This window comes from Erpetoichthys calabaricus, chromosome 2 (assembly GCF_900747795.2).
Source record: "Erpetoichthys calabaricus chromosome 2, fErpCal1.3, whole genome shotgun sequence".
In the NCBI taxonomy this organism is placed as follows: domain Eukaryota; kingdom Metazoa; phylum Chordata; class Cladistia; order Polypteriformes; family Polypteridae; genus Erpetoichthys; species Erpetoichthys calabaricus.
Window position 1 is genome coordinate 107,767,929 of NC_041395.2, and position 144,179 is coordinate 107,912,107.

The following is a 144,179-nucleotide window of genomic DNA, read 5'->3' on the forward strand; positions in this document are numbered from 1 at the left end:
TCAAGCAGTTGTGTCCAAAAAAGGGCAGTAATTGTGTAAGTAATTATCTCCTTTATCTAGAGCTGTCCAAGCAGCATTTGAGCAGTTTTTATTCTATCGGCTTATCTGTTTCATTTAGCATACATTTACACTTGACTTAGTAGAAGCAGTTTTAACATTAAGTGTTTTCTGAAACACATCATCATTTCAAAGCCTGAAGGTTTCCCGCTACTTGCAGGGATCCATTCAGAAAAGTACAAGAGCTGTAAAAATTAAAGATGTTTATTGTAAGTTAAGCCATTGTTAAAGGAAGGCAAATGGAACTAAACATCCTCTCTTGTGCATATAAAAAGCATCCTCTAATGTATTTCTTTACTAAAACATGCATATGATGGCTCCCGTTCACAGTAATCACTTCTAAAGTTTAATTATAGATGAAAAAGGTTCAGTACCACAATATCTTGTAACCTGAAAGACTAGTAGGTCTGGCAAGTCTGTAACAGGTCTTTCTGTTAAAGGTATCAGACAAATTTCAAGAAGAAAATTTCTGTTTCATTTTTAGCATCACACCTATTGTTGCAAAGCTTTGTATTATTATTATATTATTAAAGCAGTCCATGAATATCATCTTGACCAATTTATTAGACTGGATCAAAAGAAGCTTCATGCCGGGTAAGCTGTTCTCAAATGTAATGTCTTCTGTAAATTCCTATTTTTTCTGCTCTTTATTTCAATATTTACAGTACAGTTATACTTTAAGGAATCTAAATTTGCTATATTCTCAGTTCACAATCTGAATGCAGAAACACGAAAACCATAAATCATATTAAGAGTGGATATGAAAGATAACTTACTCAACAATAATTTAGTTAATACAAACACCTGAGTTATTTATCCCTCTTTTTTCACACATAAGGAATCAATTGAGTTCCCAGGAACTATTACTTGCAGGATTTATTATTTCATATAAATTAGATTTGCTTGCCAATTAGAATTAGAAACTGAAATATTTACAGTATTTGTATGGTATCGCTGCAGTGTCTTGTCCAGGTTTGTTTTCTGCCTTTCACCTGTATGGACATTCTTCACTACATTGCCCTAACATAAATAACTCGCCATATGATGAGAATTCTCTAATGGAAGGCCACTCCATCAAAGTTTAGTTCTTGTCTTTCACTCATTAATGCTAAGACCTGGTAATAAATAATGAAGGTTCCATAAATGGATGTGAATACAGCATGTAATTTACATAGTACAAATGCCAATCTTCTTAACACATCCAGATTAAATGTTTAAATAAAAAAAGATAAAACTTAGAATCAAACGTAATAATGGATTAATATACTGTAATTAATATAAAACATTAGTAATAATTGAAACATTAAGAAAAAGAAATAAAAAGAAAATGAATACTACAGAAACATATACTATAACTTAAAATTTGAAGAAAAGATCACACTAAAAAGTTATTTGGATTAAAGAAAAGTCATGGCTTAGTAAAATTGTAAAAAGACATTTATTATATGGTAGTTTTCTTAGAGGTTTTTGTAGATTAAGTGACTTTAAGGACACAGGATACAATAATCATCATTGTCATCAGGTTAGCTGGTCACTTCCCAAGTCTTTTTTCTCCACTCTGAAAGTGACATCTTTTGGTGGTGAAACCTATTATTTTCATAATATCTGATGCCGCTCCCAACCACTTTTTCTTTATCCTTTCTCTTGGTCTCATCTTGTCTCGTCTCTTCAGCCAGTCATCTTCTGCCTTTCTTTCCACATACCCAAAGCACCCTAGCCTGTTTCCCTTCAGCACAACTTTATATATAACTAGCAAAATACCCGCGCTTCGCAGCGGAGAAGTAGTGTGTTAAAGAGGTTATGAAAAAAAAAGGAAACATTTTAAAAATAACGTAACATGATTGTCAATGTAATTGTGTTGTCATTGTTATGAGTGTTGCTGTGTTTTATATATATAAAATACACACACACACATATAAACATATATATACATATACATATACACATATATGTACATATCTACATATATATATATATATATATATATATATACATATACACATCCACATATCAACATATATATATACACATATATACACACACACACGCTTTATGGGTGATGATTGTTTTAGTCTTTTTATCTTTATTTTATTTTATTGTAGAATCAACTCCTATCTGCGCACAGCAGGGCAGCCGTGGGCGGAAGCGTATGGTGTATTCACTCCATGTTATCGTGCATTGCGCTGTCAGTGGTATTTTGATAAAAGAATTTGAACAACATATAAGAAGCGTATAAATTATTAAACAGTAAAACATTAACATTTAAGAAGTAAAGCTACATTAAGTACTACTGCAGTGCCTTCGGGTATACCTCATTTTTTGTTTGCCCATTACATGCTTAAATGTATACATTTTTTGGTGCACCTACCCGAGAACACGCGACATATAACCGAGCGTGTGAGAAGCATGGATTTTAAACACGCGTTGAGTTCATCTGCTGGTCTCCCTCGTGGAATAACTGGTAATGTTTGACTAAAATCTACAGCGAGTAAAACGACATTACCTCCTATTTTTTTTTTTACGATCTCTGAGATCTTGCTTTTTTCGGTTCAAGGCTTCATAAGCTCTTTTATGTTGTATGGTGTACTTATCCCAAACCATCATCTTTGAATGTTGCAAGACTTTCGCCTTGTATGTAGATTGGGGTAATTACATTCATTGCATTCCTAGTCTGAATCACAATGTGATTGTATGGGTGGTTACCTGGCACTGTAGGGTTGCCACCCGTCCTTTAAAATACGGAATCGTGCCGCGTTTGAGAATGAAATTGCGCGTCCCGTTTTGAATCAATACTGGACGTGATTTATCCCGTATTTTTTTTATCATTTTTTTTTTAAAGCAGCATCTCATGCAAATCATCCCAGACGCATTTTATGAAGATGCCTCCTTTCCTACTTTTGATTGGGTAATACTTGATGTCATCGTTAGTTTGATTGGTGTTTTTAACTGTCCAGTGAGGAGGGCGTGTCTTTTAAGTACAGTCTGCAAAGTGTTGGCACTGAGATGTGGCGTCAGCGCCATAGTTGAAGCCCCTAACGTTGCGGTCAGCAAGTCGGCTAACATCCGCCATGTGCCGTCTTTCAGTTGCGAGAAGCAGATCATAGAATGGTTGAAACTGTTGCCCCTAACGTTGCGCCACGGCGTGTGGTTCGTTTATACCTCGTGTCTTCTCATTAAACTTTTATCTCGCGAATATGTTATTGCAATCCGCAGCGGGAGCGTTTCTATAAACTTAATTGAAACTTACGTTTTACACCGTGCTTTGTTTCCCTTATGAACATGCTTGTATGCTTAACTCGCTCCGTTCTCAATTGTTTAATTAATTTTTTGCTCTTCGCTGTTTGCGGCTGTTCCTCCATTTCCCCCTACTTCGTTCTTTTATCTCGCGAATATGTTATTGCAATCCTTAACGGGAGTGTTTCAATAAACTGATTGAAAATAGTTTTGCATTTACCTTTTTAGTAAAAGGCGAGCTTTTAAGCCTGAGAAATCACCCCGTAAATGCACACGTTTAATTGGACATGTGTTAATATGTATGGTTACACAGTATTAAAAGACAGTGAACAACGTCAGTTACCTTTCTTCCCGCGTTTGATAAAAGGTGAGCTTTTAAGCCTGAGAAATCACCCCGTAAATGCACACGTTTAATTGCACATGTGTTAATATGTATGCTTACACAGTATTAAAAGACAGTCAAAAATTAACGTCATTTACCTTCGTTCCCGCGTGTGACTCGTGCTGTAAATGTCTTCCTTGTTTTTAGTTCACGTGATTACGTAGGAGGCATGATGACGCGATACGTGACTCCGCCTCCTCCATTACAGTGTATGGACAAAAAATATGTTCCAGTTATGACCATTACGCTTTGAATTTCGAAATGAAACCTGCCTAACTTTTGTAAGTAAGCTGTAAGGAATGAGCCTGCCAAATTTCAGCCTTCCACCTACACGGGAAGTTGGAGAATTAGTGATGAGTGAGTCAGTGAGTCAGTCAGTCAGTCAGTGAGGGCTTTGCCTTTTATTATTATAGATACACTACCATGGCTGTTCGTTTGTCTGTCCAGGATTTTAAATCGCCTGTATCTCGCAAACCGTTTGACCTATTGACCTGAAATTTGGTACACATATACTATGTGGCGTCTACTATCCGCTTTCAGGGTGATGATTGACATCAAAGGTTATTCCTATTTCTATTTCTATTTTATTTTATTGTAGAATAAACAGTGGCCAGCAGGGCGGCTGTGCGGCGCGTGTGTATGGGTGCTGTTCTCATCCCTACCACCTTCGCCGTCACTTCCCCTACCTCTTCATATCTTAAATCATTCTTGAGGCAGATTGAAGACTTAAGTGCCAGCTTAAGTGAAAAAGTAAAGAAAACGTACTAAGTAATTGCAAAACAAACACTGACTTAATCAGTTTTAACGCAAAAAGATGACGACAAAAGAAGAGAAGAAGCGAGTGGCTAGAGTGGAGAAGACAACAGCTCAAGAGCAGCAAGCACATCAACCTCTGAGCAAAGGTGTTTGTTTAGTTGTAAATTAATTAATGACACTGATGGAAATCTCAAACCTAAATATGTTACAATGTGATTTAAAATCTTGAATACTTAAGATACCACATTTATGCAAAACATAAAACTAATAGGAAACATTTGTGGACTGAGTGGTTTAGTGATTCTGGCCCTACTTCTGAACATAATCTTTTTTTTAAACTTTCAATATTATTGCTGGGCAGCAAATACACAAGCTGTAAAGACCTGGCCATTAACACAAATTGATGAATATACACAAGCCTGGTCTGCAATAGAAATAAAATCTTGCAGCATTTCTTTATTTTCTCTGGTCTGTGCCCCAGTAAATACAAATTATCGTCAATATACCAGTAATCCAATTGTCTATCAATCACTCAGAATATTGAACTAATGCAGGGTGCATTTCAAGGCAGAGAAGCTTTTATCTGTTGCACGTCCAAATGACAATCACCTTTTTCAATCCTCTCAAACCTACACATTATTTAATGTTTGGAAACTGTTTGGGATTGAAACACTTAGAGAATTGTAATGTCTTTGCATCTTATGAACAATTATGCTGCAAATTTAACTTCCCATCAACACAATTTTTCCACTACTTGTACAGTCATGTACATATATCATAAACTTTGCTGAAAGGAACGTACACAATTTTGTGCACCTCTCACTCATTTCTATTCCAGACGAAATGCTGAACAGTCTTGAAGACTCATACAGCATCTCAATAATATATAAAAACATCATAAAATATCTTCCTTTTAAAGATCATAGGTTATGGTGGAGAAAGGATCTTACACTTAACATCTCTGAAAAGGAGTAGAAGGCAGCCATGCACAGAATACATTCCAGCTCAATATGCTCAAAGCATTCAATCATTCAACTTAAAATCTTTCATTGATCATATTTATCTAATGTAAAATTGTTTAAAATGTATCCAAACTAAGATCCAACCTGTGAACATCGCAGTCTATCTCCAGCCTCACTGTGCTACATGTTTTGAGTCTTTGAATGCCTATCAGAAAGCCTTGGTGTCACAATCACTTCTAATCCAATAACAGATGTGTTTGGTGTACTCCCAGTTTGGGCTAAAGAGGAGAAGGGCAAATTAATTGTAATTTCATATACCACACTACTAGCACGTAGACTTTTTTTGCTCAGCTGGTAGAATCCCAACACACCTGCTAAGTTAGTGGGTAACTAATGTTCTACACTATCTGAAATTGTAAAAAATGGAATTCTCACTTAGAGGATTTGTTCGAAACTTTTTTAAAATATGGCAAGATCTAATTAATCAAATCTTAGAGTAAGTATTTATATCGGGGAAAAGGACATTCTTCCTTCTTTGTTGTTTTTAAAGATTTGCTCTTGCTTTTGGCTCTCCTCTCTTTCTCTGGGATGGGGGTTGAATTCTGCTTTGTTAAGTTCGAAACTTGATTGTATGTAACGTTGTCTTTTTCGTTGTATAAGTTAGACTTGATCATGTGGAATGTTGTTTTCTTCAAATAAAATTAATAAAAACATAAATAAATAAATACCCAAAAGAACCGGAACCAGAATACCTAGGGGAAAACTCCTCCAGTACAGGGGAAAACATACAAACTCAATACAAATAATGGCAAGGCCAGGATTTTAAATTTTGAGGCAATTAAGGTGAGCAAAGAATGGATAGCAATTGTGGCAGAAATTTCAATAAATGTAAGAAAGTTTTGGATTTAAATAAAATAGTCAAGTCTTAGGGATAGAAGCATATTTATCTTTATCATGGATTGGATAAGATGCATTATGAAGATAATATGTAAATTGTGTATGAATTAATCAAAAATAATATGTCCTCTGAATTTAAAGATGACAGTATCTTAGTACAATTTTCAACCAATAATAGCAATGCTGTCTTTTTCTAGTCATGTAGCTGAAGCAGAAACCTTGACAACGTTTAAGAAGTACCTTATGTTCTTAAGGATAAGAAGTCATTACTCATCCACTATTTTGAGTTTAATGATAAAACAGGAAACAGTCATTTCATCTGATTGACTGTTATAGCCAAGTGTCAAATATCATATCTGTGGACATTTCTTAATGGTTGCATACCTAGACTTTGGCTTTAAATAAACTCCACTGGGTGTTATGGTATTACCACTGTTATGCATCCTTCCACAAAAAATGCTTTTAACATTTGCATTAACTCGGCAGATAGGAGTCTTTGAGATGCATCATGATAACTTTGGTATCCTGCTGATCAGGTTGTTAATGAGTCCATATTGAGACACAGATAGCCTTTCATGACAAAGACTGTGCCTCCTTGGGGCTTCAGCCAGCCTCATCCAGTTAGCCATACTTGATAAGTATAAAGCATATATCCACTCAGGCACAACTAAACCCAACAAACCAACCCTTGAATTGCTTATCAGTCTGCAGGGATTCTCCAAGCCACACATGAGTGTGCTTGAGCATGAGTAAGCTGTATAGTGGACTGGCACTCTTCCCATTGTTGATTCCTGCTATATGCTGAGGATGCTGCTTGTATAGACTTTGGCTCTACATGAACCTATAGTTGGGTTAAGCAGGTTTCAAAATGGTTGCTGTGTTATTAGGCCAAAAATACAAGTACATCAAGATTGTATGGTGTCATTTTTCATGTTGGTTAAGTTAATTAACTCTAAATTGGCAACAGCCTGAGAGATTGTAGATGTGGATTCAATAGTGACCTGGTGCAGATGTGGATTCAATAATGGCCTATTTCAATTTTTTTTCCTATTTTTGCTGCCAACACTGCCAGGATAGGCTCCAGTGTCTGGTGCTGCTGCTTTGGTTTACGTGAATCTGAGAACAAACGTGTTTCTGATGTTGCATATTATTCTGGTAGCCTAGTGTCATGTGGCAAGTGTTGCATAATTTATCAAAACAATTGTTGATCATTCAAATATCTCATTTTCTGAAGCCGGTTTTGCTGGTGAGGGTCGCAGTGGCAGCTGGTGAAGCAGGTCACCCCAGATTTTCCTGTCCCCAGCTACAGATTGAAGCTCTTCCTGGTGAATTCCCAGGTGCTCCCAAGCCAGCTGAGACATACAATCCCTCCAGCGTGTCCTGTGTTTGCCACTGATTGTCTGCCCATTGGGACATTCCTGGAGCAGCTCTAAGCCATACTAAAAATTAACCAAAGCAGGATCCAGTTGCCTGCATTGCTAGGTGATATGTTTTGGGAATTAACTTTTTATACTTCTCAGATAGCCTCATAATGCTTTAACAGCAATATTTAGAGTAACACCAGAGGGAAAACATTGTGCTGTGAAAAATCTGTTGTAATCTGCTATACCAAACTTTCTTCATGAAGAATGATTTTCCCCATTTGGAAAAATCCAAATAAATGCATTTTCCATAACTCACTTGGAAAAGTAATGCTCTATATTATCACAATTTGAGAAAAATCCAGATCTCTTTACAAGGATGTGTTCTGATTTTTTTCAGAATTTGGGAAGAATTCATTAATATAATTGCAAAATAAGCATACCGGGCCTGTGCTCACCCTTTTAATTTAATTTGTTGTTTTATCCTATGTGATGAACCACTGAGTTAGGTCGGGATTGAGTGCTTAGTTTCATGGATTAATTTTCACTCAGAACATACAAAATATACTGCATTAATGTATTTGTTTTTTGGTTTATGTTGAGTGGATTGTGTTTTGATATTCTTTTTTGTACTTAAAATAAAAAAATATATAAAGAAAAAGGGGGCGGCACGGTGGCGCAGTGGGTAGCGCTGCTGCCTCGCAGTCGGGAGACCTGGGGACATGGGTTCGCTTCCCGGGTCCTCCCTGCGTGGAGTTTGCATGTTCTCCCCGTGTCTGCGTGGGTTTCCTCCGGGCGCTCCGGTTTCCTCCCACAGGTGGATTGGCGATTCTAAATTGGCCCTAGTGTGTGCTTGGTGTGTGGGTGTGTTTGTGTGTGTCCTGTGGTGGGTTGGCACCCTGCCCAGGATTGGTTCCTGCCTTGTGCCCTGTGTTGGCTGGGATTGGCTCCAGCAGACCCCCGTGACACTGTGTTTGGATTCAGCGGGTTGGAAAATGGATGGATGGATAAAGAAAAAGGCAAGCAAGCACTAAAATGAACACCTTCTTAGAAAGTTTTAGCAAAGAGAAATGACACATATCAAATAGTGATCTGAATGAAGCGTGGCAGAATTAGGTTAGCAATATGTAAAATATGTGATCTGCAATAGCTAAGACAATTTTGTTATTATTTGATTTATGTGAAGAGATTCAATTATGAAAACTGATGCCACAGAAAAATGAATAAGCACAGAAGCTTTTTGTAAGATTCTCAAACCCAGTTAATCCAATTTAACATTACAGAGGGGTCCAGAGTCTGTCCTGGCAGCACTGCACTCAAAGAGGAAATGGCTTTAGTCAGGACATGAGTCCATTGCAGGACCCTCACACTCTCACACTCACACACACGGCTAAATTCAAATCTGCAGTAAATCCAAGCAGCACTAACAAAGCATGATGACTGACAAAACTGTATCTGTTATACTGTATGTGTAGAGAAACAAATAGCAAGTGATGGCATTAAGTATGTTGCTAAATTGGGCTGCTGTGAATCCCTTCAGTAAGGCACAGGTTATTTTATGATCCTGTTTAAATCATTTGTACAACATTTTGTTATTAGGTTCACTCAGATAAATGTGTGTTAGGTTAATTGACACCTGTCCATCTGTATATTGTGACCGAGTATATATGTGTATTCGAGTGTGTCCTGCAATGGACTGGCATCCCATTCACAGCTGGTTCTTGCCTGCTGGCTCCCTGCTACTCCGAGTTACATAAGTAAGTGAGAAGATAATAATACTAATACATTTTATTTATACAAGGCACCTTTCTGAGAACTCAAGGACACCGAACAAACAATAAATAAATAAATAAAAGACACATTATAAACAACTTAAAACATCAGAAAATATAAAAATAAAACCAAACAAAGCCACTGTAATCATAAAGAAAAAGCCATTTTAAACAGATGCGTTTTAAGTTTACATTTGAAGGATGAAAATGATTTGATATTTCTAAGCTCGGTAGGTAATGAATTCCAGAGCTTGGGAGCAGAATGGCTGAATGCTGTGCTCCCCATGATGGTTAGACGAGCGAGAGGGACAGTCAGATGGATGGAGGAAGAGGATCTAAGGTTACGGGAGGGAATGGCAACATGGAGAAGGTTGGACAGATATGGAGGGGCAAGGTTATGAATGGCCTTAAATGTTAATAGCAAAATTTTTAAAACAATTCAAGACTTAATCGGGAGCCAATGAAGCTGCTGCAAGACTGGAGTAATATGGGGTTCAAGTAATGATACGAGCAGCAGAATTCTGGACTAGCTGAAGCTTATGGAGAGATTCTTAGAGAGACCAAAAAGGAGTGAATTGCAATAGTCGAGACAAGAAGTAACAACAACAATATTTATTTATATAGCACATTTTCATACAAATAATGTATGTCAAAGTGCTTTACATGATGAAGAAAAGAAAAATAAAAGACAAGGTAAGAATTAAAATAAGACAACATTAATTAACATAGAGTAACAGTAAGGTCCGATGGCCAGGGGGGACAGAAAAAACAAAAAAAAACTCCAGACGGCTGGAGAGAAAAAAATAAATCTATAGGGGTTCCAGACCATGAGACCACCCAGCCCCCTCTAACAAGACTGTGAACAAGAATGTCAGTGGTATGAGGAGTTAGGGAGGGGCGGATGCGATTAATATTACGTAGGTGGAAGTAAGCAGACTGGGTGATGTTATTAATATGAGATTGGAAAGATAGAGTACTGTCGAGACCCAGAACACCCAGACTCTTGACCTGAGGTGAAGGGGAAACAACGGAGTTATCAATAACAAGAGAAAGATTATTGGCTTTGGATAATGATGATTTTGAGCCAATAAAGAGAACCTCAGTTCTGTCACTGTTTAATTTAAGAAAATTCGAAGAAAACCAGGATTTAATTTCAGCAATGCAGTCGACAAGTGAAGATGGTGGAAAGGAAAAGGTGGGTTTACTAGCAAGGTAGAGCTGGGTGTCATCAGCATAACAGTGAAAATTAATGTTATATTTATGAAAAATATTGCTAAGGGGAAGAAGGTAAGTAATAAAAAGAAGAGGCCCCAGGACAGAGCCCTGGGACACACCTGAAGTAACAGCAGTGGGTTGGGATGTGAAGGTTTTAAGCTGAATGAACTGAATGAAGATGGATGGAAAATGTAATGTTCACTTCTAAACTTCATCTTTTTTTGTCAATATAATTTCCCTTTATATTGGAACTGGAAAGATGTCTGGATTAGATTAATTGAAAAGAGAAAATTTGCCTGATGTGAACAAGTGTGTGAGGTATGTGAGTGGCACCCCTTCTGTGTTGGGTTCCTGCCGCGCTCTCAGCAATGCTGAGATAGTCTCTGACTCCCACAAAACCTGTACTGGAAAGAAATAGAAGAGGAATAACATTAATGCATGCAGTTAAATAATAGCATATTTTTATCACAAGAGCTAATTTATTATTTTGTTTAGAACATCCATGTTTCATAGTTTTTGTCTCATGTATTTTCTGTCTGTTATGCCGACATTTATTATTTTCTTAGTCACTCAACCTTTTGTATGACATTATATGTTTCTATCATATTACTTTGAATGTTCTTTCTGTGCACTTTGTATGGCATCCTGTGATGGTGCACTGTCACTAAAATGACAAACTAACTGGTTGAGACCTGAGTCTGGAAACCTCTTCTTTAGTTATTAGTGATCTCCTAATCTATCTGCCGTTATACAAAAACACAATTTAAGCACATCTGTTATGAGCTTTGCACAAATGCATTTTGGTTAAAAGAAACCTCCACTTCTTTACAGTTTTATGGTTTAATGCATTATATGGGATTTCCAATTGCCCAGGAATGCTGGAGGACTAAAAGGGGCTCAACAGAGGACAAGATAAGAGAGAAAAAGAGAGCCCAGAAATTTACAAGCATACTAATATCTTTGCCAAGATATGGAAGGAAATTCAAGAAGAGCGCCATGAAGTGGCGGACAGTGAGATCGCCAGGATGATTCCTCCAGGACACTAGAGGGCCTCTGGTCAGTCCCACAGATGTTTCAGATGCAAAACTGAGGGACCTCAATAGTTTAGAAGTTTAATAAATGCTGAATACACAGGCCTCAAACCTACCAAATCCACTTGTTTGAGAGCAGAAATCAAAGGAATTTAAATCGACATGAGGATCGTATAATGTAGGCGTCAGTACACCGGTGAAACAGGGGAGTGGTTCCTGGAAAGTTGGCAGAGTCCAAAGAGGTGCCACTGACTGGGGTTTAGCTTATGGGCCCCACAATGTCTCAGGTTGCAGAATCTGTCCAAGGCTTTAGACCAGGGGTGTCGAACTCCGGGCCTGGAGGGCCGCAGTGGCTACAGTTTTTAGTTCTAGCTCTTTTCCTAATCAGTGCCCAGTTTTCACTGCTAATTAATTCCTTTTCCCTTCATTTCAATAGCCCTGTTTTTAAGGATTTAGTCATCTGAATTGATTTGTTTCTTCATTAAATGGCAGCCAAACACAAATGAGATGTGAAACGAGCCAACAGATGACCAGCTAAACTGGAATTTCAAACTCCAACCAGTTTCACTCCAAACAGTCTCTTAATGAGAAGTTGACTCTTGATGTTAATTAAGCCCGTTATTTAATTCAATGGCTTGTTGCTGCTTTCATTCTGCCACAGCAGACATTTCCAAATCTGTTGATTTTTCTGTTTTTTCTAAGAACACCATCAAAATGTTTTGGTGACTTTAGAAACCAACCTTACTGAGACCTTCACCTTTCTTTATTTTCAGATATTGTGTGATGGGCACAGGTGAGCTGGTCATATGGTGGCTTGTTTGTCTCATTATTGTTTGGTTACTAATTAAGGAAAAAGAGACAACTAAGGGGCCTGAGACAAGTTAATTAAAACTAAAGCAAAAGAAGTTAATTAGCAGTAAAAAGGCTCACTAATGAAGAAGATGGTTAGAATGAAAACCTGCAGCCACTGCGGCCCTCGAGGACCGAAGTTCGACACCTGTGCCTTAGACTGTCTCTCCTGCAGATGGATTCCATTGAAAAATATAAACATGGAGGTCCCATTGTGTTTTTTTTCATCTGTTACAGTTTGCACACTAGTGCCATCTGGTGGCTCAAAGCAAGAGAAATATCCAAACAAGCTAAGGCTAGCAGACAAAATGACCAGAGATTAACATCACTTACCATGTGCTGCTTCCATCTACTTTAATATAAAAATATACAATAAAATATAAGTATAAATATAAAAAGGAGTATCGTACACTTTTCCAGGGGAGCAATGTTGGGTGAGGTTTGATCAAGAGTGGAAGTGCAGCGCAACAGAAAGGAGAATCAAAGGTTGTTGTTTAACTCTTGCTTTTTCAGCTTTATTTTATAACTTAAGCACTACAATAAGTCCACCTTGAACTAAGAGGACAAAGCAGATATAATGTGTTTATGGTTACAACAAAGCAAGAATTTAACGCAATTCTGGAATCCAGTCGGACCCCAAAAGAACAAATTCTTGACTCACAAGAGCAAAGACATTCATAGAGAGGTAGTGTGGGTGAAAGATAGGACAGCTAACAATAAAAACAGAGTCAGCATTTAAAAGACCCAAACTTTTGCTTCCTTTCTATAACCCATTTTACAAATATACAGTATCTATGCAATGTTGGGTACTTTGGCTAATATTGTATAAATAAATTTATAATGAAATATATAAGATATATATGATAACACATTAGTGCTGCTGCCTCGCAGTAAGGAGACCCGGGTTCGCTTCCCGGGTCCTCCCTGTGTGGAGTTTGCATGTTCTCCCAGTGTCTGCGTGGGTTTCCTCTGGATGCTCTGGTTTCCTCCCACAGTCCAAAGGCATGCAGGTTAGGTTCATTGGTGATTCTAAATTGTCCCTAGTGTGTGCTTGGTGTGTGGGTGTGTGTGTGCGTGCCCTGCAGTGGGCTGGCGCTCTGCCTGGGGTTTGTTTCCTGCCTTGTGCCCTGTGTTGGTTGGGATTGGCACCAGCAGACCCCTGTAGTTAGGATATAGCGGGTTGGATAATGGATGGATGGATGGATGATAACACATACACAAAACACACAGAGACAAATAAACACAAACATGATTACATCCACCAGCACACACTCCATATATAGAAACTGTAAACAGGTGACTAGTAGGGACTGGAAATGCAATATAAATGGAATAGTGCAGGCCAGGAGTCTAGAGGTAAGTGTACTGGGAATGAGAACACTGCCTGTGACACGTGCCTCCACTAAGAAAGGGCACTATGCTTCAGTGTAATACTAAAAGTCCAGGAGGTAGTTATTCCTTGAGTGCAATTTACTATTAAGTGTCCCCCTTGTAGACAAGTTTCAGCAGGAAGACTCAGTCACATATGCATGGCCTTCTGGTACTTTCTAAGGCAGACGGGGTACCTGTGGTTGGCCTGGCCCTTTACCAGGAAGTTGTAAATCAGACCTGCAGAAACACCTGGGGATACTACAGATAATATGGGCATGATGATATACTCTTGACCTTGGAAGTGGTTCCGCTTCCAACAGTAAGGCAAGTTAGCTTGGAACCAGAAGGATTTTTGGGTTCACCTGGCAGGAAGAAGAGATGTCACAAGGAGGAAGGATGGAGGGTTGAACTAAGAAACAAGCTGTGAAAGTAGACCAGCCATCCTACCAGGGTGTAATGGTAATCTGTGTATAGGCAGACTTCAGGAAGGTTTAGGTTTTGTTGTTTGTTTCATTTTTGTATTGTGGACCACCAGTGGCCGTGCCACTCCCCAAACCCCGACACAGACAGGCTGAGACATAAGTTCAGCACAGTACACGCATTATTCTTAAGTGGGGAAGCATTTTCTGTTGCTGCCCACTTCACAGCACAGTACAGTATACAGTAATACACAAGCACCAAACAATATGACACCCAGTCTCTTTTCTTCCTCTCTCTTTCTCTTCTCCTCCTCACAAGCATTGTCCTTCACCTCCTGACTCTGGCTCATCGCTGTGAGGCTGGCAAGTCCTTTTATACTGTCCAACCTGAAAGTGCTTCTGTTCTTCTGCCCAGGTGGTCTGTAAGCACTTTTGAGTTAGGTGAAAACCCCATGCCACATGGCTCCTCCATTTTTACAGCACTCCCTGGCGGCACCCACTGTACCCAAAAGGGCTGAGATAAAGAATTCCAAGTCCCATAGTGCTCTGTGGGAATCTGGGGCACCGCTGCAATCTAGCTTTCTGGTGGAAGCAATGCTCTAAAGAGGCTGCCTTCCACTTTTTAGGCATCCCAGCCAGGTTGGGCTGCTGGCCATCTCTTCCAGTATTTATGTTGGTTTCAAATACCCCTGCACTTTTTTTTATTATTTTCTGGCCTGATTAACACTATTTGGGCTTGGGGTCAGTCAAAAAATGACTAAATACCAATGTCTAGAGATATTTTTATTGTAAAAGAAAATTATTCAGAAGTTAAAAAAAGAACGTAAATGTCTCTTGTTAACTTGTGCTCATTCAAGAGTCTCCTGTAAAATATAAAAGTGAAAGAAAGATTAATTTAGCAACATGTTTTAAATGTCACAACATTTTGTGATAATTTATAAGGCTAAGGATCTGTGCTGGTATCCCGAAGGTTGCCGGTTCGAATCCCCGTCAGTGCCAAAAGAGATCCTACTCTGCTGGGCCCTTGAGCAAGGCCCTTAACCTGTAATTGCTCCAGGGGGCGCTGTACAATGGCTGACCCTGCGCTCTGACCCCAAGGGGTATGCGAAAAAAAAAACAAAAAACTAACAAACACTGTTGTAAGTCGCTCTGGATAAGAGCGTCTGCTAAATGATGTAAATGTAAAGTATTTTTAAAAGGAAAGAGTAAGTAAGAAGTGTTCTGAGGACCTGGATTATGCTGACACTCCTAGTATCTTTGCCCATAATGCCTACTTGTGTGATCAAGCAGACCTAGAAATCTACAAAACTGGTGAAATGTAGGCTGCAAAAAGAGCAATGGGGACATCAGCAACAACAACAACATTTATTTATATAGCACATTTTCATACAAAAAGTAGCTCAAAGTGCTTTACATAATGAAGAGAAGAAAAATAAAAGACAAAATAAGAAATTAAAATAAGACAACATTAATTAACATAGAAAGGAGTAAGGTCCGATGGCCAGGGTGGACAGAAAAAACAAAAAAAAACTCCAGAAGGCTGGAGAAAAAAATAAAATCTGTAGGGGTTCCAGGCCACGAGACCGCCCAGTCCCCTTTGGGCATTCTACCTAACATAAATGAAATAGTCCTCTTTGTAGTTCGGGTTTTTCACGGAGTCACTTGATGCTGACAAAAGCAACAATAGTGAGACACTGGCCCAAGGTCTATAGTGTTACTTGGCAGTACACAGAGGATGCTTCATCTCTGTAAATGATAGAAAATATGAGTGTAGACCCGCACTCACAATCTGCAGGTCATTCAGTGGTGGTGTTTCACTGGGCTATCCAGATATCATATCATATCTGTAAATATAGCATGTGCCATTTTATATTGAGTGTCATGATTTATAGTTCTTTTCATTATTTTTATAGTGTTTAGAATATTCTTTCTTCTTACATTTTTGGATTTTTTTAATATTTTTATTTATGTTTTCATTTTGTGCTTGATGGCATCATTCATTGTTAGTGTTTGCTATTGTCCCTGCCCCGCAAAGCTACAGGAATGCACCCATGAATTTGGTGTCACAGCAGACACTGTGTTCCCTAGAGTTGGTGGTTGCTGTAGCTCGTTTTCAGTGCTATACCTAAACAAATATAGGAAGGACCCTTGTGAAAGAATTATGTTTTGTTAAAATTTTAAGTTTCCAGAGTAAAACAGTCTTTTTATCCTTATTCTGTGTTGCCTTATGAAGTAAGTTTGCCCAATAGATGTACCCAGTTAGTCTTAAGGTTTTGTTTTCTGAATGGCATATTTCTATGGCCTTTGCTCTCACTGATCACATTTAATAATAAAATAATAATTCATTACATTTATGTAACGCTTTTCTCAGTACTGAAAGCGCTATCCACACAGGGAGGAACCGGGAAGCGAACCCGCAATCTTCCACAGTCTCCTTACTGCAAAGCAGCAGCACTACCATTTGGCTAATCACTTCCATTAAAAAGAACAGAAATTTAGCTGCCAGCAAACTTGATGAATTATTCTTATTCCCGACAAGCATTGCATTTTATTAGTTTTGGATTATTGCAGTGGCGGTCCATCAAGAGTTTCTTAGTAGCATGTAAAATCTCCTGCCAATAAACAAGAAATGCGCAGCCTTAATATCAGACACCTTCATTTTAATTGATCTAATTTAAGGTTATCATTAAACCTAGTTTGGATTTATCTTTGAATCTGGAGAAATCCCACATACCTGCAGGAAAATGCTGCTAACTCCTAAGAACTGTTACACCCCCCTTCCACTGTACAAGTGCTTCAATATTTTCATTACTTAAGCATTTTGTTGTGGGGTATATAAGCTGTCGCTGATCTCGTCACTGCATCTTGTCAAGTTACATAATTGAAAATTGTAGCCCATATCACATTTACCAAATGAGCACTGATCTTCCCGCACAGCTCTGACAACTTTTTTTTTTGACAGCCAGTTGGGTGCTGCCTGACGGAGCCAGCGCTACACGAAGGGTTTAAAGCTGCAGCAAGTTCAGCCAAAGCCTTGGACCTGTTTTTTTTTTCTTTTTTTCCATTCTGTTTTATTATGTAAAACTTGAGACATCAGAAAGATGAGCCTCTCTTCTATGTGTAAGGTTCAAAACATCCTCGTTCCTTATTCCTCAACACTGCATACTATCTGTTATAATTCCAGATGAGCATTCATTGGTTATCAGCTCTCAATCACACAGAGCCTGCCACTGTGACTAAAGGTTTTGTCGGGGGGACTCATGGACTACTTGGGCGCGTCACATTAAGTGACTGCCTTCAGAGTAGTGCACTGTTGACTGCCTACGACTCGCTAATTACAACAATGAAGGCTGCAACTTAAAATTGCTGGAAACATTGCATTATGTGACATAGCCTTAACAAGCAATTCATATGCTGTTCTATATTTTGGTATAATTTGGTGATTCTTAAATGCAAACCTAAAACAAAAAGCACAAAGAAAAATATCAGTGCCACTTTACTGTAAATATACTGTTTATTAAAATAAAAAAAACTTAAAGTTTAGGCTCAAGTTTAGTCCTGGAGGGCCACAGTTGCTGTTAAGTCTTGTTACAACCAGTTGTTGCCACTACATTTTTATGCTTATTTTAGTTAACTTGCTTGTTTAATGCAAATGTAAAAGCAAATACAAAAAATTGTAAGAATTAGTAGATTGTATAATTAAAAGCTCAGATCAACTAACAAGTGTATGTACAGTATGTATGTATTGAGAAAGAATATTTAGAATTAAGGTGCTTCAGTCTTTCCAAATAATTAAAGTATGATGCTAATAGAACTATAAGAAGTGTGACACTTATGTATTAATTAAGAATGTGTTAAGCCAATCGAATAAATGTAACCTATACAGACGCTAAGCTGTAAGAGTGTATTTTTGTAAGACAAATGTACTAAACTAACTTTTAAGGTAGCTTTTGATATTGTATAATTAATTATTATGTGTGATGATCACTATGTGCGAAATGTAAGCTATAATAAGAATGTGCTGCGCATTAGCTAACATTAATACTTTTATAAGCTTGAATCAAAAGATTCTTAAATTGTAACTGCCACATAGCAGTTGAAGTATTATAACCTTGATGGTGCAGAAAGAATGAGGAAGTGAGTATTGTCTAAATCTGCTTAGGTTGCACACACCCTGTGACAGTTAGCTGGGAGATCTCTGCAGTTGGTCTTGTGTGTATTGATGCTGACAAGGGCTATTGCTTAAGGCTGTGAATGTGGTAATAACTCTTTTAATTGTTAGAAACACTGTGCATTCCTGCACGTTCCAATCCATGAACTGCCATATTTCCTCTTTTTTTTTTTTTTTTTTTTTTTATATTTTTATTTTATTAATTTTCATTGTAATCATTCCATACAAACAGATCCATTTATAACCCAACAAATTTGAAAACAAATCAAACCCCATCCCTGAGAAGGAGAGCTTAGCTAAAGGAAAATTTCTTTAAGCTTTTTAATAAGGCAACATTAGGCAAAAGAAGGGGAGAAGTAAATATCTATATAAATAAGAGATGGAGAAGGGAGTTAAATACAATAATAGTTAATTCTCTTATTCTAAAATAATATTGATTAAATCCTGCCAAGTTTTGAAAAAGTTTTGTACAGATCCTCTAACTGAAAATTTGATTTTTTCCAATTTCAAATAATATAAAACATCAGTTTCCCACTGACTTATAAGAGGAGAATTAGGATTCTTCCAATTTAACAAAATAAGTCTGCGTGCCAAGAGTGTAGTGAATGCAATCACCGTTTGTTTGTCCTTCTCCAATTCAAGTCCATCTGGAAGGACACCAAACACAGCTGTTAGTGGGTTAGGAGGGATTGTGATACTAAGGCTGTCTGAGAGGCACTTAAAAATCTTTGTCCAAAATGATGTTAGTTTGGTGCAGGCCCAGAACATGTGACCCAGTGAGGCAGGAGCTTGGTTGCAGCGCTCGCAGGTCGGATCCTGGCCTGGAAACATTTTGGACAGTTTTAAGCGAGACAGATGAGCTCGATATATAATTTTTAGTTGAATAATTCTATGCTTTGCGCATATAGAACTCGAGTGAATTCTCTGCTTTGCTACCTTCCACTCCTTTTCTGATATATTGATTAAGAGATCTTCTTCCCAATGTCCTCTTGGATCTTTGAAAGGTAGGGACTCTAATAAGATTTTATATATTGCGGAAATAGTGTTTGTTTCCTCGGAATTGAGCAGTATTTTTTCCAGCATTGTGGAGGGTGCAAGGTGGGGGAAATCGGGCAATTTCTGTTTAACAAAATTTCTAATTTGAAGATAGTAAAAGAAATGTGTAGCTGGGAGGTTAAATTTTGAACGTAATTGTTCAAAAGATGTAAATATGTTGTCTATATAAAGATCTCTGAGCATTTTAATCCCAAAACTTTTCCAGGTATTAAAAACTGGATATACTTGCGAAGGTTGAAAGAGGTGGTTCCCTTGCAAAGGTGCCACTGATAAAAGATTTTCCATCTTAAAATGCTTCCTAATTTGGTTCCATATTCTGAGTGAGTAAAGCACAATTGGGTTATTAGTATATTTGCGATAACTTTCATTTATTGGAGAGCAAAGCAGGGAATATAAAGAAGTACTACAGGATTTTACTTCTATTGCAGACCAAGCCTGTGTATGTGCATTTATTTGTGTCCAGGTTTTTATGGCTTGTATGTTTGCTGCCCAGTAATAAAACTGAAAATTAGGTAAAGCCATGCCACCTTCTGCCTGAGGTCTTTGTAGGGTCGCTCTTCGGATACGTGGGTGTTTTGAGTTCCAAATGAATGAGGTTATTATTGAATCTAACTGTTTAAAAAACGATTTATTGATATATATTGAAATGTTTTGAAATAAAAAGAGAAGTTTAGGAAGGATATTCATCTTAACAATGTTAATTCTTCCGGCTAGAGTGAGATGAAGGGTTGACCATCTATGCAAGTCTTGCTTAATTTTTTCCATACAGACGCCAAAATTTTGTTGATAAAGAGCTTTATGTTTACTTGTGATATTTACCCCTAGGTATTTAAACTGATCTGCTATGGTAAAAGGTAGGGTGTCTAATTTAATATTATATGCTTGTGAGTTCACTGGAAAGAGTATACTTTTATTCAGATTAATTCTAAGACCAGATATCTTTTGAAATTCTGTTAGTGCTGTTAAAACAGCAGGGACAGTGTTTTCTGGGTCCGATATATATAAGACCATATCATCTGCATATAGAGAAATTTTCTGTTCCAGTCCTTCTCTGACAATCCCCTTTATCTGATGAGAATTTCGGCAGTGAACCGCCAGTGGTTCAATAGCGATTGCAAACAACAGTGGCGACAAGGGACATCCTTGTCTGGTACCACGTTCTAGTTTAAAGTAGTCTGAGCAAATTTTATTAATACAAACTGAAGCTTCTGGACTGGTATACAGTAGTTTAATCCAAGCACAAATATTCGGGCCAAACCCAAATTTCTCCAATGCAGTGAAAAGGTAATTCCATTCGATCATGTCAAATGCCTTTTCTGCGTCTAATGATAGTAATATCTCTGGGGTGTTTGATTTTGCTGGTGAATATATAACATTAAACAAGCGTCGGAGATTTGAAGATAGATGTCGGCCTTTAATAAATCCAGTTTGATCTTGTGATATTACCGAGGGCAGCACTTTCTCCATCCTTCTAGCTAGGATTTTTGAGAGTATCTTAACATCATTATTCAGGAGTGAAATTGGTCTATATGATGCACATTGTAACAAGTCCTTATTTTGTTTAGGAAAGACGGTGATTAATGCTTGTCGAAATGTTTGAGGTAGTATTTGGTGGTCTTTAGCTTCTGTAAATGTTACCAATAAGAGTGGAGCTAGCTGAGCATATTTCCTCTTTTTGTTTAAGAATAAAGACTCATTATAAAAAGAGATAAACTTCCTGCTTTGGGCAGGTTGTCTGATCTGACCTGTCAGTAGCAACTTGAGCTGGCAGGTGGGCTGCCTGCCTCCTTTCACCAAGAATAAAGAAATTGCTTTTTATTTTAAATTGGTGTTTTTGTCTCCCGTCTCTTCAGCGTCCACAGTATGTTTGTAAGAAGGTATGAAATAGATGCTTGGGATCTTGTAGTCAACCTAAAAGTAGCTCCACTGACAAATAACAATTAGAAATGATTAGTTGTCTAATTGCAGCTGATACAACTATTGCTGATTCTTGCACGATCAGCCACCATGGCACTCTATAAAGGAGAGGATTTGGAAGCACTTTTTAACATCTCTGTCAAGTCAATTGCCTTCAAAAGCCTTCCACTGCCTGTAAGTATCTCAGCACAGGAAAACAATGGAGCAATGCCTTGTACTTTAAAGGAACACCTCAGTTACAACAGCTAAAAAGCCAAACAAGCCATCTGATTTGAAGCTTGCTGTATAGATGTTGATTTGAATCATTCAGGTCATATGTTTTCTTCTGCGTTTTTCACCGACTCTGATATCTCGCAGAAATTGTTTATGGTAAAGAAATTCCAATATCAAAAAATAGATTCCATTCTAAATTGTTTATTTTGTGCATATTTTATAAAGGCTTCATTGATATACAGGTATTAGTTTGCAAGAGTGCAATTCTGCATTACTGTATTGTTTTATATATTTGTATTTTATGCTGTCTCTGTTTTTACTACTAGTGTATATAGTGGTGTTATGGTGTCATGTATTATATATCCATCCATCCATTTTCCAACCTGCTGAATCCGAACACAGGGTCACGGGGGTCTGCTGGAGCCAATCCCGGGCAGGGTGCCAACCCACTGCAGGACACACATACCCACACACTAGGGACAATTTAGGATCACCAATCCACCTAACCTGCATGTCTTTGGACTGTGGGAGGAAACCCACGCAGACACGGGGAGATCATGCAGACTTCACGCAGGGAGGACCCAGGAAGTGAACCCAGGTCTCCTAGCTGCAAGGCAGCAGCACTACCACTGCGCCACCGTGCCACCCTTGTATTGTATATTGTGTTGTTTAATTGCGTTTACCTTGTTATGTGTATAGATGAACACCAAGAAAGGTTCTTAGCATCTGTGCTGCCTGGAAGTAAAGTTCAAAGTTAATTTGGTTCTTTCAGAACCTGAATCCAGGACTTGGGAGCTGTAAAGAAGCAGCGCTAACAACTATGCTATGTGCCACCCTATATGATAATCTTCCTAACTTAATTACCTTTGCCAACTTAGTTGACATACCATATGTTTATTGAGATAACATTTATAATTTAGAAACAGTAGTGGTGGAACAGTGGTAACGTCATCGTGTGCCCAGCCTCAGTCTGTGTGGAGTTTGTGCATTCTCCCCATGTCTATACAGAGTTCTGTCCGGGGTCACTAAACCTGGTAGAATAGGCTCAGGGGTCCCATTAACCTTGAAATTTTAATTAAGCAGATTGAAGATTGCTATGTTGTGTTATGTTTCAGGAGCAGCGGCCCAATTACTGATCCCTGTAGAATCTCACATTTGACATCTCTTAGTGTACAAATAGATTCTTTAGAGAGATTTTTTTCCTCAGTCTTCTGAGGATACTTGGAGAAGAATTCAACTATATAGTGCTCTAGCCCAATTTCATTAGCAATAACAGATGCCATCATACCTGGAGTAGTGCGTAATGGCCTGGTAGTCCTAAAGTGTTGTTTTTGAAAGTTTTTAACATCAGCTGTTAAAGAAAGGAAACAGGGTGTATTGTACAGTTCACATGTGGAAAATAAGTCCTACATTTGCTATAAAGCGTAAATGTTGCCGTTAAGTCAATAAAATTGACAGGTCATATCCAGAGAACATAAAAAACTGAGTGTGTGTCTAAAATGAGAAAGATTAACCTCCCAGTGAAAGCCTGCATACGCCATGATGCTGGAAAGATTACTTTGGACCAGATGCTGAATTCACTAGTTGTTAAAAACTGGGTCAAAACTCTTTGTGCTTGCACACTTATTAGAGGGCTCATGGGAGTCTGACAATCCAGTGTCATTCACTTAAAATGGCTTATGACCCTGTAACCTGAGGCAATTTGACGTTCTACAGTGTATGAGCCCATCACCAGATTGTATCTATTTATGATCAGAGCTGATCTCCACCACGGGTGCATCTACTAGAATTTCTAGGTGTAGCAGCTGTATTAGAAGTAGTGTGGTCATGTACTGCATACAGAGTACAGTGAAATACTTACTTGCATGTCAGACCAAAATACAAAACATCACCATTCTCTGCACCATGATAATTGATCAAGATTGTCTTAAAATATACACCTTCATTTTGTTTAACATGACATATCGGCTTACCTGATCTACTGTATGATGACTTGCAAGGTTTACTGGATTAAAATCACTTCTCACTAGCTGTATAAACGTGCACACTTGTTATTTGTATTTTGTCTCTCCTTCAATTGGAGACTGGGTGTAAAGGAACCCCCAGAAAAAACACTTCATGAATTATCGACAAGTAATATGTCTAATTTTACTGCTTTGAAGTGGTACAAATAATGCAATTCTTTTTCTCTGCTTTTACTGTTTTCAAATAAGTATCCATAGCATACATATCCATTATTGAAGACCCATGCCCTGTGTATCATTTTAAAGGGCAGAACATATACAATTGGCGAAGAAATTATACTGTGTATCCATATTGCAACATCTATAGTTGCAAGATTCAAGAACGAGTTAACAAAAAAGAAACATTCTGAACTATAGAAAGTAGAATGTGGTGTCATTTGAAAGTTGAAACATGCCTCTTATTTAGTAAATAATAGTCTGTTCCTCAAATTGTACACAATTGAATCAGTACATCTAACAAAGCCATTGGGTGCAGGTGTCACTGTGGTGCTGCAATTTGGTCATCTTTGAGGGAAGAAAGAAATTGAATGTGGTACTGGGTATGCAATACAACATTTGAAAGGCAAAATACTGTATTTTAATTATGGCAATGAGAAAATGAATGATTTTATGTAGTTTTTTTTTTTAATGGAACTGAGTTTAAAGGGATAAGAAAGCTTTGGGTGTACTGAAATGAAGGGATTTAAGTGAAATATTTAAAAAACAAAGGGTATACATGGGAGTGTTAAATGAAAGATAGGCAGGAATAGTTAGAACAAAAGATGTAGAAGCTACCTTTGATAAGAATGCTTTTACAGTGATGTTCATGAATGAATGAGACAAGAACTTGAACTACTGAATCACTCTCAGGGAAGCCTTCAAAAGCTGATGATTTCAGTAAATGATCTAACCATCCACATAAATGAAAGGAAATGTGAAAAGGCTAAAAAACAGCTCTTACATTTACTCATTTTAAGGTACAATAATGAGATTAAGCCAAAGCCCATAACACCAAACACTAGAAGACCAATGTAGGCACGCTTTTTGATGAAAAGACCTGGTGAGGGATGTACTTGAATGCAGGCTAGAAAACATGATATATTATTTTCTAGACACAAATGCAGAGTTTCATTAATCATTTAACTGCTTTGATGGAGTGCAAACCTGGTAGTAGGCTGCCAGGAACATGGGCACCACCAAGTTGGAATATGATAAGATAAAGTCACCTCTAGAATAGGGGTTCTTAAACATAATCAGAGGACCCAAATTAGAAAATACGTAACGTAGGAGATTGCTAACACAATGACAGCAGAGTCATAATGAGATAAGTAACAATAGCCATATAATAAAAAAGTAAGTGCTTGTGTTTCCTTTCAAATATATTTCTCACATTAGTAGTACTAGAGCTTTGTGGCAGGGTAGCTGGAGCCTATCCCAGCAAGCATCGAGTACAAGGCAGGAACAACACCTGGAAAGGACGCTAGCCCATCACAGGGCAAACACACAAATGCACACACTAGGAGCAATTTAGAATCACCAGTCCAAGTAACCTTCATGTCATGGAATTGTGGGAGGAAACTGAAGTACCAGGAAGAAACACACATGCACCTTGGGAGAACATGCTGACTACACAGGAGCAACTGGGGCTTGAACATAAAACAATTATTTCCTTTCAAAAGAACAGGACGCTCCTGAAGTGTGTCACGGCCAGTGGAAATGCTTAGTGTAAGGTTTAGCAAAGCTGAGAAAGTGAAATTCTTGGCATGCAGTGTAAGGATGTGATCATTTTTGAAAGGACAGAATGAAAGGGTATTTAATCACTTGACTCATGGCGTCACTTAAGGAATTGAAAAAAATAATTAATCGAAGTAACTTATTTACCTTGCCTCAAATAACATTTTTTTATGTTTTTCTAAGCTAGTTTGCAAATACTGTAGCTTAACATACCCCATTTACATTTAACAATTTAAATAACTCACTAAAACAAAACAAAAAAAAAAGATCAATTATTTCAGAAAAATGTATGCACTGTTTGTATTTTATAAAGGTGATGGAATAAATCTTGTTGAATAATTCAGGAAACAGTCCAGTTTGAATTGTTTAACTCTATCAATTGACATCATGCTAAATGTCTACTGCTTGTCTCAATTTTTTTTTATATTTTCTGGAGTTATTACAGTACTCATTGGTCTAACAATACATGTCATCCACACTACCAGTTGATAGACATTTACAAAATGACTTTAAAATAGTGAGGTGAGAAGGAATTCTTCCTTGCTGAGGCATATTAAACTTAACGCAAAATCTTCTTTGCACCTCAGTTACAGATTTAGATTCAATATAAGTCATAATGGTCAACACACAATTAACTACTATATGGCAAGCCAAATTATCATTCAGAGATATCTTTAAATCATTTAAAGATATCTTGAAAATATTTATAAAGATATCTCTAAATCTTTAAAGATTGTATCTCTAAATATTTCAAGATATCTTTAAATCATTTGATACATCTCTTAATCATTTAAAGATATCTGTAAATGATTTAAAGATATCTTGAAATGATTTACAGATATCTTGAAATGCATCTCGAACTAAGATATCTTTAATACACTTCATGATATCTTTAAATGATTTACAGATATCTTTAAATAAATACTTGCGCATTTAAAGATATGTTTAAATGATTTGCAGATATGTTTAAATGAGCGCTTGCGTATTTAAAACGAATTACAGAGATCTTTAAATCACTTCCTCTTTATTTAAAAGTTGTACTCATTATTCAAAAATCACATCACTTCCTGTGAATGGCTTCCGTTTTTCGTTCATTTATTATAGAATTATAAATATACTTGTACTGTATTTCTGTTTTCCAACGTGCGAATAGTGCAGTCTCACAATCACGCCCCAGAAGTAATGCTCAATATTCATTTTATAGTAATTTTTCACAGTTTTAATCATATATAGCACCGTTTCACGCAAAATATCAATGGCAGCTGCCGCACGTTTGGGTTTGTTAGTTCGAGTAAAGACGGTCGTTTCCAGTCCGACTCCTCGATATTTTACCTTTTTATGGCGTTAGGATTTTTTTCCATGTGTGTAGAATATGAAATATGAGAGCGATTGTTTGCGCCGTATGTTTATGTTTGCTGTGCATAAGTTGCTCGCAGCGCTGGTTATTTACTTATTTAAATGAAAGGCAATTTCGACATGTTTATCATGCGGCTTTCCTACGTAGACGACATTTAGGTAAATTTGTGCTTGTGTGTACTGTTTAGCTTTCCTTTTGCAGATCACATGTCAAGAGAGAGGGGTGAAGTCCAGCGAGTGTTAGCCCAGGCGCTGACATTCGTACATCAAGCAGAAGAAGAACTTGGAGCAGACATGGAAGGGCGGAATTCGGCTGCAGATTCTGAAGCGGCCGCATTTGTTCGCGAAACAAGAGCCTTATTTCAAAGACGTTCAACTGCAGAGACGATTCACAGAAGATGAGGTGATGACAAAATAACTTCCAAATCGTGATACGGAATAATTCACTACATAATTAAAAACTGCCCGTTTATCACGATTAATTCGTGATGGAACTTTATATCCACTTTTCTTTGCAAGTTTGTCAGTCAGTCATTACTCAACCCGCTATATCCCAATACAGGGTCACGGGGGTTGTGTATTTTAATTATACAGTAATGAGCGCATACTAACAAACATGTGATGTATTAGTTTTAAACTAATTCGTGAAACATAACCTCCCACTGTATTTGTATAGGCAGAAAAATATAAAGGACGGCTTAGAGGCGATATTTGGAAATCTAACTTGTTTCTGTTACAAAAACATAATGAAGACTTTGTTCCTCCACCATTAGAAATGGCCAGGTTGACAAGAAATGGTCTAGGTTAGTAATTTTAATTTATAGGTGTCTAGATTTTGTCAGGTAAAGTATTATTTTTATTAATTATGAAGTGATTTCCATCCATCCATTTTCCAACCCGCTGAATCCGAACACAGGGTCACGGGAGCCAATCCCAGCCAACACAGGGCACATGGCAGGAACCAATCCCGGGCAGGGTGCCAACCCACCGCAGTGAAGTGATTTCAACATCTGAAATTACAGAGTCTATAAAACCTCAAAAGCATTGTAAAATGTAATATTACAAAGAAATGGCAGTAGTTAACAATTTCAAATATTGCAGGTGTTCCTAAACATGAACAGCCTGGTTCTACTGAAAGATATGGCTCAAAATCAATAATTCAAAGGAAATTGAATTTTTCTCGATTTGAGAAGTTTGTACAGGATAGCTTTCCTGAAGCACCATTGCATTTGACCGGCTTCACCCTTGCAAAAGCAGAAAAGGGCAGATGTCTTAAAAAACTTGCTGCAACAACCATAAATGATTTAGAATTGAAAATTGGAAAAGGGGGGCGGCACGGTGGCACAGTGGTAGCGCTGCTGCCTTGCAGTTAGGAGACCCGGGTTCGCTTCCCGGGTCCACCCTGCTTGGAGTTTGCATGTTCTCCCCGTGTCTGCGTGGGTTTCCTCCGGGCGCTCCGGTTTCTTCCCACAGTCCAAAGACATAAAGGTTAGGTGGATTGGCGATTCTAAATTGGCCCTAATGTGTGCTTGGTGTGTGGGTGTGTTTGTGTGTGTCCTGCGGTGGGTTGGCACCCTGCCCGGGATTGGTTCCCTGCCTTGTGCTCTGTGTTGGCTGGGATTGGCTCCAGCAGACCCCCGTGACCCTGTGTTCGGATTCAGCGGGTTGGAAAATGGATGGATGGATGGAAATTGGAAAAGGGAAGATTTTTGTAGTTCCTGGACGAGATATACCTCTACCAGTTCAGGTTTGGAAGCAAACTTGTATTATAAATGAATATTGATAATATGAGTGTGAATATTTTTTTATTTGTTTCATTTTCACAGTAACGTTGCAAAAGAAATCAACAGGCAGTTAAGTTATTTCATTGAAAGTACAAAGTTGCAGGTCTGTCACCAACAGCTAATGTAATATTTGATCCTGATGTCTTTATGTCATTAAAGTTGTCTGTTAAAAGAAAATGATGCAAGTATCTATCTATCTGTTATAGTGCCTTTCAATTCTGTCTTGTCTGTATCTCTATCTATTATATATATATCACCCTTAATCTATCTATCAATTGCATATAGTGCCTATTTATCCACGACCATGTACATGCATTATATAGCTGCTAGCATCATTTTTATATTGTCATACAGCTGACAGAAGCAGGAATGTCCTCGGTTACTTTTGCTGACAGACCTGAAACCAACTTGCAGAATGAAAGTCAGACCCAATTAGAAGAAGTGCGTGATGCTTTGAGCTCGGACTACAGAAGACAATCATCCCCAACATGAGGTAAGGGTATACTGTATTTCACAGTACTTCTTTAAGAAGTTGATAAAGTATGCCAGCAGCTGGCAGGAGTTTGCCAGGCAAAGGCACCACTAAAATGAAATATGGTGGATGTTTTTAGCTGAATGTACTTTGACAGTAGGAGTGGTCCCAATCTGTACCTATACTGTATAGATGTCTTGTACAGCATTAGAGAGGGTCATTTGCAAAAGGAAGCAAAGGTTGTGACCTGCTGCTGGCCCAGCCCCTGGAAACTACCTGCTAGTCAGGGCCACCTCATAAGTTGCATACATTGCTCTATACTGAAATACCATGATTCATTATTTAAAATTCTAAGATTAATAAGAGGATGTTTCTTGTATGTTTGTTAGATAGAGAATACAAGTGTGGTTTATGTATTACAATGTGAATGTTATATTGTAATTACTTAAAACGTGTTTTTACTATACCTAGACTGAATTTTTTCTAAAATGTAATTTATTTAGTAAAGCAAAATGTATTTTAGGGTTATAGACACTATTTATTTTTAGACTCCTGTCTTAGATGTTGAGGTTAGAGAAGAGTCAGTTCAGAGAGTAGCAGATGTTACAAACCAACCAGGGGTATGCAAACATTTTCACATTTTTGTTTAAATATAAAAGAATATGATAAAAACATAGTGCCTGTTTGGTACAATTCCATAATACAAACAATCTAAAGCAAGTTTAATTTGAAAATCACTTGAGTATAAATAGAAAGAATGTGTACATTTTCACATTGTGTTCCGATGTAAACCTTAATGTAAAGATAGAGAGGAATTTCAAGATTCTTTAACTGGATAAATTTAAAAAAATCCTTTTAATAACACCATAGGATTCTGTTTTATGGTAGGAGCTGCAATGCTGAAACCAAAGGCAAAATACTGTAAGTTCTAGCAAGAGGTACATATATTTAAGCTCATAAATTCTGGTACAGCTTTAACACCTCTATGGTTTCCAGTATTTAGTCTCTTATTAATCTTTATTTAAGTTTATAAGTACAAGGATTTATTAATAAAGCATTCTACTTTAGGTAAAGTTTGGGGTTTACTTTTTAGTTTCAGTTGTAATCTCTGACTACTGAGGCAACAGCACCACCTTCTCCTTTTGCATATGTAAATACTGGGACTCCAACAGGACGGATCACAATTCATATTTTCTCTGTCACATTCTGTTCTTGTCTACTGCAGTGTTTTCTAGTGCACCAGGATTAACTAAATGGTCTTTTATAAAAGAGGAAAAAAAAAACTATATTTATTAAATGATGTGATTTTTTTTAGCATATTAATTTTTTGTTAAGGAGAGTTATACATTTTTTTAACTCATTGTGTAGTAAATTTACTAAAACAAAGAATTATGAGAGGGGTGTAGGGTGCAGTTTGGAGGTTAGTTTTCCATCCGAGCTGTGGTTATTAAAAAATAATTAATACTGTGCTTCTTGTGTGGTCTGCATTTTCAGTTTATTTATTCATTTTTTATTTTTGTAAGATCCCAATACACCAGTCACATTCTGAGGAAAAGGAGTTGGATCTTAAAGAGGTAATATTACCATTCACTCACAATTTTTTTTTAGCTCCTGAGAGATAAACGAAAGAAGATAAAGGTAGTATAGCAAATAATAAAAATGTATTCTGAGACCTTAGTTTATACTATTTTTCTGTTAGAGTAAACTGAATCTGTTGTCCTCATGAAAAAATTTAGTTGACTTCTAATTTTAATACAGTAATCCCTCCTCCATCGCGGGGGTTGCGTTCCAGAGCCACCCGCGAAATAAGAAAATCCGCGAAGTAGAAACCATATGTTTATATGGTTATTTTTATATATTTTAAGCCCTTATAAACTCTCCCACACTATTATAAACATTTCACGCACAATTATACAGCATAAACCCTTTGTATTCTCTTAGATATTAGGTAAGATTCGTTGAAATTATGTATGTAAACACAGTTTACATACAGTAAAACCTAAATATTATTTTAAAGATATCGAGCGTCTCCGATATCACATATGTTACAGCCATTACGACAGACAGGCCACCATCAATAAATACGTACAATGCAAGAAAAATTGTATACAGTAAAATGTGTGTACAGTGACACTAAACTATGTACATGTAATAAGTACTGTACGTAAATAATTAATTATGGTTACTCACCAACAATGACACGACGACTTGTCCGATAACGATGAGTTTAATTTTACTGCACAACAAAGGATAGTGTTACAGCTCTTCTAAAGGAGCCTCTTCAGGCGACTGTGTAGCACCGCCGTTGTTCTTCTTCCATCACTCTTCAATCCAAATCCCTAAAGCAGATTCCATCCAGACTACTGCCTTAAAACGTCCACTTGCAACTCATTTTGCACCCTGGTTAAAAGACACTGCGGCCGTAGATCTTATATGCTTTTCCTCCTTTTTAAGTAAAAAGAATCGTGGACTCATTTATGCTGTAATGGTGTCCTGCAGCGGTGTAGCTGTTTCCTTCCTTCAACATATCCAAAACTTTTACCTTTTCTGCAATCATTTGCATCTTCTGTTGGCGCTTGTGCACGTTAATGCTGAATGAGTGAGATTAGACTTCCTGGTTAATGCAGTACTCCATCGCTGAGCCAATCAGCAGCACACAGGAACTTAACCGCGTGCTCTGATTGGGTAGCTTCTCAGCCATCCGCCAATAGCGTCCCTTGTTTCAATTCAAATGTGTCCCTTGTTTGAATTCAAATGGGCAAATCAACTGAGGAAGCACACGTACTGTAGACCGCAGACATCCGCGAAGCAGTGAAAAATCCGCGATATATATTCACATATGCTTACATTTAAAATCCGCGATGGAGTGAAGCCGCGAAAGACGAAGCGCGATATAGCGAGGGATCACTGTAATAATAATTGTAAAGTAACAACAATTTCAGCATATTACTAAATATATTATTTTGGCTTCAGTTCAGTCTCAACAAATGACCTCTAAGAATACTTTTTGAGTAGGTTTCAAAGTTCTAATTACAAACCTTGAAAGATATCTATGCTATGCCATGTTCTGTCATCTTACCACTTCCTACTGATCTGATGATACCGTTACATTGTTATGCAACTCAGAACTTTTTCTAGCCAGTCTTCAAATAATAGAAGATATGAGGTAAAAAATAAACAGATTTTTTTGAGATGCACTTTTCACATTGTTTTTAATGTGTTGAAGGTTTTTCTGAATTGGAATTGCTTGTTGAAGATGAAATTTGTATCAGCATAAGAAGAGAAAAAATCTTAGAGGATGTTCAAGCAATCTATAGTAAAACTGACATTCTGAACAAACGTTTACATGTAAAGTTTAGGGATGAGGAGGGTGATGACTTTGGAGGCTTAACAAAGGACCTTTTCTCTTCCTTTTGGAATAAGGCTTTTATTGAATGGTTTAAAGGGGAAGATGCCCTTGTTCCTTGTCTTCCTATAAACCAGTTCTCTGAAGCTCCTGGCATATTCTCTGTTGTTGGCAAAGTACTGTCACATATGTGTCAGCTCATCCATTGCATGCCATCTAGGTTCTGCAGGTCAACCCTGCTTTCCATTGTGTTTAATACCTCCACTATAGACAGTGGAATACTGTTAGATGATTTTTTGTTGCACATAACAACAGCAGAGCGTAGCCTACTGTGGAAAGCTTTGAAAGATTTTACTGCAGTCAGTGCACCTGAAAAACAGGACCTGCTTCATTTGTTTTCAGTTCATGGCATGTATACTCTTCCTTCTACATCTAATTTTAAAAGTCAGCTGCTTTTAGTTGCACAAAATGAACTTATTATTAACCCAATGTATTTAAATACATTCATTCAGCAATCAATACCAGAAGTACACATAGCAATATTTTGGTCACAGCTAGACACAGACCTCATTTCTTATTTGTACTGGAAGGAGATGCCAACTGTAGATCGTGTTTTACACTGCCTTACTTACTACATGCGAACCTGACTTAAGACCTGAAGAAGATGTAGTCTATTATTACCTACATGACTTTATCAAGTCACTGGACCTAGATGACATGTGTACATTTCTTCAGTTTGTAACTGGTTTCCCACTGTTGCCATATGATGGGATTAAGGTATCTTTCAATAGACTAAGTGGCACACAGTGTAGACCTATTGCACATACATGCAGCAATATAATAGAAATTCCTGTAACTTACACATCTGTGCAGGAATTTAGATGGGAAATGAGGTCTGCTTTGCATTCGGAAGAAGCATTTACAATGACAATGTTGTAATTTTTTTTTTTTTTTATTAAATATAGTAACTGAGTTCCAGGTGCCTGTTTCAGCAAACTGCAGTGTTGAAAGAAACATACATAATATATACCCTAAGTTCTTGTCTATAAGCCGCGGCTTATCTAAGGAAAAAAGTTGTGAAAATGAAAAAATAGAATATCGGCTTATACATAAATCCGGCTTATACAGTAATCCCTCCTCCATCGCAGGGGTTGCGTTCCAGAGCCACCTGCGAAATAAGAAAATCCGCGAAGTAGAAACCATATGTTTATATGGTTATTTTTATATTGTCATGCTTGGGTCACAGATTTGCACAGAAACACAGGAGGTTGTAGAGAGACAGGAACGTTATTCAAACACTGCAAACAAACATTTGTCTCTTTTTCAAAAGTTTAAACTGTGCTCCATGACAAGACAGAGATGACAGTTCTGTCTCACAATTAAAAGAATGCAAACATATCTTCCTCTTCAAAGGAGTGCGTGTCAGGAGCACAGAATGTCACATAGATAGAGAAAACAATCTCTAGCAAACAAATCAATGGTGCTGTTTGGCTTTTAAGTATGCGAAGCACCGCGGCACAAAGCTGTTGAAGGCGGCAGCTCACACCCCCTCCGTCAGGAGCAGGGAGAGAGAGAGAGAGACACAGAGTTTGTTTTTCAGTCAAAAATCAATACGTGCCCTTCGAGCTTTTAAGTATGCGAAGCACTGTGCAGCATGTCGTTTCAGGAAGCAGCTGCACAAAAGATAGCAACGTGAAGATAATCTTTCAGCATTTTTAGACGAGCGTCCGTATCGTCTAGGTGTGCGAACAGCCCCCCTGCTCAATCCCCATACGTCAGGATCACAGATAGTCAGCGCAAGAGAGAGAGAAAAGTAAGCAGTCTAGCTTCTCAGCCATCTGCCAATAGCGTCCCTTGTATGAAATCAACTGGGCAAACCAACTGAGGAAGCATGTACCAGAAATTAAAAGATCCATTGTCCGCAGAAATCCGCGAACCAGCAAAAAATCCGCAATATATATTTAAATATGCTTACATATAATATCACAATTTAAATGACCGCTATGCGCGCGTGTTGACTCGGCGACGCCCAGAGCAGAAAGAACGCGCTCCGGCCGCTCCAACCGCGCCATGCGGGGAGTGAGAGAGACGCCAATATCTCACACTCTCTCCCCCTTAAAGAAATTAAATGGGTGCGAGTGAGACCACTGACCTCCCTCCCTTCTATTAGTTATAGGTTATAGTACGTTCGGCTTATCCATGAGTCCGGCTTATCTATGATACGATTTTATTTTAAAAATTCGTATGATTTTTGGTCTCCGGCTTATACACGAGTCCGGCTTATAGACAAGAACCTAGGCTACTTAGATTTCAGAAAGATTAAAGGGTTTTGAAAATCACAGGCAGATTATTGTAATAATCTGAAATAAAAATTTCCAGTTTTTCATGTTTATTTGTTACACACATTGCTAAAATTACATATTTCAGAAACAACATTGTGTTGTTTAACTACAATTGTCATTATTACAATGTTGTTTCATAAAGTTGAAAGTCAAATATGTATAGTTTTTGCTGTTTGTATTACCCTCAAACATACTGTATCTGTTTCAAACTGGAAGTGATATGTAATTTTTACAGAAATAATGTGAAGTGTTATGTATGATACAATTAATATTTTTGGTAAAGTGCTTAATAATAATGTTTTAAATCCAAATAAATTGGTATCTGACAACAATGCGCAACATTATACTGAGTAATTTTTTGGAAAAAATATTTGTTTTCTTCATGTCTGCTGGTGAATTATAGTTCGTACTGCTGCTTGATAGCACCACATCATATTGATTGGTAACTCTGAGCTGGCCTTGGGTGAGTGTGTGAGTGTGAGTGGGCCCAGCCTGTAAAAGACAGACATCCAATTCAAGTGTGGTTTCTATGTTGTTCTCATTTCTTCTGGTGGTACAATCAAATAACAAATTTAAATGCATTGCCTATGCAAGCTTGGATCCCCTGCATAACTGTGGAGTAGTTCACCCTCAGCACCCAAACAATGTACCCCCTCTTCCCTTCTGTAATCTCTCCCTCCTGCAGTTTCAACCTTCAACACCAACCTTCTTCCAGACTCGCACTCTTGTTGTAAAGTGGTTTTAAATCCTGTCATGGTGTCTCAGACAACCTGCATTAGCTGCAGGTGCAGCAGACTGGAAAAGTCTTTGGTGGGTTTTTGGATCCTTAAACTCTAGGGTGTGCAAGGAAGGGCCTTGTCTGTCTCCTTAGGTAAAAGGGTTAGAATGGCCGCATATGTTACTTATAGAAATGTTTTTTGCCTTTTCAGGCATTCTTTCCATGGTTTCATTCTTGTTTCTGATGAGAAAGCTAGGCATCCTAGTCTACTGTTAGGACACCTTTCAGGTATCCCGGAGGAGCTCTATACTGTAAGCTTCTATCCACATCACCTCTCAGTTACATTGAATTTATTGTCATAATTTACTTTCATTACCTGAGTTTTATTGTGCAGTTCAAAATGGAACATATTAAACTATAAGACTACAGACATGCATCCTTAACATTTCACATCATGAAAACTACATAAACACTTGAAGTTATCAACCACAGACGTGTGGTGAAAACAGCACCTCAGCCAAAGCACTTTACCTGTTAGATGCACATTTATGCAGGCAACATCAATCTGTTATACAGGTCCTTCATTTATTTGGATCGGGCATTCAGACATGAGGCACATGTTTTTGACCTATGTGGTGCCTTTAACAACACTACTGTAATATAAGCTAATATCAGTGAAAATGTGTGGTTGCTGTGTGTCTTGGGTTTCTGACAATAAATGGACCACTATTTGAGGCTACACAATAGTGTGCAAGGTTAAATGTTTGGTAAGTGACACAGGGACTATCTGAAGAACTCCCAGATTGCTTTCTACTTACCCTATTGTAATATTCTGAGACTAACTGCTGAGATTCTTGTGCGGGTATGCCAATGTGGGCTGTACAGAGAGGCCTGGTGGATGACTTCTTTTAGTGAGGAATGAGGAAGCATATGCAGCTTAATGTTAGCAAAACAGAAGAGATGATGGTATACCACTAGAACTGACCAATTCCTTAATCCAAGAAGTAGGTGTATTAATACCCAAGGATGTAACTGGACAAAATCTGTATTGGGCTGCAATCACTGAAACAATATACAAAATTGGCTAACTGTGTTTCCAAGAGTTGCGGAGGTCATTTGGCATGAATAGAATATATCTGCATATGTTGCATGTATTTAAGGTACCAAGTGTGCTCTTTTAAAACAACAGTTGTCAACAGACTGGATAAGTTAATCAATAAGACCAGTTCTGTTTTAGGAGCGGGCCTGGACACTGTTGGCCAAGCTGCTGGCTATCAGGAACAATTTGTCATACCTGCTGATACCCTGGCAACCTGTGGATCACCTTTAGTTCTTGGCTCTTCTACTGTGGTGCAGTGAGTGCTATTGGATATCTTTCTTTTTTACTATTTACCATTAGATGTTAAAACATATACTTTGAATGGACAATTTGTTTTCTGGCATTTTAGTAGGTTAATGTTAAATTTATTATGGTCAAATTATTTTTTTTGGTCTCTGTCTAGTATTTAATATGTCTAATAACTAATCTAAACTAACATTTTCTTTTGCACGGTTCATAGTTTCAATTTTCCAATCCCTTCTGTTATATTATCTACTGTTTTAACTCAAATTTCTTTTGTGTATTTAAAGTGTTTGCTGAATGGGTTTTTTATTTTTAACATTTACCTTTCCTTGATTTTATCTTTTCTGTGACTCTGACACTCCATTCTGCCCTACTGTCCACTGTACCTAAACATCAGACGTTTTCTCAATTCTTTTGCAATTTAGAAACTGGAAGTAAAGTTGATTTTTTTTATGTCTGCTTGTGCATGTGTATTTTAAGGCAGTATTTTACAGCATCAGGAAATATAAGACATACATTTATTAAAGATGCAGTCAAAGAAAGAGACTATTTACTAAGCATAATTGTAAACCTATTTACTGGCAGCACAATACAAAACATAGAAAATTATAAAAAAAAATGTAACTTGAAATTATTTCTTTAGGGTTCTTCCATTAAAACTAAAACTGAAAATGAAATCGTGTTTGACAACTCTCTTAATCTTTTTCCAATATGGTGTTAAGATGATGATGTAGTGCTGTCTGCATTAGATTGTAACAGCTCAACAACACAACGGACACATCGAGAATAGTTATCTTGTGATCCTTCTCCATGCTGAAACTCAGCAGAAAGCATTTCCATCTGCTGATTAGTTAAATTTTATGTGTTGGATGACTCTTCTTCCTCAATAACATCAGACGAAATTAAAGCTGGCCCCCCAATTCTTTGTAAGTTTTCTAATAAAAGCTGTTCAATAGTAGCATCTGATGGAGCAGAATTTGTGATGAGAAGCCCATCTGACCAAATTTGTTCTGGTGTTCGGTTTCCTTCTGTTCTAATTCTGTGCATATTCCAACCATTTCTAAATAGTTCAAGTCGTTTGTTGATTTCATTAAGGTACACTAAACGAAGACATGCTATGTATACATTATTGTCTGGATTCAGAATAAGAAGATCCTCCATTTCGTAGAACTCCTTGTAAAATGGTTCAATGACCTGTGAGAATACATCTTTCCAAAGCCTTTCAATTCTTTGGTTATGTATTGATTGTCCAGTAATATGGCTACCACGCTGCAGTCCTCTCAGGATATTCATGAGCAGTGTTACTTGAGTATTTTCTCCTCCATGATCTGATCTTACTCGAGATGGTAAGCCATACTTCACAACAGCCTTGCAAAAAACTTCTAAAACTGTGAAAGATTTGTTATCCAATGCACAATTTAAATATGGAATAAGATGCGAGAATCCATCAATGCATCCATGAACAGTAAATCCCCATCTACAAAAAAAAAAAAAAATTTAAAGGAAACCAGAACATAAATTATATATCCTAAATATTTTTTGATCAGAAAATAATGATCATTATGTTGATTGACATTCTATTACTTTTACAATTACAATAAACTGGCTTACCTTGCTCAGATCAAATTCAGTAATAAATAATGCAGGTAACTAAAAGAATAAGACCTACCTAATATACTATACAGCAGGACAAAAATGTACAAGAATGAATTACCGTATCAACTTCATGTGGCTGTCCATATGCCAGAGGCTGTTTGGGGATACCACTCGGTATGATCTTCTTTGGATTACCTGGGCCCTTCTTCCTGCAGCACTCATAGGGTCAATTCTCATTAAAGAGCTGCGTATTCTTTTTCTTTGTACAATTAATCCCTTTGCTCTAAGATATCCACTGATCATCTGTTAGGAATTCATACAGCAGGAATGTTTTAGTAAGCTAAAGTACTCTAATATGTTGGTGTGTGTGTGTGTATAACCACAGGATTAATTAATGAAAGGCTTCTTCTAACTTTTTAAAGTTCTGCATAAAAATACCACATCAAGCAAACTTAATAAGTGATTGCAGAGAAGTAGAGGTCACTGGGGCAGAACTATTGTAGATTAAAGAAAGGAAGAGAAACTGAACCCAAGCCTAAGAAAGAGTAGAGCTAAACACGTTTACCCATAATGTTCCAAATAAGATAAATGTAATATTCTTGGCCTTTGCATTGTGAGAAAAAACTATGTCTGCAGAGACAAAACAAACATGGGGAAAACTTGTAGACTCCACATTGTTACTACATATAAAATATGCAAATAAAAATAATTCCGCTATCTAGAAGCTAAAGAAAACTTACCTCTGTCCCAGAATTTGGATATTGAGAATGGAGCAGTTTTACTTCATTATCAAGCTCAGTGTCAGTAATGCCAGTGAATTTACTGCGTGGGGACAGTCCTTCCTTTTTAAGTCTCTTGTAGATATAAGACACAGAACAACCTAAGTGGTCAGTAATCTTCTGTCCAGTATATCTTCGTAAAATGTAAATTTGAAGTTATTCTCTAGTAATCAATATCTTTGGTAAACCATGGCCACCTGTGTGTTATATTGTTTGAATAAGTATGTATTCTATGTATTATTTTACACTAACAGTATTATAAGAAAAAATAGAAAAAACTACATACATTATTGCAGTTGTACATAGTTGGATAGCTTGGAACACCATACTGTACATTACAAAGCAAAACAGCATGATTGCTGAAAGAATAGTAAGTAGTAAGATAATAGAAAGAATGTATTGCCTACAGCAAATATATAATTTACCAAGTTGCATATTTGTAAGTAATTATAAGTAATTCAATCATACTGCACATTACATGCATTTAACCAAATGGTGACTGTTCCTAGCATAGAATATAAAGGAATTAACTTATTCTTAGACGGATTAGTTCACTTTAAACTGTACAGCATTATGGCCATTCATTATATCATAAGTAACTCATGAAACAATGAAGCATTGTAAGCTCATTTTCAAAAATCACTCAAGTAGTTCCTTTAGCGTGGTCCGAGTGAGGGACGTTTGTCCTTTACAACTTCATGTTGTATGAGTACATTAACAATTGTGTTTGGTGAAGGTGTATAAGATAAAAGGGCTGCTATATTCAATGAACGTAACCCTCTCTCTGCTAAACTCACTATTGTAGCAATGCATAAACCTCACAACCATAGGTAGTATAATATTCATCTCTTTTTAAAATGAACATAGAAGATAAAATACCTCCATTTTGTGGTCTAGTTTTGACTGTTTAAACTCACAAATTGTAACTGACATATTTAAAGTTTAATGTGAAATGGATGTACAGTACGTATTACTAAAAGCTTACATGTAATTTTGATATTAAATATAAAAACATATAAGGAAGAGTGAGGTAGACTGACTGTAACATCCCAAATAGTGATTTTAAATGTTTTTAAAGATGAAGTAGGCGATTACCTTAGGTAATTAGTAATTCAAACCTAAGCTATTTACACATATAAAATCTTTTGGTGCCTTGCATTTTCCTTTGAATCAAAATTATTTCCACTTCCTTCACCACCTCTTGAGCAACATTGTCCTTGACTAGAAATTAAGAATAGCTAAATATCCTGAATTTGCATTGTTTTATTTCCTTTTCTCAAGAGGGATATTTAGAACAAAATATTAAATTAGCTTTTGTTCCTCTGTATATAGGACTTATGTAATATACACATTCCATTCATTTATTTTAAGATAATATACCTTCTCATCTGCGTTGAGTTGTAAAAATACTACTTCTTGACTGAATTCTCTCAGAATCTTCCATATTTTCAAAGAAACTCAACAAATCCTCCAAAGAATGTGATATCTCTATACGAATGTACTCTGGTATTTGTACTGAAATTCTGTCAAACTGTGTTTTTGTCATTTGAAGCAACCTCAAATTAGAATTGTTAATTTCCAAAGAGCCTTCTTCGGCATTTCACTGAAAGGTTCTAAGAATATTTTTAACATCCCTGAGAACAGAACGTGCTCCTGATGTTTCGGCCATGATTACTGGTTGCTAGAAAATAGATATGATCCAGAGATGTTGTTAGTTGAGCAGGAAGTGATGTAAACATATATTTAAATAAGGAGGAAGTGATTTAAAGATATCTGTAATTCATTTGAAGATATCTCTAAATAAAGAGGAAGTGATTTAAAGATGTCTGTAATTCATTTAAACATATCTGTAAATCATGTAAAGATATCTTTAAATACAAAGTGTTCATTTAAAGATGTCTGTAATTCATTTAAAGATATCTTTAAATACAAACATTCATTTAAAGATATCTGTAAATCATGTAAAGATATCTGCAAACCATTTTAAGATATCTTTAAATACAAAGTGTTCATTTAAAGATATCTGTAATTCATTTAAAGATCTGCCTTGCAGTTACGAGACCTGGGTTCGCTTCCCAGGTCCTCCGTGTGTGGAGTTTGCATGTTCTCCCCGTGTCTGTGTGGGTTTCCTCCGGGTGCTCCGGTTTCCTCGCACAGTCAAAGGACATGCAGGTTAGATGGACTGGCGATCCTAAATTGTCCCTAGTGTGTGCTTGGTGTGTGGGTGTGTGTGTCCTGCTGTGGGCTGGTGCCCTGCCTGGGATTTATTCCTGCATTGCCCCCTATGTTGGCTGGGATTGGCTCCAGCAGACCCTGTGTTAGGATATAGAGGGTTGGATAATGACTGACAGACTTACTGAATGCCTGATGTGGTAAAACCACTTTGCCACTAGAGGGAAAATGGTCCCAGAAAGAAATATGGTATATGGGATTGTGCTGCTTCGGTCACAAAGCAGACAGTATGTGAGGCCCAACCTAAATGCTCAAAAGTATAAGAAAATCGGGAGCTGTCAGGAGGGAGAGATCTATTCTGATTTCCCTTGAGCTAATGGAGGGCAACCCTGACCATAAAAGTAATTTTTGAAGCTTGCCCACAGTTTACCTCAGAATGAGCTTCAAAGCTACCTCCTGGCCAGAGACTAATTTATTCTAGAGTTGGGAGGTAGGATGGGACAAATACTCAAATGGCAGGATGAAGAAAGGTCATGATCAAAGGAGATGGGTCATGGGAAAGAGAACATTTTGTTTTCTTTTCTGGTAGGCAAGTGATCAAGTCAGCCCACTAGAGTAATTTGATTTTGAATTTGAATACATGTATGCAGGACTAATGAGACAGTGTTTTTTTTATATTTGATGGTTTGTGTTTCTCCCATTGTTTATCTAATTATTTTGTGTTACAAAGAAATGCAGCTGCCTGCGTCTGTTTCAGTGTGCAATAGACTGCCATGAAGTCCCCCTCCATCCACAGCACAGAATATCAGATACAAGGTAGTAGAGCTTTTATCTTTGACAACTTGCTTCTATATTCATAATTTATTCAAATTAGCTTTGTTTTATGGCACACTGTCCAAGGTTTGTTCCCTGCCTTACGTCTTATGCTTGATGGGATAGGCTGTAGTCAACCCCTGCGACCCTGTTCTGGACAAAGCAGGTTAGAAAATAACTGACTGACTGTGTTTTGTGGATGGAATGTGTAGAAACACCAGAGTATTGATTAGCAAATAAAGCCATGCTCATACCATCATGGACCACCAGGGAGATGTTCTGATACAATCAAGATTTTAATCTTCATGTCTCATTCTCACCCCTCTACCCACTTTAGATGTTCTGTCATACCAGACCTATCAGAATCCAATATTCATTTTTTAGTAGATAGCTCATTTTCATCTTCCTGTTGTCTCATTTTATAATTCAGTATAATTGAAAAGATTACAATATGCAAACTTTCGAGGCAACTCAGGCCCCTTCTTCAGGTAAGATGTAATGTCATCTTGCCTGAAGAAGGGGCCTGAGTTGCCTCGAAAGCTTGCATATTGTAATCTTTTTAGTTAGCTAATAAAAGGTGTCATTTAACTTGACTTCACACTCATAATGGCTAACATGGTACAACACCCTAGCACTAATTCAGTATAGAAACATCTATCTATCTATCTATCTATCTATCTATCTATCTATCTATCTATCTATCTATCTATCTATCTATCTATCTATCTATCTATCTATCTATCTATCTATGAGCAAACCAATTAATCAGTCCATCATTCCATTCATCAATCAACCAATCCCTCCTCTCATCTCTAAATTCTTATTGCTCCTGTAAATCCATCTTTCTTTCTTTCTTTCTTTCTATAGCATTGTTTGCAGATAACTACTATTTAGTCTCATCATAAGCCAAAAAAGAGCAGTATGGTGGTACAGTAGTCAGCATAGTGTCAGGAATGTAGCCCAGTCACTGTTTTTTCATGGCTGCATTGTTTGTCTACATCAAACTGAGTTTCTCTGGCTTCTTCCTACATCCTAAATTTGTATTTGTTTGGTAAACTTGTGACTCTGAATTGGTCTGATATGTGCTAAAGTTTCAGTTTGCCCTGTGGTGAACTGTCATTCCAAGTAGGACTCGATCTTGCAAATCCTGGAATAAACACATTCAGAAAATACATACTGTAGATACATTTTACAGGCCAGGTCATTAATACATACAGATTAACTTTGTATTTGTAAGATGCACTACTTATGCTGTGTACTTAGATGGATTCCCAATTTGGAACTCACTTTTTTGATGTAGTACCAGATGATCTTCATATATTGGTCTCAGTCGTTGCTCATAGACAAAATCGAGAATTTGGTTCATCACATGCTGAATCACTCCTTGGTTCATGCAGCCATTATTGTTTATAGAAAATGTTTGTGGACCTCCTATCTTCCCAATTGAAGCATGACACCTGTAAAGAAATAGATTGTGAAAAAAGTGAAAGTACAATTTAGCAGGAGAAACTTATGAGGTCCTTGCCCAGGTTCATTATATGCAAAGTTAGACTTGGGACTGCATAAATTTCACATCATTCCTTTTCATTCACATTGTGGAGGGCTCATACTAAAAAGAATACAAAATCTCTTTCCTCTTTTTGGTCTTTGATGTATTTATAGTCTTGAACATGATGACTTTGTTTGCATTTTTTTACACAACGAATGCTACACTACTACAGCTTCTTCTCTTAGGTTTTTAGTTTACACTTTAATAATGCAATGATGTGATCATAGCTAGCTCTGTATTTTGTGCCAGTGGGATGTCTTTTGAATATTTTCTTGTGTATTGGCTTGTTAAATATGACTAAATTGCAATGCGATATAATCAGAGCCTCCTTGTGATTATATGCTTCCTAGTCTGAGCCCATATACAATATTGTCCCCTGTGTTGTGCCTTTCTGTTTCATTTTTTTGTACATATCAGCAATGTATCAAAATGGAAAATTTGATAGCTTGACTATTTCTTTGTATTTAGAAAAATGTAGTAGTACTAGTGTGTTGTACCGTGTTAGCCATTATGAATGTAGAGAAAAGCCAAGCAAAATGACACCTTTTATTGGCTAACTAAAAAGATTACAATATGCAAGCTTTCAAGGCAACTCAGGCCCCTTCTTCAGGCAAGATGTAATACAGAAACTGGAGTTCCCTATGTTACACACTCTAGGACAAGAAACAATATTGGTAAATCTTTAAATGACAAATTAATAGATTCATTCAGGCTAGGGTTAATTTAACAAGAGTGAGAAGAACAATGTATGGTCAAGATCTCTGGATAAGATAACTGTCCAACAAAGTCTTTTGAAGTTTGTAATGAGTTTTTTCAAAACAATGTGGGTCTGTAGACAGGTTGTCTGTCATTCTGAGAGATGTAAACAATCCTCATATCTGGCCATAAAACTCTTGTCTCTATTCAATCCATGTTGTAAAGTATTAAATTTTAGCATGAGTTTAACTTCCCATTCTTTTCTCTCTTGCTGTGTTTTGAAGTTGCCCATAAGCACTTTGACTTTAAAGTCCCTCTCACAGTGTCCATGGCTGTTGAAGTGGGCCGCTACAGGAACATCTGTGTTGCCATGTTTAATGTGGAACCTGTGTAAATTCATTCTCTGGCGGAGTGTTTGTCCAGTTTCTCCCACATAGAGTGCAGTGTCAGGACATTTCATGCAGAGAATTAGGTAGTAGAAAAATATCTGGTTTTAGCTTAATATCAGTGACGGACCACAAGTTCCCCAGGAGGTAATTAATGATCAGTACTAGAAGGGCATGCTAGATTTTAGACTGAAACCAATGAAGTCCCGATTTACAAATTTACTGTATATGGGTTCCAGTGGGTTCCCTTAAGCAAAGTAAGAGATCTGCTCAGGGTCCGTCGTAGAAAACTCAGTTTGCCTAGTAGGCCACATTATCTATTAACGATGTGGGGTGAACTTTAAACAGATGTGAAGCATGTTATCTTTGAAAGGTAAGAGTGATTCATATAACCTAAAGAACTGGGAAAAATTGCAACTTTTTAGTACACTTTGTTTAGCGACTGTATGTTGACCTTTCAGCTCAGGCGTGTTCTCCTCCTTTTTTGACAGCCAGTAACATGCTGCCTGATGGAGCCAGCGCTGTATGAAGGGTTAACAAGTATGGCGATTTCACCTGCAATCTCAGACCTCTTTTGTTTTTTCATTCTGTATTAGTGCGTAATATATGAGACATCAGCCAGACGAGCGTCTCTTCTGTTTGTGACGTTCAAAATACCCACGTTCCCCCATTCCTCATCACTGCATTCTATGCATTGTGTGGGCAAGCTTTCAAAGTTTGTCAGCTCTCCTGTGTACATAGTGCACTCCTGTGACTAAAATTAAATTCAAACCTGTTTGTCTTGATCAGAGCAAGTTGTGGACTAGTTGGAGTCCGTCGCTGAGCATGTAAAATTACGCATACCAGCTTCATGGGAGTGCACCGCCAACTGCCTCTGACTTGCTAAGATTTTGTAAATGAAGACTATGACTGAAAATCACTGGAATAGTCAAGCAATGTGAGATGGCATTAAGTCTAGCAGAGTTATTTGAATTTCAGATATTCAGCTGACTCTGTATTGCAAAATGGTTCTTCAGAAACAGATTGATGAAATGGACTGATGAGGCAGATGCATGTGTCCTGTTCAAAAGAATAATAACCGTTGACGTATACTGCTGGTATTAGTTTAAAGGGAATGCTCAAAGCACTACTGGAAATCCATTCTGCATCATTTGTAATTTTAAGATTGTCCTTAAATGTGCTTTCAGGCAGCGTGGCGTCAAGCTAATGATTTCTTGGGCTTCAAACCACAAGGCTGCCCGTGTTGCTCCTGCTTCCTGCTCAATTAATGAGGCACATAGATTTACACTTGGCTTAGATCCCACTTATTGAAAGTTACTGTTAGAACACTGTTTCTAAATACTGAATGTCACAGACAAACAAGGCATTCAGCAGTAAACTGATAACTTGACATACAGTACCAGCCATTGTGGAAGTATGAGAGAATAATTTAGAGGTGACAGTAGTTAAGTATTTTGGTTGTAGTGCACATTGAAATATGTACAGTAAGCATTTGTTTTAGATATGTCATGAAGTTATCCCTGAAATGGTTAAGTACACAAAAAACAAGGATGTACAAGAGAAAGGTTGATGTCATAAAAATGTACATGGGGATGATTAAGAGATCAGCAGATGTCCCGTAAACAACAAGATTGGACAGTTGTCACATACACAGAAATATTCAAGGTTGATGGCTAAACCTAAAGGTATAAGAAGAACAAGAGTGTAATAAAATAGACTTTTACTTTAATATGTAAACCAACAAAACAATCACAGTAAATGTCAGAACTGTTATGTAAATTCAGTTGTTTATAAAATAGAACTCTACCCTTATTATTTTGACCCTGCTGTAAGAAACTGCTGTGATGAGTGGTCCCTCTTCGGCATTCACAATAGAGGACGCAAAGAACAGACTTCCTCCTGTCTGATTACTGACTTAAAGAGGTTTTTATCAAATTTGTCCTGGTAGAGGATAAGTTTCTTTCTTTAATTAAGATGTCGATTTCTACCACAGGAGCGAAGACTAGAAAAGTAGGCAAAAATGATGATAAAGGAGTGAGTTTCTAACTTTTAGACTGCACTGATATGTTGCTAAATTTGAAACATAATCGAGAATTACTTGTCTAGATTTGATGTTGAACTTTTGACCACCTAGGAGCAGAAATTAGGGTTAGGCTTAGGGTTATGCTTTAACTCTAGGGTACAATTTCCTTGCATCTGCTAGCAGGACCATCCATTTATACTGGTGGTTGTTAACTCTTTTCCTATTGCACCTTCCCACCTTTGACATCTGCACAGATTGGGAGGCTGGTGGGAGTTACATCTTCGGTGATTTTTGAATATAGAATATAGTTGTTATTTCATTCAATGACACAAGAAGGCTCTAGTGTTTAACATTATAAAGGACAGTGCTTTATGATTATTTGTAATGTGGCCTTGGTCCTTTTGCAGTACATTACAATAACTTCAAACCTAGAAAAATATAAATAGCGCAGTTCTGGGGTAACTACTGACGCATTAGCCATGATGTGAAAACAGTAACTCATGACTGTCTCTTTGCAGTCTGACTGCATTTCATAGATTCTTATGATTTGTGGTTCTCCTTGTGCCTTCTAGTAAATTTGTCTATTAAGAATCAAAGGATTTTTTCTTATTGGGACACAGAAAGTCATCTACTAATGACAGAAAAGAAGCTGTCATTATGTAGAAAAGCACAGGTGCCAGGACGACTGTTCCCCTAACCCCCTAGATATGCAGATCATCTAAACTAGTCAGCTGGCAGAGACACAGACGTCTTTGAAGATATATTAGGCAATCAGTGTGATACAAGGCAAAACTTACAGAACAGAAGATGAGATCTTGGGAGAGCCAGACTGTTTAATGCAAATCAGATACACAAGTAGTGGCCACCTAGACGGTTTCTGCAAGGAATTCTGCTGACCCCACCAAAGAATATCATTGTTGAAATTGTTGCTTTAACAACATCTCTGCAGTTGCAGGACGACTTTAATTGTTCAGATGTCTTGTATCAGTAACAATGGCCAACAGAGCACTATGTGTAAGTGTGGGATCATACTGTATATGGAGAAACATTCCTTCTTCTTCTTCTCCACAAACCTTCTCTTAGGCCTTCCTCTTTTCGTCTTGCCTGACGGCTCCATCCTTAGCATCCTTTTCCCAATATACCCAGCATCTCCCCTCTGCATATGTTCAAACCAACGCAATCTCGCCTCTCTGACTTTGTCCGACTTGAGATGGAGGAACATTTCTTATTGCTCCTAAATTAATAATTATCTGTGTCTGCCCACTGAAGGATAATTCTGCTTCTTCTTGTAGAAAAGACAAGTCATGTTATAATTAATAAACTGAAAAAGAGCTGAATACAAAACACTGCAGCCAAGTGCCCCTGGCGCATGCTGCCAAGAGCTGTAATATAATATTGCTGCCACTGCAGATGTGCACCAATATTTATAGTCCATCTACTTACTAAACCCACTTATCTTTTCCAAGGTCACATGGAGCTCTCCCAGCAGACAGCCCTTCCAGGAAAACAAACCAAAGCAGGGCATATTTACACTGGACCAGTTTAATGTCACTAATTTAATGTAATGCGCAACTACTTGAAGACATCCCCACAGATAGACAGTGACTGACCAAGGATTTCAACTCAGCATTTTATAGCCGCTGAGCAACCTAGCTAGCCACTGCCTAACTGTCACCCTGGAAGCAGCTGCATGTCCTTGTACCCAAACCTGCTCTTTCTTTCTTGGCATTACTCCGTTTCTAACCTAATACATTATTTACCTTTTGCTCCACCATTTGACTTTGCAGAAATTCACATCAGTATTATGGCTTTTTACAGCATCGGATGAGTAATTAGTTTTAATTTCTGTGCTGGTTGTTTGTCAAGTATGCACATGACAAGACCACTAAGAATATTTTCAGACTTTGTGGCAGAAGGAAAGTCACATGTTTGTCATACATACCTCAGCTTTCTCTTCATTCTTCTGTGATTGTTGATAAAAGTATGTTCTTGTAATGGAGCCTGCTTAATAAAATTATTCACCTTGTTTAGCATTGCCACATAATTGTCCAAAAGTTTTAAATTTAAAGATTTTGAATGATTTTCTCACCCCATTTCCCTAAGCAGCACCCGTATTTCAACTTTTTCCTTGCTCAGTTTGGTAGCAAACCCTTGCTAGGTTAGTGATTCTTCTTATTGAAGAAATGAAGTGTTAAAAATGTTTTTTAATGTAGTTTAGATGAACAACGATCACCACAGCTCAAACACAAAGATTCTAAGCCCTAAAGTTGTTTTAAATCAAATGCATAAAGACATTCAGAATTTTGGACCCATTGGAGCGGCACATTGTTTGATGACATAATGACATGTCACTTTCTGGCATCATGTGATGGCAATGACTGCACATTACTATCAACAATATTATGGTAACGAGCATCAACAAAATGGCTGAGGATCACATGAAAGAAAATGGAAGCCAAACATGTAAACAAAATTATATTCACTCAGTCATAAAGTTGCAAAACATAATATCGCCACAGCAATGAAAAACGAACACAGAATGGTAGCACAAACATTGAAAATTCACACAAAATGGCGTCAAGATGGCATAGTTGGCATAACAACAAAAATAAACAAATGCATGAAGGACAAAATATTATATTCAAAAATGGTTGCAAACGGTTACGAACAGAAACTTAACAGGATTCATGATAGGAGCCTCCTCAGAGATAATTCAATATTAAGTAAACATCCCACAAAGAATTCTGCAAAAACATACCGAAAAGTGGGAACACCAAGTCGCCCTCCACCCCACCTCCAGTTCATTCCTGTCTTCTTCACTCTTTGACCCTTGTTATTTTGAGGCAGTCTCTTGTTTAGTTTACATTTAGTGTAATGTACTTACTTTGCATTGGTTTAGTCTGGAGATTCCTTCTAGTACATTGGCTTATCAGGACTTTAGACTGGAACTCAGGCTCTGTCCACACTACTACAATTTGTTTTAAAAACGTAGACATTAGTTTCCATTTTCCCTTTTCATCCACATTACCATGGCATTTTTCAACCACTAAAAATGAAGGCTACTTAAAACACTCTCCAGAGACATATAATTTTGAAAAGGCTGGCTCAGTGTTGCAGTGTGTTTTGCACAACACAGACTCTAATCGTGCTTTGATTTGTTTGTGCTTGTTATGTGTCCCTTCCCTGATATGATCATGCCCATTATAACATCTTGCTTGGGAATGGTTGACCTTTATGGACGTAAAACATATTCCAACATAGTGGACAAAGAAGAGCTGCTTTCCATGGCGCTTGTCGTGTTACTTACCTGTATGCAACAAAATTTTGTTTTGTACAGTTTGAATCCTGCATATATGCGCAAAAGGCAAATAGTTTACAGGTCGCTACAATGTTGCAATAAATCCTGTGGCCTGTTATCCCCTCTTCAACAATCAACAGTTTTGGTTAAGATGTCCATGCTGTGCACATACCCAGTATAGGCAGATGACTATGTCATATGCGTTTTTGGTCATTTTAATTTCAACAGAGATCATTTTCATTTGAATGAAACTTAACAGTGTGGGCGAAACTACAATTTAAAATCCGTTACTCAGAATACAGTAAATACTGCTTGACTGATATTGATTCAGAAAAGAATACTGGATCCTTCTCCATATTTTCTCTCTGACTATCTACATCAAAAAGTTACACCCACAAACTAAACCTGTTGCTTATCAAATAGATGAATCACTGGCTAAAGGCTATGTCACATTATAATACTTTTCCATATTTTCAGTCTAAAGTCTTCATTTACTTAATATTAGTGAGTCGAAGGCAGTCTCTTATATTGATAAAGACATTGACTCATTCCCGTTAGTCTGTAACTGATTCAAATAAAATCAGACAGGTTTGATTGTGTCTTTAGTCGTGTCTGTGTGCATGGAACCTGACAACCAATGAAATCTCATTTGGAAGTGCAATAGAATGTAGTGACAAGGAATGATGAATGGGGGCTTTGGACCTCACAAACATGAGAGAGGCTTGTCTAACCGATATCTTGTGTTAAACATGCCACAACAGTATGTGAAAACAAAAAAAGGGCAAAGAATCTGGCTAAACTCGCCATGCAGCATACAGCAATTTGAAAGCTCAAGTTGTCAACAGACCTTTACTGCCAATCAGGAAACACAGATCTTTCGCCTTAAAAGTGGCTATTGCCAGTACTTTACTGAAAGAAAAATCTGGTTTAGTCTTGACTGTAATTAATAACTGTTTGCTTCCATGGTTTTTAACTTCCTCCTCACAACTTCTGTCTGATCTTAAAGATTACAACTGGTTTAAAACGTTTCATTCTAGCTCTGTCTCTGATCACAGCACAGAAAGTCATAAGTCTTCATTAAAGATATACTGTAAGTAGGAAATGCTGCAGTTGTTAATGTTTTTATATCCAAGCACAGTTTTTACAAGGTAACTTCTGTTACATAGCATTTGGTGGTCTGCCACACATTGTTGTTAAGCAGTTCCTTCATATTTACAAAATGGTTTGCAATATATTGAAGTCTGCTGACAGTGCATTCTCATTCTTGTGCATAAGCTACATACAATATCCCTTGATGATTTGTGCCTGGATCAAAATGGTTGCCAGTAGAAGTTATCATTTAGAAACATAATAACTCTTATTATTTGTATGCAGAAGTCACTGAGTTGTATTTATCAATTAAATCTAATGATGTTTCCCTTATTGTTTGGTTATTTTACCATTTCAGTTAGATACAATAGTGACATGTGTCACTAAGTGATAAGTGCTAGACTTGCACACTGTGGAGGATACGTGGTCAGAGTGGTGTATCAGGTGACACGATTAGGTAACAGAAATTCAGTAACAAAATGAATTAATTCCAAAATCTTACACTTGAAAGGGCATAAGTTAAAAATGTGTTAGTAGGAAGCACTGATCTTTTATATCTCCTATAGCCCATGGTGATAGATAGTCCTCATTGTGAGATGCCAAATCATTTCTGATCACTCTGTTCATTTAGATAGATAGATAGATAGATAGATAGATAGATAGATAGATAGATAGATAGATAGATAGATAGATAGATAGATAAGGCACTATATACTAGATAGATAGATAGATAGATGGGATCTCAACAACAACTATAAAGTATGATGGTTTCAATTTCCTTTTTGTTTTAACTGTTAACTTTGACAATGACTTGCCTTTGACCTTCATGGTATTGCATATTATCCAACTATGAATTACAGGAAAAATAAAACTTTTTTTCATTATACACAATGCAAGAACATTCCTCCCTTTATTTCCAGCTGACCTGTTGCTCACATTATTTATTTTCCACCCTTACTGTTAGCACAGACTGTTGTTGTAATGCATTAAACCAGGAGGTATGGCTGTTTATCTCCAGTTCTTAAACCTCTACACTTGACAGAAGCTAAATTTAGACTTAATCTCAAAATCCTTCTTCTATTGTATAATGACACCAATAGTCCCATTATGTCACAGAACTCTACAGCAACCCCTGCAATCACAAGATGAGGACCTTTTCAAGGCCACAGTCCATGCTATATGTGTCTCAAACAAGTGTAAGGGAGCTCACAGTCCACAGTTCGTGCTCTTTGTATGTCAGCCTGTACTACAGTACGTATCAGTCGTACCAGTGCTGTAGCAGTTGAGAAAGCAGAAAAAACATTATTAACTGTAATGATCATAAGTATCCATATCTATCCATCCATTATCCAACCTGCTATATCCTAACTGCAGGGTTGCAGGGGTCTGCTGGAGCCATTCCCAGCCAACACAGGGCGCAAGGCAGGAAGTAGACCCCAGGCAGCGCGCCAGCTCACCGCAGATTATTATAAGTATTTAACTCACAAAATACCAATGACTGTAATTTGTATTAATCATGCTGCAGAGAACTATATGATGTTATACTTCTATATGATTTGATCTGCATTTAGGTAGGAAAGGAATTATGTTTATGCACTGAATATGAGACTGATTTAATTCTTCTATGTGAAAGTGCTAACTTCTTGATATTAACAGAACACCCTGTGATGATATAAATAAATGTGATCGTTTTATCACTCTTGCTTAAAAATATAAGACAAAAATGTCATTTATGAATTAATAAATAAGGATTATTAATCTAATCAAACAAATATAATCTAGTGAAGATATTAAAGTTATAAGAATGTGATCTGTTTATAACTAATGCAATGAACTTTAAGAAAACTGCTTAAAATGGGTTTGTGTGTGTGTGTACTGAGAAGGTCACAGTCTTTAGATAATGAAGCGCCTGGTACTGCTTTGTTTTTCTATACCCCTGTATGTCATAAATTAAGGTGTAACCCTAATGTATGTATGACCTCAGAATGAACTGTTATGTTTTTTTCTGTTCTCTCTTTGGCTAATGAACAAGCCAGGTGATAAAAGGGAGAACAGTTTTTTCTTTTTCCAGTCTGCCCAGAACTCAAATCAGTTGGCTGAGCTGGCGTTGGGGGGGTTTGGGGTTTGCAGTCTCACAGTCTCTCTTACTCACCAAGAATAAATCCATCCATCCATCCATTTTCCAACCCGCTGAATCCGAACACAGGGTCACGGGGGTCTGCTGGAGCCAATCCCAGCCAACACAGGGCACAAGGCAGGAAACAATCCTGGGCAGGGTGCCAACCCACCACAGGACACACACAAACACACCCACACACCAAGCACACACTAGGGCCAATTTAGAATCACCAATCCACCTAACCTGCATGTCTTTGGACTATTAAAGAAATTGCTTTTAATTTTAAATTGGTGTTTATCTCATTGTTTTTTGACTTCAGCGCTCACACAGTCTCTATGGCCACAGTCTGTGACTTGAGCGTGCCAGAATAGTGACTGTAGCCTGTGAATATGGGCCTCTGATCACTGGCAGAGAAACAAGTACAGCAACAAAGTTTGCTGTCTCTAGTGAAGAGTACCTCATTGACATACTTCTGTTCAGACACAGTGTGATTACATCACCACACACCATAGCGTAGTTTTTGGCCTAGGCTGCCTTTGTGTCTCATACTGTAGGAGCCAGGCACTATTTTCTCAGTGTGAAAACATGCATTGACTGACACTCTAATTTTTGCCTCATATTAGTCGCAGTGCTTCTTTTTCTGTGAAGACCACTGCATCTGCTGGATTTAACATTTTACTGTTCTGGGTCTTTATTTCTTGCTTTGTACTCACACTAAACTGCACGGCTCTCCATGTTAAAGCCTCCCTTTTGTTTGAGGCTTATTGAGGGAAAACTCTTGTCACGGCAATCTGTTGAGCTCCGCCAAAGAGCTTTTTGCTGAATGTAAAGCTGGTAATTTGTGGGTGCAGCTCCACAACTGATGTCAGCAAAACGCTCTCGCCTGGGCTTTTCTCTTTGCAGGAGTGTCAATAAACTGCTGCTTATTTTCTTTTTGTATCTTGTGGTCAGACGGTATTAATAGCTTTACTAAGATGAAGAGCAGTTGAGATTTATGCAAGCGGTATACTGTATATGTAACATCATAATAAAGTGACAGACAGGAATAATGCAAACTGTGCTTTGAATTTTTAAAGTTAATAAAAATCAACGCCTGGCTGTCTTCTCTCTCACAGTCCCTTGTTCTAAATGTTGTTTTTTTTTTAAAGTCCAAAATTAATTGAAATTACAATTTGGAAACTTATGGTGCATTTAAATAGGGTCAGAGTATTTTTTAAAAAAGAGATGCTGACTTGATAATAATTGATATCAACAGCCTCAAAGTTGGAAATTTCAGTGGGATAGTTGGGAAGTATCTATCGACACAGACCACTCTTTGAGAGCAACCAAAATATGGCACAGCTGGTAATGGTAACTTTGCAGCCATTTTATCTGGAATGAGTAATTTCCAAAACTAAAACACAGGATTGAGCTATGGTTGATTGCTGATGCTAAGGCAGGTTGCTGGTTCGAATCTCGTAAATGCCAAAAGGGACTCTGCTCTGTTGGGCCCTTGAGCAAGGTCCTTAACCTGCAATTGCTCCGTCCTGGGTATGACGTTAATCTGCATCCAGCCCTACATGTAGGCCCTCCAACCTGTGGGGAAAAACTGGGGGGTTGGTGGCAGAATTGCCACTCCAGCCACCATAGAAAACCTCACACTGTTCCACTCCATCTGAACTAGTGTGGTGCTGAGGTGTCACTCGCTGCATGGCTGCACTCGGGTCCTAATCTAGGGATCCTGAGTTGATTTGTCATGTGGTGGGTGTGACAAGGCACTGGGATCCAGAAGGAAGTGAAAATACTCCTAACGTCCTCCTCATTGCACATCACAGCAATGAGCATGTTAGTTAAACTGGAGTCGCTAACCTGTCTGCTATGTACACGTGTGGCCAGTTACTGACTGGCATCCCATATGCATAATATTACAAAATATTCGTAACAGTTATTTCTGGAAAAATCCCCATAATGATATGCTTTTAGAATTAAAGACCCCCTAATTCAGTGGTCAAGATCCTGTCCTCAATTCAAAAGCACACAATTACAGGAATGCACCTTTCCTATTTATGTTCTATACTGATTCTGGGAGCATGTTTTCATAATATTTTTGCAAAATATGCATGTGTTTTGTGTGTTTTGGGTATTTGACTGGATAACGGATATGAGGATTATGTGACATGAGTAACATGATTTTTTTTTTCATTTTTCCATGGTGATTTTTCACAATGTTTGCCACTGGACAGAGTGGGTCGCCATTACCTTTCATTATATGATGCTTTTTTTTTTCTTCATTAAAACATTTTTTTATCGGCCGCCAGTACAAACTACATGGGATAAGTAACAAAAATATATATTATTGGGTGGAATATTCCTTTAAACATTATAGAAATTACCTTTAAATTTTCTGAGCTGTGAATGAAGAGATCGGACTGACAGGACCATATTTTCCACCTGTTATTATGTCCTATCTGCAGTATTTTACAATAATATCTTAACATATATTTCACATTGTAAATGCTACAGCGAAGAATGGGACTGAAACTGTTTTGGAAACTGGATCATGGGGATTTACATCAGATGATGTCAAATTAGTCACCTTGCAAGTTTAGTGAAAATACAGGAACAGTGACGCCAGTGTGGTCTGCATGTTGTGTGACGCCAGGTGCCGGGCTGCTCCCTCATAGCTCTGTTGACTTTTGAAAAGGATTTAGGGACCAACAGAGAGACGTGACCGTAGGCTTATAGGTGCTTTCTCATGGCTTTTAGGTGGAGTATGCCACACCTGCTTCAGGAAGTATATCTCCGACTTCTCATTGCCAGCCAGTAACTCTTTTGGAAATGGCACCTGGGTGCGCAGCTCTTTTGGCTACAACTCTGCTCTGCTTATCTCACTGCATTCCTCTGCCAGGGCCTTTAAAGGTTTGTTTGTTTGTTTACTATGATACATCGATCAGTGCTGCATTCATCAAGTGAACACGGCTCCACTAATAATTTCTGGATTTTCTTCTCCCCTTTTCTTTCAGGATCTACTTGGAGGCCATGGTAAGTAATCATAGAGACTTTCTGCCCTACATCCTCTTCACAACATTTGAACAACAGAACATAAAATCATAGCGGAAAAGGTAAAAGCTGACAACAGAACCTCTGTTCTTCACAGGACTTGCACCCTGTTGCACCCCAATTCTATGCTGTAGTAATGTAGGAATGGAGTCCGGCTTTACAGCTTCCATCTATCCACCCATTTTAGAACTTTCCTAATCCATCTGGTTTTATGGCTTCAGACACCCTAGAAGTGATGTATGACAAGGATAATCCTTACACTCAGAAGCGCCACACATTGTTTAGAGAAACAGCAGACGTGCCCCATTTACATTAGCACAAAGTCACACACGTTTTCTTAAAGGGACCCCCACCTCCCATAGGTGTAGTAGGAGTGTTGTGTGTCATACTTCACCTGTCCAGGGAGATGGCCAGAAGATTATTTTTGTTGGCACACTTTTTATTATAGCAAGAATTGACAGGCAAATTAATATTGCGTATTGATACTATTGCATTGATAATGATTTGGAAATTTATTTTATATTGTTATGCCTGTAAAGCTAAATTGTGAATTTCAGTTTGAAAGAGAAGTATCTAGTGCCTAGCCTCACTAACACTGTATTTGAATACTTTAGTTGTGGACATCGCCTAGTAGGTAATGCTTCAACGCTAGGTCAGCATCACTGTTAGGCACATTAGTCAATGGTCTAGGCTGCCAAACCTTTAAGCACACCATAGTGCTGTTTGTCACATAACACCCCAACATCACCATGGCTAAGATTAGGGTTGTGGGAGGGTTTCCGTGATGTTTTTGGCATTACCTGACCCACGTCATACCTGCTGTGAGCTGCAGTTAGACCCATCTCCACTGGCTAGCACACCACAATCCAAGGATATAGTGCAGCATTACTGCTGCCTGTGATCTAGATCACGATTTTAAAATATTACCCTTCAGACTGTATGCGGACCAGTGGAGACCTTCAGTAGTTCTGGATTCTGGCTTGTCTTTGTGGCGTTTCCTTGTGCCAGTGTAGGTTTTTCTCTGAGTAGACTGATTTCTCTCACATTCCAAAGACATTTGTATGTTGATAACGCTAAACTGGTCCTGTATCAGTGAACATTCCCTGCAATAGACTGGTTTCCACACCATGGCTGATTGCTTACTTGGATTTCATGTTGCAGAGATCAGTTCTAGGCCCCTGGATAAAATGTATTCAGTTATTATTGAATGGATTCACCTTCAGTTTTCCTAAGACTTCAAAGGTGTTGAAAGACTCATTTTCTAGTTATTTATATAGCGTCTTTCATGTCTACTGTATTTATCACACGTACAGAAAACTATAAAACACTTTGTCTGCCTATCACAACTTGTTTGCTCCCACTGTTGAAATCTGTCTTGAGTTTTTTATTCAATATGTTCTCCTATAAAGTACATTATCTATTTTACATTCACATAATCAATGTGTTTTCACTTTTTTATTCTTCTTTTTGTTTTGTGTGTGTAACCTGAAATTAAGAGCAATCTGACCAAACTGAACTACAATATCTTGTAAAACACCCTTCTGTATTCGTTTTCTAACACGATGACTCCTGGATCAGTGCAAAAGCCTACAGTATGCCACAATTAGACATTGGCTGGCCTTGTGCTTGTCCGGAGTTCAGCATGTTCGTAGAATATTCCAGTGGGCAGTTCAGGCCATCCTAGTCACCAGAGAGTCTCCATTTATCAATGATACACAGCCTGCTGAAACATTGCTCCTTTGGTCTTTGCTGTTTTCATTGAGTGTTTCATGGGCTTGCATAGGAACTATGGATTGTCAGTTTGTACCAGCAGCGATCGGCATTTCACATTTCACTGCTGTGCTCAACTGTTTTTCAGAACAACATACTGAGGCCTCTGCAACTGATGTCTTTAGCCATATTTTGGACAGAAATACAGGTGAGGATACACTCTCAGAAGAACTCATTCAACACTTTATTACTATTATCCATCTTGATTTTTATTTCTTTTCTTTCCTAAACTACCATGGCTCACTTGCCCATCTTAAATATACTGTACATATTGTTGTCTGTGGGGGTTTACACTTTGAGTATGTCCAGAGACATACAGTTTAGATTAGCTGGTGATTTTATGTTGGTTCTGTGTGAGTGTGTGCCTTAGTTGGCCTTGGATGTATTGGCACTCTCCCCATGATTGTTTCCTGCCTTGTACCCACTACTGCCAGGATAGTTTCTGCACCCTGATGAGCTTGAACTGGATTTTTCAGGTTTGAGGAATGTTATTTATTTGGGCTGAATTTTGCTCCAAACCCCTCTCGTCTGACTGTTAGTTTCCATCCTTTTTCTGAATCTGCCTTTGCTTCAGTGCAGTTAATCCTGGAAGCTCTCTGAAAGATCACTGCACGATTAATTTAAACTCATCAGTCTGCCTACCATCTTGTCTTTGACAATGGGCGGAAAGCCACACACCACCTACAATGGAGGCTGTTGAACAGGGCTTAATATACAGCAAAGCTGCAGGAATGATACTCAGGTGTGTAGCACCGTGTCTCGAGGAGGAGGTTGGGAGTATGCCTGTGTCCCAAGTGGAAAACCAAAAAGAAATATAACCAATTGTCTCAAGTAAAGTGAATTAAAATATGTACTGCTTTTCAAATTAAAATTCAGATGCCAATCAAACATAAGCAGCACAGAGTGATGCAGAACTAACAAATGCCATTTGCCTAATCATCTCCAATCTTGTTTTATAACTGAAGCCTTGGAATGTCCCTGATTCAAAATGGGAATCAAAATGGTTAGAGGGGACTGGTGATGTCATGGCTCACTATATCACTATAAACCAAGGGAAAAAAACTTAAAGAAGTATTCTCTCTTGATTTTAGTGCCCTCCCAGTACATAGAACTGCACCCAGTAGTGTTGGCTATTAGTCCATTGTCAACAGCAGTTAACATTACAGAATCAGAGGTGCATTATTTACATACTTCCAGTTGTTCTCTATTAATTTGCTTTTCCCAACTCAGGCTTGTGAGAGTATCAGCTTATGCCAGCAGCATCAGACTCACTATGGGAGCCAACCCTGGACAGGATGCTAGTCCATCACAGAGCAGAGTACTATACAGGTCACTCTGTATTACACATTGATCTTCTGATGATTCCGACAAAGATGCCAGACCTATATGTCTCTCAAAGTATGTTAGATGGATCAGTGATGGCATGAGAAATCATGAGTGTGCTCTGTGATAGGCTGACTTCCCATCGAGGGCCTTTTCCTTCTGGGTAGCCTTTGGTGCCAGGGTAGAGCCCACAAACCTAAGTTTCCTTGCAGCATAACACTGGTATAGTATATGGCAGGGCAAATATATTCAACTCATTTTTTACACCTGATTTTTATATTCTACAGAACAGTGTGACATGAGGACTCATCTGGGGCCTCATATAACACCTGAGTAAAATTTATGCTAAAATATGGCGTAGGGACAAAAACAGAAATGTGCGTACTCACAAAAAATTCAGATACAGAAAATTATGCATAAGCAAAGTTCCACACACTTCCCCTTTTCAAATCCCAAACTTTGTGAATTGTAATGCACATGTACACACCTACAGCCCCACCCCGACTCCTCCAAAGAATTTTGTGTACTTGCATATGCAAATCAATATAAATAGCCCATTCCATTCAGCATTTTGTTAAACGACAATGACAAAAGCACATATAAAAAAGAAAATTTTCAAAAAAGAAGTGATCAGATGTCATACGGAAGTTTATTAGGGCCACAGAGAATAAAAAATTAAAAAAAAAAAATAGGGACACAGTGAACAAAAAGAGGTCTATGTCGAAATTAAAGTCAAAATGTTGACTATAATCTTGAAATTTCTGCTTTAATATGGTTTATTTTGTCATAAACGTCATCTAAAAATCAATGTTTAATTTACTAGAGTTTCTCAAATCCCATCATAACTAAAGTAGCATGTTAAATGCTTCGTATTCCATGTGTTCCCTGATCCAGTCATTAATCGCTCTGTGCTTCTTAATCAGACTTTCTCTTATGCTGACAGGAGTGCGTAGGCAGTGATCGCCTTACAGAATACATTACATTCATGATATTACAGCTCTCTGAACATTTTAGAATACTAAGATGTATACTTCACTTCACTTCATGAAGAAATACATTAAAGCATGTATTAAACGTGGGGGCATGGTGGCGCAGCGGTACCAATGAGCTGGTGCCCTGTCCAGTGATTATTCCTGTCTCCCCCAAGATGCTTGCTGAGATGTGCGTGACCCTGGATGGAATAATTTATTGCAGCAGTACTGTGTCTGTCAAATATAACAACCCACAATTCCTGTCCTGTTTTCTTTCTCCTTGTAACCAATCGCCGCACTGTAATAAGCATCTGTAATAAATGAAAAACAAAGTGTAAGCCTAGAACGCAGATTCTTCAAAACTTTTAAAGATCTTTGAAAAATCTTTGGGAATACATGATTAATTATTCCATCCATCCATCCAGGTTCATGCCAGTCCCAGCAAGCATAAAGCACAAGGCAGGAATAATCCCTGGACGGGGTGCCAGCTCATCGCTACCACTGTGCCACCGAGCCCCCACATGTTTAATCATTAACAGTATACATTATTTAAATTAAGTTAACAATTTATTTGTAACATGTAATATACATACTTAATGCATTTCATCATAAAAATGATGCCAAGTATCCATCCTAGAATTTTAACAGCATGCAGCTTCAAGAGGATAGCTCTTGGAAAACCAAATATACTTAGAAACTAATCATAATCATCTGTACATATGCGGTCTCTTCTATTGAATTGAATTCCTTTATTGTCATTATATGGTACAATGAGATTCAATGTGCATCTCCTCCATAAACTTATTTTCCTATAAAATGATGAAAAAATAATAAATAATATGATAAAAAACAATGAAAAATATACAATATTAAAGCATAAGTACAATATACATGTACATATAGTGCAAATAGTGCAATTGGTTAATAACATGGTTCAAGTTGTGCAATGTTACAGTTGTAGTGCAAGTGAGGTAATTATGATTATAATTACAAACCGTTCTACTGGGAGCACTTGATGGACTGATTGAGTGCATTTATAGCTCTTGGGATGAAACTGTTTCTGAGCATCGAGGTCTGTGAAGGAAAGGCTCTGAAGCATTTGCCGGATTGGAGAAGTTCAAGTAGACTGTGCGTATGGCTGAGTGTAATCCATTCAGATGCTGGAGTGCTATAAATGTCCTCCAGAGCTAGAAGCTGTATCCCGATAATGCTCTGCACTCTAGACACAATCCGTGCAGCTGTAATACCAGACACAAATACGATAAACAGGTTAAAATACTCTCCGTGGTGCACTGTGAGTAACAACACTAAAGCAGTTATGGTATTTGGAATAGTTTGACCATTCTATGCACCATTATATTGCTACAGAATGATTAAAATCAAGAGCTTTAAATTTGCAAACAATATGCATTTCATTTCGGGGTATTTGATACATTGTGTCATGGATGTGAATCTAAAAAAGAAAAACCACAGAAGCAGTAACACTGCTTTGACTCTGGGTGCCGCCAGTTTGCCAAACCGATCAGAAGAGTGTGTACACATAGTGTGAGGCTGCCGTGAAGATATGCGTACCTTTATGCCAAGTTTAGTTTTTGTACATCTCAAAGTGAGTGTGGAAATAAGCGTACATTTATATGTGTACATTTTTGTCCCTGGTGTTTTGAGGAGATCTTCTACGTCTCTTGATAAAGTTGTGACTTCTTACATATTTAATGATGAATTAAAGGAATACTCCATCCAAAAATGAAATTTTTTTGTTAATATTTTGTTTACCCCAAGTACTTTGTAATGATAGCTAAAAAAAATGTTTCACTCATATTTTCAGGCCGAACAGCAATGGCAACTTTTTTAATAAAATAGGTGTCGACGACGTTCAATGCTGGACAACAGCAAACAATATCAAAATATCCATGGAGAAAAATCTAATGTTACTTGTGTTGCATAATCACTATGTGAAGTCATCCAGTTGAATGCTCACAAAATAAATGTGCTTTTACTAAAATATTGGTAAATAAACCACGTCCAAAAGCACTCCCATGAAATATAATGGAATATGCTCAGACACGACTGGGGATTTGAAATGAAGACCCATCATTGGACAGGCCTGGTAACAATATGAATAACAGCTTACCCATTGGCTAACACCGCTCTTCATGTAATATCAACAATGCAAAGTGCACTGAGAGATTAAAAGTTAAAGTGAGTGAAAATATTATCAGGAAAAGAATATGCCTCAGCCTTGTGCATATCTGAGATGCTTCAACCAGTAGAAGGTCAATTCACCCAAGCAGTTTCACAGCTAAATAATCCTAAAGTGCCTCCCGTGTGATGACGAGAGGCAGGTCCTCAAATCAAGAGTTTGTTCGTTTTTGAGCATGTTCCGTTTTCATGAGCATTTTACGGAAGTTGTTTATTGAACATTTTTTTAGAAAAATTATGTTTGCTTGGGATGTTGTGAGCAAATGAGTGGATGACTTTACATATGGACTATGCAACATGAGTAATGGTGAGATTTTTTTATGGATGGCTTTAACGCTGTTTGTTGTTATCCAGCTGTGGTCTCCATTGACGCCTATTCTATCAGAAACTTTTTTATCACATCACTGCATGAAAACATGAGATGAATATTATTTCCCAGCAATCACTACAAACTACATGGGGTAACATATAAAAAATATATAATTTTTGGGTGGAGTATCACTTTAATGTTCTTATTAAACCATGTTAATAAGGAAAACTTTACCACCTAAGTAATACAAAGAAAAAGAAAAACGATTTAGGAAAAATGTGGCATGAATCACTAAATAGAAATAAGGAAGAATATACCACAAAAAATATACAGTATTTCTTATCTATCCATCCATTTTCAATACTACTTAATTCAGTTTATGGTCACGGGGAACATAGTGAGTGTGAAAATCCATTTTGTTTTTTTGCACATGCTGCTCTGTTTAGTGAAGCTGCAAGTTGCTGTATGCCACATGGATTTTGTTACATCTTTTAACTTACTTGTTGTCAGTCGCGCCAAGCACATTTTTAATGTCTTTTTACCTGTAAAATATTTCAGCACTAACTTTGTAGTTTGTGCCACTTTGTCAGATATCTGGTGATCCAAAACTCGCAATTCATTTCATGTTTTCAAACTCTGCTGACAGTGGTGGCTCTGAGGCTAGGAATCCGCACTGGCAATCGGAAGGTTGCCGGTTCAAATCCCGTAAATGCCAAATAGGAACTCTGCTCTGTTGGGCCATTGAGCAAGGCCCTTAACCTGCAATTGCTGAGCGCTTTGAGTAGTGAGAAAAGCACTATATAAATGCAAAGAATTATTATTATTAACATGACAAACTCCTTGTGATTTTTCCATCAGACACTTCTGAGTAGTAGTACTAGTAGTAGAAGAAGTGTTATCACCAATGTGACTATGATAAACAACAATGCATTCAAATATAGAATATTCAATAAAATCATTAATGCGTTATATATTCACATAATAAAACCTGAGTAAATTAAAATAAATAATGCAGTACCTGACAGGGTCTGACCTCCACCTCAAGTGCACATGTGGACGTTGTATGCGTGGCCATGTTCTCCTAATGTCATGGGATTCCTCTTACAGTCCAATTACCCTTTTCTCATTCTAAATAGCTCTGGCTTTCTTACTTTTGTCCACTCTAGTAATCTTTGGGGTGGGTGACAGTGACTGTGACTATCTGTGTCTAAATGTGCAAGATGAGTACTTGGGCTGTACACTGAAGATCGAGTGGTTGGAGGTTTATTTCTATTTTTTTTTTGTTTGAGTTATCTTTGCTGGTTTGACAATATGCAAGAGTTCACTGTGGGTGGTACACCAGGGAATGTTTGCTTTGGGCTAACACTTAAAGCATCAGTACCACTAGAACACATCTGTTTTTTTTCTCACCTGTACCATGGCTCTTTGACACATTTATTCTTCTATACCACTCTAAAAGCAGCTTGGACAGTTTCTCTAACTTCTTCTTTGTTTATATGTTCCAAAACTCCTGAAAGTGTTTCCTTATTTTAAAGGGAGCAAGAAGCTAATCAAGCAGGGAGACATGATTCAAGTAAAACGGAGGAGCACCTTGGTCTGTCCTACCAGTGGCTGTTTGTGGCCCAAGCTAAGTGATGGCACAGTAAGCGTCCCATATGTCATCTCAGATGCCTACAGTAAGTCTACAGTTGCAATGCTGTCATCCATTATGGAAAAGTGATTTGCATTATCCTCATCAGATTATGAGATATGTTGTACTTCTTTTCATAAGATTTAGTTGTAGTACAGAATGAGAAGTATTAACATTTCCTGTTTATTTTGGTTATATTTCACTCCCTTTTCTAATGTCTTTATTTGGTCAAATGCTAGCTGGTTGTGAAGACGTCAGGACTATGGCACAGTGGTTAGTGCAGCTGCTTCGCTGCCCCAGAGATCTGGCTTTGCATCATAGTCACCCCCCCCCCCCCTTGTTTGCGTGGTGCGTTTATCCGGATACTTCTTTTCCTCCCACACCCAACAGACAGACAGGTTGGATTAACTGGCAGGTATATATTGGTCCAACATAAATGTTGTCCTTGCAATCCATTTGTACCTCATCCACTGCAGACTCCTGCCTTGAACTGACACTGTCAGGATAGGGTTTGGCTGCCCATGAACCTGTCCTGGAGAAATGTTAGTTTACATACATAATGAACAGATATGTGGGAGGATCAAGGATCTAAAAATCCAATCCCTCTTTTATTGCTGCTCCTCACTGAACCTAAACTCTCAAAAGCACTTGTTTGGTATCAAATGTATGGTTTGTGTTCCTTTTGGAGAATGTCCTATTCAAAGAACTTGACATATTGTCAATTTTCATGATTCAGCCTTCAAAGAATGTACAGAAATTGGATGCGTTTCAGATTTCTGCTGAATGCAAAGCCTGTTACTGCCCTGTTGTCTGTAGCTGGTGGCACAGTCTGTTTCTCCAATATGTCATGTGTCCTCTTTTGTTTTTTTGTTGCTACAATTGTTTCAGCTGGTTTTCTTTGATTAACAAATATTTGATTCTTGTTATCAGACTATCACACTGAACTGAAGAACTTATTCTAGCAGCCAGTGTTGTTCGTTCACCATTATACTGTGTTTTAACTCACTTGTGAGTAGGAAATCTCAGCTGAAAAGATGGCCTGTTAATGTAGTCCTACTGACAATCTTCATTTAATGCTTGTTGTAAAAGAAAAGGAGAACAAAGTATGTTTTTGTGACCCTTCAATCAGCTATATGGCGCAGTAAAGAACTGAATCTTACTCTTGTGTTGTGACAGGTGCTGATGAAGCTGAAGTGATCCTTCACGCCATGAGAGAGTTTCACACACTCACCTGTGTGAGGTTTGTCAGCAGACGGTCAGAGAAGGACTTTGTGCAGATCAACTCCAATGACGGGTATGCCTGCCGCGTGCTGGGAACTCCTGAATTGGCTCAATTATCCTCATCCATGCAGCTGCCTCTGCAAGTAGACATCCAAAATGTGAAGAGGTCATCCCTATAAGAATGGGAGCTTGTACTTTTACATCATCAAAAGCTAAAATTTGAAATGTGTACAGACATCATAATGTAGAGGGACACTCAGATGTAACTGAAAATTATGTATTTGTGTCTCTCTTTCTTTCCTAGTGTGGGTCAGTGTCTTGTTTAGTGGGGGTGGTAGGCCCCTTCTGCAGCACTGCAACATTGAATTGGCCAACCCCACCCAAGGACACTGTTCATGCCTGGACACAGGTTCATAGATGTATAGGTATATATTGGGTCATTTGTTACTTGCATGTGCTGATCAACGTGCAACACACTGCCATCATTAGTGAGTTTAACTACCTTATCCTGAAACTTGTGTCCTTCACTTGCAGCACATTAATGGCAGAGAATACACATGAAATAGAAACTGAGACCCTTCTAAGGTGCTATGTCACGTTACATTAAGGATCAGTCACATAGTGCAGGTGTTACAGGTGAGAGGGTCTAAGTATTGCCTTGTGAAAAAAGGCATTTCTGTATGTTATAAAGTGGCAGAAATACAGTACTGGATATGTGTCATAATAGGGAAGACAATAGGATATCTCGAGGAGACTAGTCCTGTTATTATCTTCTTAAAAATCGTATGTGCTTATTCTGCTTAAAATAATATTCAGTGTCTACGTGAGGATACTTAGGCCGGAGTTATACTTCACGCGACGTCATGCTGCAGTGGACGCTCCTGCTACGCAAGCGTTGTAGTGTTTATACTTGCGCGCGTACTTTACGTAAATCTGGAGGAATCCGCCAGGTGGCAGTGCGAGATATTATCACAGTGAGAACATGTTCGGCTTCTCTGTGTTGTGAATTGCCTAGAACACCCATTAAATTCCGACGACACCTTACCGCAATATCTCTGAAAAGGATATTTATTGATTAAATCCAGGGATGTGTCCATTCCAGCAAGCATTGGGCACGAGTGAGAAACAATCCCTGGAAGATGCCTTGGCTCATCGCAAGGTGAATACAAGCACACACATACACTAGCGTCATTTTAGTGGCACCAAATCTGCATATCTTTGGAAGGAGACTGGAGCACACTGAGGAAACCCAGCAGGAAAACGTGTAAACTCCAGGCAGGGAATATCAGCAACGTGACTCCCTGCAAGACAGCAGTGCTAACGCTCCGCCACTGTGTCACCCCATGTGTGTAATTATTAACAGTATTCATTATTTAAACAAAATTACCGATTTATCTGTAATGCTTTTCATCATGAAAGTGATATCAAGTATAAATCTAAGGATTCTAAATGTGCAGAGAGTTGGAATATCATACATTTAATGTGCTCAGTGTGGCGATCTATTGCTGGCGATCCACTGCTGTCAGGAGCAGAGGAAGCCCTAGGAAAAAAAGACGGCACAGAAGACGGTATGTGAGAATTTTAAAACGTATCGTGTCATTACGATCGGGAATATGCGACGCTTGAATATAAAAGCACCACGAATACATTTGTATGTCGGCATTTTGCTTCACCACATCGAACCATTTATCAAATATCGAAGTGCGCACACCGATCTCGGAGGATCCGCAAAGCGGCTTTCTGTCACATGTAGATAGTAAACAGAGACTCTGACGTCACATTCCAACTTTTAGCACAGTGCGCCCCCCCGACTTTTTGCTGGTACTGCAACTCGCGCACGCATTGTGTTAATTTCTGAGAACCTGCTCAGAGGATGCATCAAATGAACGCTCAGAACGCATGGCGGCCATGATGCGGGCGCGTACGCGTTCTGAGCGTGAAGTATAAATGAGCCCTTAGGGACTCTGCCTTGGCAAGTGTAGGTGGGCTATGGAAAGGACTGGTGTCCTGTCCAGACCTGCATTCTGCGTTGCACCTGATGACACTGGGACAGGCCCCTCATCCCTGACATATGTTCTAAAGTATATATTTGGTGGATTTAATTTACTTTTAAAATGTCTACTTAACATACTTTTTTGTTTTTTATATACAGTAAAAAGCAGACCTTGGGTTTAAGAAGTTTTTCACATTTTACTCTTCACATATCCCTGTTATAATTATATATACTTATCCACAGTAGGACAGTATATACACATGTACAAATCTTTGTCAGTTGTGAATACTTTATGATAAATCCTCAGCAAATAGTCAAAATATCATAAATAGAGGGCTTGTATCTTTTAAAAGTGCAATAATCAGTGGCAGGCATGACTGTGCATCCTTGGTGGATTCCTTTACTGGGTTATTCTAAACCAGTTGTTCAGTACAGACCACTGTTAATTTAGATGACAGTCCATATTGCTGAAAAGTGTGGTTTTCAAACCCACTCACATTCAAATTTATCTGGACACAAGGCTCTTAAAGATAGCAAAACCAGATACAATTGTGGAAACAACAGCTAGCAAAAAATAGAGGAAAACAAAAACTCCACCTGCTTCATATCATGATGATGTGCTCCAGTCCATGAGTCACTCAAACAATGGCAGTCGTTTCATGCTTTTCTTCCTTTTTGTGTAGGTGCTGGTCAAGTGTAGGGAGACTTGGTGGTGCTCAGGAGCTCTCACTTGCCAAAGATGGCTGTCTCATCCATGGTGTTGTTCAGCATGAGCTAAATCATGTTCTTGGCTTCATTCATGAGCAATGCAGGCCTGACCGTGACAACTATATCAAAATCAACTGGCAGTATGTGAACCCAGGTACACAGTGACAAGTTCCTGTTGCTTTTTTGTAGTATAATTTCATTTTTTGAGGGTTGGCTGATTGACTCATTATTTAGCAGAAATTTATTTGTACTTATAGAACATGAATTTAGCATGTTCTGTTTATAAGAGGGGTCTGGATTATCCAAACTTTGAAATAATAAACATCTCTTATTCTTTGTGTAGAAGATGCCATGAACTTTGCCAAGTCTGACTTGAGTCCCTTGAACCTTCCCTATGACTATACATCTATTATGCATTATGGAAGGTGAGCCTCCCCTCTTCACTGTGCTGATCCACCAAGTGCTGGGACAATGTAAAGGCAGGTACAGTACAATTGTCTGAAGCATGGTACAATCTCTCAGCTCATCCAGGGTGAGACAGTTCAACTACTACTTACTATGTCTTAGCCCAAACAGGACTTTGCCATGCTGACCCACACGTCTACTTCATGTTCCTCAGGTATGCGTATTCAAACACCACTGGAGAAGCAGTCATTGTGCCACTGGTGAACTCAACAAACCTGCTTGGCCAGAGATATGGAATGAGCCCCATTGATGTACACAGAGTCAATACAGTATATTCATGCCGTGAGTATGCATGCGAAAAAGTACCACATACTACCAGTATGGTACCTAGCTTCATATGTAGTGGTCATTATCAGGTTGATGGCACTTTTCTTTAAGGAAGCCCTAGCTAGTAGTATTTTACTGTGGTGTTGAGGGCTTAGCCAGTGACATCTCTAGAGTGACAGACTGAAGTGCAGTAAGCACACTCAACACTGCGTGGGTGAACATTGTGTATCAGTGAGGTTTATTAAAGGACACAAAAATGGCAACATCTTCAAGAGACAAACATCAATTTTAACTTGTAATTAAATAACAACCCAATGCACTGCTGGCCTGTACACTGGTACTGTGAGTGCTGTGCAGAGTAGAGGCAGAACCTCTGCATTTTTCCCAGTTGATTCTGGTGTTAGTCAGGGGTGTGTTTTTGCTCCTACTCTGTTCAATGCCTGCATGGACTGGATGTTGGGCAGGGTCGTTGTCACTGATCTTGACATTGCTGACTATGTTGTGATCTTCGCAGAGTCAATGGAGGGGCTCCCTTTACTGAGTGAGGAGTCCTGGATAAAAACCAAGATCCAGGCCTTTAATAACCTCTTGTGCACAGCCATCAGCAGTGGTCTGCGGAGAGAGTGTCGACCTTGTCGAGAAGTTTACTTACCTTGGCAGTGACATTCATGTCTCTGGTGACTCTTCCTATGAAGTCTGTAGACAGATTGGGTGAGCATGGGGGGTCATGAGGTCGCTGGAAAGGGGTGTATGGCGCTTCCGATATCTATGTAAAATGACAAAAGTCCAAGTCTTTAGAGTCTTGCTATATGGTTGCAAGACATGGATGCTATCCAGTGACCTGAGACGAAGACTGGACTCGTTTGTTACTGTGTCTCTTCGTAGAATCCTTGGGTACCACTGGTTTGACTTTGTGTCGAAAGAGCGGTTGCTCATGGAGTCCCGAATGTGGCACATTACCTGCATTGTGAGGGAGTGTCAGTTATGGCACTACAGCCATGTGGCGCGATTCCCTGAGGGTGATCTAGCTCACAGGATCCTCATTGTTGATGACCCGAGTAGTGGGATCAGTCCAAGGGGACGCCCATATAACACCTGGCTGTGGCAGATAGAGGGGCATTTCTGGGGGGTGGGACTGGACCGCGTGTCTGTCTGGGGGGTTGCCAACCGGGATCCTGAGCTGTTTCGTCATGTGGTGGGTGTGTCAACTCGCAGTACCAGTGCATGGTTCCCAACCTGACCTGACCTGACCAATGCACTGCACCCCTTCCCTAATCAGAGTTTAAAGTTCTGAATGACAATTAATAGAGAATCTGTGTGCACCAACACAGATGAGGAGCAGCACTGTATCAACCCAGTCAAGGAGATTAGCAAGCAAAGGATTTGGGCTGCAAAGAATATCATGGTGCCCCCATGCACAGACTTCTAACCATTTGTCAACATAGAGACCAGATGCTTCTCTGATCCTTGCAGTAGAGTCCCAAAAGGTCAACTGTAAAAAGAATAATGTTTAGGGAAAGAGAAAGGGGATCAGTAGTTTTCCATTGAGAGACTTTGCAGCCATTGTCCCTAAAGCCTCTACAGCATGTCAGATTGGTGCAGCAGAAAATATGAGGAAGGTGTGAATATTAATAGAGAGAATGTAAATTTGAAGATGATGCCAAACTAGGTGTAAGGGCAGATAATCTAGAATCTGTTGAATCATCAGAGAGGGACATGGACAGCATACAGGCTTGGACAGATTTGTGGCAGATGAAATGTAATTTAAGTAAATGTAAAGTATTACACGTAGGGGTTAAACTGGACTCATCACTGTCTACATTCAGAGAATGTTCAGAAGCCATTAGAGAGGCTAACCAGAATGTTAGGTTATATAGCACGATGTGTAGTGTCAAAGTCCAAGGGAGGTTTATAAGGAAGCTTTATAACAGACTGGTGGGCCTCATCTGGAGTACTGTGTGCAGTTTTGGTCTCTATAATTCAAAAAAGATAACGGCAATGCTAGAGAGAGCCCACAGAAGAGCGACTAGGCTGATTAAAGGACTAACAGGTATGTGCTATAAGGAAAGACTGAAGGAGTTGAATCTTTTCGGCTTAAGCAAACTAAGATTAAGAGGTGACACGAGTGAAGTGTTTAAAAATACGGAAGGAATTAGTACAGTGGATCAAGACTGTTACTTTAAAATAAATTTGGCAGCAAGAACAAGGGGATACAGTGGGAAACGTAAGAGGGCAGATTGTACTCAAATCTTCTTTAAGCAAAGAACTATTGCCACGTGGAATAAATTAACAAGAGGTGCGGTGGAGGGCAGGAATTTAGGTATCTTCAAATTGTAACTTATTGTAATTGTAAACAATTGTAATTATTCAAATTATTCATTCAGTCTAGTTGAATAGAGTAGATGTGTTTGTTGTGCTAAGTGGCCTGATCTCATCACAGTTTTTCTAATGTTCAGGAAAGTTAGATATACCAAATCAAAACTAGAGACTGGAGGGCAAACCCAAAACTGCTTCATAAAGGTGGGCAGTGTATTTAAGGAACAGAAAAGACAGGATTGTAGATCTCAGACCAGGTGTATTACTTGATATGGGCTGGAAAATATGGTGCATAATCAACAAACCTGAACTGAGTGAGACTGCTGATAATGGGTTTGGCAGTTTTTAGATGCCAAAGAGATATTTTAAAACACTAATTTCCATGAATCAGAATGAATAAAGGTGGGTTCCCATTGTCAAACTGACAACAAGCCGTCTTACATTACATTGTACATTGTATTACATTGTGAATTTCCCATTGTGAATTTCCCATTGGGATTAATAAAGTATCTATCTATCTATCTATCTATCTATCTATCTATCTATCTATCTATCTATCTATCTATCTATCTATCTATCTATCTATCTATCTATCTATCTGTCTATCTACAGTATATAAAGTCAACACTGCTTTTTGGCTAAGGGGATAGCATACGTGAGAATTTATGCAGTGGTTGGGATGCAGGAGCAGATGCAATTGGAATATAATTGGTTTAAGTAAGATCTAAATTGAAGGGGGAAGGAGCAATAGGAAAGGAAGGCTTAAGTGACTGGAATGTTCAAAGGCCTGAGCCATCGGACTTACGTATGACTACCACTGCAAGCCCCAGGCTGGAAAGTAATGGGATGACTTGCATTGTGTAGGGCCATAGGATGGCAGAAAGTAAGGATAAAAGTATGCCATGGTGGGCAAGGTGTCTCAGTCATGTTGGTGTTGACGAGCACAAAGAAGCTGCAGCCCACACAATACACATGAGAGAGCGGTGTTCTCACATTCACACACACACACACAAAGGATGCGTTTTCCCTTTTCTCATTTTCCTCTGGTATATTCTCTTTTCTCAGGAGTGTGCACAGCCCTGCTTTCAGATACCAGTGGTGTTTTCATATCTGCGGACTTCCCCGCCTTCACTGCTGAAGACTTAAGATGTGTGCTTCTGATCCGAGTCCCTGGCAGACAGGTAGAGTTATGGGGCCAGTCCTGTTCCCAGCACCACCATAATTCATTATTCATATTCCAGTGGGGTTGTGTATTCTAGCACTATTTACAGTTTCTTTATTCAAGCTGACCCAGTTCCTCATTCAAAGCACTGCTCCCTTTCCACTTCTTCTTCTACAGTCTAATTTAATTTCAGTCTCAGTTGTGATTTTCAATTCTGCGTTTAATTTGGCTCTTACTCCTTGTTCCAATCCCGAGTGGTTTCTCTCACTTGGCAGTGTCAACTTTTGTACCATCAGATCCTGCTGGATTTCGAGGTGTTTATTGTGCAAGAATCTCCCGGCTGTATAGCTGACTCTGTTCGTGTGTATGACGGTGACAGCATTCAGTCCCCAGTGCTGCTAGAGAAGACTTGCGGATCCCGGGAGGTACCAGGATACTACTCCAGTACAAATACACTGCTGGTTGAGTTCATCCGAAGCAGCCTCAGGTCTCCTAGCCATTTCCAGGCCAAATACCAAATGGGTAAGCATGATTCCTCCTACTTAAACTTACAAAGCTAAGTTTACAACACATGGGACACAGTGCCAAATCACTGAATCCAACAAAGCTTCTTCTCTACAAGAAAAAAGTGCAGTAAGAAATTAATGCACACTAGCATGAGTTCCCACAGGATCTTGTCAGTTAATTCATATCAGCTTTCTGTCTGTCCATTTTGAGAACTGCTTACTGTAGGTCAGGGTGACTATCCTGGCACTGTCGGTAACATGGCAGAAATCAACCTCAGATGGGGGTGTTAGTGATCTGTAGGGCACATTCATTCACACAAAAAAAAAAAAACAATTTAGCTGCTTGTCCTTGACGTGCCTCTGGGAAGTGGAGTACAAAGGTAAAAACCCACGCAGACACAGGAGCTTGGACTAGAACCTGCGACTGCAAAGCTGTGAGGAATTTCTCACACTAGAAGGCTTATGTCTAGGCCTTTCTGGAGGCCATCAAGTCAAAAGTGGAGCCTGGCAGAATGTGCAGAAGGCACCGCTGATTAACAAGTCTTCTTCAGGCCTTGCTTGTTCCTGTGATGCCAGGTGCTTTATATTTTGAAGCCACTTCTATCCTGTCCTGCGTACCGAACTTAAAAACTCTAATGAGAACTGCATTAAGTATCTTAGAAGAAACTTTTAGGAAACCAGGGAAGATAATATAGTATACTCTCAAGTGTTTTTATTTGCTTCCTTCTAACAGAAAACTCCAGTTAATCGGTGAAAAGCTTAATTTTCCTAATAATGTAAATTTAGATAATCACGTCATCTGTCTGCCTGTCCTCTTAAATTTCAATATGCTTTTCTTGATTACATACATTAGTGCTTGCTCCACTCCTAACTATATCTTTCCAACATCTAGTAGCCTGTGGAGCCACTAAGACCACAATGTCTGGAGAGTTCAGCTCGGAGAACTTTCCTACAGGTTACCCCAACAACCATGAGTGTACCTGGAACCTCATAGCTCCCCCAGGCTACAAGGTGAGGGCCTTGTCCTAGACAACATCAAGGTCATTGAGACTGATGGGCACATCCTATGCCCTTTAGTAGGCAGCGAGTGTCATACTGAAGTTACACCAGCTTTGTTTCTTCTGCAGGTGTCTATCACAGTGGTTTCATTCCATCTAGAGAATTCTCCAGCTTGCGAGTTTGACTATGTTATCTTCTGGGATGGATTCAAAAGTACTGCCAAGATGGTAGGCAAATACTGTGGTGAAGGACCTGTGCCATTTTTCATATCTACGGGGAATGTTGCAGCTGTCCAGTTTCACAGTGACAAGTCCATTCGTGCTGCTGGGGCTCTGTTCACGTATGCCTTTATCCATTAGGACTTAGTGATACCTTCTGCAAGAAACCCTCTGGTTTAGAACAGGATGTCAGCTGCTCACTCAATTAACTTTTCATTTTTAAGCTAGGCACCCTAGTTTTGCCATGGCCATAACTTACTTGATGACACCTCGGGTGGTGGTCCTGGAAAAATGGTAGAGCTCTATCTTAAATGAGCTGCGTTGGATAGCTGCAAACAACTCAGGTTTGATTGAGTGTAAGGAACACTTCTACAATTCAAGCCAACTACTTTGATAAGCACACCAATGATCTGCATGGAGAACCCACTCCACTCCACACTAATCTAGACTTTGGGGAAAGAAACAGATTAGACACCTGAAAGATGACATGTCCTGCAACACGTTGACCATGCTATTATTGAGTTTGCAGTTGCAGTTTGACCGGCTTGCACAAGAAAAGCACCATCTACAGGAGTGGCAGCCAGCTGGCAGAACACAACGCTGGCTTGTGCAAATGTGGCCCACCATATAGCGTCTTCTGAGAACTGCCAAGTGTAGTGAGTGAGTGGCCATTAGGTTCATCTCGTCTGTCCCAGGAGGGTCAAGCAATTCATGTGTATAATCAAGTATATACTGTGCAGGATACTCAGTAATGAAAAAATAAAATTGTATATTAGTTAATATTTTGTTCATTTCTTCTTTCGATCAAGGCTTCAGACATGATGTACCTAGTCCAGTATGTGTATACCAGCAGACTAAGATTACTGATAAATGGGCATCACAGAGTCTAAGGACAGTTTTGCAATTTTCAGCTAGCTTACAAAGTTGTCTTCAGAGCAAAAATTTCAATGCTGGACAGTAGGGCTACGATCCTGTGGAACACCAGGCGCAAAGCAGAAATCTACCTATACACACCACCCAAAAATTATTTTTTATATGTTACTTGCCCCATGTACTTTGTAATTTTAATGTCCTGTTTTCATGCAGAACAGAGATAAGAAAGTTCCTGCTATAATAGGAATCTATGGAGACCAACTGGACATTGGTAAACAATATCGAAACGTCCATGAGATTAAAAATGGTTCTTGGCCACCACAAGCTATAAGCAGTAAGTGGCATATAATTAATTATCATTTTTGGATGGAGTATTCCTTTAAGTCTGCAGTAGTGCAGCAATTGGTGTACCTGTTTCATGGAACCCACAAGTTCAAATCCCTGTTGTCTTTGTAGAGTCTGCACATTCTCCCCGCATCTCCTTCCAGAACCCCAAAGACAAGCTGGTCCTGTGAGTGTGTGTAAGAGGGCCCTGTAAGAAACTGCTGCCCCATCCAGGGCTGGTTCTTGGCCTTCTGCTTAGTGCTGTCGGGGTGGGCTGAAGAGGATTAAGTGGCTCTCAGAATATTTTGTTATGGTAGTAAATTAGGGAGAACTCAAACTCTACCTCTGCTTCTCTACACAGAGCAGAGAGAACAGCAGTGCCAACAACAGTTCTACCCTTCTATTTAAGAGGAGTGAGTGCCAGTGCAAGACAACTTCTCCATGTGATTATGGCACCAAATGCCACAGCTCGCTGTCTGCCCATGGAATGCTGATGCATCTTACCTACCCTCAATACACTGAAAGCTAAAGGGCATGGCAGGTCTGCAGTTTAATGTAGCATTTCCAGGACTTTACCAGTGGAGTTCATAAAAAGTCACAGGCTGGCACTTCACTCCAGTGACTTGATGCTCATTCAGTGAGAAAGGCTTTCAGGTTCTCTGGAGCAATAATGACTCAAGCCTGGCACTGGTGAAGCCTCATCTGGAGTAGTGTGTGCAGTTTTGGTCTCCAGGCTATAAAACAACAACAACATTTATTTATATAGCACATTTTCATACAAACAAGGTAGTTCAAAGTGCTACAAGTCAAAGTCAATGGACATAGCAGCACTAGAAATGGTCCAGAGAAGAGCAACTAGGCACATTCAAGGGCTACAGGGAATGAATTATGAAAAAAGATTAAAAGAGCTGAGCCTTTTCAATTTAAGCAAAAGAAGATTAAGAGGAGACCTGACTGAAGTGTTTCAAATTATGAAGGGAATTAGTACAGCAAATCGAGACTGTTACTTTAAAATGAGTTCATCAAGAACACGGGGACACAGTTGGAAACTTGATAGGGGTAAATTATGCACAAACATTAGGAAGTTTTGCTTCACACAGAGAACCATAGACACGTGGAATAAGCTAACAAGTAGTGTGGTGGACAGTAAGACTTTATGGACTTTCAAAACTCGACCTGATGTTATTTTAGAAGAATAAAGTGGATAGGACTGGCGAGCTTTGTTGGGCTGAAATGGCCTGTTCTTGTGTAGTGTAGCAGTAGGGGGCGCTAGAGCTCCCTTGACCCCTCAGGTACAACGCCAGCCACAAGGTAAAAGTATAATTATTATTTATTAAATAATAATACTGTGCACCAAGCACTCTACACTCCACACTACACATACAATAAGAATAATAATCAATAATCAAGCACAAATACCAATCCTTCTTTTCTCAGACACTTCGCCACCCTTCCTCCCAGCTCAGCTCAGTGTCTGGGCTTTCCCAGAGTCCTTTTATACCCCCTGACCCGAAGGTGTTCCTGCCCAACAGTCCACAAGTCCTTATTACTTCCGGGTCAGGGTAAAAGTCCTTTTCTTCAACCTGGAAGTACGTCACTTCTCCTGTTCATGTGACCAGGACGTACTTCCAGGTTATAGGGCACGTAAGAGTCCAACAGCCTCCCTACAGCGACTCCCGGTGGTCCCCAAGGTATCCAGCAGGGTTGTGCATAGAAACTACAAAGTCCATGAGGCCCTGCTGGAATTCGGGATACTTCCATGCTGTCGGGAGAGCTCCTCCTGGCAGCCTGGGGGTGAGGGCCGGAAACTTTCGCCGGCCATCCATCACAGTAGATTGTTCTAATGTTCTAATGTTGAAATGGGCCGGAGTGTGCAGAAGAAAAAAAAAAACAACAACAATATAGCTGACAGCTCCCTGCAAGTTCTCACCACCATTCACCAAACTAAAAGACATTTCATTGAAAGGGGAAAAAACTGAAGCCAACCCATGGCTGGCTAAAGAGATCCAGAGACAGGCAGCAGAGGGAAGGCTGAAAAGTGGAATTAAATATTTAGGCGCTATAGGCTTGAAATATGCACTCTTATACAACCTAAAATATTTTGGTCATAACATACAAAAAGATAACAAGCAGTCAACTTTATTTTACATTATACTTTTGTTTGTAGATTTGAATTGTTTTATTTTATGATTGTGAACAAGCAGCCTTAGTGATTTCATCAGGTCCACACAGTGAGCCAGTGGGAATGCTTAGGCATATGAAGTCAAACATCTCACGTGTCCTTTCACCATCGTAACCCTCAGTCTGGTGCTTCAGCATCCCTTTCTGCACACGTTACCACGAGGATGTGAATGATGCTGTGTGTCACTTTACACACTAAACACCATTAGAGAGCCGTGAGGGTCAGTCAGTACACCACTGTGGGTCTCTCTCTTTAATGACCTTGGCACTTATACATATAACCTGATTATGAAATAGTCTTTCATGTGTTGGAAACGTTCTAGTATTATGATGTTACATGTTGTTTTTGCATATGTTTATTATTATTTATTTAGGTTTATTTGTCATATATAGGTTAACACATATATGTTTTATAGTCCTGCGGTGGGTTGGCACCCTGCCCGGGATTGGTTCCTGCCTTGTGCCCTGTGTTGGCTGGGATTGGCTCCAGCAGACCCCCGTGACCCTGTGTTCGGATACAGCGGGTTGGAAAATGGATGGATGGATGGATGTTTTATAGTCTTGCTTTTTGCATATACTATTTTGCAGTACTGGTTTATGAGAAAGTAGTTTTTGGGCTCTTCCAGGAGAAACACTTAGACTTTTTTTAAAAGGTGTAACTTTGACTCTTCATATTCTATTAGCAGGCAAAGCCCTGGAATCAGCTGATGTGCCATGCACAACGTCAAGTTCTTCTATCATTTTTCCTAAAGACACCTATTGGTTTACTCTTTATCATAGGGGCGCAATTTCCTAAACAAACTATAGTCCAAAATGGCTTAAAATGTGGGTTTTTAGAGGGCCAGAGGAGAGAACCCCAAAAAAGCTTGACATCTTCTATAGCTAGACCTAAAGACAAGTGAACAGCATGTCATATGTGTGGCTTTGTTGTACTGGCGAGTCAGTAGGAACCAGACAAAACATAAAAAACAAGTTATTTCAAAGTGTTCGTTTTTGTTGTTGTCACCACTTTATGGTTAGACTTTTGGTACGGTATGGTGACTTTTTGCACTGGATTTTCAGTACTGAGGCTCGTCAGTTTGTGAAGCTAATGTTCCCTTACTGAACACAGAAGATTACAGAAGTGGCAACTGATTTAAGGAATGGCAGGTGTAGTAAATGGAGCTAACATTTCCCCTCTGTTATATGCTCATCGTTGGGGATAATGGTGTTGAAAATGTTAGGGCCATCATTGTCACACCATCAAATGATGGCTGTGCACCACTCAAAGACTTGGCTGGAAATCTCTGGAGTACTTTGTGAGGTTTAATTGTTAGTTGTGTCATGGGCACTATGCCAACAAATGCAAACATGAAGATCACAATTTGCAGTATAAACAGTTTGTGTTTGTTAAGACCAAGTAGTCCAGGAGGCATTCATTATACTAATTTTATGAACTTGTATGTGATAATGCACACTATAGTAGGTGAAAGGCTTGTGATTGGATATAAACATTTTTATATTCAATACTAGGGGGGTTCACCCCCTGCTTGCCAGAGCAGCAAAGGTGGGGGCTGAGAAGATGCGGTTGCTCCTCTGAAACCCCGTCTTAAAACGGTGATACAATGGGAAACAGGTTTTGTTTTTTTTTGTTTTTTTTAACCTCCTCTTTGCTCGATCAGCTGCTGGCTGTCTGCTGCTGCCGTGCCGTGTGATCTGTCATCTCGCGTGGCGTTTCAAACATTTAAAAGCCTGTACAGTAGCTGTCCTACTCTTTGTCTTTTATTTCCGGCCCTGGGCTTGGTTAAATCTCTTGGCACAAAGACTCATCTCGCGGGACGCGAGTTCTTGATATTTTTTAGTTTATAATTTAAAAACGGAATAAAAATCTGAAAATCTAACAACATCACATTAAAGTTCAATACATCTGGAAAAGAATGATAGCAAACATATATATGTGGGTTTTAAAATAAGCTGATTTAAAGCATGACATAAATACATCACATAAAATCGTTGCACTTTTAGGCTTAGGATTTTATATGTAGAGAGTAGATATATACATTGGCTATAAAAATAATTTCCATATCACAAATGATTTCTAAACCCACTTGTACTTGTAACCATCCTTTTTTTTTTTTTTTTTTTTTTTAAAACTTTCTCTATATATAATTGAATTGTTGCTTTCATGAAAAACCTGACATTGTCAGAAAGGTGCGTTTCTGGTCAAATTTTGTCAATTCTCAGGAAATTTGATGGTCAGTTTGCACTTGTTAGTCTTGAGAGCTGATTTGGTTTTGGTGGAAATCCAACTATTCAGCTTTGAGCTTTTAAAGTTCAATATTTTTGAGTCCAAAATCTGAAACAGCCAAACCACTGCTCTGAAAGAAGTTCACATTTAGCACTTTGAAAGAAAGACCTTTGTGAACTTTGAGTTCAGTCCAAAGTTCAACCTTTCATTTTTTTTAAAGTTCAAGATTTTCTCATGCAGTGGTTTCACAGCAGCCAACATGTAATGTCTTTTATTAAATGAGCATGATGTGCTAGCCTTTAGGGGGGACTAAAACGAGAAGGAAAAAATCAGTGGTAGTGCATCTTACACATGTTCTGTTCAACTAACAGCATAAGCTGTACTCGTGTGGTAAACCTGGAGACCACATCAGACTTCTTCCTTATGTTCTTTTCCTTAATTATTGATCTTTGCCTCTTAAGCAAACAAAGTGTGAAGTCTGTTTTTTCACAGCACCTGCTTACCCATGATCTGAGATTTTGACTCCATCCCATTCAGTGTGCACCAGAAATGACAGTCTGATTACTCCAAGAGGGCAACAACTGCAGAGATGTAATCCTTGGGTTTCCAAGCCAGATATTTTCCAGGGTTCGAATGTGCCTTGACATCTTCTCCATGAAAACCTTGAGCAGGATAGAAAATCAAACCCACCACTGGTGGAGTCCAACAGTCATACTAAATGAACATCACTCAAAAAGTATGCAAACACAATTCTCAGTCTATCAATGCAAGGATCAGATGGCACACAGCAGCAGTCCTTGAGACCCCAGCTGACACAAAATACTGTGGCTGTCAACAAAGCACACCTAGAACTGACAAATCTCCCTAACCCCCTTCAAAATATCTGGGCAAGGACAGAATTGCTGGTCTGCCATTCCACAGTCAGAACATAATCTGTACTGTTCCTTCTGGATCTGAGATTTCACTATCAAATGGGGTCTTCATTCCAGTGTCTAAGCATAGCAAACTCAAGGACTGTGATCCCTCAGTAACTGCAACACACCCTTTTTTAAAAATGCTGCCCTTCACTCCAATTTGCCAGATTACAAGGAGCTATCCTTGCCTTCCTGTCAACACTTAAGAGCATGTTAAGTCTAAATAATCCCACAATACCCAGGGCTTTCACCATTTCCAGTTAGATCCCATCCACCTCTGCAGCCTTCCTGCCACAAAGCTTTTCAAATCACAACAGCCACCTCCACCGCAGAGATGAACCACTGCTTCAGGTATTTCCTCCTTCAGGGATGTCATACACTCCAGGCTTTGGAGTTCCACAGAGTGAACTGCATCCCCAGTTGAGGTCACCCTTGCTGAGAGCGCCCCAAGTGACAAAACCTCATTGAGGCCACCCAAAACTCATTCTATGAAGGCCTCACCAAACTCCACCTATACATGGCACTTCACTGTGGTCACTGCTATAGCTCTTACCTGTTTGTGCTGCTAGTACCTTGTGGTCAAACTTGAGACTCTTCCTGGGGTTATGACCTTCCGTATGCCTCTAGAGCAGTGTTTCCCAAACTCGGTCCTGGGGACCCCCTGTGGCTGCAGGTTCTTGTTCTAATCAGCTTCTATTTTTAATTGGACTCCTGAACTAACTATGTGAACTGATATTTCCCAAGTTCTGTGTTTTGGGAACAATATAGAAATTAGAAAACTAAGTTTGGTAAATATATGCAGTAATCCCTCGCTATATCGCGCTTCGCCTTTCGCGGCTTCACTCCATTGCGGATTTTATATGTAAGCATATTTAAATATATATCGCGGATTTTTTGCTGGTTCGCGGATTTCTGCGGACAATGGGTCTTTTAATTTCTGGTACATGCTTCCTCAGTTGGTTTGCCCAGTTGATTTCATACAAGGGACGCTATTGGCAGGTGGCTGAGAAGCTACCCAACTTACTTTTCTTTCTCTCTCTCTTGCGCTGACTATCTGTGATCCTGACGTAGGGGGTATGAGCAGGGGGGCTGTTCGCACACCTAGACGATACGGACGCTCGTCTAAAAATGCTGAAAGATTATCTTCACGTTGCTATCTTTTGTGCAGCTGCTTCCTGAAATGACATGCTGCACGGTGCTTCGCATACTTAAAAGCTCGAAGGGCACGTATTGATTTTTGCTTGAAAAACAAACTCTGTCTCTCTCTCTCTCTCTTTGTCTGCTCCTGACGGAGGGGGTGTGAGCTGCCGCCTTCAACAGCTTTGTACCAGCGGTGCTTCGCATACTTAAGCCAAACAGCCCTATTGATTTGTTTGCTTTTCTCTATCTCTGTGACATGATCTGCTCCTGACGGGCACTCCTTTGAAGAGGAAGATATGTTTGCATTCTTTTAATTGTGAGACGGAACTGTCATCTCTGTCTTGTCATGGAGCACAGTTTAAACTTTTGAAAAAGAGACAAATGTTTGTTTGCAGTGTTTGAATAACGTTCCTGTCTCACTACAACCTCCTGTGTTTCTGCGCAAATCTGTGACCCAAGCATGACAATATAAAAATAACCATATACAGTAATCCCTCCTCCATCGTGGGGGTTGCGTTCCAGAGCCACCCGCGAAATAGGAAAATCCGCGAAGTAGAAACCATATGTTTATATGGTTATTTTTATATTGTCATGCTTGGGTCACAGATTTGCGCAGAAACACAGGAGGTTGTAGAGAGACAGGAACGTTATTCAAACACTGCAAACAAACATTTGTCTCTTTTTCAAAAGTTTAAACTGTGCTCCATGACAAGACAGAGATGACAGTTCTGTCTCACAATTAAAAGAATGCAAACATATCTTCCTTTTCAAAGGAGTGCAAAGCAAGCAGTCAAAAAAAAAATCAATAGGGCTTTTTGGCTTTTAAGTATGCGAAGGACCGCCGGTACAAAGCTTTTGAAGGCGGCAGCTCACACCCCCTCTGTCAGGAGCAGGAAGAGAGAGAGAGAGAGCCACAGAAAAACAAAGTCAAAAATCAATACGTGCCCTTCGAGCTTTTAAGTATGCGAAGCTCCGTGCAGCATGTCCTTCAGGAAGCAGCTGCACACAGCCCCCCTGCTCACACCCCCCTACGTCAGCGCAAGAGAGAGAGAGAGAGAGAGAGAAAGTAAGCTGGATAGCTTCTCAGCCATCTGCCAATAGCGTCCCTTGTATGAAATCAACTGGGCAAACCAACTGAGGAAGCATGTACCAGAAATTAAAAGACCCATTGTCCGCAGAAACCCGCGAAGCAGCAAAAAATCCGTGATATATATTTAAATATGCTTACATATAAAATCCGCGATGGAGTGAAGCCGCGAAAGGCGAAGCGCGATATAGCGAGGGATCACTGTAAACATATGGTTTCTACTTCGCGGATTTTCTTATTTCGCGGGTGGCTCTGGAACGCAACCCCCGCGATGGAGGAGGGATTACTGTATTTATATATTAAAGTGTACCAAGCAGTTATATGAGAATAATGTATATTTTTCTTTTTAACAATATTTGCATCTTGATTTTCATTCTACTTTTCCAGGTGTTGTAATTGTTTAATTAATCCATTATTTACTAATTTGTGGGTCTGACTCTAAAGTACTTGCAGCCTTTGATTATTCAGTGTTGTTTGCCACCGTGTCTGCTCTGCTCGTTTTTAATTGTCATTAATAAACAGAAATATTTCTACAAGTCTTATGAATGTAAAAATCATGCTGCTGTGCTTTTCTGAATGTAGAATAAGAGAAAATAATCCCAGCTAATTAAATGAGCTCAGTGTTACCAGGTGTTGTCAATGATCTGGTTGGAACAAAAACCTGCAGTCACAGGGGGGCCACAAGACCGAGGCTGGGAAACACTGCAATAGAGCTACAGTATAGTGGCTGGAGGTCCTGCTAACAATAGGGTCACCCATGCCAAATAAGTGCAAGTGTCCACTGGCCAGGCATGGAACAATCTAAACATGACCCTTGGCATAGTTCTGATTAAATCACAGTGACCAGGCCTGAGAGTGTTCTCTGAAAAGTACCTGCTAGTCATGGTGGAGCCACACAGCCTGGTCAGGCTCAGTCCAAAAAAGCAAAGTGGAGTTTTCCCCCACAAGGTGAAGGATAAGGGGTAGGTGTAACACCATTGAACAGATTCAGGTGTGTTGGTTTTGGTTTTATTCATCTACACCAATAAATGTTCATCAGAGTAACAATTCTCAGCTTTCTAGCACAGTACTCCTTTCTCTTTTGGTATAGAGACATACAACTTTTGTTACTGGGGAAAATTTGGCTTTTTATAGAAGCTTCATGTTATCAATATTATAACAACCACAAAAAACTTCACATGACTTGGCTAAAGATAAAAAGTGCTGTTCCAGTCCCATGAGGCATTATGCAGGAGTATTGCTGTTGGTATAAAGAAGCCCCAGTCACGTTTCTTGACGCACTTCTGAACAATTTGTTGGCTTAAAGTCCTTGTCAGCAAGAGGATGTGCAGCATTGCTCATATTGGCACTCACTTCAGTTTTATTTTTCTCCTTCGCTGCTACCTCAGGGGGGTCCACAGTACTTCCTATAGTTGAGCTTGCCCTTTTAAGTAGCTTGTTGATTTGGTGGGCCTCTCTTGAAGTGATGCTGCCAGCTCAGCACACCATAGCCTAGGAAATCGCACTGGCCATCACAGAGTTGTAAAAGCTGTGAAGGATGTCACTTCCCATATTAAAGGAATGCAGTCTATTAAGAGAATTGTAGAAGTCTGCTCTGCCCTTTCTTATATAGTTCCTCTGTTTCGAGATCAGCCCAGCTTTGCAGTGAAGTGGACCCCCAAGGAACTGTAGCAGTGCACCATCTTCACATCCACTCTCTAAATAGTGACCAGCCAAAAAAGCTCTTTAGTACCTCTTATTTAATCATACTTCACAGAACATTTGGTGGCTAAGGTGAAGGACTTCAATCATAAAAAGTTAGCTGTTCAGTTTCTGCCACAGCTAAATACTGTACATTATATTAATCAAGAATGTCATGACCAAGGATTTCAAAGTAAAACACCGATGCATCTAAACATACAGTATACAACATACAAGTGTTCTCCCAAGGCATCCACACACTGCTCATGAAAAGCAAAGCACACTGATGTAAAGGCTGGTTAAGTGACACCTGTCCATGTGGACACAGCACACTGATCTCCCTGCTGTTCACAAACAGAGGCCACACGTAGTCAGACAAACACACTTCTCTGTGGTATTAATGTCACCTCACCAATCTTGTACCATAAGACCTGCTGAATGAAATGCATACAGCACCCTCTGCTGATAGTTACACGTCAAACGGCCTTTGCTTAGGTTATCCACATAAAATATGAAAAAGCTGAAATCCGAAAATTGCCTAATTCAACTTTAATTTTTCTGACGATTTCAAAACCTGGTGGTACTTACATTTTGATGGGAGATAGGAATTAAAGACTGAGTGGGAAGACAGAATAAAAGTTGATGAGCAGTTTGTGTGCGTCACACCTAGCGTGGCTCTCTTGTAAGATCACTGGCAGCAGGGCCTGCATTCTCATGACTGATTCAAATAACAAGACGTTTGACCAACAAGACATTAAGACACACACATTACAAAAAACACCAAATTGATTTCCTGAAATTTTAAACTCAAATCTTTATTTCAAATAGTGCATCGTTTAACAAATACTGTCTCAAAGCAGTCACATTGTAAAAACACACTGTTAAGATTGAGAAGCTATTAAATCATGTTAGTTAGTAAATGCCGGTGCTGATTGTAGGAAGGTGCACTGCAGCGATGTGCAGCAATCAGGTGGACAGCAGCAGGGGCTGCCCTTGGCAGGTCTACACTATGTGTGCGTTACCAACTGAAGGTTTTTGCACTACAAGGTCATAATTGCTTCTTTGACATACTGCTTTTGGTTTCAAGTATTACGGTGTAGTCTAATGTAGCCAGATGCATGCCGACTACGCTTTCCTCTCTTTAGAGCTGACTTTATAGATGGTATTTATTGTCTGTTTCACCTCACAAATACAGGACCTCGTATGATCTAGTATATGGCACTTAATTTCAAATGTATCTGCATACAATTTTGTCACCATGTACACCGGTTAATAGAGACCACCATGGAACAAAATGTCTGATACCTCCCTGAACAGAGTTTGTCTAAGCTTTTGATCACCATGGCTATATTTGTCTGAATTCTAATTCCTGACTGGCTGCAACAATTTCAATACCTTGAATACTTTGGTGAAACTTCTTTTTTTGTTACCATCAGCTTAGGCAACTTCAAGGACACCACTAACAGTGCTGCAACTAAGGACAGACCTTAATTCATTTCCTTAAAGACTGCTTAGACAATTTTCTGTACTGTCAAATACAGTAGGATGCCATAAGGGTGGTATGAAAACATGTGGGAGTGCGCCCTGCAATGGACAGGCCCCCTGTTCAGGGGTAGCTCTCACCTTGCCCTTAATACACGCTGGTGCCCCAACCCATAACTAGATAAGCTTGTTAGAAAATGGATAGATCACTGACTATAGAGAGACCAACATTTACTGCCTCAAGGCAGAAACCCAGAAGTCTTAGCTAGCACACCCCAGTCGTCACTGAAGGGTGACCATGACGGAGATCTCTATTCCTAGTAATACCTAACTGAATCAGGGGCTGGAAGAGCATTTCCTCAAGACTCGAAGCAGATTGCCTTGACACAGCCACAACCCAGGACTTGTATACTCTTTTGTTCCCAGGGAGACTGGATTCTAAATAACTAAGCAGCTATTAATTAATATAAGCGCTGAAAGTTAAAACTGTCATGGACTGAACCGAAGGACACAGGCCAAAAAAAAAAAACATGCAAAATACACTTTTGTTTTTTTTGTTTTTTTTTTAAAAAAAGAAACTTTTCCTGAACAAGGAGTGCAGCTGATTGCACAACTTTATACATGTCCAAAGGGGAGCCACACGACAAACAAAGCCGCAGCCAGGATCAACAGTACTGGTGATGTCAGAGTAGTTGACGGGGTACCATTGCACAAATTCCTGTTGCAGCAGTAAAAACTGGTAGCTCCTGTCATCTGGGGGAAACGGGCTTTCAACGTCTCCTTGTTACAGTCGTCATACTTAATGCACTGCTTCACAAATCCCGCTGCAAGGACAAAACAAGAAGTCACGTTGACCAGTCTGGCTTGTACAGCCGTAAGTAAAGCACCTGACCCAAGACTCAGTAAGTGCCTTCACAGTGAAATGCAGTGGTAGAAAGTTACATCTCCTATAGATTTACTATAAACACAAGAACTAGTAAACAAAAGCTTCTCTCTCTGGGGGGTATTTTCCGTACGTCGCTTAAATCATCCGAGATCAGGTGCCTCATCTTGGACGAGTTAATGCCGGTGAAACTCATCCTGGATAAGTCGGTTTTTCAAACGCAGCCGTGTAGTAGATTAGTTTAGCTGGATCTAATCATCCAAGATGAATGCGCGCAGCCGCACTGAGTGAAAAGCCCATATATATTGAGTCTAGAAAACATGATCAGCAAGTCTTTGATAGGCTGTAACAAAATGACGAAAGAACAGGCGCATTTTTTTCACACAAGCGGAGCAAGACCTTTTATTCGAAGGACATGAAGAATTTCAAGATTTAATATGCACAAGGGGGAAACACTGCAAAAGCAGCCCAAACCAGAAAAGACGGCTGGCAAAAAGTGGCCGACAAATTAAACGCTAAGTAGTGTGCATTGTACTTACTGAATGCAGCCTTTCATTTCCTATGTGTCAGATTAATTATTATTTAATATGTTGTAATTCCACATCAAACGTGAGCACAAGGAGAACATGGGAACAGGTTAAAGTGAAGTACAAGAAAATACTTCAAACTGGTAAATATTGGTATATAACTATTTAAAGAATTGTTGACATAAATAATCATATATAATATAAAAAACATTAATTTTAAAGCAAATAAGAAGGCAGACAAGCAAAAAACAGGTGGAGGTCCACACTTAACCCCTGCAGAAGAGTTGGCTCTCCAGCAAAATGCCCATCGCCCTGTCTGTGAGGGCATTCCAGGGGGAAGCTCCTCCTCAGAACCAGTGGCAGGATGCAGTGGTCACTTCATTTCAGGTAAAGGATGGTCATTGCATATATTTGTCCTCAATGTGTGCTATAGGTATGTTCCATATAGCCCTCTTTTTTGTTGGGTCAGTTGCAGGAAATGTCATATCCCTTGAACCTGTGTCTGACCAACGAGATACTGACGAAGGTCAAATATTTGATGAAAACACTGTCTGATTATTCGGATCTGCGTACAATCCACTGCCCCAATCACATTTGGAAATCCTGGTAATGAAATCTTTATGGAACTGTGGGTGTTTTTGCCTGTGTATTACCTACCAGCAATGGCATGAAACGCCTCTGTTATTGTCTGCACACGCAGGTGTCCAGGAAACACTATGAAAACCTGAAGGAAATATTTTAGAGACAAACAGACTTTATGAATTGCCTGGCAAACTGCACTTTTAGATAGATTTTCCGCATCGCCTACAGTATATAAAAAAGTGCCGCAATGCATACTGTCTGTGTGGTTGTGAGAGCCCGACTTCACCGAGTTTGACTTTGAATATAAGGCGCTAATAAATTTTTGAGGTACAATATTCTCCCTCGGCTAAAGCAGTATCTTTTGAAAAGAATTTCCTCCGGGAGCAATAAAGGATCTTGCCAATCGCGCAAAACCCTCTCTATATGAAATTCTTTTCTTATAATTTGCATACCGATATCAATTGATTGCTCATTCATGAACGGCGAAGCCATGACTGAATGAATTCCACGCACGGACACTGATTAAGTGTGTGAGCTAATCCTTGTTTACATCGAACAAACCTGCTCCGAGCAGGTCTGAGGATTTGGATGTCCTGCTATGACAACACATAACCGACAGATCCAGGATCAGGCCAAATCGTCAACAATTACATCCGGCTAAACGAGTAATCCACGTACGAAAAATACCCCCCTGGTCTGGTCTGACTAAGTAAAATGTAAGCTAGAAACATAAACATCCCATACCTGAGGACTCCATACTCAAACAGGAGTCTTCGCCAGCCATACATGTTGTAACCTGGCATGGGGTGCCAGTGGTACACTTATAGCAATCCAAGGCAAAACCTGAGGAGATGAAGCAAATTCTTTATCACCACCCAATCCAGTTAGCACTGCACAGGTCTCACTTAGGTAAGTGGCTGCTACAGAGTCTCAGCAAGCAAGATACACAAAGAAGTTGGCTGCTCAGTCTCACAGTCTTCCACTGCAGCAGAAAGACGGATGGGAGAATGACATAAAAATGTTCAGTCCCATCTAATCCTATTCCGAGTCACAGGATGCCAAAGTCCATCCCAGGTGCACTGTGTGCATGGGACAGGCCAGTTTGGGAAAGGGCACAAATCAGCTGCAGGGACCATTAACACAGACACACACACCCCTAAATATACGCAGAAGGAACTCATTTATAATCACCAATTCCTCTAATGTGGACATGTTTAAGGATATAGCAGGAGACCTGCACTACCAGGAAGTGAACAAAGTGAAGGTGTGAGATTAGAACATAGGCAACCACTGCACCAGATTAAATAGTTTAAAACAAAATAGACTACCATTCATACAGGCTGCCAACATGCAAGAGGGCAGTTGCCACATGCATTGCCCAGTTAAGCCAGGGATGGGTGTCTAGGAGAGGAGGAGGAGGAAAAATCCCATTAGAGTAGCAGCGTGCGTCTACATGCTGCTCCTCATCCATTCTCCTTCCTCAGGATCTCTTTATGAAGCCCCTTCATCTACAGCAAACACCCACGTCATTCCTAGCAGGGATCACCACAACACACAAAGACTTTCCTCAATCTCTCACCAGTTTGGCTTTTTCTAAGATTATAAGGGGGGATAAAAGAAAAAAAACAAAAACATACCCAAGCCGATCAATGCCAAAACCAATGTGGCGCAAAGGATGCCTGTGTTAGGCATTTTCTTGGAGAGTCTCTTTTTCACCAACTCTGAAAAAAGCCAAAGGAAGTCTCAAGTTAGTTGAACATGAATGCACACGGTGAAAAAAGACAAACGGAAGTCAGCCGGCTCAGCCAAAACTTGGCCTAGTTAACGATTAAAGAGTTAATCGTTTTAACCCTCTGTTAAAACTGATGAACACGCTACAAAGGAGTATTCATTTGCAGCAGGAGTTCCTGTTTGTGGGGTCAGGGCCTTCCCACTTCTGTTCATGTGCTTGTCTTCTTACAATTGGTGGACCAAAAGAGATTTTATTTTTTGGATGAAAATAACCCACCAAACAGAAATGCATAGCTCCATATTGAAAAAGTCATTTCTGGCCATGCATTTTTATAGATTTTATAAACCAAAATGATTTGGAAGAGGGGTATAATATCACAACCGGAGTTATTTTCTTATGTACAGTCAATCTTCAACTTTCGTGGATTTAAAACGCTAGAAAATGTTGTGAAAGTCAAAGATGCGAATTCTAATACATTCAACCAATGGGAAATTGAAGGTTAGGTTTCCGTGGCCACCAAGAATGAATCTTTTACTAATGGTCAGGTCAGGTTGGGCAACAAGCACTGGTACAGTATGTTGCCGCACCCACCACATAACGAAACAGCTCAGGATCCTGATTTTCAACCCCTGGGTATGACATTAAACTGCATCCGGCCCTGCAAGCGGTCCTCCAACTTGCTGGGAAATCATGGGGGTTGGTGGCAGGACTGGCACTCTAGCCACCGTAAAAAACAACAACAACTTCACGCAGCTCTGAGATGACAGACAGGAGTCCTTTCTGCTCTCTGTGGGAGTAGCTCTGCTGCAGCCGCCCATAGGAAGGCTGCTCACATCATGAAGGGGATGGGGGGAAAGCCCTTGGGAGCCCCATTCCTAAAAGAGTCAAAACCGTCAGAGAGCCAATAGGGTCAGGCCTGTTGGGGATCAGAACTGGCACGGCAGCACTCGGGTCTCAATTTGAGGCGGCCCATCTGGGTAGGCGTATGGAGGCATCTTGTCTCTTTTACTAGAGACAAAAAAGTGCACTTTTCTGCATAGAATTCTTTATAACTAAACATTTTTTTTCAGATTAATAGGCACCTTTCATAATGCAGTAACCATGAAATAATGCATTAAATGGAGTACAGAAAATAACAAATAAATTGTTAACATGCAAAACATTTATTCTCGCTAGTCATTCCCTACAATTCTGCAATGTTTTGTGCTATTTTCAGAAAACGAATGAGGTCTTCAAGTCACCTCTGACACTCTGTCCTTCATGACTGTCCTGATGGGGTTGGAGATCATGAAGGAGTTTATCGGCTTTAAATAATTCATCAGCTACTGTATGTCTGCTTCATGCAGTGCTTGAGATCCTTAAGTATCTCAGAATATAGGAGTATAGCAGAGGTGAGCTGATCGGTAGCCTCAATGTCTCTAGCGAGCTGCACAGTGACTGCCTCTCTTCTGGTGCAAACTTTACCTAACACCTTTATTTTCTTATCAAACTGCATTACTGATTTTGCATGCTTGGACTGAGAGCCCAAAGGACTTGCACTAACTACTCTTTGAGGTCAGAACTGCACAAGGGATCTGTTTACTGTACAACAGCAGGGTGAATAAGAGCGGGGAAGCGCCTAGTAGCATACTGGACACTCCCCAACCGGAACTCATTGGGCCAAATTTCTCCATCGCATCTGTCATTTTTCTTATCTACTTCGCATAGCCACAAATCCCATGAATGTGCATGGTTGCAAAAGTAAAAATGACGGTACTAATAAAAAAAGTCCCAAAAGTTACACACGCAAATGTTGTGGAGTGACTGTAATTATAATAGTGCCAGAGAAGCTTACAAAGTGTAAGTCAATCATTTGAACTTTCTGGACTGTTACCCATTTATTCTTTTTTTTAGGTTCCACAGTGCCCTGCAGTATATTATAATGTAAAATGTCAGCAAATCAATCCTTTTAAGTCATACGATTATGGGTTTTATTGTTCTTCATAATGTCCTATAGGTCTTTTCTGACTAATTTTATTACGGTGGGAAAATGCAGAGAAAAATTTGTTTCTTTTTTTATTGGAGGACCACTGTTCCTGAGAAGCTGACCAAGTCTACCAAAGCGTCTTATTACCTGATGCTCATTTGAATCTGGCCTACTTTGAAAGGGGTTGTTGTTTTGCCAGCACACTCGCAAGGAATTTTTAGTGACATAAAGGAGATGAACAATGGAATGGATAAGGTCAAAAATAGCAGATCAAAAGACACAATCCACAAGGCAAAACACCAGACAAAACCCGAAGTCAAAAATGTTTGCAAAAAGGTCAGAACCACAAATTTTGCACAGAAGCTTTAAACAAAAGGACAATTAGCAAAAAGGGATTTTGAATCTGCAACTCTGCTGTGCAGATGATGGGTGTCCAAAATGGAAGTGGTCATTAAAATGCATAGCAGCCAAAATGAATCAAATTGTATAACTTAAACATTCACCCCAAAATGAGTGTAAGATCATTCAAAACAACTGTGCTACACACATTCATATTCATAGATACCACATCTTTTCACATATGTTAATAAAGCAAAATTGTTCTATATACTGTAGATCTACAGATAGGTGCTTCAAGAGCAGTCAAGCATTCACCAGGCTTGTTTACTAAGGCAGTTTTCTAACTCCGCCAGGAAATTGGGCAAGCCATTCAAGATACAGAGAAGGGATTTAACAGCTAGCAGACCACCAGAGGCCTCATTTGTAGAGCTTGCATATGCACAAAAAGGTTCAAAACGTGCGTATGCAAAGTCCCACACAAGCTTCAGGATGTATCACACAAAACTTGATAGGGGAAACGTGTATATTTAGAGCACCTCTGGCCCACCTATACCCAGCATTTCAGAGACACTGGGAAATGATGGCACCCTTGATCAAGTAACCAAATGAGCTAAATGACAACTCATACTGCATGTGTAGTGAGCTGTTATTAAGAGTGTGTGTTGTTGTGACCAACATCATGAACTGTTTTTCTTTCTTCATTAGTTTAAATGGCTACCTGTTGTCACTTGGGTTTTTTTTTTTGCCATTTGTATTCTGTTTTTTTTTTGGTACACGCATATTTTAACACTCAAATCCATGCAAAGTTTTATAAATGAAGCACCAGGGGCATCGTGCATAACGCCATGCGTAGAATTCACACTAAAACATGGCGTAAGGACAAAAGCGGAAATGTGCGTCCACACAAAAAAATCCAGATGCATAAATCTGTGCGTTTGCCAACTTCCACATTCTTCCGCTCCATAAATTCCGGTCAGCGTGAAAAGTAATGCACATGCACGCGCCTGCTGCCACTTCTCGACTCCTCCCAGAATTACACCTCTTTGAATATGCAAATCAATATAAATAGCCCATAAGCTCAGCGTTCTGTGAAAAGACATGGCAAAAGCATGGGGGAAAATAGAAGAATTTCAGTGAATACCAATTGGAGGCAAGGAAAACGTGCTATTTGTTGGTTTAAACAGTGATATAAACAACAAAAGGAAGTTGATCGACTGAGATAGAGTGTCGGAGAAACTCGAAAGCTCAAGTTCACAAAGTCGCACGGTGCCCGAAATAAAAAAAGAAGTTTTCAGATATCAAAGTCACCGAGAAAAGGCGAGTCATAGCCCACCGTCTGAGTGTCATAATGAAAGCTTGTTAGGGTACAGAGAAAAGAAAAAAAATAGGGACACAGTGAGAAAAAAGCTTGAAATGTCAACTTTAATCTCGAAACTTACACTTTAATCAAGTAGTTTATTTTCTCATTAAAGTAGAACATCATAAACTTCATCTTTAAATCATTTTACTAGTTTCTCAAATACCATCGTAACTAGAGTAGCACGTTAAATACTTTGTTTTGTATGTGTTCTTCTATGTGCTCTGTGTGTGTGAATCACTACGTGCTTCTTAAACGGGCTTTCTCTTCCTCCGACACGACACAGAATCCATTACATTCATGATATTACAGCTCTCTGAATAATTAAAATACTGAAATGTAGACTTGATATCATTTTCACGATGACAGAAATTAAAGCATGTATTAAACATGGGAACATGGTGGTGCAGTGATAGTGACGAGCTGGCGCCTCATCCAGTGATTGTTCCTGCCTCCCGCAAGATGCTTGCTGCACCGAACGCAACCTTCAATGAAAATTTATTGCAGCAGTACTGTCTCTTTCAAACGTACTAACCCCCAATTCCTGTCTTTCCTTTTCTTTCTCCAAGTAACCATTCGCCACACAATAAGTTCTGTAATAAATGTCAAGTCATCTTTTTGAGTACTGAGAAAAGAGCTATATAAATGTAATGAATTATTATTATTATCAGTAAGCTTAGAACGCAGATTCTTCAAAACCTTTAAGGAACATTGAAAAATCTTCATAGTACGTGTTTAATTATTCTATCGATCTATCCTTCCAGTGTCGCGCCAGTCCCAGTAAGCATACACTGCAAGGCAGGAACAATCCGTGAACGGAGCACCAGATCGTCACTAGCGCCATGCCACCGTGTCCTCACATGTTTAATTATTAACAATATAGATTATTTAAATTATGCTAACATTTTATCTGTATAATGTAATAAACATATTTTGCTGCATTTCATCTTAAAAATGACATCGTCATCACATGTAAATATGCTCTTTATAAAGTGGCTCAGGTCAAGCAATATTATAACTGTATCACATGTTTACAGTGAGGTAATTGTACTAATAAGTACAAACAGTTCTACAAGGAGCACTTGATGGACTGATTGAGTGCGTTTATAGTTCTTGGGATGAAACGGTTTCTGAACCGCGATGTCCCTACAGGAAAGGCTCTGAAGCGTTTGCCGTATGACAGCAGTTCAATAGACAGCATGGCTGAGGCAGCATGTGCTAGATGCTGTATACCTCTCTCTATATTCTCTTTCCGATCAGCTGCTGTAGATCTGTGATTCCCCACTCAGATATAGTGAGATAAATACTCTGAATGGTGCAGTGAGAGGAACAACGCTAAAGCAGCTATGGTATTTGGAATAGTTTGGCCATTCTGTGGACCATTATATTGTTACAAGATAATTACAATCAGATGCCTTAAACTAATAAACAATATGCGGTTAATTTCAGTGTATTTGATAAAGCCACGTCAGGGATGTGGATCTAAAAAAGAAAGGGAAACCACACTTGAACAAAAGCACTGTTTTGACGCTGGGTGCCGCCAGTTTGCAAAACTGAGTGGAGAACTTGCGTACGTCAGGATTTCAGCTAGTGTGAAAATGTATGTGGCTTTATGCCAAGTTTAGGTTTTATACATCACGATTTGAATGTGGAAACGGGAGTACGCAACATTTTTGTGCGTACGCACCATTTATACATGAGGCCCCAGGTCTGTTCGAATACACATATGCATAAGTTCTCCACAAAAGATTATCATTTATAATGTCTTCTTTTCACTCCTTACACAAACAGCTGTTAGAGTGTCCTTTCATTGGCTATACAGTACATTCCCTCTTAACTGGCCTCACATTAACCGGCCCGTTAAAATAAAATAAAAAAAATTTTGTTTTTAATCCTGAGTTCTTCTTTATATTATACGTATGCACCTCCTTCTTTCCTGGAAGGTGTGAGGGCTCCTACTTTCAGAGTTACTTCCATTTACATATTCCTTTATGAATTTTCCACGGTGCCTTCTTCTTTCTACCTGGCAGCTCCCCTGCTTCTCCCATCAGACTTCGCAACAGGGGAGTTACCCTACCTGCAGGTGCAGCTGCCTTCCACACTGGCCCGGTAGCCCTCCGATCCCTGGCTACATCGGGCTCCATCCGGACTGAGACTTGGGTTCTTTCCCCAGCGGCCAGGGCACTCACACTGGGGCTAAACCAGCCCAAAGACTCCACGACTGCCGCTACCTTTTGATGGCCAGTCGTCTTCAATCAGCTGGAGCGACCGCTTTCTTCATCCCCACCGAGTGTTGGCCAAACGCTCATCTGCAGGAGTTCACCTCCCAGCTGCCTGCCTTTGCTCCATCGAATCTGCTCTCTCTCGCTCGCTCGCTCTCCTGCACCAGCTTTCCTCTATCTGATTCCTTCTCCATTAACCTCCCGTTCTTTCCTGTTCTCCCCCTAGCCGCCTTGCGGGGACGTGGATCAGATGTGGCAATTAGCAGTTCCTGGGAACAATTACGGATGCGGATGACTCCTCACCTGTGCACTTAAGCTAGGATCACCCGCATCACGAAATCCCCCGGAACTGATTGGCCACAAATACTCGCTAAGTCGCGAGTGTGGCAATTATTTATTTAAAAAATGGCCTTTTTGACTTGAGCTGTGGACCCGCTACACCACACTGTCCAGTCGTTGTATGAGAAAAAAACCTGTGTGCGAAATCGTGGATTAAGCCTTGTGGATATGGTTTCTTCAGGAACATTGAAGAGGTACAGTACATACCTTAGAAATATTTTTCTACATGAAAATAGGTATGCGTCGGATTAACCAGCCAAAACGGCAATGGGCAATGGGTCCAGTCCCGAGGTGGCCGGTTAAAGGGGATTGTACTATACTTTGTTAATGTTATAACACCATACTCCTCTCATCCTTCTCAGAACTATGGCCAACACTGTATATGTTTTCAGACTACTGTAATAGTACACTGTATGCATATTTATTAGCAATCCTCTTAAGACTTTTGTAAACCAGTAGCCATACTGTGCAAACACCTGCCAAGTTTGAGTACAATATTCACACTGAACTCGGCAAATGCGCTTAAATACTACGTTTCTGCTGCGGAATTTGCTTAGGGTGTTGCCCCCTTTCCCAACACTTATTCTCACAGTGACAAGTGGCAGTGAGGAAATCAAATATGGACCACTGGGATTTTAAACGGCAAGTTCTACCACTCAGCTAAGCAGAAAAATCCACTCACGCAGCAACCAATCTGGCTGCTAACTGCACAGAGGAATGTGCAATGGCAGCTGTCTCTCTCAGCCTCACAGCACACGCTCCCTCCAGTTGCATTTGCTCCTTTCCAAATTCTTGTCATGACTCTATTTTCCTATCCTCAATAACTTGCTCAAGATTTCGGTCTCCCTCCAAGCCTTGTAATGACTGACCGACACCAATCTCCCAAGCACCTCTCCTGTCTGAAGCATTTGGCATTATGCTCTGCGGGGTTTCAGAACAAGCTGTCGAGTGGAGATTAATAAAAGCATTGATGTATTCTATCATGTAATGGCTAGGTGCAAAACTGTGCTTGTGCTTTTATTAAAATCAGTCTAAAACCAAAACAGTGAGCAAAAGTGCAGTGCTTTCAAATGTCACTAAATAAATAATCCAATAAAAGAGTGGGAATCCATTACATTAAAAAAAAACAAGATTTAAAATAAGAATGAAAAGCCATCACAGTCAATGTTGCCTTCACTCCTGGACAAGCCCAGCACAACTCCCTCTTAGTCTCTCCAGCTAACCCATTGCTCACTTAACTGGTGGAGACTTCAACAACTGCGGTCCTCTCCAACCCTCATCTTGGCTGCCTTGAGCAGCGTCGGCCAGACCACTCAAGGTTGGTTGTCCTCTTGTCTTCCTTCTCGCTCGCACTGGCATACCTCAGATCTCTGGAGAGGACGCCACCTTGATTGCACCCATTCCTCTGAACAATCAGTGGGGACGATCCATACCTAAAGCGCCAATCCTTTGCTCCACTGCAGAACCAATACCTTTCCCCATACTAGCTGTCTGGCTCGTTCTCGGTCTCCACCCCAATACTGCTCTCTCAGCTTGGTTTGCCTTCTTTGTTCTGTTTTTTCCTCCCTTCTCCAATTCTGCCCTCCTCCTTTTATATGCTCGGGAGTGGGTGCAGGTGTGATCACCTGATTGCCACCCCGGGCTGATAATAAGACCAATCAGACCATCTGCACATGCCGGGAAAGGCAATGCGCAGTCGGCTTTCTGCCTCATGCCAACCCAGAGACGAGCCGTCTTCTCAGACAATTGATTGCACCTGCTCTACCCCTCAGTGTGAGCGCTTCCATTATTTATGTATTTATTTAAAAAGCCACCCAGTGCCACGGGCAGCTCTTCACGATACCAAAGATTAGAACAAAATGCATTTCTACAAATAAAAAACAAACACTTAGACCATCATGTTCATTAAGTTTCTCTAAAGAACTATACCCCACCCGAAAATGATACAGTCTTCATGTGTATGAGAACTACTGTAAATATCACACTGCAGCAATATCTGCAATCAAATATAAATATAGTTTCATGGAAACTATTCTTTATTAATGTTAAAGCCATTATTATAAATCAATTTTGTCAGCATTAAAGGGGAACAATCACATTGTTCTATCTTTTAACGGTGGAGGAATTCAAAATTTTAAGTATCAAAACGGCTGGTGTAGTCTAACCATGCGTAGCCAGCTCATCCCCTAAATGCAGCTTTGATGCCTGGCACTCGGAGTTTTACCACCAGCCTTAAAGAGGTCAGGGGTCCATCTGCCAGGGTCTCCGAGTCTCCAGCTGGATCATTACAGTATTATTATTTCATAATGTTAAAAAAAAAAATTACATGAAAATGCTGCCCTGCCCGAAGTGTTTGCCTTGTTGCCTGTCCTGGATGTAACAATATTTTTTAACATATCAACCAGGCCACATTGATCGCAAAACTTAACCAATTTACTTTCCTAGGCCTAATTCAGATATTTTTTTTGTTAACCTAAATTTAAACCTCTGGCAGTTTGCTGCTTACCTTCACACCATTTGTGTATATTGTACATACATATATACACACACACACATTATATATATATATGTGTGTGTGTGTTTTTTTCCACTTTTGCTAGTTTGTGAACATTTGCAAGTTGCAGCATCAGTAAGGAAAGGAAGACAGCCAAGGGAATGCTACTTCTGCATCTTCACCAGCGCGTCTCTCACTGCTTCTATACAGTGTGTGTTATTCGATGGCTGGCAATGCTGCCACAAGTACTCGACAAACAAAAGGTTTGTGGACTTTGCAGCAGGTTGTGGCAACTAAAACATCCTATTGTTTACCTAAGGCCTTTGGCTGAAAGTATGAAAAGTGTCAACTCAACTGTAAATCGACTCACTGTCGGACTTCATTTGTGACAGTCATTTACATACCGCCGCATGCTGATGTGGGAGCTGCAGTTGAAACAATCCTTGAAACTGCTCATATACTAGAAAACAAATCATCTGGTTCTTTCAAACTTGTGATGAGTGTTTTTAATTTATGCAATCTGGAGTCAGTATTACCAGATTACCATCAGTATGTGAATATTAATACTAGAGGGGGAAAACTCTGGACAAGTGCTATGGAAACGTCCCTGGTGCCTACATACTGCATCACAGAGCAGCCCTGGGTGCGTCTGATCAGGTCGTTATTCATCTACTTCCGAAGTAAACAGAAACTGAAACTGAAACAAGAAAAACCAGCCATACGAATAACACAAGACTGGTGCAAGGACAGTGTAGAGGAACTGCAGGAAACAAATTGGGATGTGTTGATATTCTCAGTGTCACTGAATGAGGCCACTTACGCTGTCAGTGAATATATGAAATTCTGTGAATCTATGATCATTAAGGAAAAAACTGTCAAGGTATACCCAAACAGTAAGCCATGGATCACTAAAGAGGTTAAAGCATTACTATTGGAAAAGCAACATGCACATCAAGGAAATAAGATAGAAGATAAGCGAATTTTACAGCAAAGGATTAACAGGTTAATTAAACAAAATAAAAAGATGTATGGGGAAAAATATCAAGAGGTGGTTTAAAGATAACAATCCAAAGCAGGTCTGGAAGGGACTAAAAACAATTACAGGACTGGGCTCTAAAAAGAATGTGAATTTTCCAGCTGACAAAGACCACAAGCTTTTAGCAGATGAACTGAATGACTTTTTTTGCCAGATTTGAAACAAGTGATTTCATCACTCAAAATACAGAAATAAAGGAGATGCTTTATAAAAACACCAGAAATTCTGCTGTGATGAGGTTCAGGTTATAAGAGTTAAATTTGAACCCTGGTCCAATATGCACCTGGCATGTGTCCGAGTCTCATATCCTTCTGAGCTTAAGCTTAAAAGCTGACGCTGTTATTTTATTATTCACTATGATAAAATGTATTTCTTGTCCTTTATATAACCCCTTAAGACAAGTGCTATGTTTACGGCATAACCTTTCTTCTATAATACTGTTTCCTGTTTGGTACCCAGCTGGATCATAATATATATAGGCCATTATTCTTTTCTCTTCTTCTTGAGGTTCACACAGCTCCTTAAAATAAAAACGAAAAAATATACATTCAAAAAGACACGTACATCCTAAACAAACAGGACTATCAATCAAATTGTGGTCATCTAAGGTATCAACATCTGCCACGTCCTGTTAGCAACTAGGTGTAACCAATCATGATAAAAGTTTTCTGAATTTGTAATGAATTCCTTTTAAAGAATAGTGACCTAATCAATGGATTGTATAAATATAGCGCAGAGGACACTTTTTCCTTTGCAAATACACTGATATGATGCTTTTTGCCTCTTCGGAGATTTAGATAAAGAATAACGATTGACGCTTTCTCCTGCCTGTGTTTTATTGCTTAAATCGGGGCATTCCAGTGGGGGGGGTGCCTGTATTCAAAATTTTCTTCCACAGTTTTTGGCGCCTTAACGTGGGGCTCCGAGGTTCACCTGGTGAGGAGACCCACTCGGACCTGGAACCTCAAGAAGAAGAGGCCAGAAAATAGTTAGCGTCTCGTGGGACCAGATCCGGCAAACTTTAGGACTGGCCCGTTCCTGGTCCACTGCTGGGGCCCAAGATACAGGGACTCCGGAGTCCGCGTTGAGGAGATTCGCACCCACGGTCAGGTAGGAGAAAGTTCAATCTATACAGTATATTATTTAAAGTTTATGATAGGGGTTTTTTCTTTATTGGTCGTGCACAAGGGGGGAATAAAAAAAAAAAAACGAGTAAAAGAATCCAGGCTTCTATCGGTGGTCAGATAGGGGTAAAGATCGGAGGTCCAGGAATATATATCTATACATTAAAAAAATATTTTAAAAAAAATGTGTTGTGGAAGCCAGCCCGGACACAGACAGACAGACACCAATGGTTCACCCAACACACGTTTATTATACATTATTTACAGAATAAAGTGCCACACACAACCCCAAAACTTTCCCAAAGTTCAGGCCTCACAATGCCTCTTCCTCTCTTCAGGCCGCCTCCTTTCCTCTCCTCCCGAGCTCCGTCTTTCTCCACTCCCGACTCAAGCCATCAAATGGAGGGAGGCGGCCCCTTTTATAATCACCCGGATGTAATCCAGGTGCCTCCCGATTAGCTTCTGCCAGCATGCCCCAGTGTGGCAGAAGTACTGGCCGCGCACATGGAAGCACTCCGGGTGTCCCTGGTCTTCTTCCCCCCAGGGCTCCATAGGCATTGGGGCACACCCTGGCGGTGACCACAGGCCCCTACAGGGTTGAGCTTCTAAGCTCTGTTCCCGTGGTCCCCAAAGCCAAAAGGGCGGTCGCCCCCCCGCGTAAGCCCTCCTCCAGTCCTCCTGGGTGTCCCGGCTGGGTACCACCCCTAGCCGCTCGCCACAGTGTGTATGGAAATGAGGTTATGCTAAGTGGCATTGTGTGAAATAAATAGGTAAATAAAACATACATATATATATGTATTTTTATGCGTATAGACAGAGATAAATATAAATAGGATAAGATACATATATGTGTGTTATGATTTAAGGGTGATATTCAAAGTCTGATGTAAAAGGAACGGTGTGTGACTTTGAAAAATGCCGGCATTAATATAAGTACCTAGGAATATCAACATTGAGCTAAATTTGATATTTGGATGTATTTAAAATAGGTGTGGGTTCCAATAAGACGTGATCGGGATAATATAAACGGTGGGAAAAGGCCGGGATAATAGTTTAAAATAAACCTGGGTGGTGTGAAAGAACGACTGTATGTATTGCGGTTGGCCAATGCGTATGTTTCAATAAAGAAAGTTTACTGAGGATGGAATAGGTTGGTGGAGTCTGAGAAGCGAGAATAAACTTACATTTTAACCTGCTGAAGTTTGTTCCATTAGTAATAATAATGGAATATATTATTGCGGTTCAAGTATTGGACCGGACAGAAAGTGAAGGACTGTTGGTCATCAGTATAATAAAGGAAGAAGTTTACAGAAGAATAATGTGAAAGTATGTAAACCAAAACAATGGCGAGTGCCTGACAGTTAGTAGGAGTGTGGTAAAGGAACTATACATACTAAGGTGATATGTTAACGCTGAGGGTTATTAGGTGGAGACATGTGGACTGGCCTGACAGCCAAGATCAGTGGTGAATATGTGCAGTGTTGCTGTGGTGACTCGTTGCTGTTCAGAAGCAAGATGACAGCTGTGACTGAGTTCACGGAGGAAGCTTTATAAGGCTTTTGGGTGAGAGATGCGGACTTAGAACTGATCACAAGCATCTGGACTAGTCCCGCTTTGGGACCACTACAGTATACAAGGAAAATGAACTGTTGCCAGTGGAAAGAACTGTGTCGTTTATGATTATTGCTGATGTCTTCAAATAGACTGTGCCTGTCTCAAATGTCCTCCCCATTCACATCGTGCTTTATTCCTTGTCCCTCCTTATCCAGTTACCCTGCCTTAATATTCTTTTATATTTGTTGGCGATTGTATTAGCTGTGGACCTGATCTCCTTTTTCAACCACTGCACTATGCTGGACATTTTTTTTACATCCTACAAAATGAGACTCTGCCCTTTCCAGATTTGCTCCGCTCTTCAATTATATGACAAGCCTGCTCGGGTCTAGTTTTGCACGTCTCCTGGGGTAAACAGTTATACTTAGATATTGTGGAAGGATTCAGGTATGTGGGCAATGGGTTGTGTATGTTAGATTAGGTAAAGGGCAAGCTAAAGAATAAAACAAGACTCCCCGTTAAGGCTAAGTGTGCTCCAATGTACATTTCAAGTCGGCGTATTTCGGAGAATATTGATTTTTCATCTGTGGCTGAAGTCCACCTGTTATGCTCTCCAGTAAATTTCCCAATATTATATGTTATCAAGTTTGTTCATTCTCAGCGTTATGTGCAGGACTTGCGGGAGGTGAAGGTTGCACTTCGCTCCAAGGTCGCTTATTGCGCCACATCCCGCAACCCTCCTGTCCTCCATTTCATCTGCAGTAAACCAGTTCTCTGTTACTGATCTTGAGTTCTCTCTTCTTTTCCACTGTATTTTGACTTCTGATTTTAAATACTCCACCTTTCTTTCTTTACGCGTGTCGAGTCCCTTTCATTTGTGATATTGAAGTGTTTTTATTTAGTATGTAGATGATCTGTTGCTTTGCTCTGATTTACAGAAGAATTGCAAAAAAAAAAACACTAAAGCTTTACTTTTCTTTCTAGCACAAAATTGTCAAAGTTTCCTGTTCTAAACTCCAGCTGTTTACATAAAAGAGAAAACGGATGTTTTCTGACTCTCGTATCGTGGCCGTAAGACTTGTGCTTCATCCTGAAATTAAGCAACAGCTGCTACCTTTTCTCGGCAATGGGTCTTAAAAAAAAAACAATACACTGACGTCAGGCCCTAGAATTGTATTAAAATGAATTTTCAAGTAATTGGCTGAAATGTGCACACAAAATTTGGAAATCTCTGAACTCAGTCTCTAGACCTCTGGATTAATTCGGGTTACAGTGAGTTATGACTGTGTGTGATACTTAGTAAATAGAAGGTCTCCAATTTTGCTCATAAAACTAATTGTACATGTACGAAATATCTTTCCTTCGAACCCTGATCACGTTCTAAGGAAAAGTGTTCTTTTAACAGTAATATAATACAACGGAGACAATTTCTTTCAAGAATCAATATATTATTGGTGTGTGCTATGATGCTTTTGAGAAATATTGAATGTATATTGAGCTTGGATGAGTGCAAAACCACTGTTAAGATAGGGAAGTATGGTGACGCAGTGATTAGCACTGCTGCTCAACAACAGGAAATGAATGCTTGGGCTTATATGCTTTCTGTGTGGAGTGAGATGTGAGTGCTTTAAATTGCAATAGTTTAACTGCCAATGAGTATGTTTCCCATTATGATGAAGAGGTTTTTGTGACTGCAGTGTATTAAACAACATTTGACTGCGTTTGGAAATATGGTTGAAGAGAATGTGTGAAATGTATATGACACAATTGATAAAACTATGCATTAAACTGAGAATGTGTATGTATAAGTGTGTATACACGTATATTGTATGTATGTATCTATGTTATATATATATGTGTATGTATGTATATATGTGTGTATGTGTATGTTGTATGTATGTATATATATTATATATTTATTGTTAAAACTGAGAGATCTCTGAATTCAAGCAGAAAATATGATTAAGTGTAATGAAAAAAAAGTTTTAAAAATATGATTAAGTGTAATCAAAAAAAAAGTTTTAAAATAATGTGTACACTGCCTTCTTTATCAGTAAAAAAAAGTTTTTTCTAGTAATTGCAAATTAAATTTACAGTTAAACGAGACATATCCTCTAGGAGAATGAGGAAAGTAGTATTGAGCACTGGCTTTCAGTCTAGGCAGTGTTCCATATTAAGATATGCTGTACAAAAGGGAGGTTAAAAGAATAAATAGATAAACGGGAAAACAAAAGGGAATGTGGAGCTTAATTTATATAGTAATTAGAAACTATGCCTCTACTGTCAAGTGGTCTGCTCAGGCTTCTAAATCTTTGCATTGACACGTGCGTGTCAATTTCATAAGGGTGGAGATGTAACTATTAACACAGACTCGCGCTATGTCATAACCATGGATTTTTTGTGGAAAATGGGATGGTTCAAGACCAGTACTGGCTATCCAATTCAGCACAATACTTTGGTGTATAATTTGTTTGATGCGATTATGAAGCCTAGCCAAAATTACTGCAATAAAGTGCCAGATATATTCGAATAACCGAGATCTGGTGTGCCGCAGTATTATTGGGCCAAAGGTGCCACTCAGAGGCCCAACATGCTCGCTGCGCCAGTGACCGAAGTTTTTTATTTACAGACCAGTGCAACACCCACAGATGTTCCGACTTGGAAATAAGAAGGATGATGATGGGATATGGCGCCACCTACAGACTAACAAACGTTTTCTGCCCAAGTCTTCTTTTCTAGGCTTTGCGAAGATTGCTCCTGGATTAAATTATGCTGATAAAGACAAAATGGCGTCACATGTGGAGAGCTTTTGGAGGACTCCAGAGTTTTCGCTTTATGCTGCAGCGTATTGTCAGAAGTGTGTGGTGTGCATGAAACATAACATAGGAAAAGGACTGAAGCCCTCCAAAGAACACTGAAAGGCGTGCACTCCCAACTAAAAGAGTCCTGGGGTGTGGCCCCCTCTATCAAGGCTACAGATGAGAGAATCCACCTTGGCGATTGGGTTCTGATCCGAGATACTCGGCGACAGCACTGACACCAACCCTGCTGGTGAGGTCTGCACCAAGTCCTTCTGGTTACCCCTCATGTTGTAAAGGTTAAAGACACCAAATCCAGGATTCACCTGTCCCACTGTAAGAAGATCTGTTTGGGAAGGTTAACATGAAGATAAAGGCAGTAATCATTGTGTGCATGATATGCACCATCCTATGGACTTGTATGCTGTGACCGTGGTCCGATTTCGACCCGGTGCATGGCGCAAAGGGAGAACTGGCCATGGCGATTAAATTTCCCACCTTGACTGACAATACTTGGTAATGAATAGAACTGTACTGCTTTTAAGAACAAATTGCTGTCTCCCTATCCTTAGTGATGTGTTGTCAATAATGATGTCCAACACTACAGTATGATAAATAATATGGTCCTTTGAGTCTCCCCTACAAATCCAACTGTCCCTTCTCTGAATGATCTTAATGATTCTGAAGCTTTTCTTTTTCATATTACTGATATTGATGATATGTAAGAAAAGTGAACCGTTTCGGTTCAAAGGGAGGAGTGTAAGAGTTAAATTTGAACCCTGGTCCAATGTGCATCTGGCATGTGTCTGAGTCTCATATCCTTCTGAGCTTAAGCTTAAAAGCTGATGCTGTTATTTTATTATTCACTATGATAAAATGTATTTCTTGTCCTTTATATAAACCCTTAAGAGAAGTGCTATGTTTATGGCATAACCTTTCTTCTATAATACTGTTTCCGGTTTGGTACCAAGGTGGATCATAATATATATATATAGGCCATTGTTCTTTTCTCTTCTTCTTGAGGTTCACACAGCTCCTCAATATAAAAACGAAAAAATATACATTCAAAAAGACACGTACATCCTAAACAAACAGGACTATCAATCAAATTGTGGTCATCTAAGGTATCAACATCTGCCTTGTCCTCTTAGCAACTAGGTGTAACCAATCATGATAAAAGTTTTCTGAATTTGTAATGAATTCCTTTTAAAAAAATAGTGACCTAATCAATGGATTGTATAAATATAGCGCAGAGGGCACTTTTTCCTTTGCAAAAATACTGATATGATGCTTTTTGCCTCTTCAGAGATTTAGATAAAGAATAACGATTTGACGCTTTCTCCTGCTTGTGTTTTACTGCTTAAATCGGGGCATTCCAGTATTCATAATTTTCTTCCACAAGGTTAACTGAAGTGGAGAAAGGCTTGCGGCAGGTTTAAACAAACAGTGTAGTGGGACCAGACAGCAGGTCGGCTCTTAAAGTCTTGCTCTAAGCAGCTCTCTCCAGTTTTTCATTTGCTTTTTAACTGGTCTCTGACCTGTGGTATTGTACCTAATCTGTGGAAACAATCAATCATTACCCCTGTATCTAAGGTTTCTAGGCCAAGCTGTTTAAATGACTGCAGACCAGTGGCACTTACCTCTATCCTAATGAAATGCTTTGAACATTGGTGAAAAACATTTTAATGACAGAGACAAAGTCTTTTCAAGACAACAATCAATTTGCTTACTGTGCAAACAGAAGTGTGGAAGATGCTCTGCTTGTTATCTTACATCAAATCTGCACCTTTTTTGATCACCCTGGTTCATATGTCAGAGCACTATTTTTGGATTTTTCTTCAGCGTTCAACACCATACAGCCTCATATACTGATTGGGAAATTGAACAGTATGAATGTAAACCCATTTATTACACTATGGATTCAGGACTTTCTTTTAAATCGTTCAGACAGTTAAAGTACAGTACACTTTTTCAATAATCATTCATTCAAACACAGAAAGTTTGCAGGGGTGTGTCTTATCACCATTACTGTTTACTCTGTACACAACTGACCTGAGACAGAACAATGACTACTGCTCCATTATCAAGTATGCTGATGACACCATGCTCATATGATGCATATCTGGGGAGGATGAAAGCCACTATCTAAATCAAGTGGACTGTATGGTAAACTGGTACAATAAAAACTCTCTCAATTTGAATGTAAAAAAGACCAAAGAAATGATATTTGATTTTAAGAGACAGAAATCTGTATGTTCACCTATTGCAGCTCTGGGGGAGGAGGTAGAAATAGTGACTAAATATAAATACTTTGGAACTAACCTAGATAACAATCTTAACTGGAATACTAATACAAAAAAATATTCTCTAAATGCAACCAGCGCTTATTTCTCCTCCATAAACTCAAGCTATTTAAAGTAGACAAAGACTTCATGTTGTCCTTTTATCGCAGTCTGATCCAGTCTGTGATCACTTTTAGTTTCATTGTCTGGTTTAATAGTCTGACAAATCAAAACTCAAAAAAGCTCCAACAGATTACGAAGTATGCAGCAAAACATGTAGATGATTTTACTAGTGTGTGTCAGAGGGCAATGTTAAAGAAACTGGAAATCATCTCAACTGATGACAGTCATCCATTACATGTAGGAATAAATTTCAGTAAATCAGGAAGGATTGTCGCTTTGAAAACCCACACAAATCGCTCCAGAAATTCCTTTCTTCCTAGTGCCATTCGACTTTTCAACAAGAAATATCGGAGAAATTGATTAAGGTTTTGATATATATCCTGAACCTTTTCTTTTTTGTGTGTAAATATGCATTATCTAACTGCTTTACCTTAACCTGTCCTGTTTCTATTTTGTTTTCTTTCATTCTGTCTGTTATTAGATGCAACTGAGGAGGCAAATTTCATGTTTTCTTGTGTAAACATGACTAAGTAAAGAAACCCTAAACCTTAAATCGGTATATGACTATTTTTAAATGCAGATACTTTAAATTTTTAAAAATTACATTATTTAGTAATGATTCTGCTACAATACATTTTCAAGGGTCACTGTGAAGAAAAACTGATTGGCTGTGTTTAAAATCTGGAGTTCAGAGTAGTCAATTAAAATAAAACAGCGTGCAAGACATTTTGGGGTCATAAGTAACAAGGAATTTAGCAAATAACATAATAGCTGTACAGTTCTGGCTCTGTAAGGGGGTCCCCAGTGTATTTAGTGTGGTTTAGTGGTTAAGGCTTTGGACTTCAAACCCCTGAGGTTGTGCATTCATATCCCACTACTGACACTGTGTGCCCCTGAGCAAGTCACATGACCTGCCTGTGCTCCAATTGGAAAACCAAAAGAAATGTAACCAATTGGATCATAAATGTCAGCCAAATAAGTAAATGTATTTACCATTTAGTCTGCAGTGACTTTATGTCCATGGAAGATGGAGGGGAAAGTTCTTGACTTCGCAGAAACAGTGACACACTTTATGAACAAGAGATGGTACCATATATCGATGGTCACGTTTAGAAAAGTTATTCACTCTCAAGGACAAAGAGCTTCATGATGTGGTGTGAACTAAAAACTATATAATTTTCTGCTTTTATGAACTTTTCTTCATATTTACAAAAAAATTAAGTAAGTTGATTTTTAAAAATAATACAGCATACGTGATAAAAAAAAATCATAGCTGATGGTACTGAAAAATACTACTGTAAAGTTTTGATGACCATTTCTTTCTGTGACAGTAACAGCTCCAAGTTGTCCAAACTTATAAGCTACAATAACATGCAACATCATTTTCAAAAACCTGTTCCCCTTCGCTGCAAAATACATATATTAGGTGCATTTTGCATATACCTCATTTCCTAAACATGCATACCATAAAAATTTCATGTTTGGTAATACTTAGCAGAAATATTTCTATAAGTTTTAGCTTCACCATTTCAGCAAGGATACAGTAGAAATATCTACACTGAAAATTGCTATGGCAAGTGCATGGTGCCTGCCTTTCTCACGGGTGCAGCTCTTAAGAACTGGTCAGAAGAAGAGCTGCCGGTAAAGGGTATGCACTGTAAGTGAAAAGGAAAAAAAGTGCTGTACTCACATATTCAAACTTGGCAAACAATGAAAACAAATATCAACTTCCACTTAACTCCTGCACCACCTACTCACACATGAATTTTTTAATTTTTCATCAAGAGTAGTGTATAGGAAAGAGTGCCGTGAAACCAAAAAAAATATATGTTTTTATTTGCCATTTACAGATAACATTAATATGGCATGAGTTTCTAACGTTTCTTTCTATATGCCAGTGCTGTGTAGATCATACTTGCCTAATGTCAACAGGATTCAAAAGCTTTTTGTTGTGTGGATTCTTATTGCTATTAACACTTTATGTGTAAACTGTAAGCTTCTCTTTCTCTTTCCACTGCAGAATTTGCTGCCTCAAATAATACGTTTATAAATAACTAAGACCTACAGTGCTAAGCTAACTGATATTTACAGATGACTTTGACCACTTGGTGTACCTTGCACTTGTGTCATGATGTCATTTCTTTTTATGTTTGGGTGTTTGAAATATACAGTTTGCCTCGGTGCCATGTTGTACACTTTGTAACTGATGAAAGTTCTCAATTGCAAGAAGTGCACAATAATAATTACAATTTGAAATAACAAGGGGTGCTGTGTGATTTTGTTTGAAAATAAAAATGTTTTCTTATTTGTAAATGCGGCAGAAAGCTGCAAATAAACAAATGACACTGGATATACCTGTTATATGTGTTTTATGTTTGAGATTTTGGCATTTATTCAGTAGCTTTTTAGCATTTAATAGAAAAACTGTTAGTTTTGATTTTAAAGTATTCTCCTAAAATTATGTACATGAAAATATTAACTTTATTAAATTAAATTTAATTACTGTTTACTTCTAGCAATAAAACTATGTGATCTTCTTTCATAACTTTAAAACTCATTCTAGTGGAGAGGACTAAATTGTGTTTTGAAATTAAACCTGACACCACATTTTGGGATGGGACAGTATGAGGCACTTAGCTGATGAAGGGCTAGAAGTGTGCAACAATAATTATAATTTGTAATCAATAAAGTGCTCTATGTTTTCTTTAGCTTTTCTTACAAATGATTTTGTATTTCATAGACAGTCATGGACTAAATAGATTTGAAATTTTGTACAGTACACTGTTCCACTTCCTAAGTGTGCATATGCGTATACTTAGTTTGAGCATGGGAAAGGTGCCATATAAATAAAATCTAGTAGGATGTTTCATTAGTACGCCTTTTAAAAGATACAATATTTTTTTGCTATGTATATTCTGCTTATGCTTTCCAATGCAGAACAAAGATATCTGAGTGTATTTACTAATTTAGTGGGGTATTCTTTCTAAAGTAACTTAACTGTACTTTTACTTGAGTCATTTTTTTCCAAACTTTTCCAGATACCAGGACCTGGCGTTGAGACTAACAGGTTTGGTTACCTGTTGCAGGCCATTGTGTCTTCAGTGAAGCCCCTAAGACATCAAACCCTGAACCTCTGAGACCAGAAAAAAATGTAAGAATCTAGACCAAATTAATATTAAAAGACTGTACCCTATTTAGTAATCCACAAAAACAAACACAAAGATATTAGATGCAAAATAATAATAAAAAAATATTAGTCATACAATAACAGCAACGATGAAACCGATCCAGACCTTCCCCTCTAACTTCTGCCACCATGGACGGAGTTTCGGAGACTGTGCAATACTTCTTTTGAAAATGAAAGTTTCTTTTGACATCTAACAAACCGTAACACATATAATTAAAACACATGTTTCTTTGTATACTTATTTCTAATTACATGTATCCTAAGGTTCACAAGTACAATTATCTAAAAAGTGCTTTTATGATTAAAAAAATATTTTTAATTATTTCAAAGTATAATACTCAAATAATAAAATTGTTTTGTTTTTTTCTCTCCAGAGCCCCACAGGAAACAGAAAAACTGTTTACTTCCAAGTTTTCAAGCAAATGCTAAAAAGGAAATGTAACGTTTGCTTAAATCTAACCTTAGCCCATTATGCAGGGTTTTTATTTTTTTGCTTTCTACTTATAACACTTGTGTACGCACAAAAAGAGACCTGAAATGTGCATGGCCAACTTTTCATGCAAAAGGTAGGATTTATACAAGAAAACGACCCATTTATGGCAACCCATCCATGTGCAACAGTGCATCTAAGCCAGTTAAATAACAAATCACTCTTATAGTAATTCATGTCACTGAGTTGTTATACAAACATGCTAAACCTTTAAAGTGATAATTATGAGGTACAGACTGTATTTTATTTCTCTTTTCTTCTTCTTCTTCTTTCGCCTGCTCCCGTTTTGGGTTGCCACAGTGGATCATCATCTTCCATATCTTTCTGTCCTCTGCATCTTGTTCTGCTACACCCATCACCTGCATGTCCTCTCTCACCACATCCATAAACCTTCGCTTAGGCCTTCCTCCTTTCCTCTTCCATGACAGCTCTATCCTTAGCATCCTTCTCCCAATATACCCTACAGCATCTGTCCTTACAAAACCAAAAATGAATGGCAATTTCTCTGTAATAAAAGAGCTCCAGGTGGCTGACAAGCAGCGAATACTTCAGATTTTTAAAAGAAACTCCTTATATGAATAAAAATCTTAATTTCATACACATATCAACTAAATAAAACCCAAAATCACAAATAGATTTACAGTACATTAATTTTACAATGCACAACGCTGGAAGTAGTTTCCTTTTTTGCCCCAATCTGTCAGCTATCATTGTTCCAAGCATTTATTTTATATATATCTTATAGTGAAGGGCACCGTCTGGGATGCCCACAATGTAGGAGGAGGCAACTTGCACAGGGTTTTGTCTCCCCTAGGACACTAGACGGCAGCCCCCTGAATTTCAGCATCGCTGCGGATTCCCACAGGACATCATGGGAATTGGAGTTTGTGGCTCAGCCCTGTTGGGATCCATGGGTGTCACCATGGGGCTCTAGAAGGCCTGGTGAGTCCTACTTTGTCAGGCTCCAACCTCACCTGGAACCACAGCCTGTGCGTATGACGTAAAAGGAGCTGCCTGCCACAACTCTGGGAGCCATAGGCGGGAGGAGGCTGAGTTTGCTTACTTTGAGGAAGAGAGGAAGACAGAGTGCTGCTGTTCTGTATTTTATTGTGGCGTGGGACACACTTACCAGAAAGGTTTCTCACAATAAAAACCTACTTGTGCTTGCATGACTTGTGTCCGAGTCCTTGTGTTGGGTGTTTGGGGAGTTGGAGCACCCCGCTGTTGGCCACAGTTTATATACAGTATACACACACTCTCTCTCTATATATATATATATATCACTTTGAAGCAACACAATTTTTATTTATATGCGTATAATTATGTTCTCATCCAAACTTCATGCCAGTTCTTGCAACATTTTCTGTTTACCTCTAGACCCAGAGAAACCTTACATTATGTACAATAGATTGGAGTTTTTGTGCTGCAGTACACACATCTTCTCCTGATGTCTGTTGCAGTTGCCCCACGAAGGTTTAGTGTGTTATTTTTTTTTTACTTTGTATTTTTCTTGCATTTTACTTCTGTAATAAACTAAGTACATTTTCATACCAGCTTCTTTCAGAGCTGGGCAGGAATGCACTCCCTGACAGTCCTAGGCACAGGGCAGGAAACAGCTCTGGCCAGGGCACACACATACACCTAAACTATTCACATAAGGGCCAATCAACTTACGCAGCACATTTTATGGCATGCAAAGTCAAAAACTTGCATACTCGAGCAGTGGACTGGAACGTTGGCATGAAACTGCCAGCGGCATCATTGCATGATGCAGCCAGACAAAAGTATGCTCGATTGAGGGGTCCCCCATGAAAGTCTGTTTAGTTTGATTTAGTCACATTTGGTCAAAAAATACAGGGGTGGGGATCTGACGTTAAACTTTAAGCAAGTACGGTACTTCACCAATATGCTGGTAAGCTGAAAGTGTAAGAGCACTGCTCACAAAACCAACACAGGCAGAACGTGCAACAGACAGCATCTGGATATGACAACTGAACTCATGACGCTTGAAATGCAAAAGTGAACTTTGCGACGCTTCAAAGTTGTAAAATGACCACTACTTAGATATTAAGCCAAGCATCAAGTCCTTCAGCAAGATTCTATTGTTCTCAATAGAATCAAAATTGGGACTCTGTCTTCATATTCCATATCACTAACTATCCGTAACTTTTCTTGGACTTCCTCAACTGTTATGTTTTCTTTTTTGAAGACGACATTTCCTCTAGTACAAACTTTAAGTCTTATTGTGCGTCAACCAAACGATCCCCATGCAGTCTCAAAGAGGCTCTGTGCATAAAGATGAGCGGTGGCATACATCATTTATTTCCTGCCTTTTACACACCGCTGTGACATGTGGTATGAATGACCAATCGCACACAAGTATACAGGTACAACTCTGGAATGCCCTACCTCACATACCCAATGGTATTGAGCAGTTTACTGCACCTGGCTCGGCAGATTCACTCAGCTGTGACAAGCTGGTCGCCCTGGCATGTGTGGGCAAACTGCATATTTTACCAATGAAAGAGAGCAGACAGCATAGAAACTTACTATTTATTTGGGTATTTAAAAATACCATTATTGCTTCAGATTTACTAGTGGGTCTAGTGTAACACACGCAAATAGTTTTAGAAAAATGTGCATTAGCATCTACTTGGGGAACTACAGAAAATCTCAGTTCAAAACCTGAGACTCAAACAGATTTTGACCAAAAAAAAAAAAATCATCTTCTTGTATACATTTCATTACTTAGGTTGGGAACATGTGCTGGTAGCGCATTGCCACACCCTCTACACGACAAACCACCTGGATTGGAACCCAAGTGCAGTGGGGTGACCCCTCAGCACCACACTGGAACAGCGTAAGGTGTTTTTCTTATACGGTGCCAGTGCTGCCACCAACCCCCAAGTTTTCCCTGCAAGTTGGTGGACCTTCTTGTAGGGCTGGATGCAGATAAATGTCATACCCAAGACGAAGCAATTGCAGGTCAAGGGCCGTGCTCCAGTAGAGTCACTTCTGGTGTTTAGGATTCGAACTTTCAAATATTTCAAACTTGCAGCTGAATCTTCACAACCCAATCAGAGTATTTTTGCAGCCGAGTCCCTCCAGTTCATTTCCGGTCTTAGGCTAAGCTTCCGGTACTGGATCAGCTGGTCTGGTTTCTTGACCAACACCCCCCCATCACACACTGACACAGTAATTAAACCACATGCACTATACTATTTTAGAGTTCTATGAAAAACTCTACCAACTCCTGGCATATTTTATAATGAGCTTCTACTTCTAAACACTTTTGTTTTACTTTTAGGGCAGACCTGCCCCATACAGTTCTAGCCCGGCTTGCATGCTTCCAACTATCATCACAAAACCACAAGAAAGACGCTGAAGGTTGTAAAGACATGTTCTGATACAATCAGAGAGGCTTATGTATGGGCTCCTGAAGGCTTTTCAAAATGCCAAAACATTTTGGGCACTTTTGAGTCAAGTTTGTGAAGTGGTCCTACGGGCGGATTCTGCATTGCAATTCCCATTGACCAATTGGGATAGTGACTCTTGTGTTAATGCCTTTGCAAGCATGTATTCAAAACATTTGTAGAGACGTGGGGAGGAGGACAGACTGGCCAAACTGTGGTAACAAAACCATCCATTATACTGTACATTTAAAAAAAGACACAAAATTCCTGATACCACAGCATGTTTGTTCTTTTAACAGATTAGCTAACAGATTAGAAAAGGCTAACTTAAGACAATACCAACAATAAACTTTGATATGTTTAACCTACACAAAAAAACTGAGATTTCAAATTTTCAAATTGCGCAGGTACTGCTATAAAAATAAGCGAGTCACTAAGTGTGACAGTGTGAACAGTAAAAAGCTAAATGAACAGGATAAAAACTGCACCATATCCAGAAAAAAACAAAATGTACAACCACACAACAGCAGTGCTGGCCCATGCCCCAGCTCCAGCCTTTAGGAAATAAACTGCTAGGAAGGGGCCTCTTGCATCACCCGGAAATAAGTCAGCAGCCCTAAGAGTGGGCACTGCCCAATTCAACGAGCATCTTCTGCGCCAGCTGCAGGAGAGCCTGCCACAGTGGCGACGATCACCACTCTAGTCTAGCTAATGCTACATAAAATAGAAATGAAATGGGCTAAAATCCACTGGGTGGGCACACTGAGCAGCAGTACGGTATTTTAGTAATTAATCTTAAATTGTTTTCATGTGTTATAGGAAAGACTTGGAACATCTCAGTGGAAAATTTGACATGAACAGTTTTTGAAATGGTAGCTCATACTGGAACAATTAGAAAAAAGACTGCTACCCGTAATCAAGACATGGGCAGCTTCCTACTTTTAATATCAAATCAAACCTTATAAAGCAGAATTGCATTTTTACAGGTATAGTGTATTTGGAATGATGCAATATACTCTTAATTCGTTTAATTTTTAAGAAAAAAACATTCATGTAAGTGCTTTTCGTGCGGATCACAAGGCAAATGAACATCAGCCTCTCTTTCCTGGAAATGCCGACAGATTCGTCCCTTGTCCCGTCTCGCCAGTGCGCCTCCTTGAGCTCCCACTTCTCCATCAGTTCTCATGAACTTTAAGCGGAGTCTATCATCACTGGCTATCTCATGCACTGCAGAGCTTAGTGAAAGCACTCGGCTGCTTTCGCGGAAAGGCGAACAGTTTAATTCAAGACCCTTGCCATCTTGTACTGACACGTGTCTTGACACTCCTTTCTGGAAAACGCGCCCGCACCAGTTGATTCAGGGACAGATTCGACACGAAGGTTATAAGGTTGTTCGGCAGTCACTTGTAAGAACAAACTTTATACATTAATGTAAGTGTTACATGCTATATCTATTTATTTTTGCACCGCATTTTTGTCAACTGTCCTGAGGAGACTTGCAAATAAGAAGAAAACATGACGTCAACAAAACGAAATGGGAAGGTGACAAGTCCAAAACGAGCGCGTTGAAAAAAATCCCAAAGTGCGTTTAGGCACCGTTATCTTTAAAAGACTCGAATAAATTCGTTTGCTAAACATACAATACAATGAAGTTATATAAGAACACTGAAGGAACTAGGCTGTGCCGTGAGCCACTTTAAATCCATACTGTCTCCACAACGTTACACTTCTGATGTATTTATGTATTTACTGATGTACCTTTCTGCCAGCGACTGCCAATTTGGGGAAATTAATCTCACCAATTCAATTTTCTTCTCAAGGACCAACGCCCCACTTTCAGTACACATTTTCACCGTCACTCACCCAACGTATTGCTACACACAGAACGGGCTTCAACACCACGGCGTCGCCTCAACGAGGATCCAGGAAAAAAGTACAGACATTTCCAGACGGATCCCGGGGACGTTTTGTTCTTAACTGGCTTTAAAAAGGCAAATAGTTTCTGAAACCTCGCACCTCAGACGGTGTAAAAGTTAGTTTTAATCGTTTAAAAATAACTTTTGCAGCTTAAAGGAATCGACAATAGGCAGTTGAACGCACCTTCGTTTAAAGTTGTGCATTAAAAAACTAAGATACACCCTTGATTTAAAAGACATAATCCGCAAACAGGCAAAACTGTCGTAGTGAACAATTCGTCCCCGACTGCTTCAAATAAATATAACAATGAGAAGTAATGCATTGTGCCAACCGACATGTGACGTGCACCTTCACAGCAGAATAAAGCTTAACTTACACAGTCTGCTCGCTGAAACTCGAGGATTCTCCTCCAAAACCGTCCTTTCACTCGCGTTTCTATTTCTGACAAAAGCGGCGACTAGCCTAAACAGATGAGAGCTGTGTTGATGATTCACAGAAGGCGAGCCAATCGGAAAGCTCCAGTAGCAGGAGGGCGTGCCATTTAGCCAATGAAAATTGAAAGTTACGGTCATCATCACGGAAAATGGTGCACAGTCTTGGCTTGCATGTGTTAGTATTCGCACAGATCAAAGATGTCCAAGCTGTTAGGCCTGCTACATTGTTTTACTCGTTATTAATTTACGACATCAAATACAACACAGTTCATTCAAACATCTTGGTGGACACATAGCACAAGGTGTGGGTGGAGTACGAAGTAACGGAATCGTTCTTTCACACAAATACTGATATATATATATATATATATATATATATATATATATATATATATATATATATATATATATATATATATATATATATTTCATATATGTATATTTTCAAATTTCATATATATATTTTTTTCAGTTAAAAAAAGGTTTGCGACTATAAAGTGGTGTTCGACGTTCTCAGAATTTTTAAACGTCGCCTCACTGACTGTGCGTAAAAATAAACACTGGAGCACGGCATCTTTGTACGGATCATTGCGAGATCCAAATTCTACTTTCTTAAAAAAAAAGGCTTCCGCCTACGCGAGCTTTGCCCTCAGCTTAGAACACGCAGGAGCGCGCATTTGTGCCGCTGCTTACAGGTCCAAATTGCGCGCGACTTGCTCGATTCTTTTTAAGACATATCGCGCAGAGGTGCCTTTATTCATAATACAGTTTAAAAAATATCTTTACAGCATCTTCTAAATCAGGCGAATGGCTTGTAGCCACAGAAGTATCAAAGATCGCTGCTGCAAGGGACAGGATGATGTATCGAATTCAAAATGAGTCACTTATGCCATCTCTTCAAATGCCATCAGTGCTGGGCGTCATCTAAAGACAGTCATTAAAGCATAAGCATTGAAATGCCTCTTATTATTTTTCACAATATTTCTTTTTCATGTTAATAACAGATACATATATATATATATATATATATATATATATATATATATATATATATATACATACATTTTTTTAGACACAAAGTTATAGTAATGTTATTAAATATTATGTATTTCATGCCAACACAGTGGATCTCAACTAAATAACATTTAAGAAGCATTCTTTTATGTGTTCATGTAATTGCTTAACCTGTTAATAAATAATAATACATTTTATTTATACCCACTTTTCCCACTAAAATGGCCCTTTGTGGGTCTCGTGTGGTTCAGATACTCAGATGATTTATACTTTAAGCATTGGCTGTTCCGGGCCTGGAGGAATGTCCATGTTATCTGTCTTCCTTTCCCAGGCTTAAGGTTGAGAGATGTGGAGGCAATGGTGGCCTTAGGGCTCTTCCGGTTCAACTTGTAGTTCCAAGTCTCTAATTCTAGCGCTGGGTGTTGAGACTTTAATAGGTTTGGTTACCTATGGTAGGCCATTGTCTCACAGAGCTAACGCCGCTTAGCCCTTCAATGAAACCCCTAGGTTGACACCCCACCACATGAACCAGAAAAAGGTAAGAATTTAGACCAAATTAATATTAAAAGAGTTTGCTTTAGTTATTAAAGCACAGAAATAAAATACAAAGATAAAAAATTAAAGGCAAAATGTATGCAGTCATTGGCACCCTGCCCAGGATTGGTTCCTGCCTTGTGCCCTGTGTTGGCTGGGATTGGCTCCAGCAGACCCCCGTGACCCTGTGTTCGGATTCAGCGGGTTGGAAAATGAATGGATGGATGTATGCAGTTATGTAGTTCTGCATTGGTGACACAGATTCAGACAGATTCCTCTCTAACTTTAAGATGATCACTCAGATTTTACAAATCTCATTCTGTTTATGGCAAAGTGGTAGCGCGCTGCTGCCTCACAGTAGAAGGACCAGGCTTGGTGCCTTAGGTTCTCACTATGTATGCATGGCTTTCCTTCCACTGTCTAAAGACATGCAGGCTACAAGAATTGGCAACGCTAAATTGGCCCTAGTGTGTGTTTGGTATGTGTTTGCCTAGCAATGAACTGATGCCCTGTCCAGGGTTTATTCCTGCCCTGCGACCTATGCTAGTTGGGACAGGCTCCATTTCTTCCTGTAACCCCACTCTGGATGGAGCAGGTTAGAAAATGACATGACATTCTGTCTGTATAAGACATTTCTGTTCTAAATTGGTCAGATCTTTCTACCTCTTACTTATTTTTTAGTCCCACCCTGGACAAACCCAGGCACTGACATGTGTTGACTGCACTTCAAAAGGGGTGAGAACTTGGATGGAGTCGTGAAGAGGAAGGACATGAAGGCTGCCTCAAGTCTGCAACAGATGAAATTGTGAGAGACACTGAGAAAATAAATGTGGGGTGTATTAAATATATAATCAGCTACTTGCACTGCAGCGCGAGGGTAAAAGGAAAGCAAAAAGATTTTAGAATTGGTTTACCATCCATTGTAATGGCAAATGTTTGATCGCTGTCAATTAAGATGGATGAACTGTCTGCTTTTATAAAAGATATACCTACAGTTAGGTCCATAAATATTTGGACAGAGACAACTTTTTTCTAATTTTGGTTCTGTACATTACCACAATGAATTTTAAATGAAACAACTCAGATGCAGTTGAAGTGCAGACTTTCAGCTTTAATTCAGTGGGGTGAACAAAACGATTGCATACAAATGTGAGGCAACTAAAGCATTTTTTTAACACAATCCCTTCATTTCTGGGGCTCAAAAGTAATTGGACAATTGACTCAAAGGCTATTTCATGGGCAGGTGTGGGCAAGTCCGTCGTTATGTCATTATCAATTAAGCAGATAAAAGGCCTGGAGTTGATTTGAGGTGTGGTGCTTGCATGTGGAAGATTTTGCTGTGAACAGACAACATGCGACCCAGTATGGGTTTGTAATTTAAACTTTGAAATTCTGGCTGTCAGAATTTGTCCAGGGAGATAAATGACGTCATCCTTGTTAATGTTTGTATTCCTTCCTCTACAAATGGGGCCTCCCTCAGCAAGTGAAGTGACTTATTCAGTCATCATTTCCCCTTGGTATTAATAAAGTATCTATCTATCTATCTATCTATCTATCTATCTATCTATCTATCTATCTATCTATCTATCTATCTATCTATCTATCTATCTATCTATCAACACATTAATGATGACTCATTCTTACCCTACAGTTATAATATGGGGTAACCTCAACAATGTGACTTTGGAAGGAAGAACAACAAACGTCTATTAGTTTGTGTTAATGTTTCTTTCAAGGACATATCAAGTTAAAGATTAAAGATTCTTTTAAGTGTAAACTACCAGTAAACTAATTCTTCTTATTCCCACCTACAAGCCTCTTATTAGTCATCCTGCATCCTGTTTCCACCAGAATATGGAGGACGTGGACCTGGGGGCGGAAATGGCTCAGAGTGACTGCTTCGAAATGACCAAACAGGGAAATGATATGCGAGTCACATGGGCCTGACACTGAGGGACTCAGCCACTGCACCACAGACTGTGTTAGCGTTTGTGTCGACATCTCACCTCAAAGGCACCTCAAACACGTTGCTTTGCAAACAACAAACCCTGCATTACTAAGGACAAAGAGACTCTGACAGACATGCACCAAGTGCTAAAGAAAACATCAAGTGAAGGAAAGGAAGCTTACAAACCCAAAATAGAAAACAAACTCACTCAAACTAACACGAAAGAAGTCTGGAGTGGACTGGGAGTAATTACTGAACTCAAGCCATCCAGAATTCAGGTGTTAGAAAGGGATGTGGACAAAGCTACTGCCCTGAACCAAATTTTCCATCCCAATGCCAAGTTCTTTCAATGACCATTGTCCTAATACTATTCATACTACATCAACAACTCCTACCACTTTAAGTAGAATGGCCAGTGATGAGTCCACCTCTGACCATGAGTATGAGCTCTCCATAACAGTTGAGGAAGCCACACACAGGCGTAGTTGTGGGATCAGATGGAGTCAGTCCTCGAAATCTTAAGGTCCGTGCTGCCCAACGTTGTGGTGATCTCTGTCACCTGTTCAATCTGTCCCTAAGGCTCCAGAAAGTGCCGCTGCTGTGGAAAAACATCTGCACTGTTCCACTTTCAAAGGCGGCAGGCGCCTCTTCACCTAATGCCTACAGACCAGTGGCACTGACATCCTATATCATGAAGACTTTTGAGGGGCTGGCCCTGGACTATAGGAGTCCTGTTGCGGTAGACCACCCAGACCCACTGCAGTTTGCCTATCAGACAAAGATTGGAGTGGAGGATACGATTATCAGCCAGCACTATGAGGATTGTTTTTCGATTTCTCCAGTGCCTTCAATACCATCCAGTCACCCCCACTAAGGGGTAAACTCAGAGATATGCAGGTGGATGTGCCTATGGTGTACTGGGTAATGGACTATCTGTCAGGTAGACTGCAGTCAGGGTGACTCGAGGACTGTGTTTCTGATAGGGATGTGAGCAACACTGGCGCACCACAAGGAACAAGCCAGTCTCCTCTTCTCTTCACTCTGTACACCTCAGACTATAAATATAACACCAGGTCATGTCACTAACAGGAATTCTCAGATGATTCTGCACTCATGGGATGTATGGATAAAGGGGATGAGTCAGAGTAGAGGAGTCAGCAGGAGAACTTTGTTTCTTTGTGCAAAGAGAAGGGCCTGTACATGTAATGAGTTGAGATCAGGAGTATCTGTGATTGATTGATTGATTGTAATCTGTGTGCCACCTGGGCACCCAGCCAATCTGTGGGAGCCAGCATTCTGGTTGGGTTGTAGGGGATCAAATACTCATTTCACTCAATGACATGCAAATCAATTCATAACTTTGATGTAATGTGTTTTTTTCTGGAGTTTTGGTTGATATTCTGTCTCTCTCCATTAAAATGAAGCTACCACAAAAAAAAAACAAAAACAAATTCTTCAGTGTAAATACACAGAATTGGCCCTCTTAAAAGAGAGACAAAGTCAGAGAGGCGAGATTGCGTTGGTTTGGACATGTGCAGAGGAGAGATGCTGGGTATATTGGGAGAAGGATGCTAAGGATAGAGCTGCCAGGGAAGAGGAAAAGAGGAAGGCCTAAGAGAAGGTTTATGGATGTGGTGAGAGAGGACATGCAGGTGATGGGTGTAACAGAACAAGATGCAGAGGACAGAAAGATATGGAAGAAGATGATCCGCTGTGGTAACTGCTAACGGGAGCAGCCAAGAAGAAGTAGAAAAGAGAAATAAAATACAGTCTGTACCTCATAATTATCACTTTAAAGGTTTGGCATGTTTGTTGCATCAACACGCATTATAATTACGACTCAGTGACATGAATTACTATAAGAGTGATTTGTTATTTAACTGGCTTAGATGCACTGTTGCACATGGATGGGTTGCCATAAATGGGTCGTTTTCTTTTATAAATCCTACCTTTTGCATGGAAGGTTGGGCACGCACATTTCAGGTCTCCTTTTGTGCGTACACAAGTGTTATAAATTTGATCCCAGATGTGCAAAGCTGATAGAGAAAGACCTACAGACTCAAAGCCTTAATGGCCGCCAAAGTCATGTCTACTAAATGCTGACTTATGAGTACTTATGCAATTAATTATTTGAACTCTGAATTGTGCAAAGTCTAAATTAATTTTCCCCATTAGAAATAATGGAAAGTGAATTAATCCGTTCCCTGACCCTAAACAATACCCATTTCAATAACTTTAAACAGCAAATACACATAATTTAAGGTATAAATAACAATTAAATGTCCTATATAATAAATTAAAACATACGTAAATACTGTATAATAAAATGAAAGTTGCATTTACCGTAGTGAGGAGTGGTGATGTCCCGTGTGGCTGGTACAGAGGAAGACAAGGGTTACGGTTTGGAAGGGGAGATCACCTTCCATAAGCAAGTCAAATAAGTGTACTTCGCGGTAAGTTTCTATTTCACCTTAGTCATCGATACTACAACATTCCTCTTAGACTTAGCTGCTTCCACACTCTTCTTGGGTGCGATGGTTAATAGATTGGGGTTATATATATAACCAAACACACCAACAATAAAGTGAAAAAGCACTGAAAGCACACAAGAGTAATACAAGTGATGCTTTCACAGCGAGAGCGAGAGACGACTTGGGCGCACAACAGATGACGTTTACGCTTGCCATGTAAGCTCCCTCTGTTGCTGCATTTTTGTTTTTTTCACTGCGCGAACTGTTTGAACGTAGAAGCATCATTTGAACTCCAGATCAAATTTCTCTTGAATTTAGCATTTGAATGTTTGAAGTCAGAATCGCTCAAAGTACGAGACACCACTGTATTTGCTATCAATTGCCCTCTATGTGCCTTCAGTATCAATCCCCGGTATCTACGTGTGTCTGAACGTCTCTTGACCAGCATTCCCTCTCTCGAGAGCCCACTTCTCACTTTTCGAGGAGCCTTTCTTGCCTGCTGTCCACTTTTTATACTTTCATCTTTGAAGGCGATTCACTCGGCAGGCCTTTTCTGCTCTTATTCCTCCTCGTGTGTGTGTCTCTCACACACACCTCCAGTTTTGCCAGCTACAGTATTTTCAAGGTAAAGTCGCTAACGCATGCTCAAAAACACAACGTCTCTAGGAACTTCTGGCATCACATCATTTCAACATCCATATTAAAGGGGCGAATAACAAAATATGTTTAATTGAAGTATCAATGTACTTCCATGAATTTAACTAAAATGGAATGAACTGAATTGTGCTGTACAAAGCAAAAGAAGGAAAAATAAAATCCCAATTTAAAGTTATAGGTATGTCTTTAAAGGTATATCTGAAATGATGCATTCTAAACTAGCTCAGATAAATAAAAAGTACATATATAACACATAAGCTATATTTTCTTGTAATCATGTGCATCTCAGTTATTTAGTTTAATTTGTTTTAGTGTTATATGTGTATAACATTTAGAGAATACGCTATGTATATATGCACAACATTTATAGGTTTTGCATTTCATTTTTTTAACTGCAATTTTATCAGACAAATTACTCCAAATATTACATCAATAAAGATTTACTATATAAAAGAAAGAAAGTAGAATGGGGGACGCCAGGTTTGGAGTGGATGGAGGTAGATAGATAGATAGATAGATAGATAGATAGATAGATAGATAGATAGATAGATAGATAGATAGATAGATAGATAGATAGATAGATAGATAGATAGATAGATAGATAGATAGATAGATAGATAGATAGATAGATACTTTATTAATCCCAAGGGGAAATTCACATACTCCAGCAGCAAAAAATATTAAATTAAAGAGTAATAAAAAATGCAGATAAAAAACAGACAATAACTTGAATAATGTTCAACGTAACCATTCAAAGAGCTGCTGAGCCTGCTGGCTTCCTGTAGGTTTTCTTGGTGACAGCCACAAGGTTTCGAGGTATAGTGCCACAGTGGTGGTCACTGGCCCGTAAAACAGAGGGTAAGCTGTGTGGGCCAGAGTTGCCAGGTCCTGCAAACAACAGTCCAAAACATGCCTAGTGACATAAAAATCCAGCTCAATAAATGACATAATCCAACATGGAAGAGCACACGATATTACACGTATAAGTAAAATCAAAGTGATAGCAAAATAAAGCAAAATATGCATATGTGTAGAAGACGTGTGAACTAAATGATCTCACTGTTAAACGATTCCCCTAACACAATCTGACATTATCTTCATCATGCAGGATTGGAATATGACCGTTAGTAAAAATTTCAAATAATAAGATTAAAACAATATGGAAAAGTGAAGCTTAAAACCACCAGTAATCATTCAAATAGTAGCATTTAAAAACAGTAATATTAAAAAAAGCATAAGAGCAATACTGTAAAAGCAGCTGGCAACAAACTAGAAAGAAGAAGACAATTAGTCTGTCAACTGCTCTCCTTACCAGCTACCAACCATTACAATTGTGTCTTCCCGAATGAGCAGACTCTGCCTCTCTCCCACTGCCTGTTGGACTAATGCCACCACTTAATTGTGACTAATTAGTCCCTCCTGAACCAAACGAGGTCCCACCCATTACACACATTTAACACTGAACAGCAGGGGTTGGTCCCCCTTTGTGTTTCGAGCACGGCAGTAGGAAGAATAGGGTGCTGTCGATACAGAGCCCAAAATACTCAAAAGCAGCCCAAAAAGCCATAATGCACAAGGAAATGATTCAAGAATAGCTTGACAATAATGGGGTGGGCGGGTGGATACCATTAATTATTAATTAAGGCTATACTTCCTTAGAAGACTGGCGTCCTTCAACATCTGCAATAAGATGCTGCAGATGTTCTATTAGACGGTTGTGGCGAGCGCCCTCTTCTACGCGGTGGTGTGCTGGGGAGGCAGCATAAAGAAGAGGGACGCCTCACGCCTGGATAAATTGGTGAGAAAGGCAGGCTCTATTGTAGGCATGGAGCTGAACAGTTTGACATCTGTGGCAGAGCGACGGGCGCTCAGCAGGCTCCTGTCAATAATGGAGAATCCACTGCATCCACTAAACAGCATCATCTCCAGACAGAGGAGCAGCTTCAGCGACAGACTTCCGTCACTGTCCTGCTCCACTGACAGACTGAGGAGATCGTTCCTCCCCCACACTATGCGACTCTTCAATTCCACCCGGGGGGGTAAACGTTAACATTATTCAAAGTTATTGTCTGTTTTTACCTACATTTTTATTACTCTTTAATTTAATATTTTTTTTTGTATCAGTATGCTGCTGCTGGAGTATGTGAATTTCCCCTTGGGATTAATAAAGTATCTATCTATCTATCTATCTATCTATCTATCTATCTATCTATCTATCTATCTATCTATCTATCTATCTATCTATCTATCTATCTATCTATCTATCTATCTATCTATCTATCTATCTATCTATCTATCTATCTGTCTAATTGTAGGTGACCAGCTACATGCAGGTATACATGGTGTGTTTCATGACGATAAGCTCCAGGAATGACGTGTTACCACAAACAAGGATGTTAGGCTCTAGTCAGGCCTGTAATAAAAGTCATGGTGTCTGCCCTTTGGAGAGACTGGTTCAGTCCACAAGTTGGTGCGGCAAGAATGAGCTTGAAGTGGGCTTATGAGTAAGTCTGTTCCGACTTGCTGAGTAGAGAGACTGTTATTCCTGTTTTATCTCGGATGAAGTCAGTGTGCACTCTGAAGCCATTTAGATTCCTTTAAGTGCATTTCTGTATTTGGTACGTTTTAAAGCTCTTTCTACAGTAGGACCTCAGTACACATAATATTATCCATTAAAAATCACAGATTAGTTATATTTGTAAAATGTACAAAATATGTTTCTCTTTAGAACACAATTTCATGTGGCAAGTTAATATATATCATGATCGTGAAGAAAGAAATAACTGGCTTGAAAAATACAGAACTTATCCTTTAAGTGGGTGTGTGAAGAGAATTAATGTTTGTGGAATTGATCAAAATCCCAGGATGAGATCCAGAGAAGACCAGGTTTGTGCTTCAACAGGTATTAAACTTAAACTGAAATCTTCAGTCATTGAGTTAAACGTTTCTAAGGGGGCACAAACCATTTTTTTCTTTTGCTTTGTATTCAAACCGTTAAGAAATAACATGAAAACTTCAAATCTGAATAGAAGACAAACCATCTCCCTCAGCAAAACAAAAAAATCAAATACGATTAAGAGCCTAGGACATATAATTAGATTCAGCAGCCAATGTTTGGTGGTTACATTTTAAACAAAGAGGAAGCAGAGAAACAATGCAGTAAATCCCCAAAGTAAAGACCTGCCATTCTGTTGTGTGAATCCATGTTTAATGGTACCACTGCATGTCAGCCCTCCACACAGGCTATTCAGTCAAAGACACTGGCGTTATTAGCCCAAAGTAAAATATGCTGACTAGTGGCTGGCAGGCAGGCAGCTTGGAGTGAAAGTGGAGCATAACATGACGTAATGATATTCATGAATAGATTCTGCAAATATCAAATACGTTTAGATACCTTCTTTTGTCCATCCATCTTGTTAGAAGTACCCAAGTCTCTTTAACTGTAAGAGATCTTCATTGTAAAATTTAATGTAGCAGATCAGGTAGCTGTGCGACTCTATGTTTCTGAGAACATTTATTTTTGTTTCTACTCTCTTATCTTTTTTCCCCTGTGATTGTAATTTGAGCGCCTTGATGTCCTGCTGCAGCTGGCTCTGTGTTGAAGAGAACAGACCCTCTGTGTTTGTTGGTGTCTTTGCCACCATTGTTTATATGACATCACGTACAGTGAACATCAGAAGCCTACACGCCTTCACTGAAATATCAGCTTTTGTTGATGAAAAGGCAGAAATCCAGACAAGTCATGTCAGACATCTGATTTCACTTTAAGAAGATCCAATAACCAATGCCATTTAGGTGAGAAACAAAGTAAGATTATTAGGAAAAATATTTAAAAACTTTCCTTGCCATTTGCTGCCAAAGTGTGCACGACCATTATAATATAATAGTATATCTCTCTATTATAAAAAGAAATCTTGGGACGAGACAAAACTTTTTTTCCTGCAATGAGACGTGATCTTTTGAAAAGAGACAGAGAGACACTTTCACATCATGTGAGACGGTCAAGTCACATCATACTTACAACCTTTGGAAGCAAGTCCCGTGAGATGGTTACATTTGCAAGTTATGATGACCACGGTCATCTAACCTCTCAGTTGTTGGAATGCTTTTGGCAGACACACTTCCTGTGCTCTCAGCTCTTAAAAATTTTATATGTTCTAGATAACATGTCAACGACTAAGCGAAGAAGAAAGAGCAGTGCGTCGAAAAGAGACCCAAAAGCGTCTGAGAGAAAAGAATGAAAAAAAGAAAGCAAAAAAGAACAAAAATAATCTATGTGCAAATTCTGAAAATAAGGAAAGTAATAATCAGCCCGTCCCGCGAGACTAGACTTTGTGCTAAGAGATTTAACCATGCCCAGGGCAGGAAAAAGACAAAGTAGATCGTCATAAAGAATTCAAAAACCTAGGCATGATACAAATGTAGAGTAGGTTAGAGATAATGGAAGTAGGAAAATTCGAAAGTTTCAAAAAATGATAGTAAAGATCACATTAGTGCAAACAAACGGAAAACATTACTCGGTGAAATAATGAAACAGTGAAAAGTGATCGAATAGTGTTTGAGGATGTCTGGGGGAGAAAAGAGAAGGCAGTGAGACAAAAGGCCTTTAAACGTTCGAAGCGCCGCACAAGATGCAGATCACGCGACATGGCAGTAGCAGCAAGCCAGCAGCTGATCAAGCAAAGAGGAGGTAATAAAAAAAAAAACTGTATTTGTTTCCCATTGTATCAGAGGTTAAGAGGGGTTACAGAAGAGTGACCGCGTCTCTTTGGGGTGCGTTCAGCCCCCCTCTTCACAACGTTAGTGGCACAGACGTAAAGTGGCTGGCGCGTAGCACAGGCCGGGGGGGGGGGGGTCGGTTGGCGAGCAAAGCAAGCAGGGGGCGAAGCCCCTAGTAATATAATAAAATTATAATAGTGGTTGTTGTGGATTGTTCAAATTTAACCAGTGACATTCCAAATTACATACAAAAGTAATGCGTCTTTATCTGAAAATGAGTGATTCTAATCAGCCCTGTGTAAAACCAACAGTTCCTGTGGGATCTTGCTGAAATTAAAAAAAAAAGTAATTTCATAAGCCACAGGTCACTGTGAAGACAATGTGGTAGCAGAACAATAACAAGGCCCTAAAATGGATGTCTGTCATGGATTTTTCTCTACCTGAAGCAGCAACACAAACTTTGAGAAACCCCAGACACCTTTACTTTCGGGGAACTTTGATCTGCTTATTTCTGTTTCATCTCTGTTTTGCATGTGGCGTTTACATTAGGCTTGCATCACACTAGCTTTGTATTCAATGTAACTGTGGCTGGGAGCTCATTGGTGGTCTACTCTTGCACACACACACACACATGCCCACCCCTATGACTTAGGACACAATTTCAATGGTTTGATTGTGTCATGGCTCAACACAGAATGGTATGGCTGAGTAGCGGAGGAGGTCACTCTACATGACTGGCCATCACAGCCACATACCGCCATTGTCCTTGGCTGACTAAGATTATGAAAATCTGGGGTAAGATTGAAAACCCGTACAGCGAAATGCTGGCCTGTGCTGCAGAATCTGCAGATTTAACGACCACACTCCTGTTTAGTTATTTTTCTGTGTGTAGGACTAGACCCGTGTTTCAAATAAGAGTGCTGTATTGTTGTTTTACACATCTTACCATTTTAGCATTCTTAACAGCTATGAGTCTGTCAAATTTATTATAACATTGTGCTGGTTGATTGGTTATAACTTAGAACATTTACTTTGAATATTCACTTTATACTATGGCTGTATCTGTGGATTGTCTCGACTAGCTGACATCTTATTATCCTGCTCTCCATGTGTAATGGGGATTAACATTTGAGATTTTTCAGTTTATTAAGTAAGACTCATAATCTCTCTATTATATAAAAAAATCCTGGGATGAGACAAGACTTTTTCAGAGAGATTGTTGGATTGGTGTATTAATTATAGGAAAACTAAAATCCTGGTGTAACAAACAATATGCAGAATGGAAACGCCAGGCACCAACTGCCTGGGAGTCCAGGACTTGTACATCAGCCTTTCCAGCTGGTGGATGTCCCTCCTACGATTTCTGACATGCCTGCAGAATCACCCTTCCTGTCAAAGCCATCTGCCTATGCCCCTTCAGTACAAGTCGCACCCAATATGATGGACTTGCTTATTGCTTCATCATGTGGGATTCCTAAGCCAAAACTGCCATGCTTTGAGAGTGGCAAAGAGAATGAATTTGCTCTCTTCAAAATGGGACTAGACAGTCTTTTAAATGGCCATCCCCATCGAACTGAACAGTACAAATACCAAGTGCTGCTTGGATGTTTGAAATTTCCTGGTGCACACAAATTGGCCAAAGCGTATATGCATCACCCAAATCCATATTCGATTTCCCTGCAAGTGCTGAAAGAGAAATATGGTCAACCAAGGCAGCTAGTTCAGAGTGAAATAGGAACAATACTTAATGCCTCACCTATAAAATTTGGGGATGCCGAAGCATTTGAGGACTTTGCACCTTTGGTGCATTATTGGTTGGTATGCTTCAGAGCTTTGGAAGGAGAAGGTGGTTACGAATTGAGGTGTGGATCACATGTGGATCAGCTTTTGAGCAAGTTGCCCCCTAGTTATCGTGATGGATTTGTGAATATTGCTTTGCTCAAGGAATATTACAGTCCAATGCAGACTGTACCTACACACTGCAGGACCTTTCAATCTGGCTACAAACCAAGTCCCATGCTAAACGCATTTCAGAACAAGCTGCTGCCCTGTATCGGGGGGAGAAATTGAAGAATGGCAGAAAGGAGAATACGCTCTCAGTCCGGAGAACAGAGCCTACCAACACAATTTATTATAATGCCGAGCCAGTTGCATTTCAACAGAATCCTCAGTCCTCTCCTTCACTTAAAATGTCCAATGAAAAGCTCAAATCTTATTGCCCATTCTGCAATAACAAGGAGCACTATCTGAATGCATGCACAGACTTTAAGAAATTAAGTGCTGAACAGGTTGCCAACTGGATAAGAGATAACGAGTGTTGTTGGAAATGTGGCCGTACACACACCCCTGACTCCTGCACGCTGAAGAAGCCATACAACACATGCAAGGAGCTCCACCTTACGATTCTGCATGATACTGTTATGCAGAGAAGAGGTCAGAGTGTACTTGTGACTGTAGTCAAGCCTGATGCCATATACATTGACTGGAACAGACATCCGCATCAAGTGCTACTTAAAGTCGTGAAGACTCTAGTACACTATGCTGGGCGTTCAGTTGAGACCTTTGCTGTCTTAGATGATGGATCGGAAAGGACCATTATCATGTCTGCGGCAGTCAGCACACTAAAGCTACCCCAAACCCCAGAGATAATGACTCTTAGAACAGTCCGACAGGATATTGTCCAGATTCCTGGTAATGCAGTGAACTTTGAAGTCTCTTCGGTGGATGAACCCAACAAGAAACATACCATTCAATGGGCCTTCACTGCAAACAGTCTGTGCTTGTCAGAATACTCATACCCTGTTAATGAGTTAAAGAAGCGCTACCTGCATCTCCGCAATGTACCATTACCCCAAATAGACCGGGCCTGTCCTTTGCTTCTGATAGGCTCAGATTTTCCCCAACTGGTAATGCAAATTCAACCAGTAAGTTTTGGTCCACCGAACGCACCTGTTGCAGTCCGCACTGCTTTGGGATTGACACTACAAGGGCCTGCAGGTCTAATCCATGGACAGGGATAAGATGAACAATGTATACTGATGAATGTCTCATCCCCCACAAATGAACTGAAAAGAAATGTAGAGCGGCTTTGGCAGACCAACACTTTACCCTATCTGAACCTGCAGCAGGTGACCCAGTCCAAGCAAGACCAACAAGCCCTGGACTTGCTTGAAACAAAGACTGTGAGAGTTGAGGTCCATGGGGTCAAAAGATATGCCACCCCATTATTGAGACGTTCCAGAAGTCCATGCTTCCTTGCTTCTCCAGAAGCTATGCTTCTCCACCTCAGACATGTAGAAAGGTGTCTTCTGAAAGATCAATATTTGGCTGACTTACATACACTGCACTTCCAGAAGCTTGTGGATGCAGGTCATGTCAGAATTCTGACTGAAAAAGAAATAAAGTCACATGAAGAGACTTGGTATATACCACATCATATGGTGCAGCATAACGGTAAATACAGGCTTGTATTCAACTGCTCCTATCAGAGAGACGGACTAGCCTTAAATGATCATCTGCTTGCAGATCCAACTTTGGGACCCTCATTACTGGGTGTTCTTTTTCGATTTTGCCAGCATATAGTTGCCATATCTGGTGGCATCAAGGCTATGTTTCATCAGATATGTTTTCTACCTTCTGACAGGTCGATACTGAGGTTTATATGGAGGAGTCTGGACCGTGATAAGTTACCAAGTGTTTATGAGTGGCAAGTCTTACCATTCGGCACAACCTGTGGCCCTTGTTGTGCAACATATGCATTGAGAAAGGATGCTCAGGACAATCAGGAAATCTATGAAGAGGTCTGGAATTGTGTCAATGAAGCTTTTTATGTGGATAACTGTCTGTATAGCCTACCATGTATAGAAAGTGCCAAGAAGCTAGTAGATAAATTGCATCAACATCTTTCTGCAGGTGGCTCTGAAATTAGGCAGTGGGCCAGCAATTTCGCATCAGTCATTCAACATCTCCCAGATGAGGCCAGATCAGGGAATTCTGCACTGTGGCTTTCACAGCATGGCGAAGAGCCACTAGAGCCAACACTAGGTCTCCGCTGGAACTGTGCCATGGACAGTCTTGGTTACAGATGTTGCCCAATTGAATGCAATGAGCCAACTAAGCGGAACATTTATAAGGTACTTGCCAGCCAGTATGACACAATGGGGTTTCTCACTCCCTTTACAGCACGAGCCAAGGTTCTGGTACAAGACCTTTGGAAGACTGAAAGTGGTTGGGATGATCACATTACCCCTGACACCCTTGTGCAATGATGGCTTACCTGGGTGGAGAAGCTAGGCAGTATAAAGCATGTAATCTTGCCTCGCTGCTACATCCCACCATGTGCTGATACTCCCAGGGCTAAGAGAGACTTACATGTATTCTGTGATGCCTATGAGCGATTATATGGGTCTGTTGCTTATCTACGTACTGAAGATGAAAAGGGGGAATACATGTTAGCTTCGTGATGCCTCGTCTAGAGCTTTGTGCTGCTTTAACTGGTGCTCAGTTAGCACATCTACTTACCACAGAGCTGAGCTTGCCTATAGGGCAGGTACTCTTGTGGAGTGATTCCACTACAGAATTGACCTGGCTGAAATCCGAATCCTGTTGGTATAAAGTGTTTGTAGGCACCAGAGTAGCAGAAATACAGAACTTAACCAATTTAGACAACTGGAATTACATAGCAACCAAAGATAATCCAGCTGATGACATTATCCGGGGGAAGACCCAAAAGAAGCTTAGTGAGTTAAACAGATGGAGGAATGGACCTTCCTTTCTCAAACAGCCTATTAATGAATGGCCATGTTCCTTGATTACTGGCCCACCTGAGGACTCCACCGAAATGAGGAATGCCACCTTTTGTGGAAATCTTGTAATGGAGCAGCACACTAGACTTCCAGATCCCAGTTTTTTCCAGTCTTGGAATGATTTAGTTAAGGCTACCATCCAGGATCTTCATGGGGCGGCTGATGGGAATCCAAGTGCTTATTGCTCAGCAGAAACCTGGAGAGAGAGAAGAAGAGCTCAACAGAGCAGTTTCCCTGTAGAAGTCAAGAATCTTCAATCAGGAGTGGAAATACCTCTAAGAAGTCACTTGAGGACATTATCACCAGAATTTGACCATACAGTGGGTCTCATTCGAGTCGGTGGCCGGCTAAGAAGAATAGAGGGTTTTGATGAGGAAGGCATCCATCCTATTGTGCTGGACCCATGTCACCCAATAACTAAACTGCTCATTCAGAACTATGATGAAAAACTTCTGCACCCAGGCCCAGAGCGTGTATTTGCAGAGGTAAGATGAAAATATTGGATATTAAGGGTTCGCAAGGCTATCAGACGACATCAGCACCAATGTAGGGAATGCCACCATTGACCTGCCACCACTCAGGCTCCAAAGATGGCGGATCTTCCTCCAGCACAACTACGGCTATTTAAGCCACCCTTTTGGTCCACAGGGGTTGATTGCTTTGGTCCCTTTACGGTGAAAATTGGCTGGAGGATAAGGAAAAACGTTGGAGAATTATATTTCAATGTATGACTACTCATTGTGTTCATTTAGATTTAATTGAAAATTTAGATACTGATGCATTTTTCATAGCTTTCCATCGGTTTGTGTCAAGAAGAGGCCAGCCTGCTGAACTTCTGTCTGACAGAGGTACAAACTTTCGAGGAGAAGAAGCTGAGTTAAAGGAAGCTATTACTGCCATGACACCTTCATTGCAGGAGCAACTCGCTAAGCAACAAGTGAAATTTCAGTTCAACCCACCAAACAGTCCACATTTTGGAGGGACCTGAGAACGGGAAATCAGGTCAGTGAAGAGTGCCTTACAAGTAGTTCTTGGAACCAATGTTGTGACTGAGGCCGTATTAGCTATCGTTCTTATAGAAGTTGAAGGTATTTTGAACTCCAAACCCCTGGGTTATGTATCCTCAGATGTGGCAGATCCTGACCCGATAACTCCAAATCTGTTGCTCATGGGGCAATGAGATGCTTCACTACCACAGGTAGTTTGCCCTCCAGATGATTTGCTGGAATGACGGCGATGGCGTCACAGTCAGATTTTAGCTGACCACTTCTGGAGTCATTTTGTCAAGAATTACTTACCTGGTCTCCAGCTCTGTCAGAAATGGCAGACTGTGATGAGTTGAAGGTTGGAGAGGTAGTCATGATTATTGATGCGCAGTTCCCAAGAGCATCATGGCCAAGCGGTAAAATCATTGAAACCTACCCAGGACCTGATGGTCGCATACGCACAGTGAAGATTCAGGTGAAGGATCGAGTGTATGTCCGACCCACAGTCAAATTAGTCAGGCTTCAAGCTGTTGAAGACTGTGATGGATATAAGCCAGATGGGTGATGAGGACTTTCTTCTTGAAGTACAAATTTGTACTAACAAATTTGGGGTTGGCTATGTCAGAAAGTCCTTTGTCAGGTTGAATTGCGACCTCTAATGGCAGAATATTAGAAACACTTGTAGAACTTTTCTTACATATTTCTGGGTGAAAGTTCAGGTTTCACACATCTTTCGTTCCTTTGTTCGCTTGCTACACTAGATCAACTTGACTTGACTTGATCATTTAAATGTAACAATAGTAAGTATTTTGGTTTGCAGTGTGTACACTGAAATATATAAGAATTGGTTTTGGAAAATGGTCAAGTAAATAGAAGAAAGGTTGATGTAATACACAAAATGTACTGAAGGATGACTAAGAGATGACTAAGAAGTCAGCAGAGGTCCTGTAAACAACTAATATGGACATTTGTTACATGCACAAAAAATTCAAGGGTAGTGGCTCAACCCAAAAGTATAAGAAGAACCATAAAATAATAAAATGGACTTTTATTTTATACAAGTCATTTGGGTATAAGCTGGTGAGCCATCCAGAGTAAGGTAAGCTTCGATTGACACTATTATGTAAATTGATTTGCTTATAAAAGAGATCTACACCCTGAATACTTTGACCATTCTGACCACGCTGTAACAGACTGCTTGTGAGGAATGCTCCCTCTTCATGAAGTCGTATTAAAGATGCTTTCTGCTCCTGCCTGGTCTCTAATAGTAAGAGGTTCTAATTTGATTTCTTCTTTTAATATATCTCCAAAATTAAGTTCTTCCACACATCCCCATTATTGTTTAGAACTTAAGGCTCATATGCCAACCTAAGGCACTTTACAGTTAGAGACGGAGAGACCAGTTGATTTTATTTATTTATTTATTTTCTTCAGATGGAGCACAGGCAGGTTTAGTGACAAGCTCAGCGTCACACACTACTTTGGAGACGTGGACTGAACCAGCAACTCCTGTGAATTACAATTCAGATTTGCATCTGTAATAAGTATATAAGTTTAATATGTCAATGTGCTCTGTGCAAATATATTTTATAAATCTGCCATTTTCTACTCACATGCACAGTTGACACACAATTAGATTTAACACAGGGGTTCACCATATAGAACTGCTAGGCAAGTAGCATAAGACAAGATAGATGGACACAACTTGGAAACGGGCAGTCAAACTGATAACCATTGTATACTATTCCTGTGTGTCAAACTCAGCATGAAACTGTATCCTCTTTTTGCCTTGTTTGGAATGGCATGATTTACCTAAGTGGGGGCCTACACATGAAGAAAGAGTATAAAGCCTTGGAACATTGCCCGGCACACATTTGAAGCCCACGGACAGATGGGAGATTACGTCATACAAACCTGAAAATCCTACCACTGCAACGGCGAAAATGGCAGACTCTACACATCTCTCCCCCACTCCCAAACTGGGTTCTTGCCATTTGCTTCCTTCGTCTGTTATGCAGCGTAAATCGTCATTAAAGAAAGCTAAGTTATATCTCCTATGCGATTTCTTACTGCCGTATCACTAAGGGAGGGGTATCGCCTTTTAATTTCATATCTATATAGACTCGGGTTATGTAACACACTGCAATTACATAAGAGCTCATTTCTAGGGAGCTAGCGCCCCCTGCTGGATACAGCATCTCCTACACCACAATGCCTGCCGCAAATTAGACCACAAATCTAAACTGCTTTTTAAGATCAGTAGGAAGCCAAGGTTGACATTTCACACTAATGTTGGCTAAAATACTGGAAGTATGAGATTTTTGTTTCCATATAAATTCTTTATTGGGTTTTAAAAAAGTATAACATTATAATAATACTTTAATGTCAATTATACAATGTGATCTTTATGTTTTAACCTTCATGACATTCACTTCCATTTTATTCTTGATTGCATAAGAAAGGTAGCCGCTGCAACATTTAAGAAGAAAGGTTGCAGTGACTTAAGCCAATAAAATAAATAAATAAATATCTTCACATAGATGGTGCCAAGCCTTTTGTGACAATATTTACATGACGTGTCATCTCACAAGAGAATTTCCACCAGGAATCTTCAATTTTCTGCAGAAATGACACAGGGCAGTGCATTTTGCTTCTGTGCCGGTGGAACATTTAACAATTGGGTATCATCTGATTAGCAACTGGCATGGTATTTGTCCCTTTTGACAAATAACCACAAATGACAGTCACGGCCAGTGCCTATTAGTGATTACAGGGGATGCCTACGTTTTCCCTGAGATGACAGCAAAGGCTGGCACCCCGAGCCTCTTCAATGGCTCCTCGACTCATAAACAAGTCTTCCGCACGTTCTGCTTGTGTTTAAGAGTCCACGTCCAGGGCTAGGTTGTCATACTGATGTTGCGATTCAGCCACGTATGTTTTAGGCCCGTGCGTACGGTTCACATCCACAAAGGTGTTGAGTGGCAGACCCACTTCCACCTGGCTTCTAGGTGGCTTACTGAAAAAGTGAGTGTGATAGTCGAGCATAGATGGCTTTATGAATGGTGACTGTAGCGGCCTCTCGTAGATAGCCTCCTCTTGGGGTCTATAAGCTCCTGTATTCCAGTTAGGGAGGTACATTCCTGGGACAGAGGCAAAGCCTTCATTCCTTTGCAGGGCTGAGTCTTTTGTTAGAGTCTTGTGATTCTGGCAGCAAATGCACTGATTCCTGGAAAAAGGAAAGAGAAGGATGAAAATTAGATCCATCTTGCTAATGGACACCAGAAGCAGGAGTACTGCTGCTGCTTTCATGGTGCGTTTTTCTTACCCTCTCATGAAGATGGCTGTCAGCAGCAGAGTAAGGAAGATAGTGGTAAGAATGCAACCCATTGTGATCTTGAGCCACACTGGAATAGGAGATAGAAAATCAAATCAGCCGAGGCAGATGAGCTGGAAATCCACTCACTGGGAAACAACTTATTCAGTGAACACAAATGTGCCACTAAGGTATTTAAAAACAAATACTTACACTTGTTGTCAGGCACTTGGGTGAAATCAGGCACTGAAATGCAAAAGGGGAGCAGACATTAGTGATCTTCACTCCAATGAGTGCCTCACTTAGCTCCCTGGGTCTGTCACATCCCACACCTACTATACGTGGCATTACACCAGCGGCCACACCTGAGAGGGGCACGATGCTGTTGCCCATTTTTCCTCTCTGAATCACACTAAATATTTCAACACAGCAGTAAGTGTCACATTAAACAATTTCCATGGCATAAAGTTTAACATGTAAACTTTCCTCCTCCCACAGAGTGTGACGTTAAAGACACTCATCTCCGCCTTGTGGCACTATTCACATCTTTACTTCTCAGTCCAGTCAGTGTGACACGTCACATCCCAGCCCTTCCATTTCTCCACCAACCACACGTCACACTAACAACCTACAATACAGGTCTCTCCACATTCCCCTGTGCCACACACGTCACACCCTACTTCACTGTTGAATGTTCACTTCGGTGTACCTGTTTGGTTGTAGCAGTATGCCTCAGCGATGTCACTGCTTTCCCTAATGCACGGGGCCAGTCTCAAGCTTCCACCAGAAAATGACACAACAGTCTGGTTTTTGGTCCAGCCCGGGCTATGAGAAGGAAGATGTTAGAAGTTATTCAAAAAATGCTGTTTCTGGGGGTGTGTGCTGCTTCCGAGTTAGGTCAGGCAACTCTGGTGAGCCTCATGATTTATCTGAGGTCCCTTTGGACTGATAAACTGTACTTGGCTTTTTGCTGGAAGGGCCCGGCGCCACCATTGAGGCAAATTAGGCATTCACATAGGGCACCGATCATAAGGGGTGGGGGGACCCAGCTGCAGGAGTTCACTACCAAACAGTCAGTTGGCACACTAATAAGCTTGGCCTCGGGCACAAAATCACCTAGCACTGGCACTGGGGGTTAAGGGAGGGGTGTTTGCAAGACATTTCACAATACACCTCAGGGGCTGGGAAGAGGAGAACTGTATTAGTCACCTGATAACGGAGACGTTGAAGATTTGGACCTGCTCTTCTGTTGCTAGTTGATATCCATTTGAAGAACAAAGGAGCTGGGCACCAGTGTAGTTCAAGCTCTGATTGCTGGGAAACCATTGAAAGTTTGGACGAATCACTAAGTGGGTTTAAAAGAAAAGAAACAATCATTAAAGTGCTGGCATGGAACTGAAGAATGCAGCAATGAAACCATCAACACTGAGAAGTCAAGCAAAATGACTCCTTTTATTGGCTAACTAAAAAGATTACAATATGCAAGCTTTCGAGGCAACTCTGGCCCCTTCTTCAGGCAAGATGTAATCTGTTCAGTTAGCCAATAAAAGGTGTCATTCTGCTTGACTTCTTATTGCATCCATAATGGCTATCACGGCACAACACCCTGCTACTGCTATCGACACTGAAATGTTATTGCATTGCAGATTGGTACAGCCTGTTGAGATATCACTCAGAGTGCACGTCTACCAATGCATTGGAACAGAAGAAAGGTTTAAAGAGAACAGGCCCTTAAAATAGTTCTCCAAAGTCCACTCGCTTTACATTCTGCAAAATACTGCGTGGACTCAGATTGTTTTGTTCAACTGTCTACAATACTACACTACAAGATAACACTGAATGTCATCATGGTCCTCTGAGTAAAGAAATAATTTCCTCAGTTTGGTGTGAAGTTTACTTTTAACCAGCTACCATCTGTGCCTCTGGTGTTCTTGTCAAACAAACTACTTTAGAGTAACAGCAGGTATCCCACCCTGCTAAATCCCTTCATAATTTTAAACATTTCAGTCGTGTCACTTCTCAATCTCCTGAAAAGATCCAACTCCTTCAGTCTCTCCTCTTAAGTCATTTCCAGCAGTTCTATAATAAGTTAGTCGCCCCTCAGTGGATTTTTCCCATTTATTACAGAGACCAAAATCCATGCACGATACTCCAGAAGAAGCCTTACGAATATGTCGCAAAGCTGAAGGATAACTTCATGAGATTTTTACTGGCTCTGAGGCTAAGGATCTGCACTGGCAATCGGAAGGTTGCCGGTTCGAATCCCGTAAAATGCCAAAAGGGACTCTGCTCTGTTGGGCCCTTGAGCAAGGCCCTTAACCTGCAATTGCTAAGCACTTTGAGTAGTGAGAAAAGCGCTATATAAATGCAAAAAAATGAATTATTATTATAAAATTATTTTGTTCTCGTCATCACTTTGAGTCACTCTTTTACGCTCACTTGCATTTATATTTATTTTTATCCAAAGCAACTTAAAAAAAAAAAAAAAAAAAAAAAAAATCATTTAGTATTCTAGCTAATCAGTGGAAACCACGGCGCATTTCAGGGGAAAGACAGTCCTGTTCAGAGGTGCCACTTACATCCTTTTTGAAAGCAGAACACAGATGAGGTGGTATTGGATGCAGAGAGTTGTAGAAGTCCTATGTCTCCTTTTGCACAACTGAGTACACTGTGTATCCGGGGCATCACTATCTCGCTTTCATTTACCCATCCAGCTCTGAAAAACAGGCGTAAGCTAGGATAAAGCGGTGCTGCTTAGCAGTAGATGGCAGTAAGTTGGCACGGCTGCTGCTCCAGGATACTTACCTGCATGTCTCGTACCCATTCTGTAAGGCCGTCTTCAGCTGCTCCTTAGTTGCCATGGTTGTTCCCTGAAACTCACAGATGGACTTGGCATCTTTAAAAGTGAAACCCATCTTCAACTCAGGAGACAGAATCTGATACACCTCATGTAAAGCTGTGGGGAAAGCAGAGCACACTGACTATCTGTCGACAGCTTGTGTCCTAAATGAAGGTAAACACCTAATATGAGCAAAAGGAGAGATTAACCAATCGATTCCTCATTCATAGTGCTGGGACCTTCAAAGCTAACCTGTGATCGCTCTGCACTCTTCAGTTAATAACCGTTAGCCAAACTCACCGACAGGTCTGTAGCAATAGGCACTCATTGCTCTGGCGTAGCTGCAGGGTCGCTTGATGATGACACCAGTGTCATTTGCACATTTGTCTGACAAACTTGTACGCGAAATAACAACTTGCTGGTCAACCAGCCATCCCCACCTGTGGAAGAGAGCACAGAGCTGAAACGTTTTGATAAAAAGATGTTGGACAACCTAAAGCCAAAGGCAGGCAGGTTCTTTGCGCTGACCTTTAAGAGCATTAAAGAACAAATAAACAAATAGTTAACAGGACAGGGAGGTGGTCTGCTAGGAGCAGGTCAACCACTTCACACAGCATTACTTGTACTTCTTCGTCAAGCAGAAGGGTTTTAGAAATATGCAACTTAAGGCACTTCCAGTTACAAGGACAAAGTCTCAAAGATGGTCGTATTTTAGGAAACACCTAAAAAAAAAGCCTTTTCAGAAAAGTAAAAACCACAAAATCAACTCATTGAACTTTCTTTGGATCTGTTAGCTTTCTAAGTCACTTTGGGACACTCTGTGGCTTACAGATAATTTAGTCGTTTGTTGCAAACCGGGAAGTGTGACAGTGGTGAGGTCTGCAGTAGGAGTGACGGATGCATTCAACTTGAAGGTGGGATTACATCAGGGATCAACTCTGAGCTGAGCAGGTTGACAGACGAGATTAGACAGGAGTCCCCATGTACTATGATGTTCGCTGATGACATTGTGATCTGTAGCGACAAGGGGGCTTCGCCCCCTGCTCGCTTCGCTCGCCTACCCCCGGCATTTTGAATCCATGCCCGCTGGGCAGCCACGTGTCAGGATGACGCACGTTTAATACGGAGCGTTTGCCCATGTCACTCTGGGGTCCTCCAGGTGCATTGTGGACTACTGCGGACCCCGTAGTGTTTCCCGTTTCAGTTTGTTTCTTGGTCAGTTGAGCTCTTGTTTTTGAAGCTTTTGAATTCCGGTGTTCATTATCTGTAACCTGCTGTCCATGTGTGTGGCCCCCTCGTTCAACCTGTTTATGACGTTTTACTTTGCTTTCTACTCTGTCTTTAATTTCTGACCTCGCTTTATTCTGCTTTTGTTTCAATGACACCTGGTCCGTGGTGATTATATTTTCCCTTTTTCGAGTAATAATTTTCACTTGTTTGCGATACTGTGATGTTTATCGTACTGTTAATAATGCATCACTGTAATGTGATTTACCTATGCCGTATAGTCTGGACGTGTGAGGATGATGTATGTTTAATACGGAGCGTTCGCCCGTGTCACTCTGGGTCTCCCCACTGTTACTACGAAGCTCTTTCCGAACTATTATGCGGTGCATTGTGGAGCACTGCGGACTTTGTAGTGTTTCCCGTTTCACTTCGTATCTCGTTTAGTTGAGCTCTTTCTTTTTGGAGCAGTGCGTGCCTGGTCTGCGGCATTTCAGACGCACGTTGTAGGCGCCTGCGTTCATTAATTATATCCAGGCAGGCGTGTGTTTGTAGCTCGGTCACTCGAGCTGTGTCGTGTTGAACCTGTGCCTGCCTTGCCTACGCAGTTTGAGACGCGCGTTGTAGGCGTCCAAGTTCATTAGATCTGTCCACGCGGGCTCGGTGTCGAAGCTGTGTTAGTTGTTGAGCTGTTTGGTTTTGGAGCCGAGACAGTTTTGCTTCCGCGGTTTCAGACGCGTGTCCGTACCATCTCGGGTTTTATGTATGAACCTTTGTGGACTCCATAGTGTGTCCCGTTTCACTCTGGGGCAGTGCGTTGACTCCTCTTGTTTTACTATGTCTCCTCTTGCGCCTTCACCACGCATTAGTGCCACTCACAATACGGCGGCGACACCTGCGCCTTCCGTATTATGTCGGTTTTTACCATGCTGTGTAGGCGCCTTTGCCTTTTGTACTCTACCGCACCTTCCGACGCGCGATGTAGGCGCCCGCACCTTCCGGGTCCGCCTCCGCTATGTGGTGTGGACGTTTAACTGTCGTTGTTTCTGCCTTTATATTCTGCATCTCAGTGTGCATGTGTTTCGTGCCTAGGTTTTTTTTTTAAGCTGTTGCATTCCAGTTTTCATCATCTGTAACCCGCTCTGCATGTGTTCGTCCTCGTTGTTTAATCCCTTTATGAAGTTTTACTTTGTTTCCTACTCTGTGTTTTATTTCTGACCTCGCTTTATCCTGCTTGCGGCATTGGGGAGGGGGGCTTTGCTCTGTAACCTGCTCTCCATGTGTTTGTCCCTGTTCTTTAACCTCTTTATGATGTTTTACTTTGGTCTCTCGCGTTTTGCTCTGGTGGGGGGGGCTTTGCATCCACGGGCAGGTCCCTGCGTCCATATCCGGTTTACCATCCTCGTTTAGTAATATGGATAGTAGGGAGCAGGTTGAGAAGACCCTGGCGAGGTGGAGATATGCTCTGGAGAGGAGAGGAATGAAGGTCAGTAGGATCAAGACAGAATACATGTGTGTAAATGAGAGGGAGGTCAGTGGAATTGTGAGGATGCAGGGAGTAGAGTTGGCGAAGATGAATGAGTTTAAATACTTGGGATCAACAGTACAGAGTAATGGGGATTGTGGAAGAGAGGTGAAAAAGAGAGTACAGGCAGGGTGGAATGGGTGGAGAAGAGTGTCAGGAGTAATTTGTGACAGATGGGTATCAGCAAGAGTGAAAGGGAAGGTCTACAGGACAGTAGTGAGGCCAGCTATGTTATATGGGTTGGAGACGGTGGTACTGACCAGAAAGCAGGAGACAGAGCTGGAGGTAGCAGAGTTAAAGATGCTAAGATTTGCACTGGGTGTGACGAGGATGGATAGGATTAGAAATGAGTACATCAGAGGGTCAGCTCAAGTTGGACGGTTGGGAGACAAAGTCAGAGAGGCAAGATTGCATTGGTTTGGACATGTGCAGAGGAGAGATGCTGGGTATATTGGGAGAAGGATGCTAAGGATAGAGCTGCCAGGGAAGAGGAAAAGAGGAAGGCCTAAGCAAAGGTTTATGGATGTGGTGAGAGAGAACATGCAGGTGATGGGTGTAACAGAACAGAATGCAGAGGACAGAAAGATATGGAAGAAGATGATCCGCTGTGGCAACCCCTAACAGGAGCATCCAAAAGAAGAAGAAGAAGTTTCAAACCGGGAGTGTGGCTCTAGTTAATCAGTGGAAACCACCATGTACTCCTAAGGAAGGACAGTCCTGTTTGGAGGTGGCCACTCCTGTTGTTCTAACTCTACTTATTTAAACCGTTTGTAGTAAAAAGTACATCAATAAAACAATTTTAACAGTAAATAGCACTAGAACTGGGGTTCTAACTTGTGTCAAATGCTGCCAGCCCTTCTGCAATCATAAAATGGATTAAGTGAGTTACTGTATGTTATGTTAACATTAAACCTTAAGTGACACGTCATCCAGTTTTGGCTGCCAGAATGTGGCCCAACTCCCACCGATGCGGAACTGGATAAGTGGGTTACAGAATGGATAGGTGAATGGGGATATATATATTGATTGATATGTGTTTATTCATTAAATAATCTCTCGA

At 39.7% G+C, this 144,179-nt stretch overlaps 3 protein-coding genes across 8 annotated transcripts in view; 1 reads left to right on the forward strand and 2 right to left on the reverse strand.

The window, feature by feature from the left end:
- The first annotated feature begins 26,551 nt into the window (after positions 1 to 26,551).
- LOC114646216 (high choriolytic enzyme 2-like) lies at positions 26,552 to 75,147 on the forward strand. 6 transcript variants are annotated; one of them, XM_051923529.1, is made up of 16 exons: positions 26,552 to 27,159; positions 28,895 to 29,033; positions 36,645 to 36,773; positions 42,038 to 42,123; positions 56,026 to 56,178; positions 56,283 to 56,301; positions 58,178 to 58,237; positions 64,428 to 64,568; positions 65,699 to 65,816; positions 68,420 to 68,598; positions 68,788 to 68,869; positions 69,064 to 69,191; positions 72,558 to 72,673; positions 72,951 to 73,176; positions 74,056 to 74,171; positions 74,288 to 75,147. In XM_051923529.1, the coding sequence occupies exons 5-16, from the start codon at positions 56,098 to 56,100 to the stop codon at positions 74,516 to 74,518; spliced, it is 1,497 nt and encodes a 498-aa protein (XP_051779489.1). In that variant the 5' UTR covers positions 26,552 to 27,159; positions 28,895 to 29,033; positions 36,645 to 36,773; positions 42,038 to 42,123; positions 56,026 to 56,097; the 3' UTR covers positions 74,519 to 75,147. The 6 variants fall into 6 exon arrangements, with proteins under 6 accessions (XP_051779489.1, XP_051779487.1, XP_028650122.2 ...); XM_051923527.1 differs by having other exon boundaries at positions 26,555 to 27,159; positions 74,053 to 74,171; XM_028794289.2 differs by having other exon boundaries at positions 26,555 to 27,159; positions 36,656 to 36,773; positions 74,053 to 74,171.
- Positions 75,148 to 86,856: 11,709 nt separating this feature from the next.
- Positions 86,857 to 117,137, reverse strand: cd59 (CD59 molecule (CD59 blood group)). The gene is made up of 4 exons (XM_051923536.1): positions 117,027 to 117,137; positions 89,915 to 89,998; positions 89,022 to 89,120; positions 86,857 to 87,109 (listed from the first exon to the last, which is right to left on the reverse strand). Exons 2-4 carry the CDS (start codon positions 89,967 to 89,969, stop codon positions 86,901 to 86,903), a joined length of 363 nt encoding a protein of 120 aa, XP_051779496.1. The 5' UTR covers positions 89,970 to 89,998; positions 117,027 to 117,137; the 3' UTR covers positions 86,857 to 86,900.
- A 19,399-nt stretch (positions 117,138 to 136,536) lies between these two features.
- LOC114646218 (aggrecan core protein-like) overlaps positions 136,537 to 144,179 on the reverse strand; it is a 10,716-nt gene continuing 3,073 nt past the window's right edge. The window contains exons 3-10 of the mRNA XM_028794297.2: positions 140,671 to 140,810; positions 140,337 to 140,487; positions 140,111 to 140,247; positions 138,741 to 138,876; positions 138,241 to 138,356; positions 137,745 to 137,777; positions 137,544 to 137,622; positions 136,537 to 137,444 (exon numbers count right to left, since the gene is read on the reverse strand). Coding sequence (XP_028650130.1) covers positions 137,096 to 137,444; positions 137,544 to 137,622; positions 137,745 to 137,777; positions 138,241 to 138,356; positions 138,741 to 138,876; positions 140,111 to 140,247; positions 140,337 to 140,487; positions 140,671 to 140,810 — 1,141 coding nt within the window. The 3' untranslated portion in view covers positions 136,537 to 137,095. The remainder of the gene's footprint in view (positions 137,445 to 137,543; positions 137,623 to 137,744; positions 137,778 to 138,240; positions 138,357 to 138,740; positions 138,877 to 140,110; positions 140,248 to 140,336; positions 140,488 to 140,670; positions 140,811 to 144,179) is intronic.

Bases quoted from the DNA above. Each gene is read 5' to 3' on its own strand.
- LOC114646216 (XM_051923527.1), top strand. From the start codon at position 56,098: ATGGCACCTGGGTGCGCAGCTCTTTTGGCTACAACTCTGCTCTGCTTA. The intron at 68,599-68,787 runs GTACACAGTGAC...TTCTTTGTGTAG, and splicing joins CTGGCAGTATGTGAACCCAG to AAGATGCCATGAACTTTGCC. The intron at 73,177-74,052 runs GTAAGCATGATT...TCCAACATCTAG, and splicing joins CCAGGCCAAATACCAAATGG to TAGCCTGTGGAGCCACTAAG.
- cd59 (XM_051923536.1), bottom strand. From the start codon at position 89,969: ATGCCTAACACAGGCATCCTTTGCGCCACATTGGTTTTGGCATTGATC. The intron at 89,121-89,914 runs GTATGTTTTTGT...TCATCTCCTCAG, and splicing joins TTTGGCATTGATCGGCTTGG to GTTTTGCCTTGGATTGCTAT. The intron at 87,110-89,021 runs GTATGGGATGTT...TTGTCCTTGCAG, and splicing joins TTTGAGTATGGAGTCCTCAG to CGGGATTTGTGAAGCAGTGC.